This window comes from Artemia sp. Qi Xiang Cuo, chromosome 1 (assembly GCF_049724085.1).
Source record: "Artemia sp. Qi Xiang Cuo chromosome 1, ASM4972408v1, whole genome shotgun sequence".
Lineage (NCBI taxonomy): Eukaryota > Metazoa > Arthropoda > Branchiopoda > Anostraca > Artemiidae > Artemia > Artemia sp. Qi Xiang Cuo.
In genome coordinates, this window is record NC_142794.1 from 58,063,208 (window position 1) to 58,207,386 (window position 144,179).

The window sequence follows — 144,179 nt, forward strand, 5'->3', positions numbered from 1 at the left end:
GAGTCATCAGAAAAAAACGCTATTGGGGATTTTTTTAAGTTTAAACGATCAATTCTAGTGTAAACGGATATCTTTTGCAGGAAAATGCCTGAAAAATACTTTAGGCATGATAATGCATGCCAAGAGGGTGCCGTGTGCCAACAATTGAGTGCAACAGGCTGGGAGTGGCCAGACATGGAAATATCTAAGAATGCCTTAGGAATGATAGGGGAAGGTTCATATTTTAAATTCTATCAGAAATGTTTAAAATTCTATGTCCTTTTTAAACAATAAGGAAATATCAAACAGTTCGTGGTAAAGAACTGTAAGTAAGGAGCGACCCGGCTCAATGGTAATCGAAACTTTAAAAAACGGAATTTTGATACCAATAGATACATCAAAAGAATTAGATTTTAATGCTGATTTCTAATATATAAGTTTCATCAAGTTTAATCTTGTGTCAGGCTGGCCTCAATTGCCAGGAGTCATCAGAAGAAACTCCATTGGGGATTTTTTTAAGTTTAAACGATCCACTCTAGTGTAAACGGATATCTTTTGCAGGAAAATGCCTGAAAAATACTTTAGGCATGATAATGCATGCCAGAGAGTGCCGTGTGCCAACAATTGAGTGCAACAGGCTGGGAGTGGCCAGGAAATATTTGGATCATGGAAATATCTAAGAATGCCTTAGGAATGATAGGGGAAGGTTCATATTTTAAGTTCTATCAGTTATGTTTAAAATTCTATGTCCTTTTTAAACAATAAGGAAATATCAAACAGTTCGTGGTATAGAACTGTAAGTAAGGAGCGACCCGACTCAATGGTAACCGAAACTGTAAAAGACAGATTTTTGATACCAATAGATACATCAAAAGAATTAGATTTTAATGCTGATTTCTAATATTTAAGTTTCGTCAAGTTTAATCTTACCCATCAAAAGTTACGCGCCTGAGAAAATTTGGCTGATTTTAGAAAAAAGGGGTAAAGACCCCCTAAAAGTTATAGAACCTTAATGAAAACTGTACCATCATATTCAGCGTATCAGAGAACCCTACTATAGAGGTTTCAAGCACCCATTTACAAAAATGTGGAATTTTGCATTTTTTGCCAGAAGAAAGATCACGGATGCATGTTTATTTGTTTTTTTTTTCTTTTTTTTCCAGGGGTGATTGTATCGACCCAGTGGTCCTAGAATATCGTGGGAGGGCTCATCGGAATGGAAATTAAAAGTTATAGTGTCCTTTTTAAGTGAGCAAAAAAATGGAGGGCAACTAGGGCCCCTCCCACGCTCATTTTTTCCCAGTCACCCGATCAAAATTTTGAGATAGCCATTTTGTTCAGCATGGTCGAAAATATGATAACTATGTCTTTTAGGATGACTTAATCCCCCAAAGTCCCCGGGGGGAGGGCTGAAAGTTATGAACTTTACCCAATGTTAACATATGGTATTCATTATTGGGAAGTATACAGACGTTTTCAGAGGGGATTTTTTTCTGGTAGGGGGCGGGGGTTATATGGCAGGATCTTTCCATGAAGGAAGTTTTCATGAGGGAAGGGACATTGCTATGAAGGGGTGAAGGATTTCCCAGCATTATTAAAGAAAGAGGTCAGAAATTAAATAAAAAAAGCAAGTTTTTCAACTGAAAGTAAGGAGCAACATCAAAACTTAAAACGAACAGAAATTATTACATACATGATTTGGTTCGCCTCCTAGTCAATACCTCGCTCTTTAAGCCAAAGATTTTTTTAGTACTTTCATAAGAGCTATTTATTCTAATTAACGGCCTTTGTGATTAAGGGGTCATTTTTAAAGAATTGGAACAAAATTCGAACTTTAGCTTAAAGACCAAGGTATTGAATAGGGGGTGAACCCCCTAATATACGTGTTAAAAATTTATGAATATTGAAGTTCGTTACGTAAGTTAATTCGTAAGTTACGTATATTTATTACTAATAAAAACGTTCGTAAATAAAAATAAACAAGTTTCGAGAAAGCCATTTAACCAAATAAAAGTAAAATTAATATACAAATTTTGTTTTAATTATTCATGTCCGGTGAGCCAAAATCAAAACCTGCATTAATTCAAAAATGTTCATAAATTAAATAAAAAAAACAAGTTTTTTTAACTGAAAGTAAGGAACGACGTTAAAACTTAAAACGAACAGAAATTATTCCGTGTAGGAAAGGGGCTGTCCCCTCCTCAACGCCTCGCTCTTTACGCTAAAGTTTGACTCTTTCTTACAACTCTATTTTTAAACAATAAAAAACTTTATCGTAAAGACCGAGGCGTTGAGGAGGGGACAGCCCCTTTCACATACGGAATAATTTCTGTTCGTTTCAAGTTTTAACGTCGTTCCTTACTTTCAGTTAAAAAAAACTTGTTTTTTTTTATTTAATAAAATATAAAGACGAAACATATTGCAATAGATCAAATGTTTTGCTAAAGCTAAGAAGTGATCTTAAAACTTAAGAGCCTCATCTAAAATACAAGCCCCTGGCTTGCGAAAATACGGATCAATGGATTTAAAGCATGATTTATATCAAGAGAATATCTCGAAAATGCCTTAGGAATGATAATATGTATCACAGTGATGTAACAGGCCAGCCACATATTGTCAAGGTGGCGTGAATTGACATGGTGTATCACGAAGGGATGGTTTGTGAAAAACACAAAGCAATGGATTTGAAGCATAATTTTTATCAAGAAAGTATACAAAAAGAATTTCTTAGGAATGATAATATGCATAAAGTGGATATCAAGGACCAGCCACATATTGTCACGGTGGCGTGAATGTAAATATTCTTGGCTCAAAGAAACGTGGCATTTTCATTACAACCTCTCAGAAATATTTCTTAATATGGCTTAAATTTACCTTTAATAGCAACCCTCCTCACTCCCCTCTGGAATTGGTTGCTAGCGTTCCCACCTTTCTTTAATTCAAGCTTTTTTGCTAATATTTTATGCTTTACCAGCCTTTTCACGTTTTGTTTTTCCGTTTTAACTGTTTTTTTCTGTTATTTCATATTTTTATAATGTTTGTGATGCTTGGCGATCAGGAATGCATAGTCTTGGCTCAATGAAATGAGGCATTTTCATTTAAAAAAACTCTCAGAAAAAATCTCTTAATATAGCTTAAATGTATCTCTAATAACGACCCTCCGCCCCTTCCCCTCTGCAATTGGTTCCTAGGGTTCCCGCCTTTCCTTAATTCACGTTTTTTTCCCTTATATTTTATCCTTTATCAGCTTTTTCACGTTTTGTTTTTTGGTTTTTTGAAGTTTAACTACTTTTTTTCTGTGATTTCATGTTTTTATAATGTTAGTGATGCTTGGCAATCAGGAATGCATAGTCTTAGCTCAATAAAATGTGGCATTTTCATTAGAGGCTCTCAGAAATATCTGTTAATATGGCTTAAATTTACCTGTAATAACATCCCTCCACCCTGGAATTCATTGCTAGGATTCCCGCCTTTCTTTAATTCACGCTTTTTTCCTTATATTTTATCCTTTATCACCTTTTTCACGATTCGTTTTTCTGTTAGTTGAGTTTTAACTGTTGTTTTTTGTTATTTCATGTTTCTATAACGTTTGTGATGCTTGGCGATCAGGGATGCATAGTCTTGGATGAATGAAACGTGGTAATTTCATTAAAACCTCTCATAATCATCTCTTAATATGACTTATCTTAAATCTAATAATAACCCTCCCCTTGGAACTGGTTGTTGGGGTTCTCGCCTTTCTTTAATTCATGTTTTTGCTTATATTTTATCCTTTATCAGGTTTTTCACGTTTTTTTTCGTTTGTTGAGTTTTAACTACTTTTTGATGCGATTTCATGATTTTATAATGTTTTTTTATTAATAAAACTTTTATATACAATAAAAAGTCTGTGTCTTGCAAAGCATTGTCTAGGTCACGTTAGAAAATTAATACAATGTAGCTAGAAGGTGCGCTTAATAGATCAATAGTCAATAGCATTGAGATGCTTGCGTTCTCTCGAGTGGAAAGGATTGGAAAAATATAATCAATAGCTTAATAGATCTAAAAAGTGTGGATGGAATTCTCCGTGCGTGGAATAGGCTATTTCGTAGAATCTATTTCCCGAATCATAATATTAGGAATAGATTGCTGGTCCAGGTATCTAATACAGATCACCATTGGGGAAATGTCTTTCGATTCATAAAGCGGACAAAAGTATTTGGATTATAAGGGTTCCCTGAGAAAAAAATAAATCTTGAAGAAAAAAAATGCATTGAAGACAAAAATCTCTTAAAGTATTGTGTAACAGTCCACGCGTGCACCTTCATTATATAATAGTCACGTGAGTGCCACCATTACGTAACACCCATGTGTTTGCCGTCCTCAGTTACAAACAGGGGTTCCCCACAAGCTCTGAAGAAACAAGTCACACGAGAATGTGTCATTCTCAATAAATCTAACATGTCACGCAACTCCTATTACGTAACAAACACCCGCATATTGAAGAAAACATTCCCAATTACTTAACAAACCTTTCCATCTTGAAGAAAATTAATAACACGTGCGTCTTGAGGGAATCACCGTTAAACTTCTTCTTGATCTTGATCCATTAAGGAAGAAAATAGTAGCGGCTATGGTAAAGTAATTGGGCCATCACTACTGACGATTTAAAACCTGTCGCGCTTATTCATGGAAATATAGAGGGGGATGGGGCAGCTTTGCTGTTTTATTTAATGAAAATATCCAAAAAGGCAATGCATTTTCCAATAGAAATACACCCCCCCCCCCTACAAAGATGTTTTTCAAAATAAAAGGGGAGGGGCTAAACAGCCCTTCTAAAAGACACCCCTTCTTAAAGTCGCTTTCTAAATAATCTCTGAAAAATCATAAGACAATAAAGCACGACGCGTCAAAATTTATTGATAGCCGTCTTAGGCCCGGAAGTTAAGAAGACCGTATATGTGTAAGATTCTGATTTCAACTAGGCAAGACATGCACATCTGTCTACTAAAATTTATCTATAAATTCTGCTTTAAATTGGGCAAATTGGCTATTTGCTTCAAAATGAGGAATGAATTTTGGGCTCTGGGACCAGGTGCTGCATATAGCCTGTTGCCTCTAGAAGCTTATTTTTAATAGCTTCCAAACATTATCATTAAAATCTCTATCCTGAAATTTTAATCTTGTTCCATGTTGCTTCGAAGGGATACCAAGGGATACAAAGGACGTTTAAATATGGTTCGGTGCCATCGGGTTGGTGTCGTCACTTCAAAAAGGCACTAAATTTCTGAATTTCCATCTCTAAAAAATGAGAATGATAAATATATGTATGCAGCATCACAAAATAATGAATGGACAAAATAATAATAAAAAAATTTTACTGAACGTTACCACTCAGCTAAATATCCGGAATTTACCTAACGAAAGTCCAAACATACATGTCTTAGTGAAATCCTTGTATTTGCAAAAAAAAAACAAAAAAAAACAACATAAAATACATATTTCAATGTGCTCTACTGTTTCCCAACAGGTACAAAAATTATTGTTATTATAGCTAAACTTATAAAAATATTATTTATTCTATTTCAAATCACAAAAGTACAAAGCAAACAATAGGGTACAAACAGGACAACTCACTGCATGTCGAATCAACACACGAACACAAGCTAGTCAGTAAATTATTTTAGATTTCCAAGCAAATGCATCATCAACATCACCATAATAAAGAAATCTTACAATTAGTGTCAGAGAACACTAAAATTATATTAAAATAAGATGACTGTATTTATTACTAAAGTGACACTCTTGAAAAGGCACATACGCATGTACTCATATCGGAAGGTGAAAGGGGGCTGAGGAATCAAAAAACAAAACATTAGAGCTGTGTGGCAATATACATAGTGAATTATGGAGAAAATAATAAATCTGGCCTTTTCGAAGGATGGTGGTGGTCAGGCCCAACTTCTCGTTCCCCTTGCGTAAGTACCTCCTTCTGAAAAAGTATTTAAGACCAAGATACTTCACATGCTATCTCTTAGTAGGAACAGGATATGTGACAAATTATAAACTGATTTTCTCATGAATATACTTGTTTTATATTCATCCTATATTCAAGGCTCAGTCATAAAAGCGAAAGCGTTCTCAATAATCATTACAGTGGCCAACAGAATTTGCTTTTTCCCGATAATTTACGATGAATAATTGATTCTTGCCTGATTCTGTATGCTGATTTTAACTGTATTTTCAGAATTCTTTTTTTATAATCCCGAGTTTTTTAGGAATAATGTAATATGATTTTTTTTGGCAAACTCTAATTATCTTGGACTTACAAAATTTTAATACTCGAAAAGTGTTTTTTAATATAATTCTAAAAAAAACCCACTGAAAATACATTTAAAATACAATATAATGGTTGACTTTGGCACCCAAGGAACGCCCAAAACCAGTCCCAATTCACCAGACACAAAAAATTGTGTTGACTTGTGCAATGGGACTTACCTACATAACACGATTTTGTTCATTTATCAAGTCGTCTAAAAGTAGGTAATTTGAGACCTTCGCTAAAAATTGTGGATAATCCGGCTGTTGATAGTACCAAAGCCTTACCAAAGTTAATAATTGATGAAACTATAGGAAGCCTTTTACTCCTAAGTTGGATATTTATTTTTATCAAGCTTGTAATCCAACGCAATACAGAGAAGACTTCAGACATGCTTTTTAATGACTAGCTTAAAAGACCACAGCTTACTCAACAACTTTTTGAATAAAATTTGTTGTATTTTAGTATTCAAACTTTTGGTATTCAAACTTTTTGAATATTTTGAAAAAAGTCAAATTTCAAAAAAATGACTGACATGCGGCTTCAACATGATTGTAAACACCCTCAAATAGGAGGGGAAGAGGTTATTAGAATACTTTTAAGGAAGTTGAATTTCATGGGAGGAACAAAGGGCGAAGCTCTAAATAGCCGTCTGGAGGAGTGTGCGCACTAGTTTGGGCCTTCTGTGACTTTTAACTACAAGCTAGAAATTTGGTAATGACAGTAAACAAGGCCGTATCCAGGGGGGGGGGGTCAGGAGATTTGACTCCTCCCCAAAAAAACGCTTTTCCGACTCGTAAAAACGTAAACGTTGTAGTGGTAGGAGTAGCAATGGTCCTCAAGCGAGATAGACAGAGGTTAGAAATACATTTTAAGAAAAATAGGAACATTACGAGAGCAACAAAGAATGAAGTTCTAAATGGCCATGTGGAGGGTGTGCGCAGGAGTTTGGAGAAGGTTTGACCTTAAGTGAATTTGTTGCTGCTAAATGGTATTATAAAATATTAAAAAAAAATCACTTAAATGCCATTTAAAATAGTGTATCATGCTTTTCGAAAAGATATATCTCTAAAGAATAAAACATGGCAGTCAATTAATTTTGTATGTAATGCTATTTAAAACCACAGATTAAAAAAAGTGATATTAAAAAAAAAGGCTTGGATTAAAAAAAAAACATAATAAGACAAAAACATCTATGTTTCTTCTATTCATTTATGAGAGTGGTTATCAGTGACCTGGTGGTTGGCCTTATATATAAAATGCTTGCATATAACTAGCTGTTTTAACTAAAGAGATAAGTATTTTAGAATTTTCACGGCAGATAATACAGAAATGATCAAAATTGATAACTCGAGATATCACACTAAAATGACTTTTTCTTCAGAAAAAGAGATACAAGGAAAAATTATTGGTTTGGTTTGGTCAAAGAACAATAGCTCTTTTTTAATGTTTTTCAGTTGCATTTTTGGATAAACCTCGATCAAGAATGAAAAAAGAAATATTGGAAACATTGCAGACAAGTTCTAACTATTTTATGAAAGACGTATGTAAACGCAATTAAGAGACAAGCACATAAACACAAAAAAGTGGTTAATTTTTCTGGGAATTGGCAGTAACGCATCAATATAACACATCTTAAACGATATTATCCTTAAGTCATATTTTTTCTAAGATATGCTATTCACCTAAAAAACATTTAAGGTAAAAAAAAAAATTGAGCTTCTTGTCGATACATTTGAGCTTCAAATACGACTGCAGCTCGAATCTTATGGTTGACAGTCCCAAGCCTGCAAAGCAGGAGGATGGGCTAGTATTCTTGCAACCCACTCCCAGAACCAGGGAGGAAACCCACAGGGAAAATATAGCCTGCAAAATAAATATCAAAGAAGAAAATTACAGGAATATTCTTTTCGATGACGACCCCTGTACCCGCCCAATAAGGTATAACAGCTGGGAAACCGAAAGCAACTGCTCAGCAGTGGAAACAACTTAATTTTCATTGGCCATGAAACAAGACGTGAAACTGGAGTGACCGTAGTCATTTCAAAACCTGCGACAAAATCTCTAATTGGAAACCTGTGAGCAACTGCATTGTGACTGCTCGATTCCACTGTAAGCATATCAAAATGACCCTGGTTGCGAGCTAAACAACCACTAATGAAGCCAGGGATGACCAGACACAGACGTTCTACAACGATCTGAACTCCATCCTCAAAAGTGTGAGACATGTAACCCTCTGTGTCACGGGGAATTTCGACGCAAAGGTTGGCAACGATGGAAACTATTTTGTCAAAGTCCTAGGCAACCATGGTCTTAGAGAACTCAACAAAAATGAAGAGTTGCTAATAGAAAGGTTCAGTCTAATGGCTTGAGTGTTGCCGGCACTCTCTTCGTCCACAAAGATATCCTTTGGTGAAGATATCCAGGTGAAGTGCCTACTCCAGGACTTCACCTGACACATCTACAAAAAACATATCGACCGCTTTCTGATAAACAAAAAGTGGCAGACATCGTTGTGCGATGAACGTGCATTTAGAGGAGCTGCTATCTTCTATGACATTAGCCTTGCGGTTACCAGAATAAGGATTGAACTGTCAGCCTCTAGACAGGTGAAGATAGAAAATGGCCCCTAGACTGTGAAAAACTGAAGGATCAAGAAATCCCACCGCAGTTTGCACTAAAGCTTACCAACAAGTTGGAAGCCTTCAGTCAATTGAGAGATGAAGACCCGAAGACAGCTTAGATACCTATCTGACAAGTCTACAATGATATCACCAATGAAACACTTGACCTGAAAAAGTCGTCCAAGGAATAGTGGATCCTCGCCAAGTCCTGGGATCTGATCAAAAAGGGGGCCTTCGAGAAAGAAGTCCGCGCTGGCAAATGTAGTAGCCCTGAAGTAAAAGCTGAGAAGGCTGAAGAAGCTGCAAGACGGGTAGACTCTCTGTCAGTATTCCACATCACCAACGAGATGGTTGGAAACCCTTCAAAGACAGAAAGACCTGTCAAGAATGAGACAGGACGAGTCATTACTGATCCTTGCAAAGTAAACAAAGCCTGGGCGACAAATTACGAAAAGCTGCTAAACAGACCGCCACCAGCTAATCTTCCAGATATACCTTTCGCGCCGTTTCTAACCCTAGCCAAAGATATTGGCCAGGCAATTGCATCTTTCAGGAAACTGACCTAAGTTTGGAGCAGCCAGCAATACTCTCTCCAATTAAAAGTGAGACTGTTCAACAGCAACATCCCCTCGATATTTTGCTAAGGTTCCGGAACTAAGCACTTAGACCGACACCTTGAATAAAAACTCCTGTCGTTAGTGTTTAAGAGGCATTCTAAATATCAATTCGATCCAAAAAATAACGAACGCTACTGTACGGCATAAAATGTCTCAGCCATCGCTTGCTGAAGTTATTAAGTACCGGGAGTGGAGGGCGTTGAGGGACGACTGGCAGCTCGTCTCGGATATCCAAAGTACCTCTGGAGGCACACGAGGATTGAAGGTCTAAGGTAAGGTTTCGACACACACACACAAAAAAAAAAAAAAAAAAAAATGGCAAAAGGTAATGTTTAAAATACATTAAGATCACAAGAATCGTGCAAAAACTGAATGTACACTGTAGCCTAATTGAAATACTGTAGCAGGAGTTGGTAATGTCCTACATTTCTTTTGGAAATAAAGTTAGATTCTTAAAAAAGTGTATTTTTCCAAAAAAACAATACTTTCGTGCACTGATTTTTGTTCTCGCGTGTCAAAAGGTTCTGATTGGGCTACTATTAGAAAGGTTTCGAGCTACGATTATGCAAGTTTTTTTTCGAGAACAAACTGAATCACATAATCAAAATAAAATATATGTTGAGAAAAATGTCTAATATTAAGCAGCATTATTATCAAGGAAGATACCACCAAATTATTGACGTATTTTTATATGTGAATGTGATCAAGATCTTTCAAAGAGGCCTAAGACAGACAAATTGGCTTCGAGATCTTTTTCTTAAAGAGACAGTTTCAATTTTCATATTGGATGCCAAGATCTATAAACGTTGTCTTTAGCGCTATTCCCATTTTTTACATTTAATTTTAATATGAATTTAACATTTAGAGCTTCTTCTTGAAGTCGACCATCAAATTCATTGACAAGCTAGAATTAAGAAAAGGTCTGTTGAGTCATAATGATTTGTTTAAAGTTTAGCAGTTTGAAACAATACTGCTTAAGTTACAGAAGAGACGGCGTATCGTCTTTTGATTTATGTAAAGTTTGACGCCAAACTTTAGTGAAATTTTGACTTGGTGTGCTGGTTTGTTTTCAAGAGATAATATTTGCTTCAGATTTACTAAAACCAAGAATTTAACAGCAACAGCCGACAGCGCATATTTGATACTACGAAATTAAACCCGTAAGAGAACTGCCATCTACAAATATTTGTGTAGAGGTGTATATAAAATTTGAAACTTTTTTTGGTAACCACTAGCAAGACAGTATAATAAGTTATTTCTGTTCACAAATATAGGAGATTTTCAGAGTACACGCAAAATACGAGTACCTTCACAGTACTTGTTACTGCATCATCTGCATTTTGTGTAACTTGTTTCAGTCCGTCTAGCATGCTATTAAAAAAAATTTCTATTGAATTCTTATGCAATAATTCTAAAAAAAGTCTTATTTATTCAGTTTTGATATATATTTTTATACAATTTTTATCCATCAGACACCTTTGGAATACAAAGATAATACATAAAAATAAATTTAAGTATGGAAGACGAAAGCGGAATGAAAGAAATAGAAATTATGCTTGTTACCGATCAGACAAAGAGGAATATTTCAATTAAATAGCCGTCTGAATAGTTTATAGAGCTCCGTCAAAATTTCCTGATGCAACCGAAAACAAAAACTAAGATGGCTGCCCTTCTTAATTTCTTTTTATGTAGAGAAGAATAAGGTGACATTTTAGCTCTGGCAGGGGAAGAGAAACAACTTTCCCTACCTCCATGTGGTTAACGAAATAACTCAAGAAAAGGTACAGGTAATCACGGAAAAAGTATGATGCGAAAAAATAAATATTTGGAAAAAAAAATATTTAGGCTGAACCATTCGAAAGGTCACGGCCAAAACCAGTTCATTTTCAGTATTTTAAATAATATTTTCATGTAAAACCTAACTACAATACTGTTTAAAGATGTGGTGGCAGTTTTTATCACCAATACATAAAAGCAGACAACTAAAAATAAAAGCAACAAAATACTATACAAATCGTTTCTATCCCTATTAAAACATAAAAACATTAAAATAAGAAAGAAAGGCCCATGTGGGAAGTTATGCTTATATTTGTAAAGTAACCTTGTTTTTTTTTATCTACATCATGCATTTTATCTAAAACTAACCTACAGTTCGGTGAAACCCAGGAACATACAAGAAAACATCCTACCCCCCCCCCCCAAAATAATTTTTTTTCCAGAGGATAGTTTGCTCTGATTGTATACCGAGGAACACGTTTAGCGCCAACAATTTGAGAAAAAGATTTGCTCGGTGCTGAAAAATCCATTTTGAACAGTTTGCCTAAAGGGACCATATATTTTATTACCACATTGCTTTGTGAATGATAGACACGCATGATTGCATTTGCCTTAAGCAGTAACATTTTTAATTCCAAAGTTCTGAAAGGCAATCGGCAAGAAAAGCACTTGTAATTCCCAACTGTTTATGTTTTTTGAACACTAAAATTTTTCTACAAAAGTATTAGTGAAATTATAAGGTGGACGGACGATAGAGCCGGTAATACATAGAAACATTTTTAGTTCAGTTTAAGTTTTAACATTACTCTTATCTCATTTGAAACAAAAAGATGATTGAATTTATGTGATATTTAATCAGAGACTCCATTCAAAAGCATGATGAATGTTTATCGTTCTGACTGTAACGTTTTTCAATGAATAAATTTCAGCTCTCTATTTTTTACAGAGAAATTTATCCAGCGGATATTTTTATGTGAATGTATACAAGGGAACATGTCTAACGCGAACTACTTGAGAAATAGTTTGCTCAATGCTGACAATTCATTTGCAAAATTCTATCTAAAGGGTTTAGCTCATCAAAGCTAGCTGTTAATTTTCTGAAGCAAATATGCAACAGATATAGTAAGCCGTTAAACAAACTGAATTACACAAATGATTAAGGGTATATCGGCAACTTCTGACGTGCCTGGGACAGCAAAATATATTATAAAAAAGTAAAATTCGGAATTAAGCACGGAACAGTAGATAATGAAAGAGATGAGAGGAAACTGTCAGTCGCTGGTCTTTTTATTTTGAAGGATCTGAGAGAAAACCTTTGTAATTTACAATTATCGACAATACTAACTAAGCCTTACATTCCAGGCATGGTTACGTTTAGCAACAGCCCACAAAAAACGTCTCCATTAACAGCTCGCGATATAAAGATATTAAATTTAATCCTTAGGACCAAATATATCAAGCAATTTTTTTTTTACAAAGCTCCTTAGAGCAAATAGGGAACTCCGCAAAGTTTACTTTGAATCATGTCAATAAATCTTTATTCGATAAATCTTTCTATTCATTACACTAGGAAAATAATTTAAGGTGAGAGGAGTTCGATGCCCCAACTCAAAAACCACTTTTAGTGAAAAATAACCGTCATTATCATTTCTTAGTAATAATGACCATTACTGGGTTCCCTTTTATAATTTTCCGCAAATCATGCGCTTTCTCTAACTGTTTACAACACATATAAATTTCCGTATATTAACAAAATATTGTTGGCGACAGTTGTCGCAAATAATCGGAGCACCAGAAGCTTTTAACCTCTGTAGAATTTTATGAATAAGATGAAAATACACAAATATATCTCAAATTACCGTAATAACGAAAGTAAAACCAATCTAAGTTGTTTTATAATTTGAGGAATATAATTAACAATTAAATAGATTCTTTGACAGTTGTTTTAATAACCATCTTTATTAATAATCACCATAATTGTTACCGATAATTATTACTGCTTGAAAAAAAAAACACTTTAAAGTACACAAAAAAGGACACTTTAAAGCTATTTGTGTAAACTCAATTTTGTCTTTCTAGGGTACATTCGTTCAAGCAAAGAATCAAGGCATAAATAAAAAGATAATTCAAATGGAGTTTCAAACGACAAGAGATTTGTCCAAATGTCCAAAAGAATGAACTTAATTTCTTTGGGACAACATCACTAAGGCTAAAGTTTTGGCTCTGACGTCTAATACTAAGTTGAAACCCAGAATTTTTAGCAACAAAAGATGGCAAATATCAAAAGTAAGACAAAACAGAAGTTATCAAAAGCGTTAAAAAGGTTCTTGTCTTTAAGTAATAATTTTCCATTGCTCTTTACTAGAATTACAACAGTATATCTCAATGGATACAAACAAATCGCCCATTTCCCCCCTGAAACATCTAAAACTGAAGGCAGCTACCAAGAATATTTTTTTATAACCTAGAAAAGAAAAACTAAGACCCGTTTTCTCGACAAGTTTTATCAAAAGTGGCATTATCCCACTACATTCTTATAGTTCATCAATGTTCACTACGCATTAAAAATCACGATTTGACGTCTTTGCAATCAGTAATTTCTTCAGCTACGCCACCCCATCTTAGCCTGTAACTTCCTGTCCGCCACCGGATGGTCGGCTCCCAAAGAGCAGATAGGAAGAGGTAGGGGGCATAAACTTCTCTGAATAACCAGCCAATGATAAAATCTACCTTGCTAAAGGGTACAGAACCATTCTGAAAAAAAGGGCTTAAATTATGCACCCGATAAAGAGTAAGACAGACAGGGCCGGATTTAGACTGGATCAGGCCCTAAGCTATTTAAAACACGTGGCCCTTTCTTAGTCCAGATTTTGTTTTAGTACAAATATGAATTTCGGATACCGAGAGAGCTAAACTGAAATGCAATTAAGGAGAATGAAGATAGTTAAAAAAAAGAATCTTTACCTTAAAAATTATTTTTATTCACAAAGAACTTAAAAATGAAAATTCTGGAAAAAAGAATCAAAGTTGTTAAAATTGAAATTTACTTTAAGGGGTAAGGAATTGAGGCACTTCCGGACATGAAACCTTGCGAGGAGTATATGATATTGTATGTGCTTTTACTATTTATAATGTTTGATTACGAATAAATTAATATCAAACTACAATATTATCTTTCTTGTCCTTATAACAGGAAAACAAAGTCTCATTTTCTTGATCCCAAAAAAGAGCGTCCATAGCAAGGACCGGTAGGTAACACGAGAGAGAACTGAAATACAGAAAAAATTCGCACACAGTTTGGTCATTCATAATAAGCCGACTGACCAATAAGCGGTCAATCGGCTATCCGTAATGTAAACCAATAGTGCTTGTTCTTCGAAAGGAAGTGCATAAATGATTGGATGAAAAGTATGGGACCTTTCGGGCACTCGGCATTGGGAAAAGAAACCTGGAACTCCAAGCTATAGCCTGTTTAGCTATACATAAGTCCTGCACAAACGACAAAGTTTGTGCAACTTTGAAAATGAATGCTGATCAGAATTGAATGCGATTCGGGCAATCACAATCCAAACTAGCTGAAGGATGCATGAAGTGTGGATAAAATGCACTTTAGTCATTTTAATTATATTATTACATTGTTAATATTACGTTATCATGCATGCACTAAAGTATTTTAAGAAGTAAATGGACAGTGAAAACCTCGCACTGTGCACTGTAAATATTTCACAGAAAAGTGAGGCTGTCAATTGAAAGTAAGGAGCAAGTTCAAAACTTAAAACAAACAGAAATTATTCCATATATGAAAGAACTTTCCATATACCTCTTCCTCAACCCTCACTCTTTACGCTAAAGTTTGACTTTTTGGCCAAATCCTTTGAGAACATCCCCGAAAATACAAGGGCCGTTTAGTTGGATTAAGAAGCTTTTGTAAAGAATGAAAAAAACTTTAGCGTAACGAGCGAGGGGTTGAGGAAGGGGTAGTGCCCCATCGTATACGAAACCATTTGTGTTCGTTTTAAGTTTTAATGTTGCTCTTCACTTTCAACTGAAAAAACTTGTTTCTTTTTATTTAATGTTACATAGAGACCATTTTGTTCTTTACCAAGGCAACGGCTATTGCGCTGCTTATGAAAGAGCACTTTTATTTTCTGAAACTAATAACGTAGTTCAGAAACTTAGCTAAGCTCGAAAGTCCTATATTTAGTAACCACTCGTTGAACCGAAAAATTTGTATCTAGTTGGTTTATTTTTACCCTCTGAGAATTACGAGTAATGCCCTTCACAGGATACGAATAATTGGAACATTTCGAAAATAAACAGAGATAAATTGAATAGAATACAGAATATAATATAGCAACCGGACTAAGAGTGCTCAGCCTAAGGGTGCAAAAAATAATATTGTGTGTTTATTGTTGTCAAAACACAAGTGGAAACTGTTTGTAAACAAAATTATTATCGATATTTTTTCGTAGCTGTATTAATACCTCATTCTGAAAAAGCTGTGTTTATATTATTAGCAAAAGCTTGAAGTCAAAAATTTATGTTTCATGGCAACGAGTACGAAAATGGCTTTTTACAAACAAACAATATAGCGTGCCTCTAAATAGCTGGAGGTTATGAGGTTCACATCCTCCCCCGCCCCCCAATTTATCCAAAGACGATCCTTTTTTTCGAATTTTAGTCGATCAATTTTAACCTAGTCCCATTGAATAAAGAGGAAGTTTTCTTTAATTCCACGACAAGGGGGAGACAATTTACCTGAATGCTTGATAAAGACGCTTAAAATTATCGTCCAAATTTGCAAACTAATTCTTCAATAAAATACTAAAACCAATAGAGACAGGATTATGAATCAAATTTCTATTTTCAATTAATTCAAAAATCCCAAAATCCGAAAAAGAGCCAATATCCCAATAAAGCCTATTGTGATAATAAGTAGGCAAAAATGAGTTTATGTTTCTTATAACCAGGGGAACTTACAAAAAGGTCGATATTCCAGCGTGGATTTTTATTTCTTCAAATACTTAATTTTAGCAAACATAAATCTATTTTTAACCAACTACTAAAAAAAATAAAATTTCATTTTGCTTACTTGTACAGTACGTAATAAAATCCAATCTAAAATGAGCCAAGAGAGGATATGTGTTAAGAATAGAGCTAATGGAGACCATTCAAAAAGCCAATTAGTGGCACAAGATGCCAACAAACCAAGAAACATACATTCTGAAAGTGGCTCAAGAACCAGGGTATGAGGCACCATGGCAAATCGAAGTTTAGCCCACCTGAAAAATATATTAGAATCATGGTAAATAATTAATAATATATTTCTCTTATCAATAAGACAAGAATAAAACCATAAAATAACATAGGCTAAATGGATGCAAAGTAACAGTACTCCTATGCATAACAAAACCATTATAGCCTCATTAGAAGATGAGTATCTAAATTTGACAGAACTGCTACTCAAATGGCTATAAGAACAGACTTTTACGTACGGAAGAAAAAGGACATTCTCCTCCCAACCTCCCAAACAGAACATTTTCTGTTACAATTAATTATAACGTATCTATTTCACGACAGCTAAGTAGTGATTTATCACAGGGCTCAATTTTGAGACCCCGATTATTCATATTTTATCGATTGACGAGTAAAAACTAGCAAGGATTTGAAAGGCATGTTTGCTGACGACAATTTCTTTTGCCGTTAACGTTGAATACGATTGAAGGTGCATCTAAACTTGCACTAAATAGTCTATCTAGATGAACTGTATTCCTACGCCGGGAAGTAAAGAATTCTTTAACCAACAGATAATATTCAGATTAAGGTGATTCACAAGAAACAGCAGATATTTGCTCCATGAATTTGGAAAATATACTGCTTGACAAAAACTATTCACAAAAGTTCTCTGCGTCATTTCTAACGAAAGAATTATTCATAATGAAAAACTTCATAGAAGCTAAATCATCGTGGGATATCTTACATTATGTGCATTAACGGTCTAAATACCATCTATTTCTTAAAAACACAACAAAATTAACAAATTAAACAAATTAAATCTCAAATTAACAAATTAAATCCTAAAACATACTTTGCAGAAGTGAACAGTGAGCTCCCGTTGATAGCCCCGTATCTTGAGACCACTCCTTAGAAAATTGCGAAGCTGACAGTTCAAGAGAACTCAGGGAACACCAAAAAAGTTCTAAGCAATGAAGCAATTGTATACACATGTTAAGACCAAGCTAAGACTACTCTTAAGACCAAGTACAATAATCACTTCGACATAAATACCAATGGGTCGCTACAACAAGAAAAGTGTGGAGCAAAAGCCTGCTTTTCATCATTATATCCATAAGCCATAAAATACGATAGATTAGCTATCATATATAGCTATACAGATCTTATATCTACTTTCTTTAAACGAGCAATCGGGTATCTTTTTTCTATTTTTTTTTCTGTATATATAGTAAATTTTTTTCTTGAAAATTGGCTTCATATTTTTTTTTTTTTTAATTGGCACCCTGGGATTTTCTGGCCTGAAAAAAAAATCTAGATAGGTTAGAAGTTTGAGCAAATTAGTTTAGAGCCATAGTTCCCAACGTGGGGCGAAGGAGCCACCGGGGGCGCAATACAATATTTTGGTGGGTTACGAGCAGGACGTGCACCCTTCGGCTGACTATGCTTTATAGCCTTAATAGTGAAAAAACATTTTTCATATAAACATCATCACATTCATATTCAGATAAAGAGTAAAAAAGATACATTATAGTATTACGACGACGTCATACACTATTTAAAAGGTATTGTATTCAAACAATATTTTTCTTTAGCTTAAGATCTGCCTAGAGGACGACCCCCCCCCAGAAGATACCAAGTTAATGGCCTTTTAAAGCTTCCCTCAGATAAACACAAGTAAAATTTTGAATAACAATATTAAGATATCACGAGGAGAGCCTCAAGATTTAAGAAATGCCTGGCCCGAAATCGGTTGGGAACCAGAGGCTTAGAGCTTCAATTTTGAGAAAAATTCATGTTTATTTAAAGATAAATAGTATAAGCAAGATAAACAGGAAGGAGGAAATGAATTCACGCCAAAATTTCTTGAATACCCTGTAATGGAAAGAATTGACTTTCGCGTTACTGAAGGATAAACAGGGAAGAGGTGTTGAATTCCTGCTAGAAAGAAATCATGCGATTGACGTCACATTGACATACATTTACAGAACAAAAATTACATCATTTTCCACCAGGGGTGGTCGTAACGTTTTTATCATCTATGACACATACAAAATTACACAAGCTGACAAATGACTCTGAGCAGCTAGAGAAAAAGGCATGCAACAAGAAACAACAAAAATCATTTTGAATTGGTTTTTAGTCTGATTCAAATTTGCTATCCCGCTCTTCAAAAAGAGAAAACCACCATTGGAACAATTGGGCAAACCAGTTGTCGAGTCTTTAATTTGGTTCTCGAGAAAATTACCTTATTCAGTTTTTCTAAAATATGTTCTTCCTCAAATTCTACCAAATCAAAACCTACAAGATCGAATTCTACTATAAATTCACCCAAACGTCATTTTGGATTTTCTTTCGTTCTAACCGACGATTTGTATTTTTCATCTTAACACCTTTTGATTTATTAGGGATGCACTTTTCCTGGCCTATTTTAGGAAAACATTTCAATTTTACGCATCATAAAAATCCCCGACGAATCAAAGAAGATATGCTACAGTCTTTTTTCGTGTCTAAAGACATGGGGAATTTTTTTTCCTGTTTACCTTGTTCAGTTTCAATAGAAAATAAACCAGGTAATAGCGTAACGAAATTTCCTAACTCTCCATGGACTTCAAACTATATTGGATATCACCATGGGACTGATGTTTTTCATTGTTTGACATTCAATTTAAAATAAAAACACACATTTTTTCTCTCAAACAATTGGGATCTACTTGAAAAAAGTGAGCTAGAATCAACGCAGTGGCGTTTATTCTAGTAGAGAGCAATATGTCTCTTACGTACGTTTTCTCCCAAGCCTCATCATATACAACAGATTGTCGTAAAACCTTGGAGAAGGCCTCATTTGGTCGTAAATATAATGCTTTAGTGCAATCTGTAAGAGACAAAAATCGTCAAAAGACAAGATACTATCCCTTCATAGTTCCCAATGCCCCCATGCGCACCAGCGGCCCCACAGAACATTGAACGGAAGAAATGATTGAAAAAACCCCCCTGAGGTTCACAGGATAAGTGCAGCCTGAGGTCCAAGGGCACCAAATTATGCAGAAACTCTATACATAGCATCCTTTTATCTTCATTAAATAAAAAACAAGTTTTTCCAACTGAAAGTAACATCGGAAATTATTCCGTATAGTATGAAGAGGTTGCCCCCCCCCCTCCTCAATATCTTACTCTTCACGGTAAAAGTTTTTTGCACTTTATAAAAACCATTCTATTCTAATTAAACAGCCCTTGTGTTTCAGGAGTCAATCTTAAAAATGGGGACAAACAGTCAAACTTTTGCGTAAAGATTGAGGATGGGGGCAACCCCTCTCATATACGGAATAATTTCTGTTTGTTTTAAATTTTAATGTTGGCCCTTACTTTCATTTGAAAAAAACTTATTTTTATTTAATTTCTGACCCGTTTTTCAAATAATACCGGTAAATCTGGCCCAAACTCCATGAAAAATTCCCTTTCCTCTCGGGAAACTCCTTCATAGATATTTCCCCACACTTAAAATACACCCCTTCACCGTAAAATTCCTTCCGTATAATCCCCTCCGGAAATTACATATTCAATGAAATCCCCCCCTCCGTAAAATTTCCTGCAGAAGGTTCAGCCTGAAAAATACTCCTTAGCATTCTTTCATTTGAAAAAGAGCAAGTTCTAATCGTTTTTCTGACTACTCCGGAAATCCCCCCTTCCGTGGAAATTATTTCCCGGAAATCCAAACACACTGTAAATTTCCCCCGGAACATCTCCACATGCACTACTGAGTCGGCAAAAAAAAGTAAGAGAAATAAAAAAATTTCGTATAGAAATTCTGTCAAATCCCCCACAATTTCCCCTGGAAAGTCCACCCCCTGGAAATTTTCCTCTACAGGAAAAATTATCCCCAAGAAAACCCACCGCAAGCAAAAAAGCCCCCCCCCCCCAAATTTCAGTATAGATCCCTGTTTCAAATACAATACGTAAACTATGGGCAAATATTAAAACTTAAAGACCTATCCCCAGGGGCTGAGGAGGGGGGGGGTTATGTTAACTCCAAAGACATTGTTTTAGGACTTTTCAACTATCCTGAACAAAATGGCTATCTCAAAATTTTGATCGGGCGACTTTTTGGGATGCGGGAGGGGGACTTGTTGCCCTCCAATATCTGTGATCGCTTAAAAAGGGCAATAGAACTTTTAATTTCCGCTCGAATGAGCCCTTTCCTGATATTCTAGGACTATTGGTTCGATGCGATCACCCCTGTAAAAACAAACAAAAAGAAAAACACGCATCCATGATCTTTATTCTGTCAAAAAAATACAAAATTAAACATTTTGCAGATGAGAGCTTGAAACTTCTAGAATAGAGTTTTCGAATATGCTGGATCTGAAAGTATAATTTTCATTAAGATTCCTTTGCTTTTAGGGGGTGTCCCCCCTTTTTTTCAAAAATCCGCCAAATTTTCTCAGGCTCGTAGCTTTTGATGGGTAACACTAAACTTAATGAATCTTATACATTTGGAATTAGAATAATAAGCCGATTCTTTCGATATATCTATTGATATCAAAATTCCGTATTTTAAAGTTTCGGTTACTATTAAGCCGCGTTGCTCCTTACAAACAGTTTGTTAAATATTACACATTAACAACCAAGGAGGGAGTGGGCAGCGGGTTAAGTCCTAAAATACCTGTTTTTACAATGATTCATTCAAGGATTTCAAGGATTCAAACGTTAGGTAAATCCACATTGGGGTCAGTCGTAACGAAATCATCCGATTGGGACTGCTCGTATTACTTCAATTTTATTGAAATAATATCAGCTGTCCTCCAAACTTACAACAAACAATCGCATTGAAAACTGAAGTGTCAATACTTTTTTTCTCACACTTTAACCATTTCTACAATTCCTTTAATCAAAGAAAATACAAACTTATTGGTATTTTACTTTTTTGATGGACCGTGTTATCAGGATTTCAAAACCTTGTGAATTTTATTTTTATAAATTTGACCATCCACAGCACCTGGAAACAAAATTATCCCTACTTTCAAGTTAAAGGATTGCTAAGATTATACATATTTTGTTGTTGTTTTTTAAAGCAAATTAGAATTTTAAGCGAAGTCCATTTCGTATGATTTGGCATGGATGGACCTATTGGATATTAGGAAAAGCAAGTCTTACAAGCCAAAAACTACCTACAACATCCGTTAAATCAAATAACTTTTTAAGGCAAGGCTTTACGAAAATCAAACCTATATGTAATGCAAGGGGGCACAAAAACAAAAATTACTGTCGTCAACCCTCGGAAATTGCCATTTTCAGTATTAGTGGCGAACCACCCACCCCCAAAACTACCATTTGTTTGTATTCTAAATGAACATCGAATTTTAATTCAGCACAACTAATCAATAAATTATGACCAATAATATTTTATTTTAACATAAATAAGGATCACCCCAGCGCAACCCATTTTTTTCCAAAATTTAGTGAAAGCTACTGTAAGTTAAGGAAAAATTCAAGAAAATATTCTGAAAACTTTTTAAAGCTTTGTAACTTCAACACAGAGAAAAAGTTAGGGCATTTGTTACTCTCTAACCACAACTGGATGACAAATTAATTTGAAGTGGTTGAGAGGTGTGGGTTTGGATCACAGCTGTAGACAGAGTCAACGCTATAACATTGCCTATAGTAAAGAACCATAAGGCTTCAATGTATTATTTTTTCCAGAGACACTTTATATAGGAAGGGGTAGTCGCACAAACTTTGAAGGGGGGCTCATTGGATCGGCAATTGAAAATCCTAAAGCCCTTTTTAAGAATCAAAAGTGGTCAGAGGGCAACCAGCCCCCCCCCCATGCATTTGATCCCCAAATAAATTCGATCAAAATTTTGGAATACCAATCTTGTTTTCAGGTCTTTTTTATGCGAGAATATCCCAAGATATCAATTTTCGCGAAAAAATATGGACCCGTTTTCGAGAATATCGGCACGCGGCAAGCTTCTATATATAGATTTTCATTGTAGCTTATCTTTTAACCGGAGGCAATTTGAGCCTTTTCTTGATGTCATGACGTCACCACAGGTTTGATACAGCCACCCTGTGAAAAATACGATTTTTTCTTAAAGTCCTGACCTATTTAGATCGTTGTTGTGGCCAGTCATCGCTGTTTCTTGTTTTCCTACCGTAGATTTCAACGTCCATTTTTGTTCATATTTACCTTAGAAAGTTTTTTCCACCCTTTTGCTTTAGCAGTTTAGATTCATACATCATCTCCTTTAATTTCTTAAGACTTTAAACAAATAGGTCTTTTCCAATTTCCAACCACAGATCACTGTTCAAAATTTCGTTTACAATTCAATGTGATTCTCACTGTCGTTTGTTCCATGCCTTTTTCTTTAGCTGCTGTGATTCTCACTTTCATTTGTGTTCTAACCCCATTGTATGTTTCACTTTCATCAATCAACCCCTTAAACGTTTTAAATGACCTTAAATTAGAATTAGCGCTTTTGTAAAAATACGTTTCTTTGTTATTGGACCTTTAACTGTTGCCTTGGCTTATCTTTTGTCATTACTGTAAAACATAACGCCGAACCTTTGTTTTTTTACAGAGGCTGATGCAGTATCAGGTTCATGGCTACCGTTCCTATAAACTCTAATGTCGATATTTATAGCTATTTAATCGCTTGGAGCTTTTATAGAATGTTGAACTTCGACTTTTCCCCCGACTTGTCTTTTGTCATTATGAAATACATATCGCCGAAACTTTATTTTTTAAACAAAGGCATGGTAAGAATTGATGATCTTATCCATGTCAAAATCCCAGACCCAATTATCATAACTATCGTTTCAATTTTGGTTCGTTTCAACTCCGCTGTCGCTTATCTTCTAACCCCATTTTTCGTACATCTTCCCTTCTGATTTTTATTACTTCAGACAATTTGCCAATGTCCTTTGCTTTAGCTGCCCTTATTGGTCTAGTTTTAACGCAGAACCTATATTTTCTTTTAACAGAGGCTGATACAGTATCAGGTTCTCGGTTAACGTCCTTATAAACTCTAATATCGTTATTTATAGCTATTTCATCGCTTGGAGCTTTTATAAACTGTTGAACGTCGACTTTTGCCCCGGCAAAAGTCTTTTTCTTTCTTCTCCATTTTGGATTTTCTTTACTACAGCCTATTTGCCAATCCTATTTGCTTTAGCTGCCCTTATTGTTCTAGTTTTAAATGACGGTCTTTTCAAAGATTATTGATTATTGAAGCAAGTCCGATTTCTAACACCGATTGTCCTTTAAGCTTCAAACTTCTGGTTTTCTTTTTTAAGGTTTTTGAATTGTTGCAACCCTTATAAAAATATCTGCAAATATTTTTTCAATAAACAGTTTTTTGCTCATTTGATTATTGAAGCAAGTCCGATTTCTTACAACGAATGTCTACTAACCTTCAAACTTTTGGTTTTCTAAGGCCCCATGTGCGGATAGTGTGGTAATTGAGTTTCTTGAATATGGTGGCTATGAAGTTAGAAATATGTTACTGATGATTATGAATATTATTTCAGAAATGGAAAGTAACTAGCGATCCTGGGGAAACCCTAATTAAGCCCCCGCAAAGGAAAGGTGATAAGAATGAGTGTGGAAATTATAGAGGCATTAGTCTGGTTTCTGCATATAGAAAATTACTTAGTATCACGATACTTTTTAGACTTAGATATGCTGTAGACAATGTTTGAAGAGAAGAACAGTACAGTTTTAGGAAGGGAAGATGATGTGTCGACCAAATATTCACTCTTAAATTAATAATTGAGAAGTGCCTGAGTCATCAAACACCTTTAGTCCTCAGTTTGATATTTTCACCCTGTATACCGTGTATTTGTCGTTTACCCTGTATTTATGTCTATTTTGTACAGATATTTTAAAATTAAACCTTGACCACGGAATTCCTGTGTTGTTTTAAAGTCACTTTTCTGTGAAAAGGCAGAGTGGCGGCAGAGTGCACCTGGCAACGATAAATCACATCAGTCCAGTTTTTGTCAGGAACAAATTATTCAGTGATAATTTATTGCTCCCCCTGGCATTATGCACCCCTAGGTCGGGGCCTAGGGACCTAGTGGTAAATCCAGGCCTGAGAGTGCACATGTTTCCTTTTGGTGAATTGACTTTACTTTTAAGCACTCTCTGAAAGTTCCAACTTAATACACAAATCCCTTTTTGAGATACGCCATTTTGAAAATCTGCATGGACATAGTGTCTTTTGATTTAGTTCAAGTTCACCCTCAAATACCCGTGTCTGTCAAATTTTCAACTTGATATGCGTAGCCTTAATAGTCCTAGTTTAATAGTAGCAGAGGTCGTAGTAGGAGCAGTAGTAGTAAGAATACTGTTGAATTAGTAGTAGTAGCAACAGTATTAATAGCAGTAGTAGCAGGTAGATGCCCAAGAAGTTTCATTTTGATACGCTAAGCCGTACCAAAAAAATTGCTGATACACCTGTATCAGCAATCTGTATGTTATTGCAAATTACCAATTGTTAAACTTTAAGGTTTTTATAGAAGGGATGGTAGTAAAAACTTTGGAGACTCATTCGATTGGAAATTGAAAGTTCAAATTCAATTTTGAAGAATCAAAGGTAATCAGAGGACAATCAGCCTTTCCCTCTTAACCGACACCCCACCCCATCCATCGGATCAAAATAAAAATAAACAGTTTGTTCAAAATAGTCTAAAGGCCTAATAACCATGCCTTTGAGGTTAACAACCCCACCAGTAGCATCTGGGGCAAGGGCTGTAAGTTAAGCTAGTTGCTCATTGCTAAAACATAAAGTTTTTGTAGAAACAATTTTTTTTATGAACTTTGGGTCATTCGATTGGAAATCAACATTTCCAGTGCACTTTTTCAGAGTTAAAAAGTGATCGGAGGGTTTCCACACACCCTAATTTTTCCCAAAATACATCCTATCTAAAACTTGAGACGATATTTTTATTTAAAACAGTTCAAAGGTTAAATAACTATGCCATAGTTAAATAACTATGGTTCACAACCTTCAGCCTCTGGTGCAAGGGCTGTAAGTTATACAAGTTGCCTATTGTTAACATATAAGTTTTTTTTATGAAGAAAAGAGGGCATGTTTGATCCTATAAATAAAAAAAAGCATGCAGCATTAAGGTCAAACCTTAGGGAAACGCCAAGAAGAATGGCAAACACAATCAAACAGCATTTATCCCTTTATTGATTGTGAAAAGGAAATACCAGGAACATTTACAATGGCTGATGGTATCAGCCGTCACATTGTTCGGGAAATATTTTGGAGCATCTTCAACTAAATCAAGAGGTACTATGTGCACCCATTTTTAAAAGACGTTGTATTTGCAATGTGTCAAGAACAGGTAAGGGTATAAACCTGAGGGTATGAAGTTAAAACCTTCAGGGCAAGTTAAATGAATGTTGAAAAAAAGACTGGAGTGCAACCAGTCCCCCTCCAGTGTCATTTTTAGCTGCAATCTTCTCAAAGACATCTGATCAAAATTCGTTATCTAGATCCACAAAGGTCAAATATTTTCAACAAATATATTTACTACTTAACGTCCAGAAAGGTCTGATTCTTCTGAAAAAAAGGAGTAATAAATCAGCTTTAATGCTTCTTGACACCGGATCTTCTTTTTCTTTTGCAAAAATAAAACAAAGCTTTTTGATGAATACTTTTGACAGGCGTTTATGTCATGAATTTAAAAAACAAACAATTTCAACAAGGTTGAACATGTAAAATTCTAACTTGTGTTTTACCCAATGATATTGCCTAATATTTTCAGAGAACTGAAAATCTGAGTTAAGTGGTTCAGTTGTACGATTGTTCAGTTACACGAGGGTTCAGTTGCACGGTGGCTCAGCTGCACGGCGGATCAGTTGCACGGTGGTTCAGTTGTACGGTAATTCAAGTTACACGGGGGTTCAGTTGCACGGGGATTTAGTTACACGAGGGTTTAGTTAAATGGGGTTCAGTTGCCCAGTGGTTCTGTTACATGAAGGTTCAGTTACACGGGATTTCGGTTATACGGGGGCTCAGTTGCACGGGGGCTCAGTTACACGGTGGTTCAGATACAGGGGTTCAGTTGCTTGTGGTTCAGTTATACACACACCACGTTGAACAAAATGGTTATCTCCGAATTTTGATTGCAAGTGTTTTAGGAAATGATGGGCGTGGGGGGGGGATTTCACTCCGATCGCTTTCAACTAATAAAAGAACACTAATCCTCTCCATTTCCAATCGAATGAGCCTTTTTTGATTTTTCTACCAAAACACTTTCTATAAAAACTTTATACGCCCCAAGGGCATAACTTACAACCCTTGTCCTAAGGGCTGTGGGGGGGGGGTGTAATCTTTAAAGACATAATTTCCAGACTTTTTAACTACGTTTAACAAAATGGCTACATCAAAATTGTGATCGGAACTATGGGGAGAAATGATGGCGTGGGGGAGGGGGGCATTCGCCCTCCGATTAGTTTCGACTATCATAAGGGACATTAGCCCTCTTAATTTCCAATCGAATTAGTCATTTTTGAAATTTTTACGACAACGATATCTATAAAAAAACCTTATACTCCCCCAGGGCATAAATTACAACCTTCGCCCTGAGGGCTGTGGTGGGGTTCGTCATCCTCAAAGACACAATTTCTGGACCTTTCAACTACGTTGAACAAAATGGCTATCTCAAAATTTTGATTGGATGTGTTTGGGGAAAGGGTGGGCATGGCAGGGGGGTTAGTTGCCCTCCAATCACTTCCGAATATTAAAAACGGCACTAACCGTTCCAATTTTCAATCGAATAAGCTCTTTTTGAAGTTTCTACGACAACTCCTTCAATACGAAGTTGTCTGGTGTAAGACAAAAAAAAAAAAAAAAAAAAAAAAAAAAAAAAAAAAAAAAAAAAAAAACATTGTGTCAACATCGTTCTTTACTATATTATTATTTAGTTATTTAGTAACTATTATTAAACTTTTAATCATTAATCCAATACCTTATGTCCAAGGCCTCCAAGAGAGGCTTGAACACATATCGAGCTGTCTCCAAAACATTTTATTAGACAGAACTTTCCTTTTTTCCCTAGGAGATTCCAAATGTGCTAAACTTTACTGAATGTGTCATTTGAAAATACTCTCCAGTACTACCCTATAGCAGGGCGTCTGAGCCTCCTAAGAGGGGGCTACTATCTTCGATTTTAAGCACACTAAAAATTTATTGAAAACACTTTCCAATCACAACTTTTTTTATCTATTTAAAAAAAATTAAAATTTCAAAATGCTTGCCCATTTTAAGATATTTAATATTATCAAGATAATGAAATTAGTGGCTGGAAAAGAAAATTAATATCTAGCAAATGTGAAGCGTTTTTTTGTTAAAGATCATTGTATCGGAAAATTTCGTATTCTATGTATGATTATTTTTAAACGGTGTTCCCGATCACGATGAGGAGAAGTGCAATCTGAAGCGCAAAGGCTGGGATATTCAGCCTTTGAACTTATTTCTCTCCTTCCATTGCGCGTTAAGTTTAATTTCAATATTTTTGTCTTTTTCTCTTTGATTGAAAGGTAGTTTGATTTTCGTCAATATCTACAAATTACTCAAGAATTCAAGGACAGTAGAATTACATAAAACTGAAAAATTAACCTTCATATTAAATTACTATTATTACGATGATGGATTTCACAAAATAAACTTTAAAGACCTCAGAAAAGCTTATTGTCCCTCCAAAGTTTCCACACTTCAACAGCTAGCGCCAGGTTAAAATAAATATCTACTATTCTCACTTTCTTCTAAAAATAACTTAACAAGCAATAATGTTAATAATATCACCATGAAGAAAAAATAAGAGTGTTATTTAGAAAATGATTCAATGTAAAGAAGAAGATTGAAATAAGCAAAAAATGCAACTCATTACTGAAGACAGAAAATTCCATCAATGTTTTTGTGAAAATTTCCCTCCACATCAGTATTTCTAAGTCACTACATCCAAAGGAGAAGTCTTAAAAGACAGAACTTCCAGAGTTTACGACCAATAAATTTTGGAAGTTATGAGTCAGGAAACTTATCTTCTTTATCCCGCATTAGAAAGTTCACCTTTTTCAGACATTCAAAAAATCCATTTGGAGATCGTAAATTATAATGCAGGGGACAAAAGTAAGGAGCACAGCATCACGGTTGCAAAAACAGCGGCAGCCTAGCAAAGAGAATAACAATGGCCCATTGTAACGAAACTATAAAAACACAATTGAAGGGTAATTATTATTTGTTTTTACTTAATAATAAAAGTTTATCATGAAAGGATTCTTCCAAGGCATAAGGGGAGCACTGGAACATAATAGAGAGCAGTTTAAAGGCTACTTTAAAAGCTAATGCTTATATCTACGTCCATTATATAAATTTGTCTCGATGAAGCCATCGTAAAGTGTTCTGTGATGCCAAAAATAACACTTTTTGGTGCCATTTCAGGAACAGAAGGACTGGGATGCATAACGAGTATACCATTAAAATCATTCTGGTCTAGAAACCATCATAGGAGGTTTCATACCCCTCCCCTGAATAGCCCCACTCCGAGTCCTTATAATAAGTAATACCTAAACACGCAATTTCTTCGCATAAAAAACGACTGAGGATCTCCGTGGTGAGGTATATGTAATATTTCCGTTCCTAGCTTCTTATTGAGAAATCTACAAGCGGGCCTTACACTGACAGAAAGGGCGAAGGACCTAATGTTGAGAGGTGCCAGATAACACGCAAAATGACTGACGTTTGAGGTCAATTGTTGATAAAAGTTTGAGATTTAACGCTTGAAACTAACAGGCTGCAAAATACCAACCTTTCTACTAACAGAGCTGGTGGCTTGGAGAGAAGTCTGTGGCGTAAGAAGAGCCCTATTCCTATTTTTATCCTCCAATTATATATATTGAGTCCATTTATGATTCCTGACCAAACAAGACAAAATTAGTCTTCCTTTCTGCGAAAAATTAAGTCGAAGATAGGGAGCAGGGGCATTGCAGGGACTAAAGCCAACTTTGGTATTCTGAGCATACAGAATGAAATCACTTGTACGATTTAATTAATACTATGTGGAAAATCCCTGCCTTTCTTCTAAAATTTGGTCAGGGATTGGCTACACTGAACAAAATCGTATTTTTACGGAATCTAAATATTAATTATAAAATTAATTTTCATCTCAGTTTCTCACGGAACATTCCAATAAATTTTCAAATCAATCAGCCAAACTTTTTTCTACTGACTCATCCCTTTTAGTCATGTTACTGGTTGAGTCAAGTCCCGTAGTCATGCCATCATTTTCGCAAGGTGTTCTGTATCCACATATGCCTGATTATAGATATCAAAGTCGGGTAGCGAAAAGCTACTTACCCGCAGGAATAGTTCCCTGGCCATCGATGCTGCCCACCAGCGTGGATGATCCAGTCATTTTAGGGGCTTCGCCTTGGAATTTGAAATAGTTACCTATAGACTCGTAACTTTATCATGACACCCTAAAACTTGTCTCCAACCCTAAATATAGTAGGCTGTCCGCGACTACAAATTCCAAAGGTCAAAGATTAAAAAAAAACTTGTTTTTTGCACGTTTTTGGAAAATATCTCGTTTCATGCTAATTGTATTTATTATAAATATTGCAGAGAAATATTGTGGAGCATGCTCTAAAATTTTTATTTGAATTTTTTTTTCTGTCTTCAAAGGGTTTTTCTATAGAGGGCAGTGAGCGCGCGGTGTTTATCTATACAGAAGAGATTATCCCGTAATCCCGATCAAAAATATGCCAAAAAAAGTTTGGAAATTGTTTATAAACATATAATTATAAATAATTTTTTATTAATTATTACGTTATATTTAACAATTTTTGCTAAATGTTTTCTAAATGATATTCTCATTTATACACACAATATTTTAAGTAAAAAATAACCCCAACTTTTTTGTAAGAACCTCCCTATATATCATAGTTGAGAACGAATAGCCCATATTAGCAAAAAAACGTGTTTTAATACAAAAAAAAAAAAAAAAAAACTGACCAGGTAGAAATAATTGCCATTTGTAGCTGACCCCGGGAATGGTAATTATTATTTTTATTAGTCTTAACTGTAAAATGTAAACTGAAAAAAAAACATAAAAAATTATTTTGGATCAAAATAAAAAGTAAGCCATTGAGTCACAATGGCCAAAAACCTTCTACAGGAGATTTACAGTGTTCTAGCTTGAACAAGAAGGAGATCACTTTTTTGCATGGGTAAAAATTATGTGTACTCTTTTTTTATACTGCTAGCTTGGCACTGAAAAATCATTGAGAGTGGTGAAATTCCCATACTACTATGAACCAGACCTTTAACTTTCTAGTCGTAAAATTAACAACTAGCATTACATTTTTAATACTTACACGGCATACTACGGCGAGTGGTAGACTATATAAGAGCAAGGATTACTGGAGGGGGGCTAATTGGCAACCTTAATTGGGTTGGATGCCTCGTATGGAAATTTTTCCAAAAACCCTATTTTATAACTTTGAAGCCATGTCGCTGATGAATCAGAAGAGCTATCACTTTCAAAATTCAATAAACCTCATTTTCTTTCAATTTAATATCGAATGATACAAATTATTTTAGTCCAGCAAAAAGCTTAGTTCGTATGAAAGAGGGCTAAGGTATGATGTCTGATTCATTTCATGCATTTGAACCTTTTTTCTTACCAGGACATTGTTCTGCGCGCTGAGGTCCCTGACCTAGGGTACATGCACTGCAAATTTTTCTTGCAAGCTTTGAGGTCTCCTTGTACAACGGTCTGCCCTATAAGTTTCAAGCCAATCGGATTTTTTTTCAATCAGCAAAGATATTTTAAGTCGTTAAAAAAAAAAAAAAAAAAAAACACTCGAGGCAAATGGTTCTTTTCTTTGTCAACGCGGTAGCGCTGATTCTGATAATTTAATCCCAAGCTGATAAGAAGTATTTTGCATTTTCAATATTGCCAAGATTTATGAAGCAAAGAAATTTTTTTTTAAAAACAAAACATTCACAAAGAAATAGAAGACTGTAAAAAAAAAAAATCCCGCAAATATAAAAATGAGAACAACAGATATCAATATCGCATGTCACACAACAAGACATTTCCAACTCGTTTTAAACACTTTCAGTTACTTCCCAATTCTACACTTCTAAACTAATAAAAATTCGGAATTACCTAGTCATCCGGGCTTGAAAGGAAAGTACTTTACAATGGCCACTATTTTGCCAAGCTGGCTGACTGGCAATTGTTAACCTCCAACCCCTGTCTGTAATAGCTTTGGCCATAAAGAAATCTTCGGCTAAATAGCAGCCAAATACTACCAATCCACCGGCTTCGTCAATGACTTTTTTTCTCATTAAACTACTCATACCAGTCGGACAATTTATTCGCATGAGATCAGCAGATAGGTACACACGAGCATGAACAGTGCCAAAATATATCTAAAAAATAACAATTATTAAAAAAGGCCACAAAGCCATTACTGCATACAGTCGCAAGCTCAAGGTCAGCACCAAAAGATTTTCCAGAATGATGAGGAGGCCTGAAACACCAGAAATTATATTAAGTCTCTTTGAAAATTTTTTCAGATGGTATTTGGACTGATTTTAGGGAGATTCGGATCATATAAACTAGAAGCGCTTCTGAAAATTCGATAAATGTAAATTTTCTGAAGGTAATGAAGTGATAATTTTGTTGCAAGATATTTCCAGTTTACAAAAAATAAACACAAAGAATTGAAGAATTCGAATGTTCAATAATAAAGGATCAAGTAATTTCTTAAAAATGTTAAAGGACAAAGAGGATCTTTCGAGTTTTCAATTTCAATGGATCTCCCCTAAAAATAAACATACACAAAGAGCGTAACTAAGTCATACCTTTTTCTGTAACTAAGTCATGGATGTGAAATTTTCTTTCTTGTACATTGATTGACCTTGGTGGAAAGTGGAGTACATAAGCGTATTGTAGAATATATAAAGTATATAGACATAAACTCTGGGGAAGAAAGTCCAGGCTTTGACATAGGCTTTGTCTTAAGGAGTGCAGCAAAAGCTATGGGAGAGCAAAGAATCAAATGGGGAAGTAAAACTCTCTTAGTGTTGAATTTTGCTAAGATGATGATGGGTGATAATAACACTGATCAAGTGGACAGTTTCGCCTACCTAGGTGGTAATATTAATAAAGATAGTGGATGCAGTGAAGATGTTGAAGCAGAATAGCAAAGACACAGGATATTTTTTCACAGTTGGAAAAGTTTGGAAGGATAAGAAGACAAGGGTAAAATTCTACTTTAGCTACTTCTGACTATCTTGGAAAGGGGTAAGGTTAGAAAAATGAATTTTTCAGGGATGGATCTACAGGCTAAAGTATGTCCCGGAAAGGTATTTTGAATTACTACCTTCATTCCTTCTCCCTCTAGAGGGTCCTGACCTTTGATGACCTTTAAAACATGTGTTTTATAAAAGTGAAACCTTGCAAAATAGATCTTTTGCTTAAAATGAAGTACAACAAAATTGTTTTCAGCTTCACAACTTTGCTCAATCCCAATTTATAAAATTTTAAAGATATGCAAATACATTTCCTAAATTTCGGAAAAAAAAACAGCGATGGCTTAAAATTCTACTCAAATTACAGGAATTGTAATTTGCAGAACTAAAGCCAAAGAAAAAGAAACAGTCAACTGAAAATTAAGGTAAAATGTTGTTTTAACAAAATTCCAATAGGCATAGACCTGTCATGTAGGCAAATTTCAGGACCATCTAGAGCGAAAAGGAGTGGAGGTAGGTACTTCAAAATACCTTCTCGGGACATACTTTAGCCTGTAGACCCATCCCTGAAATTTTCCTTTTCCTAACCAAACCCCTTTCCAAGATAGCCAAAAGTAGCTAAAGTAGAATTTTACCGAAGACAAGTTTGCGAACCAAGATTAGAATACTGGAAGCTACAGGGATGATAGTGATCATATAAGGTTCTGTTGCGCAGACACTCCGAAAGGCAGAAGAGGACTTGTTGGATTTTTTTTTCTCAGAGAAATTGCCTAGAGATTGTTTGGGTACCGTCTGACTGAGCTTATTATAAATTGTAAGCTGAACAGAAAATGTGGTTCTATCATCTTTCTAGGGCTATAATGAGAGAATGGTCGAGACGGCTAGGAAATCTTTAGTAGATGAAGAAGGGCAGATTGCCAAAGATCGCCCTTGTCCGATTTAAAGAATATTGGACCCTCTTGGGAAGGGGTAAAAAGGGAGGCTCTGATTAGATTAGGATGGAGCAGGAGCGTGCTTAGGTGTGTTGGCCTCAGCCGGCTTGGCGGTGCAGTGAGTACTTAGCAGTAGTAACTTCAACTTAAAAGGATTAAGTTGAAACAAGATCGTATGGCAAAATGCATGGAAAATATATGAACTGGGTAATACATTTTTAATGTTGGGCGGGGGGGGTTAAAGTAAATTGAAGTTCTCTTAGGAGTGATATAACTAAGTATTTTAGGATGCTTTAAAGTTGTTTAACAGAATTTTATAGTGCTTCTTTCTAAGTAGGTCTAACTCTAATCTAATACCATGAAAGTTATGTTATTAGTTAATAACACTTAATGTTATTAACTACTATTAACTTAGTGTTAACACAAGTTAAACACTGTAAATTAAATAAATTGCTGTATTTCTTACGTGTCTGATAACAGACGGATCTTATAGCCATAGCAAAACTTAAAGTTAATACATTATTTTAACAATGCCTCAAGTTGATTTTTTCTTTTTTGTTCTACTGACTATAATATTTTTTTCTACATCTTAAAAATCCTGTAAGGTGTGTCCTTTTAGGATACACCTGGCGAGAACCAAACAAAAGGTTCAAGGCATCAACACCCAATTTCGCCCAAATGAAAGGAAACTCAAATTCTATAATTCCAATGTACCCTGTTAAGTTTCATCTCATGTAGGTAGTTTTTTTTTGCTAAAGGAACAGAAAGAAAATCCGGTAATTATTCAAAGTTAAAACAAATTATGAGCGAATAATGGAAAGCGAAAATGGACAGAAATTAAAATAAACAATCAGATCGAACATAAACCTAACCGATACTCCTATACATGGACAAATGAATCCTGAAATGAACAGACATTAAAATGCATAATCCAGTCAAACATAAAACGAACAGGAATTGCTACAACCAGGAGTAGTGACTATTACTACCAAACCTTCTTCAGGTCATAGCCTCATTTGTACTTTACTATATTTTGAACAATTAATCTGCTTTGAAGAGTTCTTTCCTCCTACCTTGATCACTATCGTGTTTTTTGTGCCGTTGTACTGACAAATAAAACGATCCAGTTCAACACACATATGGTTTTTCAATAAGCCAGCAGTACCACTCAAGCCGTTTTGAGGGTTTGAGCGGGGGGTAGCCCCACTCTTACTAGTGGTGACTCTTATTGTAAACCTTGGTTATCATTGTAATACCATTTTTTTTTTTTTTTTTATATATATATATAATGTTTAGACAAATAAAAAACACACTGCTCTAAATACTAATCAGTTTTAGCGAAGTGGAAATGACGCTTTGGCCTTTAGAAGGTTTAAGGGACAGTTGCCAAACTCATAGTTTTTGAAATTTCTGCTTGCTATAACTTTGGCTAAGATATTCATTTTAATTTCTATACTTTTTGGATTCACCTATTCATCCCTAAAAGTACTTTTCATCATTGTGTTTCGAAATAATTAATTCTTTTAACTTCAGTTTGTTTTAGATTTTATTCATAGCAAATTCTAATGGTTTTAAGTCATAATTATTATATAACTTTATTTCCCCTCGTTTTGGGTTTTAATATGGCTAGTCACTTTTCTTTAAGAGCCTTTTATTTGAGAAAATAATATTTTTTATTAGTATAAATAAAAGTGCAGAGATTTACCTTCTCTAGAGTCGCTGCAAACCATTCCCTATCACAAACAAAAGGCATGTTTTTAGATTTTAGATTTCCTGACAAAGAATTTTTTGTTTAAACATTCGGCACTTATCAGGTTAGTCCCTCCTCCCCGAATAGGGGCGATCTTGATTATTTAGTATATATCCTAAAAAGTATACGGCTGGAAAGAAAACTTTCAAAATTCCATGAAAGATTTAACAAAAGCCCTTTGGGAAACTAAGGGAAGCCAACAGTATTTTTCTATTTTCCTCTTCACTATTCCCAAGGCCGTATCCAGGGAATGGGGGTCCTGAGTTTTCAAACACCTTTGGTCCTCAGTTTTATAGATTATGAGCAAGCATTCGATTCTGTTGATAGAAGAGCTTTAGTAAAGGTTTTATCCTTGTATGGTATACCAGACAAATATATTATAGTGATTAGTGGTATGTACGAGAATAACACTGCTGGGGTTAAGGTAGGAAATGAGGTTAGCAGCTGGTTCGTATTAAATCAGGAGTTAAGCAGGGTTGGGTTCTATCCCACTGTATATGGATTATTTTGATGGACTTTGTCTTACGGAGCACAGGAAAGGCAGTGGGAGACCACGGAATCAAATGGGGAGGAAAAAGGCTCCTGGACTTAGATTATGCTGATGATTTAAGCATCCTAGATGAAAGTGTGAGCAAAATGAATGAACTTTTAGAGGTTTTGCGAGTTAAAAGTGCTAGAATAGGTTTGAGAATTAATGTAAAGAAGACTAAGTCACTAAGGCTTAAGTGAGGATGAAAAGGTGAAGTTGGGCAATGAAAAGATTGATCAGATGGGCAGCTTCATTTACCTTGGTAGTATTATTAGTAAAGACGGTTGGGGCAGTGAAGGTGTTAAAAGTAGAATAGCCAAGGCTCAGGGTGTTTTTTTCAAGGTTAAAAAAAGTTTGGAAGAATAGGAAGATAAGTCTGCAAACCAAGATTAGAATATTAGAAACTGCAATGATGGCTGTTGTCAAATATGGCTCTGAAGCATGGGCGCTCCGAAAAGCGGATGAAGATTTGCTAGATATTTTCCAGAGAAATTGCTTAAGGATTGTTCTGGGCACCCGGCTGACTGACTGTATTTCAAACAATATGCTATACGAAAAATGTGGTTCAATACCGCTCTCTAGGGCTATAATGAAAGAGAGGTTGAGGTGGCTAGGGCACGTTGTGCTAAAGAAGGATGACAGATTGCCGAAGATTGTTCTTTTCGGCCAAGTGTCTAGGTCTAAACGGAAAGCAGGTCGTCCTCGTCTGGGGTGGGAGGACATCATAAAGAAAGATTTAAATGAAATGGGAACTTCATGGGCGGGTGTAAAGAGAAAGGCTTTAATAAATTGTGATGGAGGAGGAGCGTGCGTAGCTGTGTTGGCCTCAGGCGGCTTGGTGCTGCGGTGATTTGTTAGTAGTAGTAGTAGTATTAAAAAATTCGTTTTTAATAAAATATAAAAAATATAATAAAAAATTCGTTTATCGTAATTCCAGTGTTCGCACCAAGGAATGCTCACAAAGGTGTGGTTTCGTTCATGATATTGCTCAGCTCTTAAGTGCAGGTGTGACAATAGAACTCCTACAGGACTTCCGTTCAGAAGTTTTTGACCATCCTCTATACAGCTGCAATGTTGTTCTTGTTTGTTTTAGATTTTGTTCATAGCAAATTCTAATGGTTTTAAGTCAGAATTATTATATAACTTTATTTCCGATCGTTTTGGGTTTTAATATGGCTAGTCACTTTTCTTGAAAACCTTTTATTTGAGAATAATATTTTTTATTAGTATAAATATAAGTACATTTACCTTCTCTAGAGTCGCTGCAAACCCTTCCCTATCACAAACAAAAGGCATCTGGTGGACTAAGCCCACATCGTCTTCCATGTGAGCAACCATATCTGATAGTGTATCTTCCTTCACTGCAAAATTTACCAGTCAACTCACTAACAAAGGGTTTTTTTTTTTTTTGTTTTTTTTTGTACTACGAGTAAAACTCTTGGCAACATTAGCCTAAGAGACACCAACACATCAGCGATAATCCTCTTCCTTTTTTTAATTAATCTTGGCCCGTTTTTAATGAAACTTAATATATAACTGTCTTTAACTGTCGAGGTTGTCTGGAGTATAATCTAAGGTTATCTTATCTCCCATTGATCAGAAATGATGAACAATGAAGTAAAAAAAATATTTTCCCAATTAAAAGTGAGAAGCAACATTAAAAAATTATAACGAACTCAAATTATTCCGTATGTATGGGAACTACCCCCCCCCCCCCCGAAAATAGTAGTAAATGTCATAGCAGTGTTGCTTATACATTAAGTTTAATTAAAAACGGGCCAAGATTAATTTTAAAAAAAATTCTGAGGGAAGTAAACAGCGAAGCTAAAACTTAAAACGAACAAAAATTATTCTTCGCAACATTATACCCGTGCCACATCTATCGATAAGGTAAGCTAAATATCACGAATAACAAGACAGTTTTCTTGATTTTAGCGTCACACTTGTATTTAAAAAGCAACAAACTAAAATTGCAAGAAATTAGTTTAAGAGTTTGCACCAACAGTAATTTGTGTCCATCTGTTCTCTACTAATAGTAAGTCTTCTTAACTTTTGTCAGATTCCTCTCCCAGATAGAACAACCGCTGTTTTAAGTTTCCGTCTTTTCTAGTTTTAACAAGTATACCTTAAACCTTGACTCTGATTGGTCAGTCACAACAACAAAAAAAGTTGAACAATGTTCAACTCGAGAATCTACGATCGCCGAACGTAATTGGCGCTGTAGTCGTTCGTAATTTTGATTTTATGGACAAGTGTGACTTTAATGTGGCACGGGCATTAGCCTAAGAGACACCAACACATCAGCGATACTCCTCTTCCTCTTTTTCCTTTTTAAAGCTGAAATAGCCTCCTAGTCTTAACATTTTACAATCCAATTTGAAACATAAGATTTGTTTCCGTGTTTTGTTTTGGTTAAAGAAATGAACCAATTTATAGGGCAAGATAACCGTAAGTATAAATGCAGCACAGAGATTTGTTTAAATCGTGATAGCTTTTTTATGACACCATGGATGTCCAGAATGAAATTTTTTTTAAAGAAAGAAGCAAACAAAATATTATTTATTATTTAAATTGGATAAATACCCTTAAATACATTTCTCCGTAAAAATTGAGACATTTACAATGACTACATACCAGTTTAACAGCACTCTCTTCATAAAACCGTGTTGCTTCAACTAATTTGTTTTGGCCTAGAGTTGACGGTTGGGAGGAAGAGGATTGGCATCAACTTTTGCGTGTCCGGATAAACCCTACTTATCCCTCATTTAGAGACCGTAATCGACCTCTCCCTGTCTAAAAAAACATGCTCAATTTTTAGGTATTGGCGAGCCAATTTTTAGTCTCACAGAAAAACTTGCACATACCCTTAACTCGTATATACAAAAAAATGGTGCTAACGTCTTACTACCGTAGTTGAATCTGTATTGACGTGGGGAAGACCAAACCGCAAAAAAGCGAGGCTACATCTAACCCTCTGTCTCAGCAAAACAGTGATTGAAGCGTCAATTCTACAATGTTCACATTAATAAGTTCAAGCACCGTCCAGCTAAATGGCTCAACTGAGCCACAAGACTTCTGAAATGGACGCATTTTTAATTTTAATCTGGTAGAGTAAAAAGAAGAAAACAGCCACTTTTAGCAGTGCTCCGCATATATTATTTCAGTCAGTGTCAAATAGGTACCAAAAACGAACTCCTATTTTTAAGGAAAGACAGATTTGTTACGCAAATCCACACATTATTTAGAGTGGTTTACTGTTTTACTTTTTATTTGATTAATTCAACATAACAAAAAACATATACCCCCAACAGAGAGCAAAGCTCGTAAAATTGGGTAAAAAACATTTTCTCATCATAACAAAAGAGAGAAAGAAAAAAAACCTGGTTAAAGAAAAAAACAAAAAACATAACAAACATAAAGAAAACAAACGCTGGACAAGTGAGGCACGGCAGGCTATCCCAACATGGGTAACAAATATAAACAAAAAAAATAATAATAAGAATAAAAAAAATTTCTATTCCACCATCACAGGTCAATACATAATTTTAATATTTTCTTCCTTAGAACTGATATTTGCCGAAATGATGCCTCAATTAGAATTCTATCTTTCAGCCTATATTTATTTGAAATAAATGGTATTTGGTATCTAATTGAAAATCTAGATCTTTCACAATTAACAAAGGGAATTCGATATGTTCCAGAACACCTAAGAGCCGAAGGAGGGGGCAGAATCAACAGAGATTTTTCATAAAAATAACTACTAGGATCTTGTATTTTAAAATGCCACATTGATATATTAAGTTCTCTTATATGTTTCAGATCTAATAAATTCAAGAAAAGAAATAATGTTTCATTTTCCGATGCATCTCTAAGTTTTGATGGACGATGTAAAAAATTTCCAAGTATTCTAACTGCTTTATTTTGAAGGATCTGTAGGGGTTTTATATGCGTCCAAAAAGTATTTAAATAAATAATTGTGCAATAATTTAAATAAGGAGCAATCAAAGAATGATAAATTATTTTTAAAATTGAAAATGGAAAAACATGTTACAAACGATACATAGACCCAATATTTTGCGAAAGTTTCACCCTTAAATGATCAATATGAGTTTGAAATGACAAAAGGGGATCAATAAAAACTCCTAAATAACGATATGATTGAACTCTACGTATTTTATGCTCACCAACTTGAAGCTCGACATGAAATTTTTTTAGTAGCACGTTTTGAATGACCAAAAACCATAAATTCAGTCTTCTTAAAATTCGATGCTAAACAATTAGAAGCAAACCATCGATTAACTGAACTAGCAGTGTTCAACAAATTTTTAATTCATGTGTATTATTCCTTCGCTTTAATAGAAAAATCTGTGTAAAGTTCTAATATAATTTCCAGACACGTATGTATCAATAAACTCCGTAGGCGATAAATAATATACATAAAAAATTAAAGTGAACCTAGTACTGAGCGTTGTGGGACACCAATATCATCAAGATCATTTAAACTATACAAATGTCCATCAACATCTACCACGATTCTACGTCCATAAAGGTATGATCTTATTATTTCTAGTCCTTTCCCTCTTATACCGGAATTTTCCATTTTATCAAAAAGAATTTCATGGTTTAAAGTGTCAAATGCTTTTTTAACTTCATAAAAAACAGAAGATACATGATAATTACTATCTAAGCAGTCATTTATTGCTAATACAAGAGCTGCAACTGCTTGTTCCGTCGAATGGCCTGCCCTAAATCCAAACTGATATTTGGTAAAAAAAAAATTTTATCTAGATAATTAGTAATCCTTCCTTTAAAAACTTTGTCCAATGCTTTAGACAATGGTGATAAAATTGCAATAGGACGATAATTATTTGTATCAGATTTATCTCCTTTTTTATGCAATGGTATTACACGTGCAATTTTCCATCTTTTAGGAAATGTACCTGAGAATATACATAAATTTAAAATATGAAGCAATGGTTCAAAAATTACACCTGCAATATTTTTTAGCAAATTAGTTGAAAGTTCATCATATCCCAATGAATTACCATTTTTTAAATTCTTAATGACCATTTGAAATTCTGCAAAAGTAACCGGGGCCATAAATATGCTCGTATCTTCAGTGGGCGGTAGATATTTTTTATGCGACCTTGGGGACGAAAGGTCAACTTCTCCTGAAACAACAGATGATCCAATACTAGCAAAATATTCACTAAACTTCTTAGCAACAGCTTGTGGTCCTCTAAATTCTTTACCAATAATATCAAATAACACTTCAGGATATAACAACTTTTTATTTCTTCCAATTTTATCATTAATCAGACTCCAAGTTTTTCTAGAGGAATCTGAATTTCGAAAAGATTTTTCATAATAAAGTCTTTCACTTACTCTAAGGATCCTTACCAGCATATTCTTATAATTTTTAAAACGCATGATATTTATTTCCGTGGGATATTTTATTTTAATTTTATATAAACGATTTTTCTCATTAATAGATCTCAAAAGTGATTCATTTATCCAAGGTTTTTTTGGTGTAAGTTTCTTTCCTCTCGGGCTCTTATATGGGCAAAAAAGATCAAGCTTTTCATTCATAATATAATAAAATTTATCTAATTATTGGTTCGGATCCTTCTCATCAATCACAGGACTCCAATCAACATCACCAAGCCCTTCTTTTAACCTTAACACATTTTTACGTGAAAAATCTCTACGCTTGGTTTGATTTTTTTTATTATGCGGAAAATTTATAAGAAAATCAGACATAATTATACAGTGGTCAGATGAATCATTAGGAATGATAAATGTATTAACAGCACTATAAGGTGAAAAAATATTATCAATAAGTGAAAATGATGTATCAGCTATTCTAGAGGGCACAAAACATACGGGGTTTAGTCCATAAGATAGTGGGCCCTCCAAAAACTGCAAAGTATTTCTATCTATTCTCTTCTGATCTGCAGATAGGAGTTTCATTAAATCAATATCAAAATCACCCATAACTAAATAAGGAGTATTAAGCCTAGCTAATTTATCCAACATACTTTCAAAATGACTTTTAAATTCCATCTGGCTGGATGACAGAGTACGGTAAATAACTGCAATTAAAAACTTCGATTATTTGGAAAAGAGCATTCAACTACACAAGATTCAAAAATCATTTCAATATTCATTGGCAAAAAATCAATCCTTAAACGTGCTGGTATGCAATTTTTAATCAAAACACCTAGACCCCCTTGTTTTTGTCTTTTCCGACCGATGTGAAAAAATTTGTAATCTTTTACATGTATATTTTCAATTGAAAAATCATCTAAAAAAGTTTCACATAGGCCTAATATATCTGTATCTGAATCCGACAAAAAAGTTTCAATCACATCCTGCGCAGTCCTCCAACCCCGGCAATTCCAAAACGACATCCTACTTGTATTTACATTTTTTCTTACCAGCTCATTCATAAATATATATTGATTTTTTGGGATATCAAAATTACTAGAAGTATCATCATCATCACCAGCTACAATAGTTTGAAAAATTGACTGAAAGGAATGAGAATTCCTCTCAAATTCATTTAACATTGATGATAGAATTTCATGATTGTCTCTATTCATTATCAAATATTAATCCTACGTTAAGAGCAACCACACCATGCCCCAAAAGACCAGCAAACCATAATAAAAAATATCAATTAAAAAAACAAAAAAAAATAATCTCCATTCCATGTCGTTTTCCATCATTAAGACTAATCTGCGAAAATTTTAATTTAACCCATTGGTGGCTATAAACAAAAATAAAAAAGGAAAGGATAAAAAAATAAAAAATAATAATAATAACCCTTGTATAAACTAAACATAAAAAAAAACACTTTAAATTTAAATTTTTTCATTAAAATTAATTGGGCACATTAAATATTACTGAAACACACGAAATTACTACATTTGAAAAACGACAGGGAATATAACAGGCACTCCCCTTCGGGCGAGGGAAAATTTTTTATGAAAATCGTCAATCTCCGGTATGGCATCATTGAATGTGTAATTGGTAATCGAGCCGTCTGGTCTTTTCACTAGCAGATTCGGCTGAAACTCCTTCGATATCCTGGCATCACAACCATGATCTTTTCATAATTTGTCACGTTTCACTAGAAGCAGCCTTAACACTTTACGGATTTCAGTTGGGACATCATCGCTGATGAACAGGTTGCTGTTGTTTCCAGGGATTGTGTTATCCTTAAGTTTGATAGCGTTCTTCAATATGGCAAACTTATCGTGTTTTTTATTCAGTGTCACCTTCAAAAATTTACGGTTGCTATCATAATGAGTAACTGTGAGATTTACTTCGGGTATTTCCAGCCCGTGACGAACTACCTCTTTGAATAGAACTTGAGCTTGGTTATTATCCTTACAAGCTGCGTTCCATATAATGACATTATTTTCTAGCTTTGCAGCTTCCATTCTCACAACCCGAAACATATAATCTTCATTTTTCCTTCGCAATTCCATTATTTCATCCGTGCAAGTTTTTATTTGCATTTTGAGGCTAGAGGTTTCATTCTCAATCTTTCCAATTGTCGATTCAGTATTGTTTATCTTATTCGTTTGTAGCGATTGTTCTTTTTCCAAGTTATCCACCCTTGCGGTAAGAGTTCCTAATTGATTGTTGATATTGTCCAACCTATTTCCATTTTCTTTCACAACATCAAGAATTTGCTTAAAATCCGCAGCTAGTATCAATATTTCTGGTTTTGAGCTAGAACTGAGTCCTAAGGTGTCAAATGAACTGTCCATGCCTTCTTGCTTAGCATTTTTCCTTTTACGTCCCATCTAATCACAAAAATATCAATAATCCTTGACATAATATTGTCACATAAATTCACGCCACACAGAGGTCTTAATTACATCTTACTCTGACGAGAGCATTGAATGATGAATAATAATCTTTATTATGGCCAAACTGGAATACCTCACTTGGATATCTTATGAAATTAACTCAATTTAATTTAACAAAGTCAAAAGTTCAATTAATGCATTGGTCAGAAACTCCAGTCAATTCAATTTATCCAGTGACGTCACACATTCCACTAGGTTACAGATACTGAATAAATGTTTAAATAGTTTATGAGACTTAAAAGCGTTCTCACTATTTCGTAACTACTGAAAGAATCCAGTGTCTAATTAAATCAGAATAAAATCCTTTACTGACAACTAGTTCAAAACTGGGATTAATCCTTTGTTTCTGTTTTCTGTTTCTATACTGTTTTCAAAGTACCTGTATACAAAAAGACAGAAACAGAACTGAAGCAGATAACCTGTGACCTTTTTAAATGTACCTGTTCTGTTCTGTTTTTATAATGTTCTGTTTTGTACCTGTTCTGTTTCTGTGTTTTTTCAACCTGTTCTTCCCCTGCTCCCGATCCCATTGTTCTTTTTTGTTACGTTTTTTAAAAACACACGTTTATTAAAAACTAATTATATATAAAAATCAGCTTTTAAACGAGTCCTTAAACATTTCTCTACGATGGTTAAATGCCCCACTAGCATCAAAGAATCAGCCAATTCTCACTAAGCTACTTATATATATATATATATATATATATATATATATATATATATATATATATATATATATATATATATATAAAAAAAAAAAAAAAAAAAAAAAAAAAAAAAAACGCTGACGCACTTTTCTCATTCAGTAGGATATCAATCTTCACGTGAACACGGTATTTTCTACCACACAGCACCAGAAACTTTATAAACTAATCATTACAGTGCATTATTTCTTATATTTGTTTCTTAGATACTTATTATGAAAAAGCAAACACACTTAAAAATTAATATTATGCTGCAAAGTCTTAATTTTTGAAAAAAAAACCATAGTTGGAAACTGTCATTTCAATTTTATATGTACAGTATTTTTGGACGCGATTGCCAACGAGGCTATTCAGCGGCCAGTTGCCCCCTTTCCCCCTTGTTACGCCACTGAACTTAAAGAGGTCAGATTTTGGGGTGGATTTGCAATTTTCAAATGGCAAGCTATAGGAAGGTGATTCTAATTTTGTAAAAAATCCAAAATCAGCCATTTTTTAGAAAAGCATGCCGTCATCTTCTAATGATGACTGTTCCCAGTAAAACGACAAAGTTATCGCTCTGGGCATCCTACGAGAAAAAAGAAAGTTAAGAAAGTATCAGGTGCAACTTCAGCAAAATGTCTCGAAAGGCTAAGGGAGGCTCTGCCACGATATTTATATACGCTCTTAAAAAAAAGAAACATATAATTGCTATGAACATAGATACACTATCTGCCGTAAGTAGCAAATAACAAACTCAAATCAACTCAAAACAATACATCGAGGCAGGCTGCTTCCCTAAAGAAAGTTTCAGATAGAAAGAAATTGACACAGAGGCCAACGGATTAATGAAATTTGGAACAAGAAGAGCAGACAAACGATCATTCTTTACTTCTGACCGATCAAAACCAGCTGCTCTGCAGGAGCAATGCTGCAAAACAGTGTTAAAGGACAAATTTCCACTTTTCGTGTTTCATAAGCCAGGAATGAAACAGCTTATTTGAAAAATAAGAGGAGGCTTGAAAGTACCATCCATCATCAAATGAATGTTACGCCAAAAAAAAAAAAAAGTAAGACTGAAGGCTGCTTTAAGGTGAGACACTCAGGCTAGCTTGACTTTTGACTGCTGGTCTGCAATAGGATCTGGTTATATAGGTAAGTACCTAAATAATAAGGCCCAGGTGCTGATAGTGTGGTAAATAAGCTTTTTAAATATGGTGGTAATGAGGTTAGAAGTAAATTACTGATGATTATGAATGTGATTTTTGAAAAAAGAGAAGTACCTGGTGATTCTAGGAAAACTCCAATCAAACCCCTGTATAAGAAAGGTGACAAGAGTGAGTGTGGTCAGTATAGAAGTATTAGCCTGGTTTCTGTAGATAACAAATCACTTAGTATGATAAAACTTTTTAAACTTGCTGCTATAGATAAAGTTTTAAGAGAAGAACAATATGGTTTTAAAAAGTGAAGAGGATGTGCCGGTCAAATTTTCACTCTTAGAATAATAATTCACTCTTAGAGAAGTGCCTAAGTCCGCAAACATTTTTAGTCCTCAGTTTTATAGATTATGAGCAAGCGTTCGATTCAGATGATAGAAGAGTTTTAGCGAAGGTCTTATCCTTGTATACTTTAAAGTGATTAGTGCTATGTACGAGAATAATACTGCTGCGATTAAGGTATGAAAGGAATGGATCATTTTGATGGGCTTTGTCTTAAGGAACAAAGCATTGGCAATCGGAGAACACGGAATCAAATGGGGAAGTAAAACTCTCCTGGACTTAGATTATGCTGATAATTTAAGCATCACAGATGAACATGTTATCAAAATGAATAAACTTTTAGAGAGATATTTTCCAGAGAAATTGCCTACGGATTGTTTTGGGTACAAGACTCACTGACCGTATCTCAAACAGTAAGCTGTAAGAAAAGTGTGGTTTAATACCGCTTTCTAGGGCTATCATGAGAGAAAGGTTGAGATGTATAGGAAAGTTCTGCAGATGAAGGAAGACAGATTGCCAAAGATTTTCCTTTTCGGCCAACCGTCTAGGGCCAAATAAAAAGCAGGTCGTCCCCAGTTGGGGTGGAAGTGTGTCTCAAGGAGAGACTTCAGAGAAATGAGAGATTGCTTCAAGGGAAAAATGAGGGAGGCGTTGAATACATTGGAATGGAGGAGGATCATGCGTAGTTGTGAGAAGGGGAAGAAGACAAAAATACACATACATTAAGAAAAGTAGTGGAAAAAGAGAGTGTGACTTACTTCGGATTCCACAATCAGATATGAGAATGAGATCGTATTTCGCCATTTCATAGGCAGGAATCATATTGTTGATTTTTGGATTAACACACACTTTTTTACCTAAAAAAGGGAAAATTAAGCTATTTTTAACTAGGAATATCCTACGTTCAGTTCATTTTTCTATCCTAAACTAGTCTCAATGACCACAATGTTATAATAAAATGTTCTTAACATCAGCACCATTAACTGGAAAATTCTTGAAGTACCAAGGACATCGAGATGAAAACACATTTGCTCCCTGGCTCCAGGATTTTCAACGACTTTTCTTTTAGCTGTTTCAAAATTACGAAGATTTTTGGCTTGCACAAAGTTTCAGCATTGATGCCACGCTGAACCTTGAGAAAAATTAAGCGGAAACCTATTCGGTAATTTGACAATATTTTTTCTGTTTACACAACATAAGCTAGTCTAACGCCCAACGGGATGGTTCAAACATCAATCTATCAGTTGATCGTTCAATAGACAAAAAACATTTGAATACATTACGTCTGAATAGGTTTTATCTCCTAATGTCTGAAGCAAAATTGAAGCTAATATATATGCTTATATGTCAAAAAAAGTAAGCATTAAAAGTGAATATTTTTGGACTCGAAATAAAATACGGATTTCTAATGAAATTTGAATAAAGTCAAAACACTAAAAGGATAAACATAACAAAATAGGATAATTTGTCTTTCAACAAAAATATTCTTGTTAAAAAAAATCCCTCTAAACCTTGGTAAGTCAATTAACTAATAATTTGTAGTGTTTAATGTTGATTAACTTAATTAATAAAGATATAAATAAAAAGCATAGATTTTTAGCTGTTCAAGGATGTATCCATTTATTTTTATTATTCCTATTTCGTAACAAGATGTTAGGATTTATATTCTTATATAATTTAGTCATTCAATCACTGGTTATTTTTTAACCAGTTTACTGCCAATTAATGGCAGTGTTTATCTTTTGCTAAAGCAGTCATGAAAGTTACAGTTTCTAGAGTTCCATGGTGATACACTTTTTCGCTTATTTTCTGCTGATTTTTACAAACATTCCTTATTTTGAAACTTGGCACCTGTTAAGTGTTAAAACTGCAAAGCTGTATATGGATGTCTTTTTCACTAAAAATTCAGTTCCCGGTTTCTTGATTTTTTAAGACACATGATTGTGTAAGTTTCCACTGAACCAATTTGAAGAATTGGGTTTCATTTTTACTATCCCTGTGCTTTCAAAGACGGTTCGTTGACCTTATGATACTTTAAGAATCGCTTCTTACAACACCGTTAATTAAAGTAAGAATCCGTAGAATATTTTCAATAAATCTATTTTATTTCTAATAAATTTTAAAGTTATAACAAGACACGAATGATTTTTTTTTAATGACTTCAGATTGGGAATTGACGAAACCACGGTTCTAGCAATCCAAAATTATAAGACTATTTATTAGCAACTGCTTAATTCACTTTTACTAAATCAATGCCCTAGTATTAAGAAAAGTCTTCTGAAAAACAGTTTTTAAAAGAAAAATACAAAGAATTACGCGACATACTAAGACATACAGTCCAAGTTAAGACGAATATAAATTGCTTTATTCTTAGGGAAATGAAATAATCCATCTAGAATTTTTTTATTTTTAAAAGCATGTTTCAGTTTGCCGTTCTTGCTGTTACTTTCATGGAAACACCGGCTAAAAAGAGAATGAAGGGAACGCTAGTAACATACTAATAATTCCTTAGATTTACTTAGATCTTTATTTTTAAAAGAATGTTTGAGTTTGCAGTTTTTGCTTTTACTTTCATGGATACACCGGCTAAAAACAGAATGAAGGGAACGCTAGTAACATACTAATAATTCCTTAGATCTACCCTAAAAAAGACAAAGGAAAACTAAAACGAACAAAACTGAATAAAAAAACAAAATTAAACTTAAAACGAAACGAAATTAGCATGACTGAACAAACAAAATCTGAATAGAACAAGAATCAAAATGAATACTCAAGTCAAAATTAAAACACATTCAAATTGAACTAGTATGAGAGAAAATTAAAAACGAATAGAAATTATTATGATTGAAGACAGATAAAACAAAACAAAAATAATAGAACCTGAACATAAAAAAAGAAAACGACGAATAGAAATCACAAAGAATGATCAAGCCATGATTAAACCGAGCGGAAATGACCACAGATAAGAATTGAGCTGCCGACCTACTCAATATTCCCTAAAGGCTAGAGCATCAGTTGTGCTTTACTAAAAACAAAACTGATTAATTAAAAAATCACCGAGACGTTTTCAACAATTTATTCAGGAATCAGTTTTCTACCCTTCTGAGTAAAACAGAACTAAAGGTCAAACATTTGCCTTTGAATAATAAGAACACTAAATTGTAAGCCAAAAAAGTCTTAGTTATAAAAAAAAAATTCTGTAAACTGATTAGTGTTATTTACTAATATTTGTTCTTTACGAAACAATACCCACAAAAAATGTTCAAAACACACATCATTTTCGGTAGAACTAAAGAGCACTAGCCGTGATGGGGGGGGGGGGGGGGTCAGCGGTAAAAAAATTCATATCCGCTGCAATGTGGTAAAATAATTTTCAAAATAATCTTTTGACAAAACATAGGGCTAGAATGAGGCGGGAATTTTAGATAATTTGTATTTAAGGTCTTAGTATTAGATCCTAGTTTAGACGACGTGTAACATTCCCACCTTTCTACTAAAAAGTTAGACCACGGGAAGAGGTAGGGAGAAGGGTCTTAGAAGGTGTATTTCAATTATTGTAACTACTTATGCGACTCCACTTCAATCAAGATGCAGGTGGGATATCGAAGGGCCTCAGGGCCAAGTTTTACGCCTCCAACCAAGCAGATCAGAATTCCTTACATGATTCAAACAATTTACAAGATACCTGCATTTTCACTAAAACGTCGGCACTGGAAGGGAGGGGGGCCATTAACTAGACCAAGATTTGGTGCACGTATCCCTCGTATTGAAAATCATTCTATCACTTTGGTCCGAGCAAGATACGAAAAATTAAACAAGAAAAAACGGTTTTTAATAAAGCAGTGAAACGTATAAATAAAAATGAATAAACACTTTAATTAAAAAATATCCCGAATATTTCGGCCCCACGTCCGGGAACTTTTCTCAACGAAAAAAAAACGATTTTTTTTTTTTAAATAACACATATAGAAATACAACAACTAAACACACGAAGAAGAAAAAAACAAATATAAATAAAAAAAAGCAAGAAACAAACTCACATATTAAACAAAACTTGCGTTTTGTTTAATATACTTTTTAATTAAAGTCTTTATTTGTTTTTAACTATTGTTTCACTGCTTTATTAAAATTAAAACCAGCTTTTTCTTGCTTAATTTTTCAAAAATGGAAAAGCAGTGTGATCTAAAAAATTATTTACGTCCTAGCAAGATACAACAAGCCAACCTGTCGGCTAAAAGTTGGTGTATGGGGTTGGGGTGGTGGCACTGAAAGGACGATGGCCATACTTTGTGCCTCTAATCATAAAAGAAAGCCAAAGGAAACTACGACGCTGCTAAGTCAACATGGGATAAACTACAGCATAGTACACAAAATTTGGAAATTAAAAATAACTAAAACGGTGATCGATTTGACTGGGATTTGTCCCTTGTGTTGTATACCCTAGGGAAGCAACCCATAAATCAATAAGTGCATAGATTGGCTTAAGATTTGGCAGTCGGATATTTACAGTCAATGAGACTTTCCTCAAGAATATTTAGACTGCTGACCTTTGACACCTACTAGCGTCAGGAGCTTGGGATCTTTCCACTATTCCTTGATGAAAGGTTCATCAACTGTGGCTATGTCCGCGCAAACTATCAAGGATAATTGGGCATGATCGTCGGAAATGCAAGTGGGAGCAGAGGCGAACATGTATATTCAAAAGTTGGCGTTGGTGGAAAACATTTAGGGGAGATTCTGGTCAAATGTCTGCTTTTAATAATACAGATTCAGCTTCATAACATGATTCTGGTCCCAACAAAGAGCAACATTCTCGCCTTTTCTAGTAACATTTACTTGTGAAGACCGGGTTACTTGCAAAATATTTGGGACCTTGCCAATGGGTGTGTGAATCAGGAAAATTTCTAGACCATTCAAACATTCTGAGTGAACTAAATATTTTGAAGTTTTGATCTAATTCCAAGGAAGGGAGGGGGATAGAAGGGTGAATGAGTTCAAAAGAAGGCATAGGAAGGGGTTTCACTTCCTTCCGATCCGTTTCTACTCTTAATAAGGACGCTAGAACATCTTGTCTCACCCGAAATCACACAACATTTTGAATTTGTATGACTAGAAGACCAAAGTGAGCCCTTGTGCCCTACAACACCACATCCCTCCGACTACCTACTTTTTGGCAGTAAGTATGTCACACTTTGTTTGAACTGGAACCATAATTTTTTTTTATCTGTATGTTCGGGAGCACACAGAGGGCCCCTGACTCCTCTAACTCCATCCCAGCCCCCCACTGCTAACTTTTCTAAAGAAAGGTAGGTAGTTTTTTTTCCTCCAATCGGATTTGTACTTACGAGGCAAGCACCTTGGGCAAGCATTACACAAGATTGATGCTTTTCAAATTTACGCCTCTTCGAAAAGTACTCAGATTCACTTGGAGCTTACGGGCAAGCACCGAGGACTAGGAAGATAGAGGGAATACATTTACAGAGGTGTACGACACTTTGGAACCACACTTGCCTTCCATATGAAATTGCTCAGATTTAGATGGAACTAGGTGGGCATACAGCTACACCCCCAGCAATATTAGACAGCTGGCTCTTTTTAGTCGAGGCAACCACCAGGATTCTTAATTCTGATAGGCATGGATTCTCCAAAGCATGACGCCAAAAATTCTGCCACTTGGTCAACTATCTGCATGTTGATGATCGTATCTTTTTGTGATTAAATAAAAAAAACAAGTTTTTTTAACTGAAAGTAAGGAACGACGTTAAAACTTAAAACGAACAGAAATTATTCCGTATATGAAGGGGCTGTCCCCTCCTCAACGCCTCGCTCTTTACGCTAAAGTTTTTTTATTGTTTAAAAAAATAGAGTTGTGAGAAAGTCAAACTTTAGCGTAAAGAGCGAGGCGTTGAGGAGGGGAAAGCCCCCTTCATATACGGAATAATTTCTGTTAGTTTTAAGTTTTAACGTCGTTCCTTACTTTCAGTTAAAAAAAAATTGTTTTTTTTATTTAATTTTTGAAAGTTTTTTAATTAATGAAGGTTTTGATTTTGGCTCACCGTAAATGAATAATTAAAACAAAATTTGCATATTATATTTGGTTAAATGGCTTTTTCGAAACTTTTTTAATTTTATTTACGAACGTTTTTATTAGTAATAAATATACGTAACTTAGAATTAACTTACGTAACGACCTTCTATATTCATAAATTTTTAACACGTATATTATGGGGTTCGCCCCCTAGTCAATACCCTGCTCTTTAAACTATAGTTCGAATTTTTTTTCCAGTTCTTTAAAAATGACCTCTTAATCACAATCAGTTGATCAGTTGAAAAACTTGTTCTTTTTTATTTAATTCCTGATCTTTTTCTTTAATAATGCTGGGAAATCCGGCGCCCCTTCATAGCAATGTCCCTTCCCCCATGAAAACTTCCTTCATGGAAAGATCCTTCCATATAGCCCCCGACCCTCTCCTTCCCCCACCTACCAGAAAAAATCTCCTCTGAAAAAGTCTGTATACTTCCCAATAACCAATACTATATGTTAACATTGAGTAAAGTTCATAACTTTCAGCCCTCCTCCTGGGGACTTTGGGGGATCAAGTCATCCTAAAAGACATTTTTATCATATTTTCGACCATGCTGAACAAAATTGCTATCTCAAAATTTTGATCGGGTGACTTTGGGAAAAAAAAGAGCGTGGGAGGGGGCCTATTTGCCTTTTTTGGTTGCTTAAAAAAGACACTATAAATTTTCATTTCCGTTCGAACGAGCCCTACCACGATATTCTAGTACCACTGGTTAGATACGATCACCCCTGGGAAAAAAAAAAAACAAAAAAAAAAAAACAAACAAACAAACAAATAAACACGCATCCGTGATCTTTCTTCTGGCAAAAAATGCAAATGGAAAATTCCACATTTTTGTAGATAGGAGCTTGAAACCTCTACAGTAGGGTTCTCTGATACGCTGTATATGATGGTATGATTTTCATTAAGGTTCTATAACTGTTAGGGGGTCTTTCCCCCTTTTTTCGAAAATCAGCCAAATTTTCTCAGGCACGTAACTTTTGATGGGTAAGATTAAACTTAATGAAACTTATATATTTGAAATCAGAATTAAAATCTGATTCTTTTGATGTATCTATTGGTATCAAAATCCCGTTTTTTAGAGTTTCGGTTACCATTGAGCCGGGTCGCTCCTTACTTACAGTTCGTTACCACGAACTGTTTGATTCTGGATATTTTCGTCTACAATCGAGGGTATTACAGGAGTTAAGATGTCTTCAGTCCCAAAGAGGACCATAAATCATCAAAAAAAATTGCCAAGGCTTGTCAATTTGAAATTTTTCCCCATAATTCAATTTCCTGGATTTCAACATATTAAAACCACCCAAGAATAATTACGAGTCAAGAAGACAGATGAATAATGTTTGAAATCATTTCGCTATGTTAAAGTTTTTGGATCCAGAAACGACGTGTCAGTCCCTCCCCCATTGTCCTAAATTTTACATCTTCCAAGTATAAATTACTAGCGAATTTGAGCTTGTCAGAAAAGTGTTCTTAAAGAAACCAAAACAACACTTTTTCTGCATAAGTTACAAACACTTAAGACTTGGCAAAAATAAGCATAGGTTCCAGTGGTTTAAACATAATTAGGTAGCACTTGTTGCATATTGCAGTAAAAGCTTGACCAAAATTTGTAAATTCGAGAAAACACCAATAAAACAATGGCACCCGGCTTCCCTCAGCAGTCACCTTTCTAAGCCCCCTTTAAGTTTGAGTTCGAGTCATTTATTGACTTGCAAACCGCTGTAGTAACGTTAGTAAAACTTCTACTTTTTCTTCAATCGGTATTTGCTAGCTAGTGATTTTACATCTTGAAATTTAGTTGCACTTCTCCAACAGCTGGTATCAACAGTTTTATAGAATATCTAAAGAGAAGAGGAAAGAGTTGAGGGAAGCTTTTCGACAAAAATCGATTTCAGTATGTACAACTAAGAGAAAGATTTAAAACAATAGTTGTTAATCTTCTTGTCTTGCTGACATTCTTCAGTGAGTCAAAGATGCTGCCTAACTTCTGGAAACAAATGTAGGGGGGAAAGAAGCAAATTGACATAATTAATAAAGATAAGATCAATTCACATTATCCAAGGCAGAATAGTGTAACATTGCATTATATGCTATAGGACCCAATACGTTTATAACATACATCTGTCACCTGTTGATCTTATGAAGAATTTATTTTTATAATTTGGTCCCACCCTGCAAAAAGGGTAATTATTTTCTTTCTAAATTAATGACACCTCGCTTCTTCCCTAAGAGCGGGCAAAAGCCTTCCTTTTATTGATCTTTCTACTCTCTTTTTTAACTCTATTTTCAAATTGCACTCCTGAGACTTTGAACCTTTCTTTTAACTCTTCAAAAATTAGTCCCATAAGCTGGACAGAAGCTTTGAGTATTGCGCTCTTTAACCAAAAATACTTACATGTCAAGTTACTTTGATTCATCTGGAATAATATTCCCTTGCCCCGAAAAATTCCCTCGCCCCATTTTTTCCTGTAATGTAAAATTTAAATTTTCTTTTGACGCGATTTTTATTTTATTCATTCTGGTAAGAAGGCTGACATGCTTAAGAGGAAACCCCATGATAATTACAAGTAATGACAGCAACAGAGCTGAAATAGCTCACTACATTCTTTCTCCCAAAGCATTTTGTACACCTAGTCTGTAGTTTTTATTTTTCTTATGACTATTCAAAAGAATGACGATCATTAGCCCCATAAGCTGAGCAGAGCCTTAGAAATTGGCATTTTTAGCAACAAATTATTTACATTTTAATGTCCTTTGATATTTTTCCATCTGAAATTGTATTCTCTCCCTCGAATTTTTTTTTTCATGTAATCTGGAATTATTATTGTTTATTTTTAGCTCTATTTTATATTCAATTTTCAATCTATGACTTTTAATTATTCGCTTTATTCTTTCCACTTTTTACCGAATAAAAATTAGCCCCAAACGCAGCATAAAAGCTTAGAAATTGAACTCTTTTAAAGCAAAAATACTTATATTTTAATTTTCTTTTTTCAGCTGAAATCGTATGCTACATTCCCTCCATAAAATACCCTAACCCCATTTTTTCATGCAATACAAAATCCTTATTTTCTTTTCAGGAGAGTTTCATTTAATTTATGCTACTAAGAACCCTGACATACATAGAAAACCCCTCCCTAAAAAAAGGGTGACCATTTAAAATTTTGTGTTTCACATCTATTTTAAAATAATTGTACATTGTTCTTGCAAGAAGGGTGACTCAGAAAACATTTGGAATTCAAATATCAAAGTTCTTGAAGTAAAGGCTTTCTGCTTCATCACAATTTAAATTTTTACTAATTTTCACTCCTGTTTTTGAGTTTCGATCAAAACCCCTTTTCACATCAATAATTCCGGTTTTCTTTTCTTAAAAAAAAAATCAAGATTTAAATGTCACATTTTTTCACGTAATGCCACGTCAACCCTTTTACATCATTTAACAAATTTCACTTCTTTTCAAATTTCCATAGCAAAAAAAACATTTTATATCAAGAATTCCAATTTTCTTAAAAATCTCAGGTTCTAAATATCAGGTTTCTTCATGTAAACTCGTTTTACTTCATCAAATCTTATTCTTTTTTTTTAATTTTCCAATATTTTTTTAATTTCAATGGAAGAAAACACATTTTCATGTCATGAATTCCAGATTACTTAAAAATTTTAGTGTTATAATACCACATTCCTTCGAATAAACCCTTTCAACTTCGTTTCATTTTTCAAAACAATTTTCGCTTTTTTCGAACTTTAATTACAGAACAAAAAAAAAACGCCTTATGTCAAGAGTTTCAGTTTTTTAAAAATTTCCGGATTTGAATATCACATTTATTCAAGAAAAATCCTTTTCTACTTCATCAATTTTTCTATTTTTTAATACTTCTATTTTTGAATTTCAATAGCAGAACTATTTTTCACGTCAAGAATTTTACTTTCGTAAGAATATCGGAGTTTAATTATTACACCCCTTCAAGTAACCCCTTTCTACTTCATCAAATTGTTCATTTTAGTAACAATTTTTATTTCTTTTTTTGAATTTCGATAGCAAACCTTTTTCATGTCAAGAATTCAAATTTTCTTTAAAATTTTAAGGATTTAAGCATCATCTTTGTTTAAGTGAAACCTTTCTACTCCGTCAATTTTTTTTTTTTTTTTTTTTTTTAGCAATTTTCACTTCTTTTTCAAATTGCAGTAGCAAGAATACTTGTCATATCAAGAATTCCAGTTTCTTAAAAAAATTCACTTGTTTTTTTGAATTTGAAAATGTACGGAATAATACATTAAAAGAATTGGGTTTTTATGCTGATTAAATAAATAAAAAAAACAAGTTTTTTCAACCGAAAGTAAGGGGCAATTTTTAAACTTACAACAAACAGAAATTATTACGTACATGAGGGGGGTTACCTTCTCCTCAACACCATGCTCTTTACGGTAAAGCTTGATGTTTTGTTCCAGTTATTTAAGAATGACTCCTGAATCATAAAGGCCGTTTAATTAGAATAGTAAGCTCTTTTAAAAGTTCTAAAAAAAACTAAACCGGAAAGAGCAAGGTATTCAGGAGAGGGCGAAGCCCCTCATTAACGTAATAATTTCTGTTCGTTTTAAGTTTTAATGTTGCTCCTTAATTTCAGTTGAAAAAACTTGTTATTTTTTTATTTAATTTCTGATCGTTTTTAATTAATGCTGGAAAATCTGGCTCCCCCTCAATGGAATATTACCTTCCCACAGGAATAATTCCTCCATGGAAAGATACTCCCACGTAACTCTCCCCACCCCTCCACCAGAAAAATCCCCCTGAAAAACGTCTGTATACTTCCTAATAACCAATAGTATAAGTAAACAATAGGCAAAGTTCATAGCTTGCAGTCCAACCCCCGAAACCGTGGGAGAGGGGGGTCAAGTCATCCTCAAAGACATATTTATTATATTTTTAGACTATGTTGAAAAAATGGCATAGCCCGATCTCATAATTTTGATCGGGCGACTGTGGGAAAGAAATGAGCGTGGGAGGGGGCTAGCTGCGCTCCAATATTTTTGGTCACTTAAAAAGGGCACTAGAACTTTTGATTTCCGATGAAATCAGCCCTCTCCTGATCTTCTACGATCACTGGTTCGATACGAACACCCCTAGAAAAAAAATAAATAAACACGCATCCGTGATCTTTCTTCTGGCCAAAAAAACGGCCAAGTTAAACTTTTTTGTAGATAGAAACTTGCAACATCTACAGTAGAGTTCAGTGATATTCTGAATCTGATGGTGTAATTTTCATTAAGATCTGACTTGACTTTTGGGGGTGTTTTCCCCCTTTTTCAAAATTTACTTTTGATAGGTTACATTAAATTTAATGAATTTTACATACTTTGAATAAGCATCAAAATTCGTTTTTTTTAATATATCTATTGTTATCAAGACTCTGTTTCTTAGAATTTCAGTTACTATTGAGCCGCATCGCTCCTTACTTACAGCTAGTTATGACAAACTGTTTAATTCCAAACATAAAATTCTCTAAGTTAATTGTTACACATCAAAAGATATGAGCCTGAGATAATCTGCCTGATTTTCATCAAAAAGGGGGGGGAACACCCCTAAAAGTCAAGGGATCTTAATGAAAATTACACCATCAGATTCAGTATATCACAGAACTCTACTGTAGAGGTTGCAAGTTTCTATCTACAAAAAAGTGGAACTTGACCATTTTTTGGCCAGAAGACAGATCACGGATGTGTGCTTTTTTTATTATTATTATTAAATATTTAACCTAACCTAACCTAGGTATCTCCCCTCCCCACTAAACCCCAAAAAACAACGGTTCAAATATTGTAGACATTTTAGCGTTCTGGGTGCATAATTGTCATTTGTAATTCTTATTATTTGTTCATAAACGATTATAACCGGGTATCTGTCTCTCTCCCGTTTGACAAGTTTCCTTGATAGAGTCTATAGCGGTGTGTACCATTAAGTAAAACAGCACCAATTTTTTTTTCCAACTGAAAGTAGGGAACGACATTAAAACTTAAACGAACAGAAATTATTCCGTATATGAAGGGGGCTGCGCCTTTCTCATCCGTCGCTCTTTATAATAAAAGTTTGACTTTTTGTTCCAATTCTTTAAGAAAAACTCCTGAAACACAAAGGCCAATGAATTTGAATGAGAAACATTTTTAAATAACTTTAAGACTTCAGTGTAAAGAGCAAGAATTAAGAAAGGGGCGGACCCTCTCAAACACGAATAATTTCGGTACGTTTCAAAGTTTTAATGTTGCTCCTTACTTTCGTAGGTAATTTCGAAGACCACAGTGCCTTTCCATGACAATAAATAAAAGTTTCAATAGGGATAAGCCTTTTATTAGACACTGGATTTTTCAATCACATGTACAGTGACCGTCATCAGCAGAAATACTGCGTATGATGTATGCCGATGACGTATGATGTATTTCTGCTGATGACGGTCACTGTACATGTGATCGAAATACCCGGTATATTTTGTGCTTGTTATTATCACTGTCTAATAAAAGAATTTATCTATATTCTAGCTATTATGTATTTCCTTACTTTCAGTTGAAAAAACATAGTTTTTTATTTAATATCATTCTAGACTCACAGTGATCATGTTTACTTTGTCTGCATATCAAGATCAGTTCAGCTGCTCTGATCAATGATTTTAAATATTACATACGTAATACAAGAAACATACTATGCATTATAAAATATTTGACAATTCTATAGAAATTTTACGAAAAAATTCCAGAGCCAAAACAAAAATGAAATTTGAAAATTTGAAATCCGATTTTCCAAATTATTTCCTGGAAATCTTAAAACAGAAACAGGATTTCAGATTCGACATTCTAAACAAATTTAACATCGGTACAAAGTCTACTTTCTGAGCTCAGACAGTTTCGTTTTGTTGCTTCTTTGTATTACTTAATAGAAGTGCCATTTAGTTTTAAAAAGGGTATAAAATACAAGGAAAAAACCTTCAGTAGGCATAAAAACATGACTTTCATCATTTTTTTCTCGGAAAATACTGATAGATTTTTCAACAAATAGTCAGAGGGGATTTTTCTTCTCTCTTGCACGAAATCGCAAAAAGGTTTTGAATTTTCATTTCTTACTGTTACCGAGCTACAGCAGTAGCGTTATCGAGCAATGGCATGACCACAGATTGGCTAGAGACATTTGCTTAAGTATGTTAATCGACCCAAAAAACAGATATATCCTGGGATACGACCATAAATAAGAGAGAGCCGTAAAAAGTACAAAAACGTCTATTAAATAAACATATAATAAGATAAAAAGAATTTTAGAATGAGGCTTAGCAGAAATAGCAAATTAAGAAGGTAAACTTACCTATGCAAATTTTTGTATCTACAGAGGGATATTTGTTCATTAGCTTTCTCACTACCATTAGAGCTGGTTCTGAATCGTCGTGAGCACAGAATAGTAGCTCATACTATGGGGAAAAACAAAGGCTTAATAGGACTACAACAACAATGGGGATGAATAAAATATGAGACAAACTATGCTGTTATGCTAAACGTAGAAGATGCATATCATTACTTTTCATCTTTTTTTAGCCTTAAGTTTCGAGGAATAAGCTAATGCTGTATTAAACAGCAAATTTCATAGAGTGCAAGGATCGTGAAATACTCTTTTCACGCTTAGCTTAACAATATAATAAGCTATAAAAAAAGCTACATACTCACACTTTAAGTGGTAAAAAAGGGTAAACTAAGAAAATCAGAGAAAAGGTATTAAAAAATAAAGTGAAATGAAAACTCCTAGGAAATCTAAAGGAGATGGAAACAGTTCGGCAAAACTGATTAGAACAAGGATTAAAAAGCCGTCCCTGGAATTGATAAAAATTGACTGCTAATATCATTCAAACATCAAAGGTTTCAAATCTTTTCCATCGACTGAGACGACACAGCCTCTAAACGAGTCCTCTCAAGCCAGGTCGGCCAACCACTCAAGTTGTTTCAGAGATAAATGATACATCAGTTATAATCATAAGGTAATATACCACTTTAATCGAAAAGTTAAAAAATTGTCTGTTGTTCAGTGGTTTGCCAACAGAATATAACATTAAAAAATAAAAATCATGCTCGAACAGATGGCGTTACGTTTGTTGTATTAATCCGTTTTGTTTATACGGTACATGAAAATATAAGTTTTAAAAAGTATAATTTTAAGTTCATTGAGAAGTATATAAAAGCTTATAAAAGGTTTCCCTTTTATAAGCTTTTACTTTCAGAAGTGCAAAAATAAAGCAGTTCCTCTTTTGGGGCTAATTTTAAGGACACACTTATTTGTTGTTCCCATTTTAAAATTTTGAATGTTGGTCAGTTACGGGATCACCAGTTATTAAGACTGGTATACCAATGTTTAAATGGTGTTTCGTCAGCTTGTTTTGCGGAGATTTTTACTATTAATTCTGACTATTATTCTTATCATACTAGGAATGCGGATAAACTAGTATATGAGAAGAGAAATACAGCGAGATCAGCTCACGTGTTTCGTCACATAAGTGTAACCCTCTGAATAACCTCCCGGACGGCATTACGGGCTCTGTATCAGTTTCTTCATTTAAATGACAGGTCAAAAAGTTCCTACTGAGTCAAGATGCAGGATGACAGCAAGGTCCCTTGTGAGGGTTTAGTCTGTTTTTATTATTATCATTTTCCTTCAATTATTTTTTTTTAGTGTATTTATTTATAAGTTATTGCTTGTGTGAATTAATTAACTAATTAATTAATTAAATGTTTGTTTAATTTGATTTGCGGTTTTTTTGAATTTATCAATAAAAAAATCTCACTCTCTAAGTATGAAAAAGAGACAAATTACCTTCGAAACTGTCAGCCACGAACAGAAATCAATCAACACTAACAAACAAGGTTCTAGGCTAACCCCCCCCCCCACCCCCCAAAAAAATCCTCCCATGGAAAATCTTTCCCAGAAAAAGAGACTTCCATGGACAATTCCCCCCTGGAAAATTTCCCTTGCCGACAATACAGGTGGTTGTTTTTGTAAAATCTTCTTTTTTCACAATCTTTTATAATATCTAAATGTTTTGCGTAAGCCAATGCCATAAAGTGAAACAATTTTCTTAGAAATGTTCATAGTTTGTTTCAGCGGAATTTGAGAGAAGACCAGAGAGAAACGTCGTCACGGGAGAAAGAAATATGATGAATAATATTTGCCAAATTCCTTTTTGCCAAGTGTTGGACAGGAAGCTTGAACAAGTACAGAATTACAAAGCAACTAACGTATTTTGCATTTGCAAATACTACAGTCGACAAAGAATTCGCAAGAATTCACAGTTGTATTATTTTTTTCAGGAGGTTCAAAAACTGACTAAAATGCCGTGTTTGAATTATTTTAGCGACTTCTTTCATCCGTCATTTAACTTTCAAGCATTAGACCCAACCTTCTGATGGATCCACTTACTTTTCTTCTATATAGCAGATCTAAGCTCCAGTGAGGAACAAAAAAACTTTTTTAACACAAAAAAGGAAAAGAAAAAAAAAAGATTTGTTTAAGTGGCTTTTAAGTTAGGACCAAATAGCAGACTCGCTTGAGAGAAAAACACTTCTACTGACACCGCTGGTGTCAATACAAAGAAAAATAAGAAAAAAAGAAACAGACTTTGACGCTAAATTTTTGAAGTTTTTCATAATGAACTTTACTCTAGGAAGTTTTTTTTTTTAACTATCCTTTTAGTTAAAGGTCAGGCTAACTTACCACAGGGTACTTCATACTAAAATACGTCTCCAAATTTCCAAAAAGGTTTTTATCTGTTCCAGTCAATGGTTTAATAATGGAAACACCAGGACGAGGTGCATCGGGCAGTAAATCCTTAGTCTTGTAAAGTCTCCATTTACTGAGAAAAAAGAGATTTTTATATAAAAAAAAATATAAAACTCGGCACGCGGCAGGTTTGTATAATTATGATTCTGGCTGTCTCTATATTCACTTTGTGATAAAATTGTTCAGCAGCTTTGAAAATGGAAATATTACGATTATTTATGACTGTAAACAATGAACCACCATTTATGATGGGAACTCTGCACCTTCATACACTTAGGCACAGTTGTAGTAGTGGTCACAGTAGTAGTACTGATATTACTAGTGGTAGTATTAGTAGTAATAGCGGTAGTACTAGTAGCAGCAATAGTATTAACTTATTGCCTTTTGGTCAGTTGAACACCCCTCTTACCAAGTCCTGGAAGTTTCAACTTAATACAATAAGCCATTGCTATGACATGGCTGATAAGGCCTTTTGATAGCCTGTATGTTCATATACTTCTTAAAATTTTCATGTCAGTGATCTTGTGAGCTTACAAGTAGTTGCAATAGAAGTAGTAGTTGTAGTAGCAGTAGTAAATGTAGCACTGATAGCAGTATTAGTAGTAGTTTGCACATATTGCCTTTGGTCTAGTGATCTTCCCCTTTAAGAATTTTCTGAAAGTTCCAACTTAGTACCCAAATCAATCCCTGAGATACATTTTTTTGGCAACGTACTTGCACATTGCGCCTTTTGTTTAGTTCGAATTTTCCCTCAATATGTTAAAAGGAGTAGTGTGGCAGTAGTAGCGGTAACGGTAGTAGTGGCAGTAACTTTGGTAGTAGTGGTGACATGCAAACATATCCTTTTTGATCATCTCCCTATCATTTCCTGGAAGTTCCAAATTAACCTATACAGTCATTCCTGAGTTACAATCTTCTGACAACCCGTATGCATATAACGTGTTTTGATTTAGTTCAAACACTCCCCTAAATATTCTCTGAAATGCTCACCTGAATGCCCTTCGTCTTTTTGGAAAGTAAAGTTGAAACATGTATATCTTTCTCAATAACATATATCATAGGCAGCGCAATAGCGCTGCCTAGGTAAACAACGATGTTGGCATAAGGTTTTTTTTTTTTGGTTTGTTTGTTTCTTTTAGACCAGGGCACTTCGTGTCGAAGGAGTTGCCGTAGAAACTTCGAAAAGGGCTCATTTGATTGGAAATTGGAAGGGTTTGTGCCCTTTTTAATAGCCGAAAGTGATTGGAAGGCAACTAACACCCCTTCTACGCCCATCCTTTCCTCAAACACATCCAATCAAAATTTTAGAAATAGCCATTTTGTTCAACGTAGTTGAAAGATCTGGAAATTTTGTTTTTGAGGAGGACCCCCCCCCCAGCCCTCAGGGCATGGGTTGTAAGTTATGCCCTTTTACATATAAGGTTTTTATAGAAAGCTTTGTCATAAAAACTCCAAAAAGGACTCATTCGATTGGAATTGAAAGGGCCAGTGCCCTCTTTAATAGCTCAAAGTAATTGGAGGGCAACTAACCCTCCTCTCACGCACACCATTTCCCGAGAATGATTGGCCTGAGGGCCAATCATTCGATTGGAAATTGAAAGGGCTAGAGCCCTTTTTAATGGTAGAAAGTGATTGGAGGGCAACTAACCACCCTCTCACGCCCACCATTTCCACAAATACATCCAATCAAAATTTTGAGATAGCCATTTTTTTCAACGTAGTTGAAACTTCCGGAAATTAGGTCTCTGAGGATGACCCCCCCCCCTCCGCAGCCCTCAGGGCAAGGGTTGTTAGTTGTGCCCTGGGGGCATATAAGGTTTTTACAGAAAGCGTTGTTGTATTAAACTTCAAAAAGCACTCATTCGATTAAAAATTGAAGGGGCGAGTGCTCTTTTTAATAGTCGAAAGTGATTGGAGTGATAGGCAAAGTGATAGGCAACTAACCACCCTCTCACGCCCACCATTTCCCCAAACACATTCAATCAAAATTTCGAGAAAGCCATATTGTTAAACGTAGTTGAAAGATCTGGAAATTATGTCTTTGAACAGAACACCCCCCCCCCCACAGCCTTCAGGGCAAGGGTTGTAAGTTAATGCACTGGGGGCATATAAGGTTTTTATAGAAAGCGTTGTCATAAAAATTTCAAAAAGGGCTCATTGGATTGGAAATTGAAAGGGCTAGTACCGTTTTTAATAGTTGAGAGTGATTGGAGGACAACTAACCTCCGTCTCATGCCCACCATTTCCCCAAACACATCCAATCAAAATTTTGAGATAGCTATTCTTTTCAACGTAGTTGAAAGTTCTGGAAATTATGTCTTTTAGGATGACAACCCTTCCCCCCACAGCCCTCAGGGTAAGGGTTGTAAGTTATGTACTGCGGGCAAATAAGGTTTTTATAGAAATGGTTATCGTAGAAACTATAAAAAGGGCTAAAAAGGGAAACTATATAAAACTATAAATTCGATTGGAAATTGAAAGGGCTAGAGCCCTTATCATAGGTTCTAAACCCCTATGCTTTCTAAAAGCCAGAATATGATTTGTAATTTACTGAAAATAATTATTTTAAATGTTTTCAGTTTTATAACTTTAGGAAATCAAAAATTAATTAAGATTTTAAGGAATAAATATCAGGATATGTATATTAAATTTACAATGCACAATTTTTTCAGTTGATTCAATTTGAATTTTTTTTCAGTAAAGTACAAATTATATTCTGGCGTTTAGAACCCTAATCGAATTATTTTTTGCTTGTTTTAAGTTTGCCTCTGTTATTAGTTTTAGTTTCTGTTTGTTTTGAGTTTCGTGTATATATTGATATTGGTTTGTGGTATTTGTATACTTGGTAGATTATTTGATTCTATTTTGGTTCATTTTTGGTTTAATGGAGTTCTTTACTGTTTTTAAAAAACTTATTTTGTGGAAAACGTTTTTTTAATTAATTATATGTAAACAGTGAACAAATTGTCTAACTTACAACCCTTGCCCTGATGACTGTGAATAGGTTGACATCCCCAAAGACATAATTACCCGAGATTTTAACAATGCTAAACAAAATAGTTCTCTCAAATTATGATCGGATTTGTTTTGGGGTATGATTGGCTTGAAGACGGCTGGTCTTCTTCCATTCACTTTTGCCTCTTAAAAAGGACACTAGAACTTCCGACTTCTAATCAAATTAACCAAACCCGACCTGAAATCAATAAGACCACCCGTTCCATAGCAATATTAGTAGGGATGTGTAAGAAGGCACAGGGGGGACTCCATATATGGGCATAGAATCCATCTAAGTGTATTGATCCACTAACGGGTCAATGACACCTTTTTCAAGGTCAGTCAGGGGCTGTTTCTAAGTGTATTGACTCCGAGACGAGATTTGATGTCCTTGGTAAAAAGTCTGAACGAGATTTAATGTCATTGGTAAAAAGTCTGAACGAGATTTAATGTCATTGGTAAAAAAAAAGTCAGGAAGAGATTTAATGTCCTTGGTAAAAAAAAAAGTCAGGAAGATATTTAATGTCCTTGGTAAAAAAAAAGTCAGGGGGAGATTTAATGTCCTTGGTAAAAGTGTTCTTTCTAAACCAGTCAGGGAACTTGGAAATACTATGGGGAAAATGCGCATGCGTACGGAATTCTAACGGTACAATGTTATTGAATACTGAACTTTAATAATTTATGCATGTTTTTATGGTTTTTCTCACTGAGGATGTTTTTTCATGGTTTGTTTCACTGTTGATGGATGTTTCTTGGATGTCAACAACAATTGCTGGATGTTTCTTGGATGTCAACAACAATTGCTGGATGTTTCTTGGATGTCAACATAAGTTCACATCAACAATTGCTGGATTATCGAGTCTAACGGGTCAATGACACTTCTTTCTAGGTCAATTCGTTTGTTGTTTCTAAGTGAATTGATCGGCTCTAACGGGACAGGATCACGTGTCTCTTTCTAAACCAATCAGGGAGTTACGTAAAGTTTCCCTTTGCATCAAAATTTACCCCTGAGATTTTTTTTCTAACCGACATGCGTTAACGTTAAATTATCATACAGTCAGAAGCCACCATGGATAGAGCATCAAGTATTATTGACCTGGAAACTTTAGCTACAATGATTAATAATGTGAGTTCTGGTTAGTAAATTTTCTTAGGTTATTTCCGACTTTAATTTTTTCATTGGAAATTATTCTCTTTTTCGGTAAATTCATGCTTTCTGTATCCTACCTAAAGTGACAGCCATCTTCCGTTAACTCAAAGGCATGCTAATTCCCTTTAAGCCGTGAACCTAACTTTTATCAGTTCCGTAAACATGTATATAGGGGTAATTATCGCATCCTGTCAAATGCACATTCTGTGTTAGTCAAAGCTCGCGTCTATTGTTTGATTAATCGTGCAAATGATTACGCAAAAAGACGCTTTTTGCGTCCTAGCAAAAACTTGCTAGGGGGGTAGCTGTTGCTTATGATAAATATTTTAATATGGAAAATTTGTCTTCCATTTTAAGCACTCAGTGTTTATATGGGGGGGGGGTTGTGCCTGAGTTATGGGGTTCGAATTAATGAAAGAATTAAAGTGGTAAACAATGGGGGGTTTACATGGTAAAAAAGAGTGTATTTTACGCTTTCTAACGACAATAAACATCACATAGTAGAGTTTGCATTGGGGGGGGAGGAGGGTATTTACCATGAATTCGAATATATTGGGGGGGACTATGTAAAATGATTTTATTTGGAAATAACCTAAGAAAATTTACTAAACAGAACTCATATTATTAACCATTGTAGCTAAAGTTTCCATGTAAATAATACTTGATGCTCTATCCATGGTGGCTTCAGACTGTATGATAATTTAACCTCAACACATGTCCATTATAAACAAAATCTCAAGGGCGAATTTCGATGTAAAGGAAAACTTTACGTAACTCCCTGATTGGTTTAGAAAGAGATACGTGATCCTGTCCGGTTAGAGCCGATCAATTCGCTTGGAAACAACAAACGAATTGACCTAGAAAGAAGTGTCATTGACCCGTTAGACTCGATAATCCAGCAATTGTTGATGTGAACTTATGTTGAAATCCAAGAAACATCCAGCAATTGTTGTTGACATCCAAGAAACATCCAGCAATTTTTGTTGACATCTAAGAAACATCCATCAACAGTGAGAAAAACTATGAAAAAACATCCTCAGTGAGAAAAACCATGCATAAATTATGTAAGTTCAGTATTCAATAACATTGTACCGCTAGAATTCAGTGCGCATGCGCATTTTCCCCATAGTATTTCCAAGTTCCCTGACTGGTCTAGAAAGAACACTTTTACCAAGGACATTCAATCTCATCCTGACTTTTTTTTACCAAGGACATTAAATCTCTTCCTGACTTTTTTTTTACCAAGGACATTAAATCTCTTCCTGACTTTTTTTTACCAAGGACATTAAATCTCGTTCAGACTTTTTACCAAGGACATTAAATCTCGTTCAGACTTTTTACCATGGACATTAAATCTCGTCTCGGAGTCAATACACTTAGAAACACCCCCTGTATGACCTAGAAAAAGGTGTCATTAACCCTATCTCGTTAGCGGATCAATACACTTAGATGGATTCTATGCCCATATATGGAGTCCCCCCTGTGCCTTCTTACCCATCCCTACTAATATTATATGTCCCAGGGCTCAGGCATTTTACAACTCTTGCCCCCTGGGCTCATGGGGGTTCTGTCCATCCTGAAGCACCGTTATATGCTCTTTGGACTGTTGTGAACAAAATGGCTATCTCAAAATTCGTTTGGGGAAAAGAGGGTGTCAGGAAGGAGAGGCTAGTTGCTTTCCATAACTTTTTACTCTTAAAAGGAACTAGAACTTCTGATTTTCAATCAAATGAGCCTCCCCTAAAGTTCACAAGACCCCTCCTTCCATAAAATCCTTATTCCCTTGGGGAATAACTTACAACCCTTGTTCCCAGATTCTGGGGGGTTGTATCTTCCCGAAGGCCTTGTTATTTGATCTTTGCAATATTTTTTTTTTACAAATAGCTATCTAAAAATTTTTATCGAATGCATTTGGGGAAAATAGAACGCGAATGAGAGGGGCTAGTTTCCCTACGATCACTTTTATTCTTAAAAAGGGCACTAGAACTTCTGATTTCCAATCCAATGAGCCCCCTTGGAAGTTTATACGAGCACTCTTTCAATAAAACTGTATATGCCCCGGGATATAACTTACAACCCATGCCCTGGAGGTTGTCATCCTCAAAAAGATAATTACAAGACCTTTCAGCTACGCTGAACAAAATGGTCATCTCAAAATTTTGATTGGATATATTTTGGAAAAATGACAGTCGGGGGTGGGGGGGGCTAACTGCCCTCCAATCACTTTCGACCGTTAAAAAGGGGACTAGTACTTTCAATTTCCAATCGAATGAACACCTTTTGAAGTTTCTACGACAACTCCTTCTATAAGGAGTGTCCTGGTCTAAAACCAACAAACAAAAAACATAATACATTGTGCCTACATCGCTCTTTACTTAGACAGCGCTATTTCGCTGCCTATGATAGTGTCTGTGAAGCATTTTCTTATATAGGTTATTTCAAGAACTGGGTGCCCTTGAACTTCTTAATGAACATGGATAAATTTGAAGCAATCGCTTAAGAGGTTTAGCTTGCTGAAGAAATATTTTGAATTGATAAATCACGAAATTATTTTACCATTTTCTAAACATTTTAAACAAATGTACTTGAAAGAAAGGAAGCACCGAAAGAAATTTACATATTACCAGGTTTTATGGATACAAGTTTCAAGCTCTAACAAAAACTGTCAGCTCTTTTTCGGGCTGACTATTGTTTTAGAGACAAAAATCTTTTTGCTTTTTTGTCCCTCCCCAAACATATGATTTGAAGTCCACTTGCGCTTCCACTTCCAACAACACCCCTGAAAATTTTAATTCAAGCCCCCAAGTCATTCCCAAGGTATTACACGAGCGCTATTTTAATAGCCTTGCATACATTCTGTTAGCCAAATACCCTGGTTTGATTGTCTGGTTTTGCGATTTACCAAGCCATTTCACCGTGAAAAAAATCCTTATGATCTAATAGTGCAGAAACTTGAAGGCAGATCGGACACAAAACTTTCTTACGACCCTTCAGCTTCACAAACACAAAATCTGAAGCCCTCATATTCAACCCCTACACTCCATGGTATTCCAATTCAACCTTTTATCCGTTCCCGATACATTGCAGATTCGTTATTTGACAAAGTGGTTCTATATAGCGTCTTTAGATTTATTGAGAACCTAATACCAAATAATACCAAAATTGGTGCTAGGAAGAGCTGGGTCACAGTCAAGTGGATAGATTGACAATTTATTTATTACTTTGCTTCGTTAAACATGAACACACCACTTAATATACGTTTTAACGCTAATTAACTAAAAAAAAAGGTTTTTTTTAACTGAAAGTAAGGAGTTTTAATGTCGCTCCTTACTTTCAGTTAAAAAAAACTTTTTTTTTTTAGTTAATTTCTGAACGTTTTTGAATTAATGCAGCTTTGATTTTGGCTCACCGTACATGAATAATTAAAACGAAATTCGCATTTTAATTTTCCTTTTTTTGGCTAAATAGCTTTCTCGAAAATTTTTTCTGACGTAACTTACGAATTTACTTACGTAACGAAATTCTATATTCGTATGTTTTTATTACGTATATTAGGGAGTTCGCTCCCTAGTCAATACCTCGCTCGTTACGCTTAAGTTCGAATTTTGTTCGAATCACAAACCCCTGAATCACAAAGGTCGGTTAATTAGAATAGATAGCTCTTTTGAAAGTACTAAAAAGACTTTAGCGTAAAGAGCGAGGTATTGACTAGGGGGCGAACCCCGTCATATACGTAATAATTTCTATTTTTTTTAAGTTTCAATGTTGCTTCTTACTTTCAGTTGAAAAAAAACTTGTTTTTTTATTTAATTTCTGATCGTTTTTTAAATAATGCTGGGAAATCATAGACATATCCCTTCCCCTAAGGAAATATCCTGCATGGAAAGATCCTCGCCGTAACCCCTACTCTGGCCCCGACCCCCCACTAGAAAAAAATTCCTCCTGAAAACGCCTGTATACTTCCCAAATAACCAATACTATATGTAAACAATGGCCAAAGTTTATAACTTGCAGCCCTTCCCTTGGGAACAGTGAGGAATTAAGTCATCCTCAAAGACATATTAAATAGTTTTTTGACCATGCTGAACAAAATGGTTATCTCAAAATTTTGATTGGGTGACTTAGGAAAAAAATGAGCGTGGGAGGGGGCCAAGTTGCCCTCAAATTTTTTTGGTCACTTAAAAAGAGCCCTAGAACTTTTAATTTCCGTTCGAATGAGCCCTTTCACGATATTGTAGGACTACTGGATCGATACGATCACCCCTGGGAAAATAAAAAAACAAAAAACAAATAAACACGCATCCGTGATCTTTCTTCTGGCAAAAAAATACAAAATTCCACATTTTTGCAGATAGGAGCTTGAAACCTCTATAATAGGGTTCTCTGACACGCTGAATCTGACGGTGTGGTTTTCATTAAAGTTCTTTGACTTTTAGGGTTTTTTCCCCCTTTTTTCGAAAACAAGGCAAATTTTCTCAGGCGCGAAGAATCAGAAGAATCTGATTCTTCTGATGTATCTGTTGGTATCAAAATTCCGGTTTTTAGGGTGTCGGTTACTATTGAGCCGGGTCGCTCCTTACTTACAGTTCGTTACCCCGAACTGTTTGATTCCGAGTATACAAATCGAAATGTTTGCAATTGTTTGCAGAAGAAGCAGCATGTTCTGCATATTATCTTTCGGACACCGTAGGACATATCGCTGAGTTTTGTATCAGATTTTTGTTTACAACATCTTTAGGTCACGCCCAAAGGTTTAGTCCAACTAAAAAAACGAAAGATATTTAAGCCCCCTTTTATAACACACATACTGAGAGGAAAATCTAGCCTAGTTTGAAAACATAGAGATGTTTAATTTCGTTGCAATGTGATCCGAATATGTTTCTCATAAAAAAAAATTACAAAAAAACAAAAAATACAAAAAAAAAATATGACTCTTTTCAAGTTCGACTTGGAGTATCCCTGAAAAAATATGTAATTTAAAACCAATATCACTAGTAAAAGGAATAACAAAAGATCAGGAACATGGTCAGGTTGATGTTAACTATAATGTTAGGGAGTGGCTAAATACTGTTTTAATTGAAATTCAACATTAAAGTGAAAAAAAAATTTGAGATCCGTGATTGGAGAAAAATAGCTCAGCTTAAAAAAGAGCGGGCACACTAGTCGAAAACTGGAATCGCGAAAACAACATTTTAAATGAGACTTACCCATATGCAATGGCCATGAAGTGAAGGCACCAAACTCCAATCCAAAATACAAACGTAGCTAGTGAAATTCCATCGACTAAAGTCCGCCATTCCATTACGTATTAGCCAGGTAGAAACCCAGTGTAATGACAAAGAAAACAGGGTAGGCCTTAAAATAAATTTTATATTTACAATAAGGCTTAGAAACAGTTAAATATGACTTCCATCTTCTCAACTCAAATCTTCACCTCAGACCCCAATACCTCAAAAGTATTCAACATGGGTTTCAGGCTAAGTCGAGCAAAGCTCAATTTCAAGGGCTCTTTCTTTGGAATTTTGGACCATGATTAGACCTGAAGATTTACTCAAATCTATGCTTTTTCGAGCCAATTATACATAAGTTCAAGCTTAAGAATCATATATCTACAGCCGCCTTTCTGGCGACAAACCTAGGCCACGCTCTGTCAGGTTTTCTCTCCAGTTTTGGCAGAACAACTTGTTCGTAGCTTTGAATGTAGTTGTAATTCATTTTCATTCTGTCATGTTTATCTGCCAAGCAGAGCAGCCTTGTTTCACATCTTGAGAAATTGTGAGCATTAAATAATTTCCGTTGCATGACCATTTTACAGGTTCAGACTAACAAATCCCCCTCTTAAACTTATCATCTCCCTCTGATTGCGATTAAAAGATTCATCCCGAGCACAAGGAAAGTAACGTAGCTACGCAGCGAAGAATTATTACGCAGTTACCTAAGTAAAATGCATATTTTTTGTGTCTTTTTTTCTAATATTATTATGGACGAAATGACGATCAAAATGAAATTATTTCAAGATTTGCAGACTGAAAAGTATAAATGTGACTTTAACACTTAATGTGCAGGTGCAACCAGGCCAGGATATATCATTAGGACCACTACTAATGTATCATTAGGACTCTCCGAAGAATGGCAGCTGAAAGGTTGGTATCATCTCTCTCTTGCATTACTTTTGGCTTATCAGCTTCATTATGTTCAGTGCTTCCATTATCCCCGAATTTTTGGGGAATTCCCCAAAAATCTCACAAAAACCGAGCGGCAAAAAGACTTGGGCCTAGAAGCGTTAAAGCTTTAAATTCGGCTCTGGGCGCAACAACCGCAAAGACTTTACAATACTGAACGACAATTCTTCAAAAATAGAAGATGTGAACAAAAATAAAGATAAACATTCTTACGTTGCTAAACATGTATTACATTTTTGAAAACAAAACAAATGCTTAAAGAGTTTTGTTACCAATTGCAGTCACATTGTATCTATATTTAAAATGTATCGCTTTAATGTTAAGTAATGTTGAATAAAATTTTTCAAATAAATTATTATGACCACGTAATTGAAACTTTTGAAATTTAGCCCGGATTTACGTCACAGAAAACTTTTGCCCATTAGCTAATTGCAGGTCTACATACAACAGAACAATATCCCCAGCGTGCGAAGACAGTTGTTTGACGAGGGAAAACAGTACTGCTTAATTTTCTCTGTTTTTCTTTAGTTTATTTATTGATTTTCATGTGGCAAAGAAAAGATGTAACTGATCGCTTACCAGTCCTATTTAAACATATTTGTCAACTTGTGAACCTACTTTGAAACTCCGTATCGAATTAACAAAAAGAAAAACCACAGTAAATCCTATCGGAGATTGAAAGTTGCTTTTACAGTGGAATTTGCGCCTGAAACAATAAAACATTTCATTTTGATCTCAAACATATTCATAATTATTTGAGGGTTACATCGAACTTCAATGACCATTTTTCGAGGTTGATAGATCACATTTTCACTTCCCACAATAATCTTTGGATTTACCATTGGGAAACAAACAATAAAAAGGCTAAACTAACGAGGAAATTTTAAAGACTGAATTTATAGGAGAACTAATTGAATAATTTGACTATATTTTTAAAACCCTTTCTCGGCAAAACTAGAATAGATGCAAAATCCAACTGACTATTAAAAAACAAAATAAAGTAATTCACATAGTAAAATAGCCATAACATAATTATTTTACGCAAGTTGAGCTGGGACGTTACTATAAGCAATCGCTTCATGAACTTTTTCATTTCCAAAAGTCAGCGAAACCCAGTTTTTCCTAAAGTCATTACGACTCAAAATGGCTTGAGCCAAAATGGCCAGTAGCAGCTATTCTGTCGTAAATCTAGATATCACATAAATATTGCTGCTCACACTGGCAAAAACGCAGGCTTTTATTGTAAATATTGCAAACATCCGAAAACCAATCTTGAATAACTGGCATTGTATATTTTTCCTGATAAGTTAAAGTGGGGGCATTAATATTTAAATGCCAATTCCTTTCAATGAATATAATAGCAAAGAGATACAATAAAAGCAGTCTCCTTTGTTGCTGCTCTAGCACTAGGCAACCAATCCTATGCTTTAAAAATGTATCGATTTCAGACAGGCACACATAACTTTTAGTCAATGAGCCACGCCTACCTATCGGTAAAAAAAGAGGTTTGGTGGTACACATTTGCTGAACTTGGTTAGAGGATGGTTTTTAGGGTAACCGATGGAGATCCATATGATTTAAGGCTCTACCTGTCACCATTTAGTCCGGAATATGCAAGCTCAAGGATTCCAAACGGTTAAGATAAACAGTATTGAGTTACATAGGGATTGAATTAAACAGACGTTGAATTATAAGGGGGCTAGATGCTAACGGGATGAATTGAATGGGGTTGAGCTGCATGGGGCTGGAGTTAAACAGGGTTTGAATTACATGAAGGGTTGAAATGCACAATGGGTGAGTTGAACTGGGTTGACTTAAATGAGATTGAGTTCAATGAGGTTCAGTTCCATGGAACATCAGGATATCTAACTAATCTAGTTTCGGAATTTATTAATTACTCATTCAGAAATTCCGTTTTGTATCTACTGTGTTTAGTTTTTCATAGCATAACATAAGTTTAGGAGACGTAACATTCTACGTAGATTCGGAGCCTCTTGACACAGCCTATATTAAGGACAAAATTTTCTCCGTGAGATTACATAGCGTAACTCAAAGTCTGACATTATGGTACTGTAACAGGCTCTACGGGGTAGTGTCACAGCACTATTAAACGACTTTCCCATTACTAAATCACAAAATTAAATCTTAATTAATAAAATTACAGGGATTACAGTGTGATCTTCCTAAATTAATAAACACTACGCGCATAGTCTACAAATTTTGTTAAGTTTCAAACAATTGAGGTGTTTCTTCGCGTGCTGATTACAAATATGAGACTAATATTGTAATATTGAAGTCCAATGTCAAAGAATTAGACTATTTTCCCAAGACTTCGTCCATGACAAATAAATGGCGAATTTAAAAACTTAAAGGAACATAAATTACTAGGTTATATAAGGTGCAAACCTAAAACGAACAGAAATTGCAACGAACAATGAAGGCAATCACAATCAGACATATTTTACCACAAATAACGGTGATCGTCCCTTAATCCCCCTCCTACAAGAGACTAGAGTGTCATTTGTGAATTGCTGAGACCAAAATATATTTTATACAGTTTTTTTTTTAACATTAAAAAATAAATGATGCTTTGATTCAAGAATTCTTTGTTCTACATTGGTATATTTGTAACAATAAGTTTAGTTTTATTAGTGCAATATCAAGTAAAACTTCAATAATGTTTTCTTCCTTGCAATTCTGTCCATGGAAAGGTACAGATAAATTCCACCTGGCTAAAATGAACTTTCAATTTAGGCTATTTAGTCTATTTAGTTTTCAGGAAAGCTGAAACAACATTCTAGCCCTTCGACGGACTTGGGAGGTTGCAAAAGCCACACCAATTTGCGGTAAAATTTATCGATATCAAATATTTGTGACAATTCATTTAGTGTTACTGCTTTCAGTTTCACAGCTTCATCAATGTCTTCTTCAAATCAAAATCTATATTTTCCAGATGATTAGAAAAGAGTTCGCTAAACAAAACTTCCAAATTAAGGCCGTTCAGTCCATAAATGTTCCTTTGTGCGTCTCAGCGTCGGCAGACAGTCTCAAAGATAAAGGGTCAATTAGCAAATTTTTCCAGCGCCACAGGAAGCTACAGAAGCAACTAAGATAAAAAATTAATAGGAGATATTGAATATACCAATAGTTGGAGAGGCTAGAGAATAGTTGGAGAGGCTAGTTTAAAACAAAGAAAATATATAATATATAACTAATTGCTAAGCAAAGCGCTGTTTACTCAATGAACATACATCATATAAATTATATGCATCCTGTATCGGCAAAGATTTCAATCAATGCGGTTAGCACAACAGATAACTTGCAAAGCTATCAAATCATCCAATGATGCTTCTTTTGGACTGATTATTAACGTTTTCCAAGCAGGTATACAACAATATTTTTAGGCAATCTCCTTTCCTCAACTTTAAAAAGAAACTTCTGTTCTGTTGAATAAGACAAAATCGCTCTTTCTACTGATGTAAAATTCACTAAATCAGAATATCTTTATCTCTGGCACAAAATGGGAGAAGTTAAATGGTTTTCTCCATTTTTTTTCTTAAAAAAATGTCTTTTTTCTAATATTTCCAGGCAAGTAGGCGTCGGTTTTTAGTTTTCTGTAATTTTTACGGATCTTTTATCAAAGCTATACAAGTTATGGCAAGACCATCCGATCAGTTCTAATTAGTTTGACAGCCCAGAGTAAAAGAAAAGTTTATAATTGACGAGATGACGAGATCCTTTATGGTATTAATTTAAAAAACTTTTTCCACGAAACAAGTTTTTCAAAGAAAAGTAAAGAGCTCTATTAAAATATAAAGTCAAATAATCTTTCAAGCGTAAAACTGCCACAAATCACCACGAATACAATAAATAACCGAGACAAACTCAAGACGAGCAGAAATTAACAGGAGTAGGGCTCAAAACCCTTATGCCTTCACAAGACCAGAATATAATTTGCACTTTACTGAAAAAAAATAAATGACCGTGGATTGTCAGTTTAATATACATATACTGATATTTCTTCTTTAAAGTCTGAAAAACATTATTTCATGAAGTTAAAAAAGTGAAAACCTTTAAAATTATTCTGTTTAATTTTATACCTCCTTAAGTTGATCTAAAACAAAAACATACTATCATTCTTAAGAAATTCTATATATGCTCTTTGACGACCTGGATACACTTACACTCTTTTGATTTATTTAAATTGTAAGAGCAGAAGTAGTAATAATAAAAGCCCCAAAAGTTTCAACTTAATTCCCCCAGTCGTTCTCGACATATTGCTGTGCTGTCTTATTGGCAAACATCCACACAGTGCCTTTTGATTTATTTTTAAAGCAATAATTCCCTAGAGACCAATATCCCTGGAGAAATAATTACTGGACCATTCTACTATGCTGAACAAAATGACTGTCTCAAAATTTCGACAGGATGTGTTTGGAAAATTAATGGGCTTGGAAGGAGAGCATTAATAGCAGTATGCGCATAGCACCCTTTGCTTCTTCAACATCCCCTTCAACACATGCGGAAAGTTGAAACTTTATACCATCAACCGTTCCTGAAGCATTTCTGATACGTCCTCTTGACAACCTGTGTGGGCATAGTGTGTTTCGATTTAATTTCATCAGTTTCAATACTTTCCAAATTTTTCGTCTTGTACCCTCAGTTTTAGCAGCAGCAGTACAAAAGTTAAAGAACTTTAAATAACGCATTAAAAATTTGTTTGTATGCAATTTTGCTAGTTTTTTACGAGTCGAAGAAACATTTCGGAGGGGGTTCAAATCCCCTAACCCCTTCCATGGATACGGCCTTGCCTTAAGGATCTAAATAATGTAGTATCTTTGGATTTTAAAAGAGGCAAAAAAAACACTGTAATTTCAAGTGTAGTTTCAAAAGTAACTTTTCGTTATTTATCTGAAAACAATTCACCAATCTTCTTGAATAATATCCAAATAAGTAAAAAGGCATTAACAACTGAATTGCGCAGGAAGACACAATAACGCACCTTTACACTTCCACAAGAGATAAGGTAATTTCAATGAATGGTTATTTTCCTTGACCAGGAAGGAAGCAGGCCGCTATTACTTCCTCTTGTATCTGGTTTAGAATTCAGTAACCAAACAAATATAAAGTAGAATAGTCACAAATAATAGTGAAAATATAGAAAATGGATGATTCAGTCATTTTTAAACTAGAGTTCAGATATTGAAGATTTTTTTTATCTTTATAGCTAACATTTAGTTACCACTTTGAGCATGGGCATCACTGGGTGAATAACATATCGTCAGTCGGGTATCAAAAAACGTATCTCCATAACTGTAAATTTTCAGAAGAGCAAAAAAAACCTAACAGCTTTTTTATTTCCTCTCCGATAACCGTAAAGCAAAAACGGGTACCTATCTCTTATAACCACCACACTGAAGTTCTTGGTCTGACAGAACCCGTTTCTCTTTGTAATTTCTTTCAGCTTAGTGTGAGAGAGTGTATATACACTACATTGTAGGTATATTTTAGTAAAATATTTTGGTTAGGTTAGATTAGAAACCACTTAATATAATACGTTCTGGGGGGGGCCTGATTTCTATTAATTCTCTGTTTTAGTTTCCATAATTTTGTTACTAAAGTATTTTACTTTCATCATACTTAGTTATATTTCTTTAAAATTAACCTAACTTCACTTCTTGGATATAATGGATACAAGAGATAAGTACCCAAAAACGAATTGATATGTATTGATTTACATATCGATCTGTTTTTGTTTCAAGGTTGTCGGAGGGGAAATAAAAAAGTTGTGAGGTTTTTATTTTGCTCTTCTGAGAATATACAATTATGAGGATACGTCCTTTTGATACCCGACTGACGATATGCAGGTTTCGACAAATTCTACTTTCTTTTCCCGATTACTTTCATTACACTCTGGTATTTTCCTGTGAATTAATAAAGTAACAATGGGTTTATTTAAAAAAAAAAAATATATACATCATCGATTCCCTGAAGCAATGCTTGTGCGGGAGAAAATAGAGTGAGAAAAAATAATTATCAAAATGGCAAATAGTTGACAACCCCAGAAATAGGTTTTATATGATTTTGTTCAAACACAATTCTCCCCTGAACAACTGAATAAACTCACAGTCCAACGGCTATCAAGGTTTCTCATTCATAGATAGACGAAAGGACTGTTGGCAGTTTTCGCGAGTATTCACGAATTTATAGTTTCAGGTCTACCGCTTGCGACAGCCGACCCCACCTCCTGTGTTGAAATTTGGTTCCACATCTCGTTTTCCTGCCTCCTTCAGCCTAAATCCATAGCAAATACAAAGTACCGTGTAGCTCGGGGAATGTTGGGACAGTTCATGAATGGTCTTGCTATCACAACTGTTGGCAAAAAAACGTGTAAAGATTTGAGTCATATATCCTGCGAAGGTTTATTGTTCTATAGGCGCCCTTTTGAATTAGCAGAACCTACGAATGATCCGACTATTTCTCCTAAAATGACTTCGAGTAGACTGGTGTTTAAACAGTGATTTCACTTTCCTTCTCATAAAACTCTGAAAGATAACCCTGGAATACCTTATACTCGTGTGGAACCAATGTTTGAACATAATTCGAACTAGTGCGTAATATAGACCAATAAAAGCCCATTGACAATGATGTTAAATAAAAATAAAAATCAACTGAAAGTAGAGATGAACATTAAAACTTAAAACGAACAGAAATTATTCTGTATATGAAGGGGCTGCCCCTTCCTTAATCCTCGCTCTATGGTGAAGTCTTGAAGTTCTTTAAAATTAATTAAATAAAAAAAACAAGTTTTTTAAACTGAAAGTAAGGAGCGACATTAAAACTTAAAACGAACAGAAATTATTCCGTATATGAAAGGGGCTGTCCCCTCCTCAACGCCTCGCTCTTTATTCCGTATATGAAAGGGCTGTCCCCTCCTCAACGCCTCGCTCTTTACGCTAAAGTTTGACTCTGTCTCACAATTTTTTTTTAAACAATAAAAAACTTTAGCGTAAAGAGCGAGGCGTTGAGGAGGGGACAGCCCCTTTCATATACGGAATAAAGAGCGAGGCGTTGAGGAGGGGACAGCCCCTTTCATATACGGAATAATTTCTGTTCGTTTTAAGTTTTAATGTCGCTCCTTACTTTCAGTTTAAAAAACTTGTTTTTTTTATTTAATTTCTGATCGTTTTTTAGTTAATGCAGCTTTTATTTGCATAAAAATTTTACTTTTCTTTTGCTAAATGAATGTCTTTACAAATTAACTTACGTAACTAACTTCTATATTCGTATATTTTTCTTCTGGCAAAAATTCAAAGTTGCAGATTTTTGCAGATATGAGCTTGAAACCTATGTAATAGGGTTTTCTGATACGCTGAATCTGACGTTGTGATTTTCATTAAAATTCTTTCACTTGTAGGGGATGTTTCCCCCCTCTTTAAAAAATCGAGTAAATTTCCTCAGGCTTGTTGCCTTTGATGGGTAATACTAAACTTAATAAAATTTATATATTTAGAATCAGCATTATAAACACATTCTTTTGATACATTTCTTGACATCAAAATTCCGTTTTTAAAAGTTTCGATTACTATTGAGCCGTATCGCTTGTTTTTTTATTGTTTTTTTTATTACGTATATGTTATTACGTATATGAGGGGGTTCTCCCCTTAGTCAATACCACGCTCTTTACGTTAAAAATTAAAAAAAATCTGATTCACAAACCCCTGAATCACAAAGGCCGTTTAATTAGAATAGATAGCTCTTTTGAAAGCACTAAAAAAAACTGTAGCGTCAAGAGCGAGGTATTGACTTGGGGGAGAACCCCCTCACATATGTTATAATTTCTGTTCGTTTTAAGTTCTAATATTCCTTCTTACATTTCAGTTGAAAAAACTTTTTTTTTATTTAATTTCTGCTCGTTTTTTAAATAATGCTTGGAAATCCGGCGCCCCCTTTATAGAAATGTCCCTTACCCCAAAGAAACATCCTCTACGGACCTAGTCTCCAGAGTAACTCCCTCCTCTAGCCCCCCCCTCCAGAAAAAATCCTTCCTGAAAATGGTTGTATACTTCCCAATAACCAATAAATAATGCTGGCAAGTCCGGCGCCCCCTACCTGGCGATTTCCCTTCCCCCATGAAAACTTCCTTCATGAACAGATCCTCCAACATAACCCCCGACCCACCCTTCCCTCCCACTAGCAGAAAAAAACCTCCTGAAAACTTCTGTATACTTCCGAATAACCAATTCTATATGTTAACATTGGGTAAAGTTCATATCTTTTAGCCCTCCCTCTGGGTACTTCGGGGATTAAGTCATCCCAAAAGACATATTTATCATATTTTCGACCATGCTGAACAAAATGGCTATCTCAAAATTTTGATCGGGTGACTTTGGTAAAAAAATGAGCGTGGGAGGGGGCCTAGTTGCCCTCCATTTTTTTTGGTCACTTAAAAAGGGCACTAGAACTTTTAATTTCCATTCCAATGAGCCCTCACACGATATTCTAGGATCCCTGGGTCTATACGATCACCCCTGGGAAAAAAAAAACAAAAAACAAACAAACAAACAAACAAACAAATAAAAACCCATCCGTGATCTTTCTTATGGCAAAAAATGCAAAAATCCACATTTTTGTAGATAGGAGCGTGAAACCTCTACAGTTGGGTTCTCTGATACGCTGAATATGATGGTGTGATTTTCATTAAGGTTCTATAACTTTTAGGGGGTCTTTCCCCCATTTTTTGAAAATCAGCCAAATTTTCTCAGGCGCGTAACTTTTGATGGGTATTTCTAAACTTGATGAAAGTTATATATTTGAAATCAGCATTGAAATCTGATTCTTTTGATATATCTATTGGTATCAAAAACCCGTTTTCTAGAGTTTCGGTTACCATTGAGCCGGGTCGCTCCTTACTTACAGTTCGTTACCACGAACTGTTTGATTAGCGTTCATATTTAACAGCCCTTGTTTTTGAGCAGAATTTCTTAAACAATTGTGACGAAAAGTAAAACTATAGCGTATAGAGCGATGAATGAGGAAGGGCAGCCCACCTCATATACGGAGCATTTCTGTTCGTTTTATGTTATAATGTTGCTCCTTACTTTCACTTGAAAAAACTTTTTTTTGTTTAATTTCTGACCGTTTTTCAAATCATACCAGATATCCCCCCCCCCGCTCTCGTTTAAAATTTTCCTTGGAAAGTTCACCCTGGAAACTTTTCTCTCCACAGAAAATGTTCCGCATGGAAAATACCCTTCAAAGGACATCCTCCCCCCCCCCTAAAAAATTCTGTACTTTTTCCAAGGCTCTAGGTGCTGATAGGGTAGTAAATGAGTTTCTTAAATATGGTGGCTCTGAGGTTAGAAATAAGTTATTGAAGATTATGAATATGATTTTTGAAAAAGGGGAAGTACCTAACGATTTTAGGAAAACCTTAATTAAGCCACTTTATAAGAAAGGTGATAAAAGTGAGTGTGGTAATTATCGAGGCATTAGTCTGGTCTCTGTAGGTAGCAAATTGCTTAGTAATATGATACTTTTTAGACTGACAGATGCCGTAGACAAAGTTTTAAGAGAAGAGCAGTGCGGTTTTAGAAAAGGTAGAGGATGTGTTGACCAAATTTTCACTCTTAGGCTAATAATTGAGAAGTGCCTAAGTTTTCAAACACCTTTGTTCCTAAGTTTTATAGATTATGTGCAAGCGTTCGATTCTGTTTATAGAGGAGCTTTAGTAAAGGTTTTATCCTTGTTTGGTATACCAAACAAATATATTAAAGTGATTAGTGCTATGTACAAAAATAACACTGCTGCGGTTCGGGTAGGAAATGAGGTTAGCAGCTGGTTTTGTATTAAATCAGGAGTTAAGCAGGGTTGTGTTCTATCCCCCTATATAGGGATTATTTTGATGGACATTGTTTTAAGGAGCACAAGAAAGGCAATGGAAGACCACGGAATCAAATGGGGAGGAAAAAGTCTCCTGGACTTGGATTATGCTGATGATTTAAGTATCCTAGATGAAAGTGTTAGCAAAATGAATGAAGTTTTAGAGGTTTTGCGAGTTCAGGGTGCTAGTATTGGTTTGAAAATTAATGTTAGGAAGACTAAGTCACTAAGGCTATGAATAAGTGAAGATGAAAAGGTGAAGTTGGGTAATGAAAAGATTGATCAGGTGGGGAGTTTCACTTACCTTGGTAGTATTATTTGTAAAGATGGTGGGAGCAGTGAAGATGTTAAAAATAGAATAGCCAAGGCTCAGGGTGTTTTTTCACAGTTAAAAAAAGTCTGGAAGAATAGGAAAATAAGTCTGCAAACCAAGATTAGAATATTAGAAGCTACAGTGATGACAGTGGTCAAATATGGCTCTGAAGCATGGACGCTCCGAAAAGCGGATGAAGATTTGCTAGATGTTTTCCAGAGAAATTGCTTAAGGATTGTTCTGGGTACCCGGCTGACTGACCGTATTTCAAACAATAGGCTATACGAAAAATTCCGTTCAATACCGCTCTCTAGGTCTATAATGAAAAAAAGGTTGAGGTGGTTAGGGCATGTTGTGCGGATGAAGGATGACAGTTTGCCGAATATTGTTCTTTTCGGCCAACCATCTAGGGCTAAACGGAAAGCAGGTCGTCCGCGTCTGGGATGGGAGGACTCCATAAAGAAAGATTTAAAGGACATGGGAACGTCCTGGGCAGGTGTAAAAAGGGAGGCGTTGAATCGATTGGGGTGGACGAGGAGCATGCGTAGCTGTGTTGGCCTCAGGCGGCTTGGTGCTGCGATGAGTTGTTAGTAGTAGTAGTAGTTTTCCAATAACAACTACTATATGTAAACAATGGGCAAACTGCAAAACTTAAACTATTTCCCCAGGGACTGTTGTGAGTCATGTCATACCTAAAGGCATAACTATTGGACCTTTCAGCTATGCTGATTCAAATAGTCATCTCAAAATTTTAATCGGAGATCTTTGGGGGGAAAGGGGGTGGAAGGGGGGGCTAGTTTCCCTCTTATCTTTTTGGTCACTCAAGAAGGACACTATAACTTCTTATTTCCGTTTGAATGAGCCCACTCCCGATCTTCTCAGACCATTGGTTTGTTATAATTATTCGTGGGATTAAAGAAAAAAAAATAACAACAACAAAAAAATAAATAAACTCTTATCGAAGATCTTCTAGCAAAAAAAACATAAAATTCCACATTTTGTAGGGTTTACTCTGAGAGGGTTTCTCTGATACGTTGAATCTGCAGGCGTGACTCTCATTAAGATCGCTTGACTTTTTGGGGTTGTTTTTCTCCTTTTCCGAAAATCAGGCTTTTTGATGAGTAGCAATAAACTTAATAAAATTTTATATATTTGGGAACAGCGTAAAAAGAAAATTCTTATGATGTATCAATTGTTATCAATACTCCGTTTTTAGGGGTTTGGTTACTACTGGGCCAACTCGCTCTTTTTAGTTACAGTTCGTCAACACGAACAGTTTGACTTTACAACTACTAAGGTTTAGCTAGCTCTAATTTGGGCCAATCATATTTTTCACGTCATTTTCTGATTGGCTGAAAAACTCTGACAAAAATTCGGATTGGCTCAAATTTGCTAATTTGACTACTAAGTCTCGGTATTGGTGATCATTGTCAATGGGCCTTAATGTAAAACTTCAGTAGTCTTTTTTTATTTCTTCTGTAATCCATAAAGACTCTAAATCTACAGTCAAAAATATAGAAGTTGAAACACTGACTCTAAATCCCCACAGAAAAACTTCTTTGGGCACTTCTCTTAACAAGAAAAAAAATAGAAACACCTCCTAGTACTTAATCCGAAAATAAATGCATTAAGGACACGACAATACGTAAAAGTAAACTAATCTGAATAAACCAAACATATTCTAGTATCAGAAGTTTCTTATCTCGTTGAAGTTTTAGAAGATAAACCCCCGCAGGACTTTTGTTCCCAATAGCAATTATCTTGATACGACAACTGGTGATTCATTAACGTTTTCTGATAAAAGATAAAGGCTTTAAGAGAAAATTAACATGAGGTAGGTAAAACGAGCCAAATTCATAGAAGCCTCAAACCCAGACGCCCTGGACTTACTATTGCTTTTTCGCCGTAGATCATCTAATATAATAACACGATAAGGATAAACCAATTACTTTAAAAATAATATAGACTTGAAACAACTCAAAGAACTGAACAGAATTCGCAAAGGTTTCCTTTTTATTTGAACCAAAAAATAAAACCTTCAGAAAGTAAGGTTTGATGTTTCCGAGAGCTTGAGTTCGCAAAAAAAAGCTAATTATTGGATAAACATTGGGAAACTAGTTAAAGAAATTCGAACCAACATTTTTTCTTCTAAATGCGTTTGTCACAAAATTCTTAGTAGGAGTCGGCTTCAGCAGGCCTAGCCTTGAAGCAAGGTAATCAAAGCCTAACTGGAGTAGAATAAAACATTTCTTATTTAGAGACCCGCCAGGGCCTTGGTTTCGTCGACGTTTTCGTCTGCTTCTAGTTAAGAAGGTCTCAGAACGTAATATCAGATCTTAAGTGACAACACCGCGTATCCTAAGAGCACCCCCGAAACGAATTGGATTTTCCTACGGGAAAAATCGGTATCCTTTCATGCTCATGGATTCCTTTTGATATGAGAATAATTGTGTTTACATCAACGGTCAAAATGCCATATTTGGGGCATTCCGTGTATACTGCCTGGAAATGAGCAACATAACACAAACATACATTTTGAGACAAAATTTATTTCCAATACATACGCGCCCACAGGTGGATGGGGGATAAGAATTGCTTTTCGGGAAGATTGAAATATCTTTAACCTAAAAATTTGTTTTTTAGTGCTAGAACTCCCTTCCCCGACCTCTGTTTTTTTTTTTTTTTTTTTTTTTGCAGTATCTTTCATAAGCTCCTTCAGCCGTCTCTATCCTCGAAAGGCAAAATCCTGCATGTATGGTCTCATAGTGGCGTTAGGGTAGACCTTCGCGAGTGTGCCTAACCAAAACCATGGCGGTAAACGGCACTGCAGGATAACCTAGAAGAGTGGTGTCCCTCGAGAAAATTCTAGCATAGTAAACAACACAGCATTATACTCGATTGAAATTAGTGTATAATTCTTCTGGCTTCTTTTTTTTTTATGTTTTTTTTTTTTTTTTTTTTTTTAATTTTTCTTTTTATTTTTTTTTTGGGCTATTTTGTGGCTTTTTTAGCCTGAAAACCTCTTCCTAGCAAAGTTATCTCTTGTGGGTTGCATCTCCATTGTAGTGTAACAGTTGAGGCATGCATATATAATGAATCGGAGGGGTAAGAATGAAATTGCTTGGGCCCGACGTCGACTCTCATTGATAGAAGAGCATCTCCAAGTGTCGAAAATCATGTAGTAACCGAGGCTGGCCCATAATGCACAAAGCCTCCACTGAACTGGAGTTCCACGAGACTAGCTCAAATAGACTGCCTCGTGATAATTATCTATATCTGTGGAATCCTAAAAAGTAACGTTTTAGCGAAAACTGAGCTTGCTTGAGTTTCTTTAGAAAATTATAATTGCATACAAAAATTACCCATATCATGGTCGGTGAAAGACTATCCAGAGCATTATAAATGAGTCTTTTACTTTCCGTAGGATACTTGTGGAATTTTCAGCTCCTAAGAGAACATCCTGATGTTTCGGGATAATCTTTGTGTTTTCAGTAAAGCACTAGTGTAATCCTGATCAAGTGAAGCCATCCACTTGATAAAAACTTTAATTGCGCACCATCAAATCTTCGCCCTCACTTATTCCTAGTATAAGTCTTATTAACACTAATTTCATAGCACACTGAAGTCTTAAAACTTCAAAAAAGTTCATTTAATTTGGTATAATTTTCATCGACATTTTTATCGGTATCATTTTTATAATTTGCATGATCTAAGTCACGGAGAATTTTACCCTCCCATTAGATTCCATGTTCTTCCCCGGCCTTTGCCACATTCCTTACAACAAAATCCTTTAAAATAACCCATAGAAAAAGAGTTAGGAGGCCTGATTCCACACCAAACCAACTGCTAACCTCACTTCCTACCTTAATCGCAATAATGTCATTTGTCGTACATACCACTTACATGTCTTTGTTCAGGCTAACTATGGTAATTCTTAACCAATACTATTTTGTCTACGACACCAACAAATCAAGATTAACCGGCAAAATTTGAGCGATTTTGAGCTTGTTTTTTTTCTGATGATTTCAGGATAAAAAAAAAATTAGCTTTACTTTTTTTACATTTTCTTTTAGTATTTCAGACAAAAAAAAATCAAATCAATTTATTCGAGTTCTTCAATTCATTGTTTCTTTTGGTTCTTACAGTCTGATGCAAGGGATGCGATTTACACAATTTGCTCATTGTTGACATATAGCCTAGTATTTGTCATTATACGGAAAAATATAGGCTATTTTGTATTAGTAATTTAGAAAACTTTTTCAACAAAACAAGTTTTTCGAAGAAAAGTATAGAGCTCCATTAAACGAAAAATGAGCAGAAATGCAGTAAAATAATCTTCCAAGCGTAAAACTACCATAAATCATCCTCAATAAATAAATGAAACTCAAAACGAACAGAAATTACAATAAATAACCGAGCTCAAAACGAGCCAAATTAACATGAGAAGGGTTGACAACCCCCATGTCAAAATTGTTCTGTGATCTTTGTTCTGATACACTGAATCTGATGGTCTGATTTTCATTGAGGTTCTATGACTTTTAGGGGGTGTTTCCCCCTTTTTTCGAAAATAAGACAAATTTTCTCAGGCGCGTAACTTCGATGGATAAGACTAAACTTTATGAAACTTATATATTTGAAATCAGCATAAAAATCTGATTCTTTTGATGTATCTATTGCTATCAGAATTCTTTTTTTAGAGTTCGGTTACTATTGAGCCGGGTCGCTCCTTACTTACAGTTCGTTACCACGAACTGTTTGATAAAGTTCAAACATGCTCGTATAGCATACGAGCAAACAAGCTCGTAAACAATGAACGAATTGCCTAACTTACAGCCCTTGCCCTGGAGACAGTGGTGAGTTTGACATTCCCAAAATCATAATTACTGGACCTTTCAACAATACTGAACAAAATACATCTCTTAAAATTTTGATTGGATTTATTTTGGGGAGTGATAGGCTTGGGGAGGGGAGCTGGTTGCCCTCCATTCACTTTTGACTCTTAAAAAGGGCACAAGAACTTCTGACTTATACGCTTCGAAGATAAGCGGCGAAAATTAAACCTAACTCAAAAACAAAAGTGAAGAACAAAGAAATATGCGGCTAGAAGATATGCCACAGCGAGAACAAGGAAATATGCGGTTAAAAGATAAGCGGCAGTGAGAATTACAAGCAATCGCGAATAAGCAAGCATCCTAACGTTTAAAAAATGGAGTGAAAACAAAGAATTTTGCTGTAATAAGACAAGCGAAAGCGAGAATAAAAATGGGTCAAAAACAAGAGTGAAGAAGAAATACAAATTACGTTACAAAAACAACGTCGTCTCAATCTTTGACGCTAACAAAATGTGGCGCAAAACGCAGTGCAAATCTAAAAAGATGGCATGAACTACGGAACTGTTGATTACAAGTCATTGAGACCCTTCGACGTTCTATGTGTTCCCTGGGGAGCCCTCTATTTTCCCAAGGAAACAGTAGCAAGCAAAGCTGACTCATTTGGAGGTTGCTACTTATAAAGAAAACCAATATATACAAGCCTACCACATGCTGAGTCCCGGGGTCCGGGTTCGAAATCGGCTATATAGTTTTTCTTTCTTAACTGGCACATTGACATTTCTGACTACTAAAACGATCTAGAAAGGTCACAAGACTTTGTATTTTTTCCACGGGTGTTGTATCGAACCTATGATGACGTCATGACATCAAAAAGAGGCTCACATTGTCAGCGGTTACAAGATTAAGTGACGATGAGAATCAATATATACAAGTCTGTCGCGTAGCCATACCGGGGCCCGGCCTCAAAATCGGCTACATAATTGTTGTTTTTCTTCTTAAAACTGGGAAATTGAAATTTGTTGCCACAAGAACGATCTAAATAGGCCACAACTTTAACAAAGAATTCGTATTTTTCCCTGGGTGACTGTATCGAAACTGTGACGACGACAAGACATCAAGAAAAGGCTCAAATTGTCTGCAGTTAGAAGACAAGCGACAATGAGAATCAATATGTAGAAGCCTGCCGCGTGCTGGTATATACATACATATATATATATATATATATATATATATATATATATATATATATATATATATATATATATATATATATATATATATATATATATATATATATATATATATATATATATATATATATATATATATATATATATATATATATATATTATATATATATATATATATATATATATTCATATATATATATATATATATATATATTCATATATATATATATATATATATATATATATATATATATATATATATATATATATATATATATATATATATATATATATATATATATATATATATATATATATATATATATATATATATATATATATATATATATATATATATATATATATATATATATATATATATGGTCGTATATACATTATACGTATATGTGATATATATGTAAGCAATAATTGTATATGTATGTATGTATGTTCTCGAAAACGGCTCCATATTTTTCGGGGAAATTTGTATCTTGGGATATTGTCGCATGAAAAAAAGGATCTAGATAGGTCAGAAGTCTGAGAAAATTTGTTAAGAGCCTTAATTTTGGTTTTGCAATTGACGTCATGTACTATGTTAGTAAACCATATAAGCATTTCTAATGACATCATATATGGCATTATATAAGTATTTTCTTATCTGATGTAATGCATAGCATCAATAAGATTGTTGAGTATTCAACGCAACAGTTATTTATATAATAGTGTCTTTTGGAAGGCCCAAAAAACGAAAATTTGCAGTTGCAGTTACTATTAAATGATGATTCTTTGGAACCAACACCTGAACTATCAAACATGATAAGATGTGAAAATCGACAACCTGGACTATCAATTGTGACATCCCCAATACGAGCAGCTAAAGCAAAGGCCATTTATATATTGTCTGAAGTAAATCAAAATCCAAAAAATTGTTAGAAGTGAAATTGAAGAGCAAAGCCACTGATGGTTAGAAGATATCTAAAAGTGATAAATAATGTGTGTTAAAAATAAAAATAAACAGCAAAGACACATACGGTTAGAAGACATGTGACACTGAGCATCTAAGCGTGTCAAAAATGAAAATAAAGAGCAACGAGTCAATGAAGATCAACCTGGATAGCAAGAAGCAAAATGTGTCAAAATTATCCGGCGATATGTCTTTCATAATGACAAAAGACAAGCCAAGGCAAAAGAAGAAATTTTTGGTATCACCACCTGAACAATTCAAAGAAAACAAAGGTGGTCGTCAATGCCTTCCATGCCTTGTAAAATCTAAAACCTGGACTAGATAAATTCTTGGAAAAAAAAGAATTTTTTGTCCCACCACATGAACAATAACAATTAAAAGAAACAAAGGTTCGGCGATATGTCTCTCATATCTCATATCACAAAAGTACGAGCAACGTAATTTTACAAAGACACCACTTCTAATTTAAGGTCCATTTGGACGTCATGACATCAATAAAAGGCTGAAATTGCCTGCGTTTAGAAGACAAGCTACAGTGAGAATCTATACACAGAAGTCTGCCGCGTGCCCCATACCTTTGTTAAAAAAACAAAGGTTCGGCGATATGTATTTCATAATGACGAAAGATAAGCCGAGGTGTAACAAGCCAAAAAAATTGAAAATGATATGGGTGATGATTAGGTTTTGGATTTTGACATGGATAAGGTCATCAATACCTACCATACTTTTGAAAATCAAAAATATGGACTAGATAAATCGTTGGAAGAAAACGAAAAATTTGTCACACAACCTGAATAAATAAAAGAAACGAAGGTTCGGCGACATGTCTTTCATAATGACAAAAGACAAGCCAATGCAAAAGAAGAAGTTTTTGCCCCACCACCTGAACAATTAAAAGAAACAAAGCTGGTCGTCAATGCCTTCCATACCTTGTAAATCCAAAAACCTGGACTAGATAAATCGTTGGAAGAAAAAGAAGTTTTTGTAATACCCTTTGTACTAAAAAGAAGTTTCGAACAATTGAAAGAAACAAAGGTTCGGCGATATGTCTTTCATAATGACAAAAAACAAGCCGAGGCAAAAGTTAAAGATCCAACTGAAAAAAAAAAAAATTTATAAAGGCACCACTTCTAATTTAAGGTTCATTTGGACGTCATGACATCAAGAAAAGGCTCGAATTGTCTTCGTTTAAAAGGCAAGGGATTTAGAAGACTGCCGCATGCCGGGGCCCGGTAATAAATATAGGCAGGCTTCTTATATAGATTCTCACTGTTGCTTGTTTTCTAAACGCAGACAATTTGAGCCTTTTCTTGATATCATGACGTCCAAATGGACCTTAAATTAGAAGTGTTGCCTTTGTAAAATTAATTTTTTTTATTGGACTTTTAAATTTTGCCTCGGCTTGTCTTTTGTCATTATGAAAAAAATGTCGCCGAACCTTTGTTTCTTTCAATATTTGAGGTGGTGGGATAAAAACTTCTTTTTCATCAACGGTTTATCTAGTCCAGCTTTTTGATTTTCAAAGGTATGGAAGGCATTGGCGACCATCTTTGTTTCTTTTAATTGTTCTGGTGGTGGGACAAAAACCGATTTTCAAAAGTATGGTAGGTATTGATGACCTTATTCATGTCAAAATCAAAAACCCAATCATCATCGCTATCATTTTCAATTTTTTTGGTTCATTACACCTCGACTTATCTTTCGTCATAATGAAATACGTTTCGCCGAACCTTTGTTTTTCGTCATTATGAAATACATATCGCCGAACCTTTGTTATTTTAAGAAAGGTATGGTAGGTATTGATTACCTTATCCATGTCAAAACCCAATCCCAATAATCATCGCTATCATTTTTAATTTTGACACGTTTTGATTCTCGCTGTCCTGGTTGATTTTCATTGACTCGCAGCTCTTCATTTTCATTTTGGACTTTCTCACTTGTTCATTGTCGTATGTTTTCTAACTACGCGTGTCTTTGCTCTTCATTTTCATTTTTAACACGCTCTAATTGTCGTTTTCACATGTATTCTAACCGCCTGTGTCTTTGCTCTTCATTTTCATTTTTGACACGTTAGTTCAGGTGTTGGTTCCAAAGAATCATCATTTATTACTAGAAAATACCTATATAATGGAACATATGGTTTCAAAAGAAGTGCTTATATGATGTACTAACATAGTACATGACGCCATTTGCAAAAGCCAAACTTCAGGTTCTTAACGATTTTTCTGAGTTTTCTGACCTATCTAGATAGTTTTTTATGCGAAAATATCCCTAAATACCAATTTTCCCGAAAAAATATGGAGCCATTGTAGAAATAGAATACATATATACATACGCAATTATTACTCACATTTAAAGATAGTATATACATATATATATATATATATATATATATATATATATATATATATATATATATATATATATATATATATATAGTATTATTATTATTATTTCGACGCTGTTTTTCCCATTCCTCTAATGAAAAAAATCTGCCTCGTATGTAGACTCCGTTTCGTGCATAATGAGACAAATTACAAATTACTTCCGCTCCATGGAATTAGCCATTGACTTTAAGGAACAAAGGGGGAAAAACACGGTTTCAAAATTCTTCCTATTTCTAAACAACAAAACCGTAATGATAGCCACGGTAGTTCATAGTGCATTTAAAAAAAAAATTAAAATCTAATGCAACACTCTAAACTGAGCAACTAGCACCTTTTATTTATGGCTTATAACCTTCAGAAGAAACACACGATTAGATAACAACAAGAAGTTTCATTTTTTCCTGGATACAAAAATTCATCGAAGTTTATATAAAACTCAGTTTACTAGTTTGAGGAGATCTACGCTAATTCTCCGTTGCATAGAAAAAAAACACAGCAACTAAAACATAATAGCGATATGCTATATATATTCTCCTATTATGGTTGCAGCGATAGCCGCAACCTAGTAAAGAGCGAACCCCGGCCAGGAGCAACCGGAAGGTTAAAACACGTTTAAAAGACTGTCTAGTGACAAAGAATCGCTATGTAAAGTTGATTAAGATATGGCAAATTTCGATTAATCTTCATAGTTAAATGTTATTTTGAAAACAAATTTAAAAGGAATTTCCGAAAAGAGCCAAAAACCCAAGGCTGTATACAGGGGGGGGGGGGTGCGAGTGGTTACGGGGTTTGCTCCCACAAAAAGACTTTTGTGTGACTCGTAAAATTATAACAACATTTTATATAAACTAACTTTTGATCCATTTTTAAAAGTTCATTTTATAGACCCCCCCCCCTGAAAAAAAAACTAGGGAATGTCTTTGTGGAAACACCTCGACAATGGCACTGGATTAAAAAGAAAGGTAGCTCCGCCATTTGAATCACCGTTGTCTAAAGCCCTATACAGGAAATTTACAGCCCCCCACCTTCAACCACAAGGAAAACACCTTCAACAACTTTGCGTGGGTAGCACTTTTTTTCTGATTCCTTTTTTTTTCGTCGCTAGCACGGCACTGGAAAACAGATAATTATTTAAGGGGTCATTTAAGAGTTAGTTTTTATACCTACTCACTTTTTATAAATTCAACTTGATAAAGTCATCACAAAGTGCCACATTGCACTCTAAAAGTGCGATATGGATCTCATTTCTAAAATGGAAAGGCTGGGTGGGGCACTGGAACACGAAAGAGAGCTTTTTAAGGACTCGTTCAAAAGCTAATTTTTATTATCTAATCGCCTTTTATAAATATACCTTTATAAAGTCACCCAAAAAAGTGAACTCTGGGTGCCATTTCCGGAACGGAAAAGCTGAAAAGAATGAAAAGGGTATTATTATAATCGCCATGACTGAAAACCCAGAAACTGGGTTTAAATCCTCCTCTTCTATATTTGTCTATAGTACAATTATCATCAAAATTTATTCAAATTTTGTCTAATAAATATTAATATCAAGCCAAAATCATGATTCTGAAGGAGAAAATCGAAAAAAGATTTGCAAATATTCCTTTTAATAATCAATAAAAAAGATATTTATCAATTAAAACAAACAGGAAATTAATTTAAAAAACTTTTTTCACACAGGAAGTTTTTCAAAGAAAAGTAAACAGTTATATTAAGCCTAAAACAAGTGAAAATAAAGTTGAATAGTAATTCAAGTGACATAGGGGGCGTTAGTAATAGGTGTATTCCTATTTTCTGTAGTTTCTGTTCATTTAAAGTTTAACTTAATTATTAATTGTATTTTTCTTTTGCTTTAAGTTTCACTTATTATTGATAATGATTCATTTTCATTTATACTTGAATTATTTATTTTAGCCCGTCTTAGGTTTAATGTAGCTCCTAATTTTTCTTCGAAAAACATTTTTGGAAAAGGTTCTTTTTAATTAATCAAACATATTGTGGTAACAAACTGTAAGTAAGAAGCGATTCGGCCCAATTGTAGCCAAAACTCTAAAAAAATAAATTTTGATAACAATTAGTGCATACAAAGAATTGGCTTTTTATGCTAATTCCAAATATATAAAATTAATTATGCTTAATACTATCAATCAGAAACTACGAGACTGAGAATATTTGCCTGATTTTCAAAGGGGGCGGGGGGGGACGTTAAGTGATCTCAACGAGATTCAGCATTTCAGAGACTATCAACAAAGATGAGGATTTTTTTTGCTAGAAGATGCGTGTTTATTTGTTGTTTTTTTTTTACCGGGGTGATAGTATAGAAACAATTGTCCTCGAAGATAAGAGATGGCTCATTTGAATGGAAATCCGAAGTTCTAGTGCCCTTTTAAGTGACCAAAAAGATTGGGGAGCAGCTAATTCCTCTCCAACCCCCCTTTTTTCTCATAAGACATTCAATCAAAAGTTTAAGTAGCCATTTGGTTCAGCATAGTTGAAAGGTCCGATAACTAGGCCTCTGGGGATGACATAACCCCCGTAACCCCTAAGGAAAGGGCTGAAAGTTATGATAATGGCCCATTGTTTACATATAGTATTTGTAATTGGAAATCGGAGCAATTTTTTTGTGAGTGGTGGGGAAGGGATTCTCCACGAGAGAACTTTTCGTGAGGAGGAAAATTAAGATATATGGCGTCCGCAATCACGATGAAGGAAATGACGTAGGAAAAGACAAGAAAGCCCTTGCTCTTAAGATAGCCAGGTTGTGTTCAACCTTCTCACTCTTCGTTACCACAGTCAGCTTAGAACACTGTAGGCCTACCTTTGGATTAAAAGACAATATCTCACCCACTCAGTTAATTAAGCAGCTTTATTACATTTATCATTATATTGATACTTTATATTTTACTTTTTTTAGGTTTTTGTACTTAGGGTTAGTGAAACTTAGCAGACTGCAACTTCCCGGTTCTTCATCGTCCTTTGCTCCCCTTCATCCCCAAATCGTATCTTATATATATCTCAAGTTGGGCATTTTGACCAAATGCGGAAAAGGTTCAAAAAATGTGCCTCCGACGGTCACGTCATACGTGAAAGACAAGGAGTAATGAGCAATAAAATATGAAAATAGCCCATTTAAAACAATGGCCTGAAAAACAAAGATAGATTTTTAAAAAAACATGTCCGTGAAAAGCAAAGAGCGAATTTATACGTTACATTAGAAAAAAAGCTTGTACAGAATTTCAAACCTAAAAAGAGCAGAAAATAAAACCTAATAATTAATAGTTATGAGTGAAAGAAACTTCAAAAACAGAAATTATACTGAACAATGCAAACACACTTAAAACAAACAGAATTTACCACAAGTTCTATAGTCATATTATCCCCTCGAACACCCCAAAGGCCTAAACCACCATTTACACTTTACTCGGAATAAAATAAAACGTTTGTGATAATTAATTTCGCTTAGCTTCTTTAAAAATACCCTTATTTTTGTCATATTTTCCTTCCTTTCAAATATACACTATAGAAAAAAATAAATTGGCTAAACAAAACTTTCCAAGCAACCTCCTCTTATTTGATAAAGTACAATTGACTATCTAGCCTTCTGAAGAGTCTCGGGATAGAATAGCATACCTACCTGTTTGTTGTAATTTCAGTTTGTTTTGAAGTTGGTTTCTTCGTTAGTTGTACTTTCTGTTGGTTTTAGGTTAAGTTTTTTATCAGCCAAGTTCTACTTACTTTAAGTTTGAATTTTCTTTATTTTGTGTAGAAGAACTTTTTTTATTCCAAGAAAACATAGACACGTACACCTAAATTGTTCCTTCTTTTCTATGGGATTTTTTTACTAACCCTATGGAAATCCTACTCTCTCCTTGTGTATATTAAATAAAAAAAAACAAGGTTTTTTTAACTGAAAGTAAGAGCGACGTTAAAACTTAAAACGAACAGAAATTATTCCGTATATAAAACGGGCTGTGTCCTCCTCAACGCCTCGCTCTTTACGCTAAAGTTTTTTATCGTTTTAAAAAATAGAGTTGTGAGTAAGTCAAACTCTAGCGTAAAGAGCGAGGCGTTGAGGAGGGAACAGCCCCTTTCATATACGGAACAATTTCTGTTCGTTTTAAGTTTTAACGTCGCTCCTTACTTTCAGTAAAAAAAAACTTGTTTTTTTAATTTAATTTTTGAACCTTTTTGAATTAATGCAAGTTTTGATTCTGGCTCACCATACATGAATAATTAAAACAAAATTTGCACATTAATTTTACTTTTATTTGGTTAAATGGCTTTCTCGAAAGTTGCTTAATTTTATTTACGAACGTTTTTATTAGTAATAAATATATGTAACTTACGAGTTAACATACGTAACGAACTTCTATGTTCGTAGATTTTCAATACGTAGGCCTATATTAGGGGGTTCGCCTCCTAGCCAATACCTCGCTCTTTACGCGAAAATTCGAATTTTGTTCAAATTCTTTTAATATGACCTCTTAAACACAATGGCCGTTAATTAGAACAAACAGCTCTTATGAAAGTACTAAAAAATCTTTGGCTTAAAGAGCGAGGTCTTGACTAGGGGGCGAACCCAATCATACACGTAATATTTTCTGTTCGTTTTAAGTTTTGATGTCGCTCCTTACTTTCAGTTGAATAACTTGTTGTTTTTTTTATTTATTTTCTGATCTTTTTTTAAATAATGCTAGGAATTCCGGCGCCCCCTTCATAGCAATGTCCCTTACCCCATGAAAACTTCCTCCATGGAAAGATCCTCCCATATAACCCCCGACCCCCCCGACCCGAAAAATTATCCCTGAAAACGTCTGTATACTTCCCAATAACTAACACTATATGTTAACATTGGGTGAAGTTCATAACTTTCAGCCCTCCCCCCGGGGACTTTGGGGAATTAAGTCATCCTAAAAGACATAGTTGTCATATTTCCGACCATGCTGAACAAAATGGCTATCTCAAAATTTTGATCGGGTGACGCTGGGAAAAAATGAGCGTGGGAGGGGGCCTAATTACCCTCCATTTTTTTGTCACTTAAAAAGGGCACTAGAACTTTCAATTTCCCTTCCAATAAGCCTTCCTACGATATACTAGGACCACTGAGTCGATACGATTACCCCTGGGAAAAAAAAAAAAACAAATAAACACGCATCCGTGATCTTTCTTCTGGCAAAAAATGCAAAATTCCACATTTTTGCAGATAGGAGCTTGAAACCTCTAAAGTAGGGTTCTCTGATACGCTGAATCTGTTGGTGTGATTTTCATTAAGGTTCTATAAGTTTTAGGGGTCTTTCCCCTTTTTTCGAAAATCAGCCAAGTTTTCTCAGGCGCGAAACTTTTGATGGGTATGACAGTTCGTTACCACATTAGGGGGCTTATTTTCAAAACGAAATAGCAAGAAAATGTTGGAGTGAGATTAAAATTTCCTTGTAAGAGTGGCATGTCACGCTTATTTAGGATTTAGCTTACGATGTGTATCCTTTCCCACAGCCCTCCAAGCGCTAGATACAGACACGGATTAAAATTGTGTCCATCGTCATGATGTGTAACTACTATATTTTACTATCAGAAGTTTTTGTCCGATTTATAGAAAGTTGTTGTGACCATTGAATTTTTTAAACTCCTGGATATAATAGAATTATAATACTGACTACTACTCTGCATATCCTCCCTCCTCCTATGTACGGGTACCATATCTTTTAAAGCTTTTTTTTAACTAGAAACTTATGTCGGAAAGGCATGAACAATTTAGGATTCAGCCTACAAAATACATTTTTCGCATTATTATACAAGCACTGAATTCACAAACGGGTTGAACATAAATGGTATTAATCTATAATTACCACTGGTTACCACCCAATCTCTTCTCTCTTGCTCTAAATTAAAGAAAACTAACGTCTAGCGTAATCTTTAGATGTTCACATTCCTGGGTATGCATTCAGGATGACACTAACTTCTGTATCCTTCTTATTTATTCCAGACTTCATATTTTACACATATATCCTTTAACAACCAAATTCTCCCGCGAATACAGTCTGCGCCTTGCAAAATGCCGCAGAATATCCAAACCACTAAGGAAAAAGTATCTAATATATGACGTCAGTCCTCTACAATAACATCACGTCTAAAATGCTGATCAATGGGTTCCTTGAGCGAAGCAAAGTAACATTCTAACCTGGGACCATCTCAATTAGTTGGAAATTTGAAGAACTAAAAGGTAAGATGGAAATTAGAAGGTCAATCATTTTTAAAATTGCTTCTCATGCCAAAGAGAATGGGGAGGGGGAGATTAACACCCTCCATGATCTTATGAGGATCCTTCAGAAAAGTTAAAATTTTAAAAGCATTTCGAAAAAAAATAACGAACAATACTAAAACCTAAAACGATCAGAAGCAGAGTGTACGGCTATAGTTCAATACTTTAAGCAAACAGAAATTATTTTGAATGAAAATGTTAAACCTAAAACAAAAATTAAAATGAGCAATGAACTAAAACCTAAAACAATCAGAAATGAAGATAAATATGAGCTTGGCTAAAGACTCCACAAATCCAATAGAGACTAGAGTGCCATTTGCGCTTTGCTGAAAAGGATAGGCTATATATTTCAGAAAGCTGAAACCATTTGTCATAACATCAACTAAATCAAACAGTTCGTGGTAACGAACTGTGGCTCAATAGTAACCGAAACTCTAAAAAACAGAATTTTGATACCAATACATCAAAAGAATCAGAATTTTTATGCTGATTTCAAATATATAAGTTTCATTAAGTTTAGTCTTACCCATCAAAAGCTAAGCGCCTGAGAAAATTTGCCTTATTTTCGAAAAAAGGGAGAAACAACCTGTAAAAGTCATAGAACTTCAATGAAAATCAAACCATCAGATTCAGCGTACCAGAGAACCCTACTATAGAAGTATCAAGCTCCTATCTTAAAAAATGTGGAATTATGTATTTTTTGCCATAAGAAAGATCACGGATGCGTTTTTGTTTTTTTTTTTTTTTTTTTTTTTGCTTTTTTATTTCCCCGGGGGTGATTGTATTGATCCAGTAGTCCTAGAATATCGTGAAAGGGTTCATTCAAACGGAAATTAAAAGTCCTAGTGCTCTTTTTAAGTGACCAAAAAAATTGGAGGGCAACTTGGCCCCCTCCCACGCTCATTTTTCCCCGAAGTCACCCAATCAAAATTTTGAGATAACCATTTCGTTCAGCATAGTCAAAAATCTAATTAATATGTCTTTGAGGATGACTTAATCCCCCACAGTTCCCAGCTGCAAGTTATAAACTTTGTCCATTGTTTACATATAGTATTGGTAATTGGGAAGTGTACAGGCGTATTCAGGAGGAATTCTTTCTGGTGGAGGGGGGGGGGGGTCGGAGTAGGGTTTAGGGGAGAATCTTTCCATGGAGGACGTTTCTTTGGGGGAAGGGACATTTCTATGAAGGAGGCGACAGATTTCCCGGCACTATTTAAAAAACGCTCAGAAATTAAATAAAAAAACAAGTTTTTTTCAACTGAAAGTAAGGAGCAACATTAAAACTTAAAACGAACAGAAATGATTACGTATATGAGGGGGTTCGTCCCCTTGTCAATACCTCGCTCTTTACGCTAAAGTTTTTTAGTACTTTCAAAAGAGCTATCTATTCTAATTAACCGACCTTTGTGATTCAGGGTTTCGTGATTCGAACAACATTCGAAATTTAGCGTAAAGAGCGGGGCATTGAGGAGGGGACAGTCTCTTTCATATACCGAATAATATCTGTTCGTTTTAAGTTTCAATGTCGTTCCTTACTTTCAGTTAAAAAAAAAAACTTGTTTTTTTTATTTAATCAACAACAAAACGCCACAATGCTGAACTTTAATGCTGAACTTTTCTTATACTAAATACATTTGTGACTTTCAATTTAATTTTAATATTTAAAAAGGAAATTTTTCGTTATTTTTATTATTTAAAACGGACACTTTTTGTGAACGCTTTAGCTTTACAATAAACTTAGTTCGAAGTATGGAAAATTAAAACCTAAATACAAAATTTTAAACTGCAATAGGTAATTTTGAAGCAATTTGTTTAGTTTGCCCAAAAAAAAAATTTTGAATTGCCGAACCAATAAGTGATTCGTTAATTATTTTCCCATAGTTTTGAAAGAATCTGTTTAAAAGGAAGAAAACATCGATGACGATTTATTACAGGCTAGACAAATGAAAATAGATCCATTGTTCAAAAGACAATGAAATATAGCATAAAAAAGGATTCCTGTAAGTTTAAGCAACTGTTTTCCAACTCTATGATGAACAAATACGAACTGATTAGAATAGACTTCGTTCTCAGTAAAACATAACAGAAACTATTGTCTTTAGGGTGGTTTGTAGAGGGGGACTGCAATAACAGTATTATAATGCTGTTGTTTTCTTCTGTTCGTTTTAAGTTTACCTTGCTGTATGAATTTAGTTTTGCTCATTTTTGGTTTTGAGTTGCTCTCCTTTACTTTAAAAATCTTTTTTTGGGAAAAGTCCCCTGAAAGAGTGCGGTGACTCCTTTTGGTCTAAACTCATCAAAAATATTCCAAGTCTGGTAACTGTTTTTGGTATGAATTGTTATTTTTCTGCCTTACCAGTTTCAAGCCAATTGGACACCAGAATTTTTTTCGTGAATTTGCGTCGTTTTGTCTGAATTACGATCTCCAAGGCAAAATGTGACCGAATTAGGGTATATGGAGCAAATCAGGGTACATGGAACTCTAGGTGTTTAAAGGGTCGCGGCTCAAACTTATACCTTCAACCATACAGATTCGACTTCCTTAGAAGATTCTGGTGTTAACAAGGTGTGACATGTCTCTTTTTGTTGTAAAATGTATCTGTGAAAAACAGGTTTACTGCATGGTTTGGGGCCATTCCCCTCGGGGCTTCGTGGGCTGATCAAAAGAGGATACCCTATATCCCTTGCTTCATCTTTCTAAGCAAAGAAAACATAAGAATGTTTTTACAGTAGCGAGGCTAGTCTCCTGTACATCTCGGTGCAGCACGAGAATGAAAATGTTTCCAATGATATGAAACCTGAGTGCCAGTATACAAGCAGTCTGTGTGAGAACAAGTTGCAAACTATGTTACTGAAGAACAACTTTTAGGTTAGGTAGATTATCACTGTATATTTCTATTGTTAAAGCCCTGAAAGAAAAAACCGTCTTGTGTAGTCTTGAGTTGAAGATTGGACATCTATTCTAATATGACCACACGTTTAAAAGTTTTTTCAAGGTCTCACAGATTTAAAAAAAAAAAAACTCAAACCTTCTTGCAGTTCTTCAATAATCTTCATTCACTTCAACTGTATTTTGCTCCTCTATTTAATCTGCCCTACCCCAAAATGTATTCCTTAATATGAGTTTGAATGCGAGGCCAACCTAGAAATATTTTTCTACATAAACCCTATAGGTTTAGGTTTCATTATTCACAACCAATATATTTATTATTAGAACATTTCAAATTCACCCATATACAAACATTTCAAATTGCCTAGACAGTTTCTAATAACCTGGCAAGTTCTCGGTGAATCCCTAAAGCCCTAATATATATATATATATATATATATATATATATATATATATATATATATATATATATATATATATATATATATATATATATATATATATATATATATATATATATATATATATATATATATATATATATATATATATATATATAGGCCTATATATATATATATTTGGTTGTTCTGACCAAGGCCCACCACGACCATCATTTACCAGAACCCATAAAATCAAAATTTTAAGACAGCTATTTTATTCAGCATTGTTGAAAAGTCCAGTAATTATGCCTTTGCACGTGTAAACCACCACAGCCATCAGAGCAAGGGCAGTAAGATAGGCAATTCATTCATTGTTTACATATAGTATATGTTATTAAGAAAGGTGGGCATGTTCAACCTTTACTTTCCAAAAAGAAGAAAGGCATTTAGGTAAGCCTTCCAGAGAATATTAAGGTGAGTGATGAACTAAATCAAAACATGTTATGTGCATACGGGTTGTACGAAGAGCGTAACTCAAGAGTGACAAAGTATGTTAATTTGGAATTTTCAGGAAATGATAAGGGAGATAATCGGTTGACCAAAAAGGCAATATTTGCATGCTTCTACTACTACTACAACTACCACCACTACTACTACTACTACCACTAAAACTACTGATTCTGTAGCAAGTATTACCAAGGATGAGGATATTGCAATGAACATCTGAGGAAACGTTAAGGTGAAACTTCTGGAGTATCATGAGGGGGATGTTCAAATGACCAAAAGGCATCATGTACGTGCTACTACTGTTATTAATTACGGCTGGTACTACTGCTACTACTACTGCTAATACAAAACTATGACTGCTACTTGTTCTCTTACTACTACCACTACCACTATGATACTAGTAATATTAAGGCTAAGTCAATGAAGGTAAAAATTTGAGAGAATATTTAGGGGAAATTTGAACTAAAGATAGTATGTGCATGCAGATTGTCAAAAGGACGTGAATGCCATGGCAACAGCTAATTTTATCAGGTTGAAACTTCCAAGACTTGATGAGAGGGTTGTCCAACTGGCCAATAGGCAATATATGAATACTACTGCTGATACTAGTACTAGTACTATTAATACTACAACTAGTACTACTAATACTACTACTGTGACTACTATTACAACTATGCCTAAGGGTTGAAGGTGACGTTTTCAGTATAGAAGGTGAACTGAATCACAACACACCATCTGTGTGCATTTTGTCAAAAGGACATATCAGCAGCATCTTAGGAATACTTTGGTGTGTGAATTTGAAACTTACAGGACTTGTTGTTGTGGGGGATGCTGAACTAACCAAAACACAATATTTTCATCATAATGCTACTGCTTCTACTCATACTGTACTACAACTACTACTACTGCTACTAAAGTTAAGGGTATTAGTGCGAAAATTTTGGGGAATACTGAAACTGTTGAACTAAATCAAAACACATTATGCCTAAACAGGTTGTCAAGAGAACATATCAGCAATGCTTCAAGAACAGTTGATGGTATTAAGTTGAAACTTTCAGCATGTATTGAATAGGATGTTGAAGAAACCAAAAGCACAATACACATACTGCTACCAATGCTACTACTGTAATTACAACTATTGCTACTATGCAAGCTAAGGGTATTAAGGTGAAGCTTTCAAGGAACATTTAGGTGGTTGTTGAACTAAATCAAAAACAAGTATGAGCCTGTAGATTGCAAAAGGGTTAAAAAGCAATATCTTAAGAATGGCATACATCATTAAGTTAGACCTTTCAGGGTAAGTTGTGGCGGATTTTAAACTAGCCAGAAGGCACTATGTATATACTACTAATACTACTACTACAGTTACTGTAACTTATGATGCTAAGGGTAGTAAGGTGAAACTTTTAGGAAACATTTAAGGGAAATTGTAATGAAACAAAAAAACCATATGGATGCAGGTTTTCAAAAGGGCATATACGCAATATCATAGACAGTGTTGCCCTGTCATAGCTAGGACTATCATTCCAAACTTTTAAAGGAGCTAATTTGACTGGAAATCAAAAGTTCTATTGTCCTTTTTAAGAGTCAAAAGTGATTGGATGGCAAGAAGCCCTCCTCCCAAGCCCATTAATTTTCTAAACACATCCAATCAAAATTTTGAACCATCCATTTTGTTCAGCACAGTTGAATAGTCCAGTAAGTATGTCTCTGAGGATATTGGGTATGTCAACCCCTCATAGTTATGCAATTTGACCATTATGCTTTAAAACTAAATCAAAAGTCACTATGTGTATGCTGGTTGCCAATAAGACATTTCAGCAATAAACAACTGAGGGCATTTTGTTAAAACTTTCAGGGATACTAGTATTACTACTTCTGCTCTTACAATTTAACTACATCAAAAGAGTGTAAATGTACCCTGGTTTTCAAAAAGCATAGAAAGAATTTTTTTGGGAAAGGTATTAAGTTTTATTTTTCAGGTGAACTTGAGGAGGTACAAAACTAAACTAAACAATAGTATTTGTGTCAATATTTTCAAAAGGGTTATGTTGTTAAAGATTGTTGAAAAAGTTTCTCCACCATACAAATAGCAAACCTAACTATGGATTCTTATAGAAATTAAATAAAAAAAACAAGTTTTTTAAACTGAAAGTAAGGAGCGACATTAAAACTTAAAACGAACAGAATTTATTCTGTATCTGACAAGGGCTGGCCCCGCAACACCGCATCAAGATTAACGAATCAGTTTTTTATTTTTTAAAAAAACAGATTTGTGAGACAGAGTAAAACTTTAGCGAAAAGAGCGAGGCGGTGAGGAGGGGACAGCCCCTTTCATAATTGCATAAAAATTTAACTTTTCTTTTGCTAAATGGATGTCTCTAAATTTGGTTAGGACGTAATTTACAAATTAACTTACGTAACTAACTTCTATATTCGTATATTTTTCTTCTGGCAAACAATACAAAGTTGCAGATTTTTGCAGATATGAGCTTGAAACCTATGTGATAGGGTTTTCTGATACGCTGAATCTGACGGTGTGATTTTCATTAAAATTCTTTCACTTGTAGGGGATGTTTCCCCCCTCTTTAAAAAATCGGGTAAATTTTCTCAGGCTCGTAGCCTTTGATGAGTAATACTAAACTTAATAAAATTTATATATTTAGAATCAGCATTATAAACACATTCTTTTGATACTTTTATTGACATCAAAATTCCGTTTTTAAAAGTTTTGATTACTATTGAGCCGTATCGCTTGTTTTTTTTATTGTTTTTTTTTTATTACGTATATGGTATTACGTATATGAGGGGGTTCTCCCCTTAATCAATACCACACTCTTTACGTTAAAAGTTAAAAAAAATTTTGATTCACAAACCCCTGAATCACAAAGGCCGTTTAATTAGAATAGATAGCTCTTTTTAAAGCACTAAAAAAAACTGTAGCTTAAAGAGCGAGGTATTGACTTGGGGGAGAACCCCCTCAGATACGTTATAATTTCTGTTCGTTTTAAGTTCTAATGTTGCTTCTTACTTTCAGTTGAAAAAACTTTCTTTTTTTTATTTAATTTCTGATCATTTTTTAAATAATGCATGGAAATCCGGCGCCCCCTTCATAGAAATGTCCCTTACCCCAAAGAAACAACCTCCACGGAAAGATTCTCCAGAGTAACCCCCTCCTCTAGCCCCCCCTCCAGAAAAAAATCCTTCCTGAAAATGTCTGAATACTTCCCAATAACCAATAAATAATGCTGGCAAGTCCGGCGCCCCCTTCATGGCAATTTCCCTTCCCCCATGAAAACTTCCTTCATGGAAAGATCCTCCAACATAACCCCCAACCCCCCCCCCACTACCAGAAAAAAACCCTCCTGAAAACTTCCGTATACTTCCCAATAACCAATACTATATGTTAACATTGGGTAAAGTTCATAACTTTTGGCCCTCCCCCTGGGGACTTCGGGGGATTAAGTCATCCTAAAAGACATTTTTATCATATTTTCGACCATGCTGAACAAAATGGCTATCTCAAAATTTTGATCGGGGGACTTGGGAAAAAAATAAGCGTGGGAGGGGGCCTAGTTGCCCTCCATTTTTTTGGTCACTTAAAAAGGACACTAGAACTTTTAATTTCCGTTCCAATGAGCCCTCCCATGATATTGTAGGACCACTGGGTCGATACGATCACCCCTGAAAAAAAAACAAATAAACAGACATCCGTGATCTTTCTTGTGGCAAAAAATACAAAATTCCACATTTTTGCAGATTGGAGCTTGAAACATCTAAAGTAGGGATCTCTGATACGCTGAATATGATGGTGTGATTTTCATTAAGGTTCTATAACTTTTAGGGGGTCTTTCCCCCTTTTCTTGAAAATCAGCCAAATTTTCTCAGACGCGTAACTTTTGATGGGTAGCACTAAACTTGATGAGTTATATATTTGATATCAGCATTGAAATCTGATTCTTTTGATGTATCTATTGGTATCAAAAACCCGTTTTCTAGAGTTTCTGTTACCATTGAGCTGGGTCGCTCCTTACTTACAGTTTGTTACCACAAACTGTTTGAAAAAATATAAAATATTGTTTTCTTTTTCCATGAAAAAGAATATGTCAATAAAACACAAAAGAAATTAATTTAAAAAAAAATTACCACAAAAGTTTTTTAACGAAAAGTAAAGAGTTCCATTAAATCAAAAATGAGCAAAAATAAAGTCAAATAATCTTCCAATCATAAAACTACCATAAATAACCGCCATGAATAAATTAAACCAAAAACGAACAGATTTTACAATAAATAACCAAGTCAAACTCAAAACAAGCAGAAATTAACATGTTTAGGGCTGACAATCCCCATTCTTTCTCAAAACCAGAACATAATTTGCATTTTATTGAAAACAAAACACATTTTAAATATTTTCACTTCTTTAATATTAATAAATCAGAAATTATTATGACTTTAAGGAATAAACATCAGTATATTAACATTAAACTGAAAATCTACATTAATTTTTTTTTTTTTTTTTTTTTTTTTTTTTAGTAAAGTACAAATTATGTTCTGTTCTTGAGAAGTCATGGGGATTGTCAGCACTACTCATGTTAATTTCTGCTCGTTTTGAGTTTGACTTGGTTATTTATTGTAATTTCTGTTTGTTCTGGGTTACATTTATTTATTAATGGCAATTTGTGGTAGTTTTACGCTTGGAAGATTATTTGACTTTATTTCAACTCTTTTTTGGTTTAATGGAGCTCTTTACTTTTCTTTGAGAAACTTATTTTGTGGAAAGTTTTCAAAATTAATCTACAGAAAAAAACGGGAAATCTGTTTAGTAGCAATCTGGAAACAATCTAAGAGAGTGGCTTTTCTGAAGGAAACATCATAATAAAAAGAAAAGCGTTGCACCATTATATTTCCCAATTCAGTAACTTCCATACATAATATTTACTACTGTGATAATGCAACCTGCTCTCTGATAATCCTAGATATAACCCTATGCTATAGACTATACAAAACAATAAATATACAAGGCTACTAATGAAAGCCTTACTTTGTAATGTGTATTGTGTTTCTTTCAATCAGATTCCAGTGGTTTGTTTCATTGTTATCCACATTTAAAAACGATTTTTAAACAATATTTTATTCTGATCCCAATCTTCCACAATGAGGTAATACTGCTGTCAAGTAAAGAATACAGATACCTGTCAACAAAGACATACAACACATCAAGCAATGAAAACAAAAAACATATTATTTAGGGCATCTAAAAAGACGGACTCGCTATCTAGAGAGCGCATCAGCTAACATCCTAGATTAGTGAGTCTGTAGGAGACACTATTACAAAAATAAGTAGTACCATTAGATTCCTTATTCTATATTTTTTTCAAATATCATATCTCAAGTCTGACAATGCCCCCTCCCCTGATGGTCTCAGATATTGCCCAAGGATATAAAAGACTAAAAATTAAAACAATGTGACTCTTACTTTGTAATACGCAGGCAATTTCTATTCATCAGATTATCATGTTTCCTCCCACTGTTATTCACATTTTCAAACAATATTTTATCCATCAATCCTATTGTAATCACTTGGTGGACTCTTTGTTAACATACTATAAGTAAGTAAGTAAGTTTATTTGTAACCCACAATATAAAATAAATGCAGAGTAAAAAAAAAAAAATAATATAATCCACAAGGAAATAATAAGGAAAACGCAAGACAATTAATGTAACAATATCCATAGAATCACTAATCTGGAAAAAAATAAGTGAGGGGATCGCTGGTACATATCTTCCTTGGAGTCTTGGTCTTCAGATCCTTAGTAATGTTGTCAAGCAGCACTAGAGGGTCGATAAGTCCAAAATGAGAAATAATTTTGTGATTTCTGTACCACCTTGGTAAATATAGCAGGAATTTACAATATTTAAAATAGCCTCTCCTTAGCTGAAGATGGTCTTTTATGCGCATTAAAGGCTGCAAACAAGAAAGAAGAAGAATTGTAGGAGAACAAAAACTATGGTAAAGTTTATATAAGCCACTGTGGCTGTACCTCTGTCTATTAGGCGAGATTTTACCATATGAGAAGTGAATACACAGCAGAGCACTAGCAACCAGAGACGAGCATGCAGTTGAAAGTGTATCAGAAAAAGTAATCCCAAGCCATTTCAACTTTGAGACACCCTTGAGTAGCATTGTACCCACATGTAAAGGAGGACCAGGGTTAGAAATATTAAAACACAGAAACTTGCACTTTGAAGCATTTACAGAAAGTCCAATCATACTCAAAGCATTAACCAGAACATTTAGATTCTTTGTGAGGCCTGACCTAGTATGACTAATTAGCAGAATTTCATCAGAATAGGCAATGTGACTAACAGCAATATTTTTTAAAAACACAGTAGGAGACAGCATTTACAAACAGTCTGCAAGCACAGTTTAAAAATATATGGAGACAGCACACCACCTTGCCTGACTCCCTTCTTTACTGAAATAGGCTCGGTTATCCATTTTAACCAAACCAACAAATTGAAATACCAATATTGAAGAACTTTTACAACAGAAGAATTAACTCCTGCTTTAACTAAGCAGTGAAGCACTTGTAAATGTAAAACATTGTCAAAAGTGCCTGAGATATCAACCAAGCAGAAATAGTGGCCTTTTTTGCATTTTTGCCAAGACTAGCAACTGACCAAGTATATGATGGGCTTGAGAACAACCAAAACCGGCTCTGAACCCAAATTGATAATCAGAAAAATCACATTTAGTCAAAACTTCAGGCAATATGGCATACTCAAACAGCTTGCTCATGAAGCAGGAAAAGCAGAACTATTTGGCAGCTCTGCAGACAAAAACATCTTAATAAAATAAAACTATACCTTTAGATTCTTTATTTAATTCTCTTTTCTAATATCATACTTGCATTTCTAACAATACAACCCTCACCTCCCTGATGGTCCCATATATAGCCTTAATAACATATTTCTTTGTTGTTTTTACTTTTGTCATGCATCACATAGCAGGTGGCTCTAGTATTTTCTTGATGAAATCCAGCTTTGACTAGGTTTAATCATTATCCAGTTTTTTTCAGGATTTTTATTATTGAATATGATTTAAAATGAAGGTAATAATATTTGTTTTAGGATTTGTTTTTTCATTTAACCAAGGGCTATATCTGGGACCATCAGGTGAAGGTTCAATGTAAAAACTAACATGATTTTAGAGGAACTTGAAATGGTTGACTGGACCCCCACATCACATAGAAATGCCAATATGTCATGGCAATATTTCAAAAAAAACTATTGATTGATCAAACAGTTTGTGGTAACAAACTGTAAGGAGCAATGCAGCTCAATAGTAACCAAAACTCTATGAAATATAGTCTTGATAACAATGAATACATCAAAAGAATCAAATTTTGATGCTTATTCAAAATATATAGAATCCACCAAGTTTATTGTTACCCATCAAAAGTTACAAGTCTGAAAATATTTGCCAAATTTTTGAAAAAAGGGGGGAAACACCAGCAAAACATCAAGTAATACTAATGAAAATCATACCATCAGATTCAGCATATCAGAGAACACTGCTGTAGAGGTTCCAAGCTCATATATACAAAAATGTGGAATTTTGCATTTTTGCCAGAAGCAAGATCATGGATATGCATTTATTTGTTGTTGGTTTTCTTTCCCAGGGTTGATTGTATCAACTCAGTCGTAAAAGATCATGAGAGGGCTCATTTGATTGGAAATCAAAATTCTAATGCCCTTTTTAAATGACCAAAAATAATGGAAGGCAGGTAGCCCCCCTCCCATACCACCTTTTCCCAAAAGTGGTTCAATCAAAATTTTGAGATAACCATTTTGTTAAGCAAAGTCAAAAGATCTAATAACTATGCCTTTGAGGATGACTTGATCCCCTACAGCCCCTGGGTGAAGGGCTGCAAGCTATGAACTTTGCCCATTCTTTACATATAGTATTGGCTATAGGGAAGTATACAGATATTTTTCATGGGGTATTTTTATGACAGTTGAGGGGGGGGGGGTAAGTATGAGGATCTAACAATGGAGGAATTTTTTGGGGAAAAGGGAAACTTCCATAGAGGGGGAGCTGGATTTCCTGGCATTATTGAAGAAATGAACAGAAATTAAATTAAAAAAAAAAATCAACTGAAAGTAAGGAGCAACACTAAAACTTAAAACAAACAGAAGTCATTACAGATATGAGGGGCTATTCCTCCTCAATTGGAACAAAAATTCAAAATTTGGCATAAAGAGCAAGGTATTCAGGAGGGGGCAACCCTCTCATAAATGTAATAATTCCTGTTTGGTTTAATTTTTAATATTCATAATGTTGCTCCTTACTTTCAGTTGAAAAAACTTGTTTTTTTCAATTTAATCTAAAAAATAAACACTTCTGGGTTAGTTTCATGAAGATGCTAAAGGCTTCACCATACATCCCTATAAACACAGAAGAACAAGAAACAAAAAGAAACCAAAATGTACTAAATAGAAGAAAACATGAACAGAAGAGGATTTCACCAAATATAAACTAGCCAGAAATCAGGTGGTAGGTGAGACCTGTCTTCACTTAGTATGAAGAGAAACTAGCAAATTGCACCAAAGAATATTGAAATCCAATGAACTTCATGAATCTTCCTCATGAAACTTTTGTGAGGAAGACCCCTATGGACAACTTCCAAACCTACCACCTAAGCATATCACTATCCCCATGCCATAGATGACATTCACTACTGCAGAGGTCCATAAATAGTAATCTAAGATCAATATAACTAAAGCAGGAGGTCCATATGGAATCTATACAAGACTCCTGAAAGAAATGGCAAACCAGTTAGCCTCCCCATTAGCTAACATTTTTAAATACCAGAAAAGTCCAAAAAGATTGTATGACTACTAATGTGCTTCCTGTATTAAAAAAGGGAAGCATACAGATGCCAAACACTACAGACCTATCAGTCTGATCTCTGTTCCCTCTAAAACTACAGACAGCACAATAAATGATGCCATCATACAACATCTGATGGCCAAAAAACTTTTACCAAACTGCCAACACAGTTTTAGAAAAGGCAGGTTGATACACGCAAACATGCTATATGCCTATGATGACATTACTAAGCTCATTGATGAAGAGATCCTAGTTGGTCTTTTCCTCCTTGACCAGGCTAAGGCATTTGAGAAGGTCCCACATCATAGACTGAAGCTTAAACTAGAATGCCACCAAATAAAGAAAGAAGTCATTGACTGGGTTATGGGCTTCCTGACAGACAGAACAAAGGTTGTTGTTCTCTATACTTCTGATGGCTCCCTAGTTTACTCTAATCACTACCAGTGAAGAGTAGAATGCCTTAGGGCACTTGACTTGGCCTGACATTCTTAAATATTTATATCAGTGATGGCCTTCATTGCACACAAAATAACCTTCTATGCTGATGAATCCAAACTTACAAGGGCAGCTGATACTGCTGAAACAAGAGCCTATCTGCACAAACATCAGGAAAACCTAGCTCACTGATAAGAAAAGAGGCTGCTACAGTACAATACTGAAAAATGCAAGGGGTTCAACCTAGAGCCTAATAACTGTAAACAACATTAGTCATTGACAAACCCCCAATTCAGCAGCTGCTCCAGTATAAAAACAGCAAAGATATCTCCCTGCAAATGCAGGGAGATATCTTGGTGCCACCAAACGAACATTTTTTAGTCACAACCCATATGTTATAAATAAGCTTTACATTTCTATGGTACGCCCAGTGTTGGGTTTTAGTATGGCACTGGCCTTCTCTCAATTCAAGGGAGATAAACAACTCCTTGAAATTGTCCAGCGGCATGCCAAACAAAAGCCATATAGCTTGAGAACCCTCCCTTACCATGAGAGGCTTGTAGCATTGAAAATTCTAACCCTTCTTTACCAAAGGAAAAAGAGTGATGTCAGCATAGCTTTCAAGCATCTGCAAGCCAATCTTAACTTAACTAGACCCTGATGCTGTGCCAGCAGATCAACTGAACACAGCCAACAAGAGACCTGGTCGACCACCACAAAAGTGTCACTAAACCACCAGCACACCTCAGGCGCTCTGCTGCCAGCAGAGGCAGCGGTGTTTGTCTGACTTTGAATTAATTTTGTGGTAATTCTTTATTGTGTCAACTGCAAAGTCAGAGCTTATTTTTTTCATTTAAAGTGGAGATGGAAGAAAATGATATCAAATTCCCTGGGAAACCATTGAAATATCTTGATAGACCCATGGCCCCCTATTGGGACTTGTTCATTGTCTTGGGTGTTTTGCAATTTCTCATAAGCTACTGGCCTAATTTGGCTTTTGTGTGTGCTTTCTATTAATTAGATTCTTTGGATCTTATTGAATGCCATGGCAAATCTATGACTCAGTTTTCCAATAATTTGAGGTATATCTGAATAATTTTGACATTTTTGTTGTTATCATTGTACCTCTACTCATATCCTTAATTTTTTTTTTTCCTTAACCTTGTTAATAATTAAGTAAATTTTTTTTTTTTTAATGTAAGCTGAGATGTTATCCTATCAAGGTGGTATCCAAAGGGGGGGGGGTAGGGAGGTATTACATTTAAATGATAATATCTTGAAATTTTTTTTATTGAAAGCAGGGATGCCAAAAAGTTATTTTTTTTAATTTAAAGTAGAGATGGTATTTTATCAAGGTGGTATCCAGAGGGGGGGGGGGTTAGGGAGGTATTATATGTAAATGATAATGTCTCAAATTTATTTATTTTTTAAAGCAGGCATGCCAAAAAGTTAATTACTTTTTTAATTTAAAGCAGAGACAGTATCCTATCAAGGTGGTATCCAGAGGGGGGGGGTCCCCTCTTCTTCCCCTCAACCCTAACTGGAGAACCTGAGGAAACTCCAAAAAAAATACCCAAGAAACTACCAGCAGAAGAGAACACTACTACTTCTTTTCCAACCATGTTCCCTCATTTTGGAACTGCCTGAGCAATCAAACCATCTAATCTCAATCCTGGAGTCATTCATGCATGGTCTGGACAGGGACTAGGAACAAAGGGGGTTGTCTACTCTAAGATGCCCCAGAGTCCTTATCCAAACTTTGAAGTCATCACTGGCAGACATCCACCACATGGCTAATATGGGAGTAAAGTTATGAATTTCTTAGAAAAACAAGGAAAAAAGTAAAGATAAAGGCTCTCCCCCCCCCCCTGCAAAATGTGTTAACTAGGAATATTCTCCATATTATGGAGTAGAAATTGTCTTCTTAATATGTTTCCTTGTGCCCAGCTGGACTCCTATGCTTAAAATACAGGTTGGCTAATTTAAAGATTGTATATATATATAGCCTACTTTGTCAAATTAGCCATCTGGTGGTATCCCATCACTGGCAGGTAGCCTATAATTTTGTTGTACTTCATTTATACAGAGGACCTATTTTTCTAGGTTTTGCTTTGGTACTTTTGGCTATCTTGGAAAGGGGTTAGGTTAGGGACATAAAATTTTCAGGGATGGGTCTACAGGCTGAAATGTGTCCTGGGAAGGTATTTTGAAGTACCTACCTCTACTCCTCTTTCTAGAGGGTCTTGACCTTTGATGACCTTTAAGAATCTTTATTATAAAAGTGAAACCTTGCAAAATAGATCTATCACAAAAAATGAGTAGTACAACAAAGTTGTTTTCAGCTTTACAACTTTGCTCAATCCCAATTTATAAGTTTTTAAAGATAGCCTATGCAAATACATTTCCTAAATTAAAAACAAAAAAAAACCATTGAAATGGTTTAAATTCTACTCAAATAACAGGAATTATATTTTCAGAACTAAAACCAGAGAAAAAGAAACAAATAACTCAAAATTAAGGTAAAATGTTGTTTTGTCAAAATTTCAATAGATAGCCTATAGATCGTCATGTAGGGAAATTTCACGACCCTCTAGAGGGAGAAGGAGTGGAGGTAGGTACTTCAAAATACCTTCCCGGGACATACTTTAACCTGTAGACCCATCCCTGAAAGTTTTATTTTTTTAACCTAACCCCTTTCCAAGATAGCCAAAAGTAGCTAAAGTAGAATTTTATCTTTGCTTTTATAACATACAGATTTTAAAGGTTATCAGGTCAATATCTACCATATCATATTATTGAGTTAGGACTAAAGTGAATACACCATTTGATGTCTTTTTTTATGCTGATTATGAATATAATAAGCATTTCTATCGGAAATTAGTTTCAGCCCCCCACCCCCTCTCTATGTCATTTTCGGGTTTGGGTCGGTATCACCGCTATAGGGGGGGGGGGGCTGAAATTCATTTCCAATAGAAATGCTTATTATATTCGTAATCAGCATAAAAAAAGGCATTGAATGGTGTATTCACTTAATTCCTAACTCAATAATATGATTTGGTAGATATTGTCCAGTTATCAAAGGTGAGGACCCTCTAGAGGGAGAAGGAGTGGAGGTAGGTACTTCAAATACTTTTCCGGGACATAGGCTACTTTAACCTCTAGACCCATCCCTGAAAGTTTCATTTTCCTAACTTAACCCCTTTCCAAGATAGCCAAAAGTAAAATTTTAGCATTTTCTGTGGGCTAAATAAATTTTGAAACAATAATAAGCTAACCTACCCTTGACTTAGCCTGTTCCAGGGTTTAATTTGCAATAAAGCTATCTAATTTAATTCAAAATTATGAATTACCAGCAATTTTCTTCAGGCAAATACAAAGTTTTTCCTAAAAGTATAGGCGTAACACAGAGCGAACCTTCTGCTGAATCATAGCCATCCAATCTTTTTTGAAGACAGACATTCCATTTTTACCGGGAATTTATCACGACTTCTTTCCTAAAAGATACTTTTGCCTTCGCCTTTGACGCTTACAGGGTTAGTTCACACTAATAATTACTTCGTATTAAAGCCTTTTCTCGCAATTAATTAAAAAAAAACGTCTGAAAAAGAGGTTTTTCAAAGAGCAGTAAAGAGCCATATTAGACTTAAGAAGCAGTACAAACAAATTGTTATAATATATCAAACTCTAAACGGACATAAATTACTACTAAAAAAAGAAAACGAACAGAAATTAAATAAACACTCTTGAGCTTAATTCTCACTGCCCAGATCGCTGTTCTCATCGACCTGAAAACTGGTCGGATTTTCGTCTCAGGAATTCTGGCCAAATTTTTTCCCCAGATTTTACTATTTTTTGACCAGGTTTTTTGATCAGATCGAGTTTGATATTTTCTGTCCAGAAAAAAATTCCGGACAGAATTTAAGCCTTGAATCAGCAAGGTATCAAAGCAGAAAGAATAGAGTTACCTAAAGTTAGAGATTGTCTGCTCAATTTTCCACCTACCAGACCTTTCGTCCCTTATCAGAGTTAAATATTACTGCTAACTCCCATTAGCCTACGGTTAATCCCTTATGCATGTATATTGTTGGGTCGTAATTCTGCAAAATTTCGCCTATTCCATCGGAAAATCAGAAGTTTCCCACTTCTGAACTCCTTGTGCTCAAAAGACACAGTAAACAACTGAACTTTGAACTATCCTGAACATTCTATTAATTTAAATATGCCCTAAGGGAGTGGTGGTGGATCTAGGATTTCAGGAAGGGAGAGGGTGATTGGTCAAAAAAGTTATCATGTTTTTAGAGTGATTACATCTAGCAGCAGGCATGAGCACCAATGCCCCTTTGCCTTTGGGAGGGCAACAAAAATAATGGTTGCATTTTTGCAAATATTTGATGTATGTAACCAAAATCGGTAAAAGTGCAGATTAGATACCCCTGTAGTGTAGGGTGCAGAGGCCCTACCAATAGAATCAGGATATGCAATAAGAACTGATTTGTTTATATTGTGGTTCTACTGGACAGTATCTGTGCAACTTTACAGCCTAATTGACTGAATAATATAAGTAAGAAATACATTGTTTTTATCAAGGGTAGCTAATCTGCACCTTTACCCCAAAATCTAAAGTTGTTTTTGCATATAGCCTACTATGGTCAAAAGTTGTTTTTGCAGTTATTGAATATTTAGACTACTGCCATAATATTAGATATTCAGGTAAACCTGTAGTAGAGCTGCTCATGTTCTATATGGTGCAGAAGTACTGGGCAATAGATCCAGGATATACAGTGAGAAGTGATTTGTTTATATTCTGCTTCTACTGGACAGTATCTGTGTAACTTTACAACTGAACTGGATTAATAATATAGAGTAAAAAATAAGTTTTGTCTACCGTGGGCAGCTCTACTACAGTTTTAACGATACTCATATACCTTGGTACCTGCTTGGCACTAGCCATAGTATGGAATATCTGGCTAATAGTATCTGAAATTGTTGTTTAGGCTACTTTCATCACCAACCCATGAAAATCAAGCAATAAACCTTCCCTAAGGCATGAATTTGACAAATGTTAGCAGCAGGATCATGGTATCAGATACCACAATAACTGATAAAACAACAAATGGTAGTATCAGATATTTGTATATCTGCTAAAATTTAATTAATGTTTTCTTTAGAAAAAGGAGAAAGCTATAGATAGGGAAACATTTGTAAGTTTGGAATATAGGAAAGCAATTAAAGGTTTAAGAAATAAAGATTTACTGTCTTAGTATCAAGAAATGCCATTTTATTTGTTCATTAATTTGCAAATTGGCTCGATATTCTGAAATAGGATTTTCTTGCAGAAAGCAACATTATATTTTAGAATTTACCACTAAAACATATATTTGTTTGCCTCTCGTAGATCTTTTCTTATACAGCAAATTAATCTAAAAAACAGTATTATGCTGTGAAATTGGAAATTTTTTTAAATCTTGTACTTTGGACTCCTACTCTTGGCAGGTCAGCCTGTTGTCCCCTCTGGATCTGCTCCTGTGAAAGGCCATTCAAATGTACATATTAAGCGTCAAACTAGTACATATGTCATGTATTAATTTTCAGTAGTCACAACTTTATATATCTTGGTGGATTAATTTAAGTCATGTATTAATTTATAATACGCATTATTGAATAGCCCTTAAGGGTGGCAAATTTCAAGACTTCTTCTGCTTTGAAGCCATAAATTTGCAATTTAGTGCAGAAAAGGGTATTTGTCCCTCTTTCTCGTCTATAGTAGTTTATGCACCTGATTCTGGAAACCTAGACACTTTTTGTGAATAGCTATTAAAAATCTGAAAGCTCATTTTTCTCTGACTTGTAAAGAGAGTAGGTTTTGAGTTTCAAAGTTAAATGGAAGTACAACTTAAAAATCAGCAACATTTTCCCAAATTTCTTCCATGGAATAAACTCATTGAGGTGCAACTCATTGAGATACCGTTTATTCAATACAATTATGGGCATACCATTTAATGGTTTTATTTGATTCAGTTCGTTTAACGGTACCTGAGTTTGTAAAAGTAGAGATCAATCAATCTAGTGCAGAAACGCTTTTCCAATCACAGTGTAATAGCATCTGAGCTGGGTTTTAGACCATCATTCACATTCTGTGTTTCCAGTCTATGGTGTACCTATGTCCAAGAACTCAAATAGAGTCCCAGCATTTTATTTAGGATACAAGGGGTCTACTTGTGGATCACTTTTTATGTCATCATGCAGTCAGGAACAGCATTTTTGCATTTTCAAAAGACTGTAGAGTTTTGTTTAATATTACAGTTGTCCAAAATGTGAACTATCACTAAATCAAGCGAGATTACAATTTTTATTTCTATCCTTCAACATCAATCACTAAAAATTAACTGTATTCTTACTTTTGCTTACCATGGTAGCCAGGTTGGAACTCAGCCTAAGTCAATCAATATTATAATATATATTGTAAATATGTAATAATGTAATAATATAATAGTGTAATCTGTACCCTTTTTGTTTTTAGGTATACGAACCAGAGCTGAAGCCAGCTGGGTACCTTGCAAACCCCTAGGATACCATTATTGTCTTGGAGGAGAAAATAAAATGGTCTGACAGTGATGTTGAACTCCTCGTCAACACCTGTATCAGCAATACTTGGCTATGGGATTCTTCTAGAGAAGACTTCAGACATTATAGGAAGAAGAAAAACTCTGTTGCAGCCATGGCAGAAACCGGGAATTGCTTTCAGATTATGGACTACCTGTTCATAGTCTTACAGACATTTTGAAGAAAAAGTTTGATACTCTAAAAGACACTTATACAAAGTTTAGACATTGTGAAAAAGGTAAAAGTGGAGATGGTGCAAAAATAAAAAGAAAAACACGCAAGTATTTCCACTTTTTCAGCTTCATGGCAGAGTCGGGTCAGCTAAGAAAAACTGTGGACAACATGACTGAACCTCTGCAGATTGCTTGTGTTAGTGAAACTTTGACCAGGATAGATACTCCAATTTATTATGAAGACGAATTTACCCAGGAAATAGAATTGAGTTCAGAAGAGTTTGAACAGACAGCAGAATCTCTTTTTTTTAGCCGTCAAAAAGAGCTATGATAAAATCAACAGAGACTCGGCAGTCTGAAAGCTCATCATCATGCATGTCACCTTTAGCTCCCATCCAGCCTGAACGGAAGCGCGAAACATCCCAAGAGCCACGTGGTAGTAGTGGAGGTAACGAGACTCAGAATACTTCTGGAGGTAGCCAGGCACATACAGACATTAACCAAGAAATTGTCAAAGCTCTTTCACCTTTACAAGAGAAAAAAACACCCAACTTAAATTTCAGCCAGTACATCTGCAGCGTGTTGAACGATTTGCCAAAAAAAGCTCAAGCAACGGCACGTCTTGAAATTTCTGAAGTGCTTAAAAAATTTGAAAGCGAAGACCAGGAGTAATGTATCTGCGTAATTTCTGAGTTAACAACTAGACTCCTGAGTATCTTAATGCCATTCCATGCCTTATAATTATTTGTATATGCCCCTTGAATCACATGTAGTATTGTATATAAACTTCTAGCTGATTTTGATAAATTATTGTTTTTTAACTCAGAATTTTTTTAAATAATAGACTTGGTTTCACTTTTTTAATAAATTTTTAATGTTTCCTTTGATTTTTGACGATGAGTTTGGAGGAATCACAGATCCAGTGATTCCTGTATTGCCTGAATACTTATAGTGAGTTCCAACCCAGTAACTATTGTAAGTTATCATAGTAAGCTCCTTACCCTGCAGAACTACATTGTAACCAAAAAGTTACCAAGGTAACTAAAATTAATGGGAAAATGTCAGGTTGGAACAATGGTCATGGTAACCCTATTGCGATGTCTTAATTGGTGTAGTAACACGTACAAGACTATTAAGGTGACTAATATTCTAGAACTCTGGTCTATTTTTGTTAAGTAGCCTGAATATCTGCCAATTACGGACCATATTTCCGATCGTTGTCCATACGGAAATTTAGAATAAAGTCCTTAGTTTTACAGACTTACTTGAACTTTATTCATCGAATTGGTGTGTTCAGGCTATTAACGCTTATAAGGCTTAATACACGTTAGTTTACCAATTAAGGGAGGGCTTATGGTAAGGAGAGAAAGGCTGGAACGGATTTGGTAACTTTTTTCTTATTTTTGCTTACTATGGTAAGAAGGTTGTAACTGAGCCTGGGTCACACTGGGACCCGTCATAGCAGACATTGGGGAGAATTCCCATACAGAGTGATGGGAATTCCATTCGTCTGAACGTACCATTAGCAATGTTGGAAACGCCCCATTGCCATGCAAGACTGGTAAAGAATATCAGATAAAGCATTGTTCACATCGGTATAGTAAGCTGCAGAAGGATGTTTTTGCAATCTGTTCCCTTGCATTATTTGCAGATTTTGTAGACAATAAAGCATAGCTACCTGAACAAACCTTTGCAAGGAAGTAATGTACGAATCCAGAGTCATTTCGTTTTGCCAAGATCCAGCCACTGTAAATTGCAACTTGCAAGCTCTAGGAAAGAATCGCTTATTTGCCATTTGCCTTATTACACCGATTTGAACAATGCTTGCCCTTAGTTTTTAGAACAATGCTTACACATTAATCACAACTCTTTACTATAGAAAAGTAACTAAACTACAGCCAGAAATAGACGCAAACATTTACATATTCATTTCTGATAGTTAAACACACAACTTTGAGTGTGATAAGTTTGCATACAGTCTGCTGCTACAACACAACAGCGACCTATTCAGGACTGCGGCCTTGACTCACTCTACTCAGCTGCCAAGGAACACTTCCTTCTGGCGTCATGAAGTAATCTCGAAATTTGTCACGGGCATGTTAGGCAGCTTCAGCTGGGTTTCGTGCTGCTGTTGAGACAATTGGTAATAGCCCATTTGCTTGCTCTTGTCTCTACTGCCCCAATTTTATAACACCATCAGTGTCTGTGTCAACAAAGTTAGCACTAACATACCTCGAGTGTCTCTTTGGAGTAGAAAGATCTTCGGTTCGCAAGTAATTATGTAGGTAAACACAAGTGTGTATGATCTTGTCAACATTCTCAGGCTTTGCATTAATTGGTTCTCTGAATATCCTCCACTTGGCACCAAGAATTCCAAATGCATTTTCTATTATCCTTCAAGCACGAGAAAGCCTGTAATAAAAAATTTCCTTTGGTACTGGAAGGTGATCACCAGGATAGGGTCTTAACAAGTTTGTTTTCAAGGGAAAAGCTGAATCTCCAACAATCACACATGGTAAGTAGGTGGTATTTCCTGTATCAATCGTATCACTGTCTGGAAGATCTAAAGTATAGTCAATCACTTTCTTACCAAGAGTTGAATTTCCAAACACAGAACTATCACTTTGCCGACCATAACTGCCTATGTCAACAAAGACAAACCGATAGTTAGCATCGCAAATAGCCATCAAGACTATGCTGTGGAACTACTTGTAGTTCAAATATTGTGACCCCGAGTTTGGTGGAGCCTGGATTCTAATGTGCTTCCCGTCAATAGCTCCAACACAGTGGGGAAAGTTCCATCTTACTGCAAACTCATGGGAAATTTCCTTCCAGTCAGATTGCTCACTGGGAAATCGTAGAAATAATGGGGACAGCACTTGGCAGATTGCATCCATAGTGTTCAATATAATTTGGTTGGTAGTCGACCAACCGGGTGTAACCAGACCAAGCAGGTAATCAAACGGCTTAGATGACATCCTGAAATAGTAATGAAACCAATCTGCATCCATCAAGCGCAGGTTATTGATTAATAAGTTTGAAGCACCATTTTCACTTCTCATTTTCAAAACGTCTCTAACCCAAAATTTTCTTTTTCTCGTAGTCTCTGAGGCTTGTAAGCCTTTTCTCTTCTTTCTCCTTCTAACTAGGCATAATAGCAAAACAGTTGTAGCCTCATGATCCATTTTTGAATCTTGAGCCAGTTTTTCCGATGGCCAGAAAAAAATCTAACCAGGAAAACTATCTGGACAGTGAGAACTTTGTTCCGGTGTGAACATCCGGAATTCCCAGATATTTTTTTCTGTCCAGAAAAAAATTCTGCCCAGAAAAAATTTTTGGGCAGTGAGAACTTAGCTTTAGCAAACAAGCAGAAAACAGGCACTAATATATATGAATAAATAAATCTTGAAACGAATATAAATTGAATTAAACAATAAATTCAGAGGTAAAAAAAAAACAAAAATCACTATAAACAGAAGTTTGGCTACTACCCTCTTCCCCTTCTTTTAACTGTAAAACTCTAAAAAACCTGTTGCATCATTTGCGCTTTATATGAAGTACTTCAATGTATTTAAAAAGTATATGTAATGTATTTATTGATAAGAAAATCCTATTGTAGAGGTTGTGATGACTTCAGTTATGTGGAAGCTAAAAAGTCTCACAGAATGTCCATCCATACAAACAATAATACTTCTCTTCATCCAACCGAAATTCCTTAGCAGTAATATTAACAAGGACGTTTTACCAAAATTACCATTCATCACCAATTTTTTAAGTATATTTAAATTTAATCAAAATTGCAAAATGAAACGTAGGACGCAAGGCCGTACCAAGAGGGGGGGTGAGGGGGGTTAGGGGTTTGAACCCCCCCCCCCCCCGAAATGTTTGTTTTGCTCGTAAAAATGTAACAAAAATGGATATAAACAAATTTCGTATGCGTTTTTTGAGTTTTTTTGTGCACCCCCCCCCCCCCGGAAAGAAATTTTGTCTAAAACCCCCCTCCGAAAAAAAATCCTGGGTACGGCTTTGGTAGGACAGTACTAATCAAGGTACAATTATTGGTTTACATATTTTAAAAGCAATTGACCAGGGATTTAAGGGACCAGTACCTCAAATTATATCTTGATTATGCCTGGTTATGATTTGGAAAACAATCAGAAATTGAATAAAATAGTGCTTTTCATCTGAAAGCAAGGAACAGAATTGAAACCTATTTGAACAGATTATTCTTTATATGAAGAGACCTGTCTCCTCCTTAGCTCCTTACTCTTTACGGTGAAACTTTGCTTTTTTCAAATTTGTTAAGAACATTTGCAATTGGAAAAAAAAATATTTTTCAAAGCACTAAAAATTGCTTTTTTGAATGAGCAAGATTTCGAGAAGGGGGAAGTCCCCCTTATATACAGACTTTGACTTACTTTACTTGACTTAACGCTCTTGTTCAGCAGGGTCGCCAGCGTAGAGAGATTTAGTTGACAGCGCTGTCAGTCTTCTCCAAGCAGCCTTGTCCAGGGCTAAGGATGGGGCCTCATTTGGGTCGATGTTGCGGTTGAAGAGGCGTTGATTTACAACATCAGCCTATGTGGTGCTCGGCTTCCCTCGAGAACGCTACCAGACAATCGAGGGATTGAAGTCCGATATGATCCTTGCAGGGGTAGTTGGTGGGAGGCGGAGTAAGTGGCCGTACCATCTTAGAGAACGAGCTTATACTTGGTGGAGAGGTTCACTAACTTGAAGGTCCTCAGGATCTCAGTATTGCGGATCTTGTCATACCATTTGAATCCCTCAACTCGACGCAAATGCCTAGCTTGGATGGCATCGATCTTTCTTAGCTGTGTCTGGGTTATCGGCCATGTCTCAGAAGAGTACAGCATGATGTTTGAGACTGTGGCGTTGTAGATATGGGCTTTTATAATGCGACTAATTTGTGATTTGTGGAAGACTGCTGTCAGAAGCCGTCCGAATACAGAGTTTGCCTTGGCTGATTTGGATGAGATTTTGGCGTCCATTGTGCCATTTGATGACATAATTGATCCAAGATAAGTGAACTGCCTTACCACGTCAACAGCTTGGCCTTTGATAGCAACAGTTAAGTGTGATGCCGATGCGGTTTTTTCTATGGACATGATCTCCATTTTCTTCCAGTCGTTCTGCAGCCCAGCTCCGGAGGCAGTCGAGGAGAGTGTCTCGAGTTCAGACTTAAGTTGGTCGAGATTTTCACTAAGGACAGCTAAATCTTCGGCAAAGTCAACATCAGATAAAGTCCTCCCGGCATAACTTATGCCAAAAGGATGAACACAGTGTGTCTCGTTCAAAATGTGGTCGATGACGCAGTTAAACAGCTCAGGTGCAGCAGCGCAACCTTGCCGTACACCATTTTTGATTGGGAAGGAAGAAGAAAGCTTCCCATTAACAAGCACGGCGTTTTCTGTGATGCTGTAGAGTTCTTTAAAGAGGCTGACTATCTTTGTTAGTAGGCCCGCAGCTTTCAAGGTTAGCCAAAGGGACTGCCTGTTAACAATGTCAAAGGCAGAACGAAAGTGAATGAAAGCTGTGTAAGCTTTCTTGTTGAATTCCAGTGTCTTCTCAACGATCTGCTGAACGTATGAATCTGTTCAGTTGTTGATCTTCCTGGCATGAATCAGCAAGTCCGTATACAGGGGGGGGGGGGGTACCCGGTTTGAAGCCCCCCCCCCCAAAAAAAAATTGACCGAGTCGAAAATTAGTCTAAAAATACCTGTAAAGACAAAACCAGGGGGTGTTAGACAAAGTCCACGGGAAAAAATCGGGTAACCCCCTCCCCAGAACAAAAATCCTGGATCCGCTCTTGTGAATAAGGTTTGTTGGGGGCGGCGCAAAGCATGTAGGAAACTTATTGCACGTTTCAACAGGAGCATTATAAACAGCTTTCCAGGAACAGAGAGTAGGGTGATACCACGGCAGTTGCTGCAATCCGTCTTGCTGTCCCTGTGCTTAAACACTGGCACGATGATTCCTTTCTTCCAGTCTGACGGTAAAACTTCAGTGCGCCAGATTACGCTGATCACCATCTCCAGCCAAAGTATCATTGCACGGCCACCCGTAGTAAGTAGCTCTGAAACGATGCCACAGATGCCAGCTGCTTTATTTTTTTTCAGTTTCCTCACTGCTGATTTAATCTCCTCAGGAGAAAATTCGGTGCCGTCGGGGGCAGAGGTAGCCTCTGTGGCAGCGGCAACAATCCCTGGGTCAATGCAGTCGGGCGGATCTGAGCTCAGCAGCTTGTTAAAGTGTTTCTCCCAGAGACCAACACATTGAGACTGATCGTATATAGTTTCTCCATTTGCTGCTTTCAGGCTTGTGGACGTCATGGCATGTTGGCCAACCAGCTCGCGCAGGATCTTGAATACTGCGCCTATGTCTTTCTTTTGGGCAGCTTGCTCGAGCTCAGCGGCCTTACCCGCAATGAAGTCTTTCTTGTCCATCTGAAGCAAGGAGTTGCGTTGTTTTTTGAGCCTTCTGTAGAGTGTCACATCTCCTCGTAATCTCGCTCGCCGTCTCTGCTCGATAATTTAAAACGTCTGGCTGCTAATCTACACTTTCTTCTTTCGTGCCCTCGAGCCCACAACTTCGGTAGCTGCTTTGAGAACATTGTCTTTGAAGGTGGTCCATGCTGACTCACTTTCTGAACACAGCTGGAGAGCCTTAACGCGGTTAGAGACTTCAACCATACACCACTCGCCAACTGAGGGGTCTTGCTTCAGTCGAGAGGTGCCTATCTTCTTGATGGATGAGGAATTACTCTTATTGGCCCTCAGCCGGAGTTTTGTCCTTGCAGAGGCGAGACGATGGTCGGCATTGCGCGGCACCTTTGTATGAGTGGCAGTTCTGGACAGACGAAAACCAGCGTCGTCGAACAATGATGTAGTGAAGCATCTTTTTTGTCCTGCAATCATTGCTGTATCATGTGTACTTCGCAATGTCTTTTATCACAAACCAGGTATTTGTGCCTGATAGAGCGTGGATGATCCAGAAATTGAGCAGCCACTCACCATTATCATTCAAAGCGTCAACTGTCACAGGTCCAACAACAGCATCGACCAGAGCTGTTAGCTACACCAGCGTTAAAATCTCCTAGGACTAGGAGGTAGTCGTGTGGAGGTACGGAGGAGAGCTCGGAGGACAGTACCGCATATAAGTCGTCCTTATCTTCATCTTGGGCCTCGTTTGTCGCTGCATAGTAGGTAAGAACAGTTATCTTCCTGTGCTTGCCGTCGATTCTCGCTCTCAGTAGACGTGGTGAGATAGGCGTAAATGACAATAGGGCTTTCCAAGCGATAATTGTTGAGAACAAGGCCGACTTCCCCTCTTCTTTGGAGTCCATCAGACCAAAGCAGTGTCCACCCTTCTCCAATATCTTCTTCGCCGCTTCCCGTAAGGTGAGTTTCTGTTATTCCTGCGATCAGCACTTTGTATCTTCTTAGTTCATTTGCTAAAAGAAGCTTAGAACCAGGCTGGTTCAGCGTCAGGACATTCCAGGTAGCGACATTAATGCCACCTTGGTCGACGATATTCAAAGGATTACGTCCTTGGGCAGGCATGGGATAGTAGATGTATTGGGATAGTAGATGGGGCATCCAAGGCTGGAGAGCCATTTGCTGTCTGCGCAAGTTCTTTCCGTAGGAGGGTTGCTAGCCCAACCTTTACGCGGGGACTTGAGTTCTCCGGTGGCTCTCTGAATATCCAGAGGCACGTGAAGACTGCTCTGCATGCGCCATTAATGCATGGGAGCAGACTTCGGACTTCCACCATTACCTCCAAACTTTAGTTGAAAAACCTTTTCAATCTGTTTAATTACATTTCATGAAACTGCAAAGTTTTATGAATACAGTACTTTTGTTAACGCAGAAAAAACGATCAATATTCCGATGATCTCTGTTAGGATTTTGATGGGCAGCCAAACAGTTCGCGGTAACGAACTGAAAGTAAGGAGCGACCTGGCTCAATAGTAACCAAAAGTCTAAAAAGCGGAATTTTGATACCAATAGCTATATCAAAAGAATTGGCTAATTATGCTGATTCCAATTTTAGTCTTGCCTATCAAAAGCTACGAGCCTGAGGAAATTCGTATGATTTTCGAAAAAAGGAGGAAAGACCCCCTTGAAGTCATACAATTTTAATGAAAATCACACCATCAGATTCAGCGTATCAAAGAACCCTACTGTAGAGGTTACAAGCTTAGGTCTGCAAAAATGTGGAATTTTGTAATTTTTACCAGAAGAAAAATCACAGATGCGTGTTTAATAGTTTTTTTTCCCACGGGTGATCGTATTGACCCAGTGGGCCTAGAGCGTCAGGAGAGGGCTCATTCTAACGGAAATGAAAAGTTCTATTGTCCTTTTTAAGTGACCAAAAAATTGGAGGGCAACTAGGCCCCCTCCCACGCCGCTTTTTTCCCAAAATCGTCCGATGAAAATTTTGAGATAGCTTTTTTTTTCAGCATAGTTGAAAGGCCCAATAATTATATCCTTGGAGATAAAATGAACCCCTACAGTCCCTGGGGAAAGATTTTAAAGCTATAAAATTCGCCCATTGTTTTATTTATTATTGGGAAGTATGCATACAGTTTTCGGGTGGGGAGGACGAATTTTCTGATGGACGAATTTTCATTGGAGAGGATGGTTTCCAGGGGGTTGAAATTTTCAGAGAAAATGTTACACTGGGTGAATTTTCCAGAATTAATATAAGAAATTTCTTTATATTTCTTGCTTTCTCTTTACCGATTCAATTTTACGCGTGGAGATGCTAAGGGTAATTGTTCGGGGTAAATTTTCACCAGGATTGAATTGTCCAGAGGATATTTCTATGGGGAGGGGGATTTGTCCGTGGAGGTGGAGCCAGGTATCCAGGCGTTATTTGAAAAACGGTCAGAAATAAAAAAAACCAAGTTTTTCAACTGAACGTAAGGAGTGACATTAAAACTTAAAAGGAACTGAAATTATTACGTATATGTGGGGGGTTGCCCCCTCCTCAACATCTCGCTCTTTACGCTAAAGTTTAAATTTTGTCCTAATTCTTTAAAAACGACTCCTGAAACACAAGGGTCATTTAATTAGAACAATAAGTAACTATTTTTAAAGTGCCAGAAAAACAGTGGCGTGAAGAGTGAGGTGTCGAGGAGGGGGCAACGCCCCTCATATACGTAATAATTTATGTTCGTTTTAAGTTTTAATGTTGCTCCTCACTTTCAGTTGAAAAACTTGTTTTTTCTTTTCTTTATTTAATGAAGCTTAGAGACAAACAATTTTCTAAAGGCAATGGAAAAAGTATGTCAATTAAAAAGTAAAATTATATCAAAATTAAAAAAGTAAGTAATTACAAAAAAATACATAAAACAGTAGCCTACTTGCAAAAACTAAGATATAAACTCCCAGTATTTAGTTCTGCTGAGCAATGCCGAAGCGTTGGAGAGATATTTTTTTTTTACAAATCGACAGTTTTGAACTTCATTATCAAACACCAAAATATTTAATGCCTTTAGACTCAGTGTTTATAAAAAAATAACGCATTATCAAAGTAGTTTGTTCAAAGTAAAACATTAAAGCTAAGATTAGGAAAATCAAATCAATATTTTCAAATTAATTTTGAATACCAAAGGCCAGTATATTTGACACCTTTCATACCTCATAACTGTAAAAAATTAAATCTTTTCCAAAGTGACAACTCCTGGAAAAAAAAATTGATAATAAAACTCAAAAAACGTATCCGTTCACGGGGACAATACAGAAATTACCAGCATTCCGTTCAGGGGAAAACATTTCTGATTATAGTTGCTTCATATATCAGCTCATGGGTACTCTTGCAGTGCAAGCAAAAGTTGACGGCATATTCTTACCAAAATTACCCCTTTTTAAATTGTTTTCCTTGTGTTTTTCTACGAACTTTCTTGCGTTCTAATAACTGCACTAATTACTAATAAACAGGTATATATTCAGGATCACCATAAAAAGCTGATTCTTTGACTGAATGCTATCAATAGGTAGGCTATTATACTTTCGTTATTGACAAAAAACGTTATTTACTTACCATTCATAACTATGAGAAATTTGATTTTTTTTTTTTGCTCCAACCAAATCATATAGAAAATTGTTTGTAAAAAACTGGTTAGGGGTTACTTAGTCAGAAATTAGAACTTATATTTCCTTATTATGGGTCAAAATCTATTGGCAGGCAGCCAACAGTGGGGCAACAAAAAAAATTTCCATGGTTTTTGCCTATGTTGCTCTCTTTCCTTTGGTTTCTTTATAATTACTTTACATTCCCAAGTTTGCAGGGGGTTTGGCCTCCTGTTCCCCCTTGCTGGCACCCATGAGTGGAGAATAAAAAAATTACAAAGCAAAAGACAAAATAAAAACTATCCCGGCTAGTCAAACAATTCGTCGTAACGAACTGTAAGTAAGGAGCAACCCGGCTCAATAGCAACCGAAACTCTAAAAAACAGAATGTTGATACCAATAGATACATCAAAAGAATCGCATTTTTTTGCTGATTTCAAATATATAAGTTTCATGAAGTTTAGTTCTACCGATCAAAAGTTGAGCGCCTGAGAAAATTTGCCAGATTTTTTAAAAAAAAGGGGGAAACACCCCCTAAAAGTCATAGGACCTTAATGACAATCACACCGTCGGATTCAACGTATCAGAGAACCCTACTAAAAAGGCTTCAAGCTCCTATCTGCAAAAATGTGGAATTTTGTATTTTATGCCAGAAGAAAGATCACAGATGCGTGTTTTTTGTTGTTTTTTTTTCCAGTGGTGATCGTATCGACCCAGTGGTCCTAGAATATCGCGGGAGGGCTAATTCGAACTGAAATTAAAAGTTCTAGTGCCTTTCTTAAGTGACAAAAAAATGAAGGGCAACTAGGCCCCCTCCCACGCTCATTTTTCCAAAATTCACCCGATCAAAATTTTGAGATAGCTATTTTGTTCAGCATGGTCGAAAAATATATTGACTATGTCTTTGAGGATGACTTAATCCCCCCCCCAGTCCCCGAAGGAAGGGCTGCAAGTTTAGAACTTTGCCCAATGTTTACATATAGTATTGGTTATTGGGAAGCATACAGACGTTTTCAGGGGGATTTTTGCTGGTAGTGGGGGGTGGAGGGTGGATGGGGGTTTATGTGGGAAAATCTTTCCATGGAGGATATTTCTTTGGGAGAAGGGACATTTCTATGAAGCAATGTCCCAGCATTATTTAAAATAACGATCAAAAATTAAATTAAAAAACAAGTTTTTTCGACCGAAATTAAGGTGCAACATTAAAACTTAAAACGAACAGAAATTATTACATATATGAGAGGTTCTCCTCCTAGTCAATACCTCGCTCTTTACGATAATGTTTGTCTAGTACTTTCAAAACAGATATCTATTCTAATTAAACGGCCTTTGTGATTCAGGGCCATTCTTAAAGAATTGGAACAAAATTCAAACTTCAGCGTAAAGAGCGAGATATTGACTAGGGGGAGAACCCCTCATTTACGGAATAAAAATATAATAATATAGAAATTGGTTACGTAAATTATTTTGTATGTTACGTCGGATCAAAATTTCGAGAAAGCCATTTAGCCAAAAAACTAAAATTAATGTACAAATTTTATTTTATTTATTCATGTACAGTGAGCCAAAATCAAAGCTCCATTAATTCAAAAACGCTCAGAAATTTTTTTTTTTTACTGAAAGTAAGGAGCGACATTAAAACTTAAAACGAACAGAAGTTATTCCGTATATGAAAGGGACTGTCCCCTTCTTAACGCCTTAATCTTTACGCTAAAGTCTGACTCTTTCTCACAACTCTGTTTTCTAAAACAATTTAACTATTAAAAATTAAAAAAAACATTAACTATCAGTTAATAACAGCAACATTTTAACAGCAACATTTTATGCTGTTGTGAACTAATAAACTATCAGTTCGCAACAGCAACATTTTAAGAAATTTAAAAATAAATTTCTTGTGAATTATTGTCTTGATTCAACACTAGCTGTACTGAGCCGATCGTGCTCAAATGCCTCCTCCGGGCAAAACTATGGTGTTTTCTTACGTGGATGGTGCAATATTCTCTGAAGTAGTGTGCGGATGGTCTTAGATCATAATATAATATTATTCTGTTCTGCTTAAAGCTTTCTCCAATAGGCAATGCAAAGAACTCCCCCTAAAAAAAAGTACCTCCGGATCCCACCCTAAATACTAATGAAATTGATCCATTTATTCCCATCTTGGCTGGTCAAGCTCTCTTTCACAAAGCTCACATGAAAGCTCAAATTCTGAGAATAGGATAATGATCAGTGTTGGAGCTAATTTCACCATAGATGCTAATGGCTTTCAAGAGGTCTTTCTAGGAGCTCCAAACAAAGGAAAAAAACGTCCCCAACCAAAAGTATTTCCCCTCCTCCTGTCCAAGTTTCTTCTTCCCAAAACTTAGGCATTTACCTCAAAATTACTCCTAATACTCCCTTTGATATAACAAAGATTACTACAATAAGGGTTGCAATTTTCAAAATGTTAAAATCAGTGTTTTCTCTTAACATTCACCGTGATGGATCTTTGCTAATAGCTGTCCAAGATCAGAAATCAGCAGATATAATACTTAATCTAAAATCTCTTCTGAATACCCCAATTAATTCATCTAAATGGAACCCAAAACAATCCCCAACAAAATAGTAGTATATAATGTTCCCCTAGAAATACCAATTCAGGAGTTAAAAGAAGGGCTCTCAAATAGAGCAGGTAACGCAATCCCTGTAGAAGATGTCACTCAACTGGGTAAACCCAACTCTAATGGATTAAAAAGAAGTAGATCTTTCTTATTTACGCTGAAGGAAAAAATTAATATCCCAGAAAAGTTATTCCTATTGGGGCAAATCAAACCGCACAAGGAATACAAGCCAAAGCCTATCCAGTGTCAGAAGTGTCTGAAACTGGGACACACAACAAATAAATGCAATGAAATTCTCCTAGCCTGTAGTAATTGTAAAGGCTCCCATCCTAAAGAGTTGACAACTTGGAATAACACTCAGCCTACAAGTATCAATTGTAAAGGCCCACATGAATCCACCAATAAATCACAATGCCCTGCATATAAGAAAAGAGCACTAACACTCCAAATAGCAATAGAGAAGGCCATCCCATACCCTTTTACAGCTATGGAAGCAAATGCTGCCCAATCACACCAAATAAAACCTATATTGAAATCAAATAAAACTCCCAAGTCCAACACTCCCAATGCATCCAGTACTCCTTACAAAACACCATCCTTTAAGCCCCCTAGCTCACATCTCTATCAGAAAGAATCACCAAGCCAACAAGCCTCCTAGCCTAGTGAGATGAGGTCGGCCTGGCACCCCCTCCCAACGAGAAACAAACCAGAAACACTACCAGGAATTAGTCCCTTAACTGACAAACTGGATGCACAACCAAACATGCAAACCCCAAATATATGCTTATTCATTCTAAACTGCAATGCAGTTCAGGCCATGAATATACATCAATAACAGAAAACAAAAATCATTTCTGAATTGCCAAAAATCTACACCCCTGATGATATGCTCATTCAAGCAAAAAAAGATCTTGCTTTACTATTAACAAAGCTGAACATTGATACACAGTCATATGAAAAATAAATCAACAACACAGCACATATCAATACTCCAGTGGAATGTAAGATCACTTACAGAAAATAAGTTAAATGAACTAATATATTTTATGAATAATAATTCCATCAATATTGCTTGCCTCCAGGAAACTCATTTAACCCAAAATCAACAAATTAAGTCTCTGGGATACACTATCCTGAGAAAGGATAGATCATCAGAGAGAAAAGGAGGTGGAGTAGCTTTAATAGTTAAAAATAATATAAAATTCTGTGCCATCAATTTTCCAGATTTTGTAAATGATGTTGATGTAATTGGTATCAGTGTTTGGCTGAATAATACAAAAACTTACATATTAAGCTTTTATAACCCTAATGGCCAAACTACAGATGCCATGGATTTCTTCAGGTATATAAATAATTCTAATAGGTTGAAAAATATCAATATTTGTGGAGACTTTAATGCCCATAGCCTTTTGTGGGGGAATAAACCAGCAAATAAAGCTGGTAAGTTCATTGAGCATATGACTTCAAATAATAATGAATTAGCTGTTGCTACCCCTCCAAACCTGAATACATATTTCAACCCCAAAGATGGCAGTTTCTCTACAATTGACCTACAAATTGTGTCTTTAAATATTTTGAATAAGATTTATATAAATAAAATTGATAGTCTATGTACTGACCACTTTGCCATAGTTTGCTCCCTAAACGAACCTGCTGAAACCCTATCACATACCTCCAAATGTATCAACACTAAAGCAAATTGGCCTATGTTCCAAAATAAGCTAAATGATGAAATTACAAGTTTCACCCAAAATTCATGCATTTCAAACGCAACAGCTGACACACATGCTTAAGTTTTGGCATCTTTACTAATAAATACAGCTAATCATGCTATCCCAGGACAACACCCAGGAAAACCTTCCCTAAACATATTCCCAAAGCATGGTGGACAAATGAGTGCCAAAATAAATGGAGAACAAAAAAGGCAGCTAGGAGAACATTCTTAAAAAAAACCATCACCTACTACATATTTAAAAAAATTACAAGCAGAACCATAATAAATGCTAAATATAACTACTGGAATAATTTTGCAAATAATCTCTCCAGAGAAACACATGAGCCAATTATACATAGGGTCATAAGCAACATCTGTTGGAAACAGACTTCCCCCAATCAACTTCTGCATGAGCTTATACATAATAATATACATTATGACAATGATAATGAAAATGCTAAGCTATTTGCCACTCTTTTTGTTAATAAGCTAACATCAAATAATTGTAGCAAAATGCCCCCAATTCCTATGAACCTAAGTTACCAACCTCGCCCAGGATCCGAGTATATAACCAGCCCATTTTCAATCCAGGAAATAAATAATGCAATAAATCATATTAGGACCAAGACTAGCGGCAGCTATGACAATATACACCCTACATGGATAAAGAATCTCACCCCTTCATACAAACAAGAACTTCTAAATTGTTATAATCATGCTTGAGCTTCATCTATGTTCCCAATATCTGGAAATGTTCGTCCCTCCTACCAATCCTAAAGAAAAATAAACCCAAAAATAACCCTGAGTCTTATAGGCCCATAATGATTACTCCTGTGATGGGGAAAATAATGGAGAAAATGATCTATTACCGACTCCTCTGGTTTGTTGAAAAAATAATATGATCCCTCACACTCAAACTGGCTTCAGGAAACACCATTCCTCAACAAATGCTTTTATATTGTTTACAAATGCAATAAATAAATCATTCTGAAAAAATAATGTCCTAGTTGCAGGTTTCATAGATTTTGAAGGGGCATATGACAATGTGAACCACCAAATCCTTTTAATTAAACTTGCAAACCTTTGACTACACCCCAAGCTAGTATCTTTTATAAAATCTTTCATAGAATTGCAAAGTTTCATTGTTTATGTAGGCTCGGCCTCTTCATCACAAAAGACAATAACCAAACGCCATCCTCGGGGAGCAGTCCTCAGCTGCCTCCTCTTTGCCCTATATCTCTGGGACATGAGCCTCCCCCACACGAATCTACAATATGCTGATGATCTGGTACTATGGTCATCTGGCAAGACCTTTGAGATTGCACAGTCAAAGCTGCAAAAGTCATTTTTCCAATTTGAAAAATTCTCTCAACATTCAGATTTACCCATTGCACCTACCAAGTCAAAACTAATCCAATTTCACCGAAAGCGAAATCATGTTAATGCAAGACTAACTCTAAATGGAACAATTATTCCAGAAGATAATCATATTAATTACCTAGGTCACATGCTTGACCAAAAAACTTAATTTCAACCTCCACATTTCAAACACAATAAAAAATGCTATAGAAAAACAATTATACTAAAAAGACTTCTTCCCACACCCTGGGGCTGTAAAGAGAAAACCATACTCCAGTTTTTAAATCACATATAAGACCCCATTTTGACTATGGGCTCATCGTCTATGGTGCATGTGCAAAGACCCAGATGCAAAAAATTGAAACAATACAAAACGATATAATACGTCTCATATTTGGTCTTAGGAAACCCACAAGCACCAAGTTTCTGCTTATGGAGAGTGGATTAACAACAATAAGGAAGAGACGTAGCTTTATCTTGATAAAACATCTTACAAAAATTGAATCAAACAGCTCACACACCCTACATAATTGGTTAAGAAATCCAGCAATGTATAGAGGCATTGCAGATGAGTATGCCAATAATCAGAAGAAGTTCCCTGTACCCGCAAAGTCTATTGCACCTACTTTCCCCCAATCCCCTCCATGGAATTGGTCAATCCCCATAATAAATACTGATTTCTCAAAGTGGACTAAAGATTTAACCCCAATCGCTTTTGTCCAGAAAAAATTGCTGAAATTAATACAATTACTTATAAAAACCATTTCCAAATCTTTGTTGATGGGTCCAAAATGAATGAGAAGGTTGCAAGTGGTGCCTTCCTTCCTCACCTGAAAATTGCTATGGGTGAGAGATTGTATAATAATGTATCTATAATGTCTGCAGAGTTAAATGCCATAATCATGGCATTAGAACAACTTATGGAAAATAAACCCTTGATTGCTAATTCAAATAATATTATAGTTTATTCTGACTCTTTATCAAGCCTTGAGTTGCTGTCTTCAGCTCCTCAGTATAAGCTTGATATTGACGCTTATCATTGTCTTAGTATTATAGATAATCTTGTTTCGAGTGGCATAAGAATTTATCTTCAGTGTACTCCTAGCCACTCTGGCGTAAGTGGTAATCATCAGGTTGATGAAATAGCAAAAAATGCTAAAAATTTCGACCAGCCAAGTGGGTGACCAATCCCGATTAGATATATTTACCGATGGAGACTTTCAGATATTATGTTTAATAAGAAAAATCCTACTCTTTCCCCCTTTCCCAATAAGTATGTTTCCAAAATTTATCATAGAATTCGTTCTGGAACAAATGGACTAAACTTTCTTGCATTCTCATCTCAGTTTCCTAATTCAAGTGGTTCAGTTCCCCTGTCCCCTCTTTGCAGGTATTGTATTATGAATAATGAAACAATTGACCACTGCCTATTTGAATGTAAGTTGCTGATGTCTGCACAGCATACTTTGCATTGTAAACTGTTAAAGTGCTTCAAATACCACAAAATCTCACAATCAGCCAAGAGCCTAGCCGATTATACCTGCACACAGAGCACAGAAATCGATATCTATCATCTTATATTTGAACTCCTTGAGTCGAAAGATCTACTGAGAATAACTAATAAATAAGAGACAACTAAGCCAGTAGCTTTGTAGCCCACAGAGTGAAGCAGAAGGAAAAGGGCTAAATAGTATCAACTGAAAAGCCCGCCTGCTGTGAAATAGAAGAAGAACAACTATTAAAAAAACATTAAAAATTTGACCACGCCTCCATTTTCATACTTTTGTTTATGTATAAACCAGTGTTAACAATTGGTCTTAGTAATTGTCTTGCAATGTTTTCAAATATGCTATTCGTTTCTTGAGTTAATAAATAATATGAAGAAAAAAGTCAAAATTTGGAATCTGATTAATATCATTTCATTAAAAATTTTGAATTTAGCGCCAAAAATCATCAACCATAAACTTTCCTACTGTGAGGCTGGACTCGCTTTTCATTCTTTTTCCATCAGCTGAAAAACGAAGCTGGCTTAGCTTTCCGTTGTTTATATTTATTATTCACGACCAGTGAAAAACTGCCAGACAGTTTACTCAGGAGCAGACCCAAATCAGCCAGATTTTGTTTTCAGTAAAGTCCAAATTGCATTTCCGTTAGAAAGCACAAAGAGGGTGAGTGTTTCAGACCGTCTATGGTTTAATATAAGTCTTTAATTTTCTTTGAAAGACCTTCTTTGTAAAACCAGTTCAAAAATATTATTTATGTTCCTTTTTAAGTCACATAGTCTTTTTCAATATTTAAGAAAAGAATAGTTTTAAAAAAAATCTTTTCTCCACAAAAATCAAGTTTTTGGCATACCATTTATATTTTGAACACAAGAATGCCAAAAATTAATAGTTTTGCTGTAGTGCTTCGGATTGATGGGTATGGGAAATTATATTCAAATATATGTGTTGAAAATCTGCAAAACCTTAGAGGTTCTATAGGGCTGAAGGAATTGTGACCCACATCAAATTAAAATATTAATTAAATTACAACCTCTTAAATTACATTTTAGGTCAACATCCCCCTGAACATTTTCTGAAATATTCACCTTGATACCCTTAGCCCTCAAAATTATAGTAGCTTTAACAGTAGTGACAATAGTAATAGTAATAGTAGAATAAACAGTTAAACATAGTGCCTTTCGATAGTTCAGAATCCCCTGAAAGTTTCAAATTAATATTCTAAGACTCTTCGTTAGTTCGACAGTTCGATACTCCCCTACACATACCTTGAAAGTTTCAACTTGGGATTCCAAGCCGATCCTGTGATATTTTTGATACTCTTAATTGACAACCTAAATGCACCTAATGTGTTTGGAGTCAGTTTAACATCCCCTCAAAATTCCCTGAGTCTTTTACCTTAATATCTTTAACCTAAATAATAGTAGCGCTAGTAGCAGTAGTGGCAGAAGTAATAGTAGTAGTAGTAGTATGAGAATAGTGCCTTTGATAACCTGCATGCACACCGGGCGTTTTAGTTTGACAACACCGTGCGTGTGAATATAACAGCACCAATTCTGGATGACATTGTATTGCTAAAAGCAACCCTGTCAATTGGTACCCTTAACACCTGAACCCTTGCTAAACAAGGAAAAACAGACTTACTTCAGAGAGAGATCAGCCGGTATACCTGGGACATTATTGGTTTATCCGAAACCCTTCTCCAATTCACTAGTGAAGAGAAACATACCACCACCCTTATTCTCTCTGGAAGTAATAATGGGAAACATCAACAGGGAGTCGGCTTTCTTCTGGAGGGCTAAGAAATCTCTGATTTCTGCAACTTTCATATCCGAGCGGCTTATTATAATCCGACTGAAAGAATTGTCTGTCAATATTATAATAATCCAAGTTTATACCCCTGACTCCAGTAGATATGATGAAGAGTATGAAACCTTCTATCTCCAGCTTCAAAGTCTAGCCGATTCTGTCCCATAAAAGGATGTAATTTTTGTCGTTGGTGACATTAATTTCATTGCTGGCAAGGACTACACAGGCCACGAAGATATGATGGGTAAATTTTGCTACGGGCAAATAAACAAAAGAAGGGAGCACCTAATGGAATTCTTCCCAGAGGATTCTGGGTAGAATTCTGCCCTGGATTCTGGTAAAGCCCACATAAGACACAAAAATTTGGTGGGCAAAGTTGGCCAAGGGCAAGCCCTGGATCACAGACGAGATCTTTCATCTCTGCGAGGAAAAGTGCAGCTTCGTCAACAAGCTTGACGGAGAAATCAAAGACCGATACAAGAAACTATAAGGCGCTGTAGAAAACAATACGCTGTGCTCATCGCGCCTTTGTTAAAGAAAATTGTGAGCAGTCTTAAATGGCTTTTATGAAAGGAGACTCACGTTTCATGTACAGAAGAGTAAGGGACCCCGCTAAAAAAAGGACCTTATGACTTGCTCCCTTCTTGACGAAAGCGGTAAACATATACAATCCACAAATTGAATCTGATCTAGAAGGAAAGAGCACTTCGACAATAAATTAAATCCAACAATTCTTCCTGACCCAGCTGTGGTATCCAGTTTCCCCGTAATCGCGACCGACCCAAGCCCATCTCCCTTTTGCTCTGAAATTGAAGCATCCATCAGATACTTGAAGACCAAAAAAGCTGCTGGCTCTGATGGAATGCAAACCTGAACTTCTGAAAGCTAATTGTGAACCCTCGTTGATCTTAATCATGAAATAACAATAGCAGCATGGAAAATAGGTCATTTCCTCAGACAAACCTGTGAGGCTACAATAATCCCACTACATAAGAAAGGCTCAAAAGCAGTCTGTGACAACTACCGACCCATCAGTCTGACCAGCAATACTGCTAAAATAATGACAAAAGTCATGCTAGGACACATCCGAGCTTTATGCTCAGCGGTCATTCCAGAATACCAAGCGGTTTTTGAGCCAAATAGGTTAACAGTTGATCAGATTTTCAAAGCCCGTCAGATCATGGACAAATATCTTAAAAGGGACCGCAATATCTACAAGCTCTTCGTTTTCATTTTCGATTTCGATTTCAAGATTTCAAACAGGCCTTTGACCTTGTTTGGAGAGAAGGCCTATGTTATGTTCTTCATAACTTTGGAATTCCAACTAATTTAGTCTCCCTCCTAAGGGACATGTACACAAGGTTCAGAAGCCATGTCATGACTGGAGAAGGCCTCGCCAAAAATTTTGCAACAGCAAATGGTTGTCTACCAGATTGATTGCTATCACCTGAGCTCTTTAATCTCTTTTTAACTACAGTCCTTTCAGTAGCTGATAGTCCATCCGGTGCCCTCATAAGAGGGGTAATGACAGACAAGCTTGCCTATGCCGATTATATAGCCTAAATTCAGAGACCCTTCGTAATCTTCGATCCTGGACTGACATCGTCCACATGACAACCAACCTCTTCAGATTGTTCATCAACACCTTGAAAGCGATGGCAATACATTGCTATCGCTCATGTGAACCTGATTCTCTGGTAAACTCCAGCCTTCATCTTTAACATGATAATATAGAGTGGATTGATGAATTTACCTACCTTGGTAGCTTACTTACCTCCAACAATAGGCACTCCAAAGGCATCAAGACAAGTCTGGCACTTGCGAATTCCAACTTTAAAAGTCTGATGCCCATCTGGAGGAACAAGAACTTATCAGCAGCGATTAAAGTGAGGCTATTTAACTCGTTATGACCCATACAGCCACATTACACCTGTGAATCCTAGACTCTAAAATTAGATGATAAGTATCGTCTTCCTGCCTGCGAAACAAAATCACTACGAATTATTGCCAGTACCACCTATCATGATATATTTTCCAACATCAAGCTTCTCCGTAATCTCAAGGTAAAACAAATCATCCTTGAAAGAATAAAACTGCAGCAGCTTAGATGGCTAGGGCACATACACCGTAAGCCATAGCTTTAAAACCTTGCCCTGGGGGCTGTGGGGGGTTTGTCTTTCTCAAAGACATAATTTCCGGACCTATTAACTACGTTGAACAAAACCGATGTCTCAAAATTTTGATTGGACGTGTATGGAGAAAAGCTGGGCGTGAGTATGGATTTAGTTGCCCTACAATCACTTTTTACTATTAGGCACTAGCCCTTTCAATTTCCAATTGAATGAACCCTTTTTGAAGTTTTTACGACAACGCTTTCCATAAAAACCTTATATGCCCCCATGGGTACTTACAACCCTTGCCCTGAGGGCTGTGGTGGGAAGGGGGGGGTGTCATTCTCAAAGACCTAATTTCTAGAGCTTTCAACTAAGTTGAACAAAATGGCTATTTCAAAATTTTGATTAGATGTGTTTCGGGAAATGGTGGGCGTGAGAGGGCGATCAGTTGCCCTCGAGTCACTTTCGACTATTAAAAAGGGCACTATCCCTTTTAATATCCAATTGAATGAACCATTTTTGAAGTTTCTACGACAACGCTTTCTATAAAAACCCTATATGCCCCCAGGGCATAACTTACAACCCTTGCCCTGAGTATTTTTTTGGGGGGGCGGGGGGGTTGTCATCCTGAAAGACCTAATTTCCGGAACTTTCAACTACGTTGAACAAAAAGACTATCTCAAAATTTCGATTGTATGTGTTTGTGGAAATGGTAGGCGTAGGAGGGTGGCTAGTTCCCTTCAAATCACTTTTGACTACAAAAATAGGACACTAGCCCTTTCAATTTCCAATCGAATGAACCTTTTTTGAAATTTCCACAACAATGCTTTCTATAAAACCTTATATGAACCCAGGGCATAACTTTCAACCCTTGTCATGAAGGTTGTGGAGGGTTTGTCATCCTCAAAGACCTATTTTCCATAACTTTCAACTACGTTGAACATAATGGCTATCTCAAAATTTTGATTGGATGTTTTTGGGGAAATGATGGGCGTGAGAGGGGGTTAGTTGCCCTCCAATCTCTTTCGACTATTATAAATGGTACTAGCCCTTTCAATTCCCAATCGAATGTGCCCTTTTTGAAGTTTCAAAGGCGGTATATTTGCATAAATGCTAATCTGGAATATATTAGGAACTGCAGTGAATCACTATTTTTTTTTTTTTTTTGTCAATTAGCTTCTTGTATGATTTATTCCATTGAATCCTGAACATACGTGCTATATCGTGAAAAATCCCAAGATTTAGGAAAAAACCACTAGTTTTAGAAAAAAAATCGCTGTAAATCACTAGCTAGAAGAAAATCACTAGGCAACATAAAATCACTAGAAATAGTGACAAATCACTAGGGGTGGCAACCCTGCTCTCTCGTACTTCCAATCTCTTCTATATTCTTTCTTCTGACTTCTTCTTACCCCACTTGAGACCACCTGTTATTTTTCGCCTTCAAAATAACACCTCTCGATATGAATCTGGTTCAAGTGACTGAGAAAATTTGTTGAATTCATGCTACCACAGTTCATTAAGGAAAAACGACACAAATTGTTAAACTCAACCTTTTTTTTTGCAGAACTCAAGGGCTTACTATCCAACAGTGATCAAACATTAGTACTGCTGTTTGTATCTTTGCATTTTAAAGGGATACAGAAAAACACAGACTATCCAACGTGTTCAAAGCTCCTGTGCTTGGTAAACAATTAGTTTTACAAATAATTTTTGGAATAATTAAATAAAAAAAAGAAAAGTTTTTTCAACTAAAAGTAGGGAGCATCATTAAAACTTAAAACAAAGAGAAATTATTACATTATCAGGGGGGTGGCTCCACAGTTACCCTTAACATCTCCACGCGTAAAATTGAGTCGGCAAATCAAGACATAAGAAGAATTTCGTCTAGGAATTCTAACGAATTCCCCCAATGTAAAATTTTCCCTGAAAAATTTACCCTCCGGATGCATCTCTCCTCATGGAAAATAATTCTTGTGGAAAATCTCACTAGTAGAAACTTCTCCAACCCCCCTCCCCCTATCCGAAAAATGTGTTCATGCTTACAAATACCCATAAAAAATACTATATGCAAAGAATGGGCAAATTTTATAACTTAAAGTTCTTTTCCCAGAGGCTGTGGGGGGTCATGATATCTCCAAAGACATAGTTATTCGGCCTTTAAACCATACTGACCAAAATTGCTTTCTCAAAATTTGGATCGGACAATTTTGAAAAAAAAGGGCGTGGGAGGAGGCTTAATTGCCCTCCAATTTTTTTTATCTCTTAAAAATGGCACCAGAACTTTTAATTTCTGTTCGAGTGAACTCTCTTCCTGTATTCTAGGACCACTGGGCCGATACGATCACCCCTGGGAAAAAAACAAATAAACAAGATCCGTTATCTTTCTTCTGGCAAAAAATAAAAAATTCCACATTTTTGCAGATAGGAGCTTGAAACCTCTACAGCAAGGTTCTCTTATACGCGGAATTTGATGGTGTGATTTTCATTGAGATTCTGTGACTTTTAGGGGTTTTTTCCCCTTTTTTCAAAAATCAGGCAAATTTTCTCAGGCTTGTAACTTTTGATGGGTAAGACTAAAGTCAATGAAACTTATATATTTGAAATCAAAATAAAAAGTCAATTCTTTTGATATATCTATTGGTATCAAAATTCCGTTTTTTAGAGTTTCGGTTACTATTGAGCAAGGTCACTCTTTACATACAGTTTGTTACCGTGAACTGTTTGATACAACACAAGTATTCTCCTTTAGGTTATAAGACATGACAGAACCAAATACTATGTTAATTAATTATAAATGAAACAAAAGCAGTCGGTTAAAAAGATTGGTATAATCTAATGCCCCCCAAAAAAGTGGTTAGCGAAGCCCCTGTGTGTAATATGTCTAAATTTCTATTAAATCTTAGATATTAAGCATATATTTTAGATAAGATTTATGGATAATTTGGAACCCTTACCCCTAAAACTGTACTTATTATGTCACCCCTCGAGGCAAATTTCATGAATTTTCAGCAATTTTAGAAAAATTACTTTCTTAGAATTTGTACCTACAGTTAATTGGGGCTGCGGTGACGATTAAGAATACTAGGATGGTTAAAAGGACACAACGCACTTGTTTATAATTCCCGTGGAAGAGGTAATGCTACTTTATCTGTTGTTGTGGTCGGTACCGCAAAAAAGATATACCTTCGCTGAAGCTTCTCGGCCTTGTTTATGGCCAAGAAAAGTGTTGTACTCCAACCCTGTTATTGGACTACGTTGTATTTGGGTTCTACGTCGAAACTGACTGCGCTCAAGTATAGTTGTAGTAAGCGTGTTCTTGCTAAACTTTTTTCCGTAATAGCTCTCTCACACTCGCTATATATCTCACCCTCCAGGATTTCTTATTATATATGGAACAGTTAAGGATTCGAACACGGTTTAGCCGCTTTTTCAAGTTTCTGTTAAGTTTCCCGTTGCATATCAGGAATGGTGATATTATCCAAATATTCAGTTTCCGATCCTTTGGCTCTTGCGTTTTTAGCTCTCAAGCGTGTAAAGTTTTTAAAAGAAGCCTAGATCATTTGTAGTATTGTCATTTCGTCTTATACACGATTGTCGTTTTAAATGATTATATGCTTTGTATTTGAGATGTTTAGAAGTTGAAATTTTTCACGTTATTCATTTTCTTTATCATATTTTCATTTATTTTATTTGCGTCTTTTATATGGGCCAAATGGGCCGAATGTTTGTAAATGGGCCAAAATGAACTTAACATACAATCCTTAAATAAGACTTTGTCAGTGACTGCTTTTATAAAGACTTCAAAATTCAGCAATATTAATGGATAAAAATATGCTCTTTGTCCTTGTGCTACAAATTGTGCGTAAAATTAATCTTTTGCTATACAAGAGGATATATATCTCTTACTCTTGAAATACAGCAACACAAAGTTTCTAAAAAAAATTTGGAATATCTCTATGGGAAACAGTAAAAATTAATGAAAGTCTGAAGTACTATATTCAAATGAATACACTTACACTTCTTGACTCAATAGTTCGTATCATGCAATTTTTGAAACCCTTCCTTTAAGCCCAGCATAAAGACTTTTCAGGAGAGAGGGTTCCAGCCCCACGCTTTGGCTATAAAACCCGCTTCGAGAAAATTCGTGTTGCACAGCGCACATTCGATCCGTATCAGAACCAGCGGTGTGTGAAAACGTAGAACGTTGAAACACTCAAGAAAATGCAGCATGAAGATGTTCAATTTAAACAGCGGAACTATGATCTCCCTGCTACTTATTTTTAGCTTTAGTTTTGTGATTGGGCAGGAAAAGGAAAGAGAGTTGACTATAAGCGTTCAACCAGGAGCTAAAGAGTGCTTTTATATTGAAGTACATTCAGGGCAAACATTGGATATTGACTATCAGGTGAAGGGTTAGCATATAGGCTGCTAAGACAGTGTGAAATGTTGGAAAAATTTGGTAAATCCTAGACAAGCTAGGCCTACTGTTTGCTATCTTGGAAAGTGGTTAGGTTACGAACATTCAGTAATGAATCCAGGGCATAAAACATACTTTGAGAAGGTGTTCCCCAGGTACTAGGCCTAGGCTAGGCTATGTTAACCCTCTTCTGATTTCTATGTCTTAGAGATTAGCCTACTTAACAGGTCCTATTGGAATTTAGACAAATGGGGTTACATTTTTGTAACCACACAAAGAAGTTATAGACCTAACCAAACCTGCAAAATACTTGATTTTTGATTCAAACCATTTTCCTACTGTTTAAAGTTCTTCAAATTTTATCAATAAAAATAGCTCTGAATTTTGTGATTTGAAACTTTTCCATCAAGAATTCAGGGTATAGGCCTATAGCCTAGGCTATTTGCACATTAGGGGGGTGTGGAGTAAAATTCATGGTAAATTCACAGTGGGCCATATAATTTAGCTAGGATGAAAGTGAAAACATTACCTTACCTTAATCACCTTAATCCATTTGAGAGCTTTAAGGTCCTCCA

General features: G+C 35.4%; 2 protein-coding genes across 7 annotated transcripts in view; one reads left to right on the forward strand and one right to left on the reverse strand.

Annotated features, from left to right (window-relative positions):
- Nucleotides 1-5,401: 5,401 nt before the first annotated feature.
- On the reverse strand, nt 5,402-114,690 carry GlcT (ceramide glucosyltransferase). Of its 6 annotated transcripts, XM_089108494.1 has the most exons (11): nt 114,570-114,681; nt 101,144-101,256; nt 97,702-98,068; nt 71,313-71,460; nt 61,896-62,034; nt 59,505-59,607; nt 46,832-46,930; nt 37,263-37,375; nt 31,713-31,978; nt 16,387-16,576; nt 5,402-14,048 (listed from the first exon to the last, which is right to left on the reverse strand). In XM_089108494.1, exons 4-11 carry the CDS (start codon nt 71,405-71,407, stop codon nt 13,863-13,865), a joined length of 1,191 nt encoding a protein of 396 aa, XP_088964620.1. In that variant the 5' UTR covers nt 71,408-71,460; nt 97,702-98,068; nt 101,144-101,256; nt 114,570-114,681; the 3' UTR covers nt 5,402-13,862. The 6 variants fall into 6 exon arrangements, with proteins under 6 accessions (XP_088964620.1, XP_088964611.1, XP_088941784.1 ...); XM_089108485.1 differs by lacking the exon at nt 97,702-98,068; XM_089085658.1 differs by lacking the exons at nt 97,702-98,068; nt 101,144-101,256 and adding an exon at nt 106,933-107,083 and having other exon boundaries at nt 114,570-114,669.
- Nucleotides 114,691-143,389: 28,699 nt separating this feature from the next.
- The window catches only part of LOC148956519 (transmembrane emp24 domain-containing protein 1-like), a 41,007-nt gene continuing 40,217 nt past the window's right edge, over nt 143,390-144,179 (forward strand). The window contains exon 1 of the mRNA XM_089085676.1: nt 143,390-143,592. Within this exon, the coding sequence (XP_088941802.1) occupies nt 143,416-143,592 (177 nt within the window). The 5' untranslated portion in view covers nt 143,390-143,415. The remainder of the gene's footprint in view (nt 143,593-144,179) is intronic.

Bases quoted from the DNA above. Each gene is read 5' to 3' on its own strand.
- GlcT (XM_089085649.1), bottom strand. From the start codon at position 71,407: ATGGAATGGCGGACTTTAGTCGATGGAATTTCACTAGCTACGTTTGTA. The intron at 59,608-61,895 runs GTAAGTTAGCCT...TTTTCCCCATAG, and splicing joins TTAGTATGAAGTACCCTGTG to TATGAGCTACTATTCTGTGC. The intron at 37,376-46,831 runs GTAAGTCACACT...TAAATTTTGCAG, and splicing joins ATCTGATTGTGGAATCCGAA to TGAAGGAAGATACACTATCA.